We start from the raw sequence: 143,317 nt of genomic DNA, 5'->3' as shown, positions 1-143,317 counted from the left end.
TTAATGAGATGCAAGGTAGGTGTTCCCGTGCAAAAATGACGATGTGGCCTTAGCGCTATATCTATCCCAGCACTAAAATCAAGCAGGGGGGGAGGTGGGCCTTAAATAATGGTGCTAAGCTTGCTTAGTGCCATTATTTAATGCCCGAGTCAGGGCAGGCATTAGGGGACCTGTGGGCCTATTTCCATGGTCAGGGACCCCATCCTCTGGCGAGTAAGGTAAGTACAGGTAAGTATATTTATTTCTATTAAGAAGTGCTATAGGAGGGTCTAACTTGGGCCCCCCTACATGGCAGTGGGCGGAATGGCCATGACATATGTCCCTTGGGCATGGCCATTGGGGTGGTGGACATGACTCCTGTCTTTTAGAAGACAGGAGTCATGTCCATGGGGGTTGCGCATCAAAGGATGACGCTAGTCTGATTAGAGGCATTATTTATGCCTCTTCTCATAATAGGTCATCCTTTGAAGCACAACCTCCTGTTCCCCGTATGCCTCCCCCACCTGGCTAGTGTCCTTTTTTATGACACTAGCCAGGCCTTACCACCACGTACTGTCATGCCATAAATATGACGCCTGGCCGGCATCTTGGGATGGCGCTAGCCGGCAGTATACTTTTTCACACAAAGCTGTATTAGCGTAGTTTTTCGTGAAAAAGTATAAATCAGGGCCAAAGTGGTCTCTCCTTTAAACATGCTATGATTGGTTTACATCTGTTTGGCAGATTTTATTTACTTGTGAGTCCCTTGTAAAATGTACACCATACACTCAGGGCGTGTAAATTAAATGCTACTAGTGGACCTGCAGCACTGATTGTGACACCCACAGAAGTAGCCTTTCAAATCTGTCTCCAGCCTGCCACTCAAAGGCCTGTGTGCCAAGTTTCCTGGCACTTCAGCTTGGCCCTTTAAAACTACCTGTCAAGCCTAAACTCCCCTTTTATTACACATAGAACACCCTTCAGGTAGGCCCTACATATCCCTAAGGGCAGGGTGATGTGTAAGTAAAAGGTAGGACATGTACTTTTACGTTTTGTGTGTCCTGGTAGTGACAAACAGCTTTTTCTTTTTTCACTGCTGTGAAGCCTGTTCCTTTCATGGGTTAGCAATGGCAATTCCTTTATACCCTTTTAAGTGGTAATTTCTGATCAGAAAGGAGCAGCTGTGTCATGTTTGTTATGTTTAGAATAGTGGTGATAAATCCTACTGACTGATGTTGTTGGAGTTTACATTACTATTTTAGAAATTACACTTTCAGAAAGTGAAAAGAACAGATGATGGATGGAATGCTGAACAATGCAAACATTCACCCCCAGCCACCAAGATCTGGGTTTAATCCATCATTTTTTGCCCACCACACCAACTCCAATTTGGACACAGCGATGTGAAAATCAATCTTGGCCCTGTCCCCCTTGGGAGCAGTTCTGCCTCAACTGCCAAGCCAGGTCCTCCCTGGCCAGAGACAAGCATCCTGGGACCGGTTTCAGGGTATCACCCTTCATCAGCCAGGCTGATGGGCTGAAAGGAATTGTTGTGCACTTCTAAGGGTTCCTTTGAAGTCATCCTTTCATGAAAGACAATTTAAGATTAAGTTCTGGGGCTCTGACTCCATGGTTTTGGACACTGCATGGACTTGTAACCAGATGCAGCAAGCCCTACAATCTGCACATTGCCAGAAGACTTCTGTGCTGCCATGAGAAACCTTCATTTGGACTACTTGCTTTGCTGTGCTGGGGGAGCTCTCGCTCTTCAAAAGTGACTGAATGTGCTGGCCTGTCTGCCCGCTGCTCCCTGCGGGCCCCTACTCAGTGCTCTTCAGGGACTGGTTGACTGACATCCTCCCAGTTCTTGTAGGATCAAGGAGGATTCCATTAAGTCAAAACCTAAAAGTGGTTGTGACTCGTGAGTCCGGCCATCACCATATTTTTATTCAGTACATGATGAGCTTTATCCCAGGCTCCCCAGATAGTGTGACACCTTTAAAAAGAAGTTATTTGCCAAGAGTATGGTGATCACTTTTCTTTTGCACCCAAGGATTCTCATATACCTTTCATTTTCCCCATTCAGCAGGAGAGAGATGCCACAGACATGAGTAAAACCCCAGAGAGGGGTGAGAGCAGAGTGGAGGGACTCCACTGATGATGTAAGGTGGGCAGGGCCTGATTGCCTGACGAAGATGTACCAGCTTTCCCTCCATGCGAACCTCAGGTAAGGAGATGCCCCTGGCCCTGTGGTAGGAGCTAGCACCGCATTGCCTGCTCTGCTGGGAAGCTGCCCATCGTCATGGTTCCCAGAGCATGATGCCAATTCCTGTTGCCATAACCAGTTCCTCCAGACATTAGCCAATGACTTCCCTGTACGTGGGGGACCCAGCTTGGTTTCCCCATGAATCTTGCATTGTGGGTACACCCTCATTCTCTGTTGGGACATACCTCTGGGCACTTGGTCCCAGATGGGGTAGATCCACGACAGAGGTCTCGATCGCTACCAGGAAGGTGACACATTTGGGAAACTGTAAATTACCATAGTATATCTAGTAGGAGTGCAGGTGCACTGCACCCTATGCTTATGGTGATATCTTGTGGTCCATGTGCTTATGGTGATACATGGTGATTTATATGTTCTCTTCTAAACTAACTGGCATTACATGCAGTGAAGTTATATCTATGTTGTATGTTGTTGTTGACTTGCATTGTCCAAGATAACAAGTACTATCTGAGTAATTGCATTACAATCATAGTATTTATGATCCATGTGGTTTTTGTCTTGTTTTATGTATAAGAAATTACATATATTTTTATATACTCCTGTGTGGAGTCTCTTTTGTGGTGTATTCATTGTGTTTCTGTGTGAGTTTGTTGCACAAATGGTTCACACATTGCTTCTGATAATAAGACTGCCTGTTCTGCAGCAAGCTACCAAACGGTGAGAACCAAATCAACAAACGAGAGCCAGTCACTCATCATAGATCTCTTATTTATCAGGTTTCACACTCTGTAGAATGGCTATATCATCACTGCATTTAAGGATGCTGATTCATTAGGAATACTTTTCAACCCAAATTTCTGTATTTGTCTTAATATTCTCTTTTATTAATAAACCATTTCAAGCAAACCCAGCCAGCGCATTTAGGGCCAGATGTAGCACACAGTTTGCACGTCACAAACAGCCAATGTCGCTGTTTGCGATGTGCAAACTGCACTTGAAAATGCACAAAACCCCTTTTGCGATTCGATAACCTGGTTACCGAATCGCAAAACAGGTTTGCGAGTCGCAATTAGGAAGGGGAGTCCCCTTCCTAATTGCGAGTGGCAGTGCAATGCCAGATTGCTTTGGAACTGCGAAAGCGGTCGCAAAGCAATCTGGCAGTTAGCACCCATTTCAAATGGGTTCTAACCCATTCGCAAAAGGGAAGGGGTCCCCATGGGACCCCTTACCCTTTGTGAATGGCATTTAAAACATTTTTCCAGAGCACTGACCACAAGACCACTGCCTGCTCTGAAAAAATGAAACGAAAATGTCACCAGCAGCCCACCATCCCTGTGAGTGCCGCGAGTCTCAAGGTGGTCGCAAATTGCAACCCACCTCATTAATGTTAATGAGGTGGGCCTTTGTGACCCCCTTGCGAGTCGCAGATGGGGTCAGGGACACCATCCTACAATCGCAAAATGGATTACACCCATATCTGGCCCATAGTTCTTACAGAGAACTTCATCAGGGCCTATAAGAATACATATAAAAACAATCATCACAACCAACATCAAAACTTTTAAAAAATTGAAAAACAAGTAATGAAAAAAAAATACATTAAAAAACTATACATTCTTATCAACATTAACCAAGACTTGTTGGGCATTAATGATTCAAATTTACAACTCCACCCCTTATCCATGCATCCTTATGCCATGATATGTACCTAACACAATTACATTCCATATAGCTTTTCAATAACTTCATACATGTCAATATGAAATCTATCTAATTCCTTATTATGCTAGATCCTGAGATGTTGATGTATACGCATTTAAAAATTAACCTACTTGTTATATTGTGTTCTTTCATGTTCAACGGGGTGCCAATTCAGAAATCATACAGAGTACCTGTAGAGCAAAAACATCATGGGAACTCAGGAAGAGCCAGCAAGACTGATTCTTCCCGAAGCCAGAAAGGTGTTCAACAGGTCTCATAGGGCTTCCTGTGGTTGGTTATGACAAAAATGAGACTCAGACAGAAGTTTATAATTGCAATCAAAATACTTTATACGTCATTATCTACCTGCATCGTCAGCATGAGGCAAATGTTGGATAGTGTCATACTTTAATGGAGTGCTCAGCAGTGGGATTCCAATTGTCCCTTTATTATTTTAAAAAATTTTGGGAGCCATTTATCTAGAGACATACATTTTTGGATACTATTCCACCACTGCACCATAACTGGTTCTTGAATAAGGTAATGCCTTATGCAGATGACATTGCCGCCCTCTTGTGTTCTCCAGAGCAAGCCCTTATTAATATTGTAGCAGCTGCTGTTGATTTTGGTACAGTTTCGGTGTGTAACCTGAAAATTGCTAAAACTCAAGTTATACCCACATCTGTTTTAGGCTCTACATTTTAGCCATGTCAGAGAAGCTACGTATACAGGCGTACATATCCCTTCCCAATAAAAGACACGGCTGATTTTAATTATGAGGGGCTCTATCATGAATCCTTGATACTTTTCCAGAACTGGGATGAACTCCATTTTGGGGTGATTGGCCGATGCAATTTGATTAACATGGTCATTTTGCCCCAGTTTTTGTATCTGTTTCAGTGCATGCATTATGTCTTATCTTCATATCTTCCTAATCAGTGTTTCAAAATGATAAAGACTAGTTGGCATGTATTTATATGGTTATATAAAAAAAATCTGTGCCATACATTATTGTTGGAAATGGCCCTTTTTGCAGGGTCATCCCTAAATGTTTTTCCCCCTTCCTTCTATTCATTCTGACCTGTTTTTCTTGGCTTTAGGGCTCTGGGCACGTTACCACTGCTAACAAGTGCTAAAGTGCATATAATCTCTGTGTAAATTATAATGGTGATTGGTTTATCCATGATTGGCACATCTGATGTACTAGTAAGTCCTTAGTAAAGTGCACTAGAGGTGCCCAGGGCCTGTAAATCAAATGCTACTAGCAGGCCTGCAGCACTGGTTATGCAACCCATATGAGTTGCCCAGTAAACATGGCTCACACCTTCCACTGCAGTGTCTGTGGGTGCAGTTTTAAACTGCTGATTCCACTTGGCAAATATACCCACTTGCCAGGCCTAAACCTTCAATTTTTATACATGTAAGGCACCCCTAAGGTAGGCCCCAGGTAGCCTCATGGGCAGGGTGCAGTGTATGTTAAAGGTGGGACATGTCCTGATGTGTGTTAAATTTCCTAACAGTGAAATACTGCTAAATTCAGTCTTCACTGTTGCAAGGCCTACATCCCTCATAGGTTAGCATGGGGACTGCCTTTAAATATTATTAAAGTGTAGATTCCCTTTGGTGAGCAGAGAGAAATGTGAAGTTAGGGGTCTCCGAGCTCACAATTTAAAAACATATCTTTTAGTGAAGTTGGTTTTTAGATTGTTGGTTTGAAAATGCCACTTTTAGAAAGTAGGCATTTTCTTCCTTAAACCATTCTGTGACTATACCTTTTTGTAGATTTCCTGTCTGGGTCAGTATGACAATTGTTCTGTTTGTGAATTCCCTCTAGACAGTTAGACAAAGGAAGCTGGGGTGTAGCCTGCATATCCTGATGAGACATCTGTACTAGAGAGGAGGGAGGAGTGGTCACTTACACCTGAATGAGCTGTGCCTGTCCTTTCACAATGCTGTCTCCAAACCCCAGGCGTGTGTCTGGGGCCTGGCTTTGCCAAGGCAGGATCTTGTGAACAACAGAGACTTTCCTTTGAAGTAAGCTTACTTCAAAGGTAGAAAGAGGTATAAGTGTTGGACCCAAACCCCCTGAAAATTTGATCCATTCTGGAGCCAAGAGGAACCAAGCAGAAGAGCTGAAGAGAAGTGCTGCCCCTGCCTGTGACTGTGCTTTGTTGGGCTATCCTGCAGTTGCTGCTTCTGCCTATGAAAGGGGACAAAGACTGGATTTTGCGGTATGTTCCTGCTTGTGAAAAATCTCCAAGGGCTTGAACTGAGCTTGCCTCTAATTTTGAAGTCTCAAGCGATTGAAACACTTCCTCTGCCAGCACCTGGACTCTCTGCTGAGGCTCCTGCCCTGCCAAGTGCTGCCCTATCCAATCTCTGGGCCCTTGAAAGGTGAAGTTGGCAGACAAGAGCTGAAACACCATGGGGTGATATTTTTGATGCACCATCTGCAACGTGGCCGATAAACGATGCACCGTCGGCTTTGCAGCTAAAATCGACACTCCACCTGCATTGCGGCTGGGAGATCGATGCATCGGGGCTGGAGAAACGATGCGCAACACCTGCTTGTGGCAACTGATAATGATGCAAACTCCACGCAGCTCAGTTTTCTAACACTGTGCAACAGGATTTTCCATGCATCGTTCCTGGGTGTCAAAGTCAAGCCAACTCAGCGCGGATCCCAGGTGCCCCATCTGGAAATCTATGCATCGCACTCTTTTAAGGGAGGAAATCGGCGCATCGCTGACCTGACCAGAGAAGAAATGACGCATGGCCTCCCTTGCGACAAAGGAATCAACGCACTGCTGACTTTTCCGATGCACGCTCCCCTGTGTGGCTTTATTTTTTACGCTAACCAGGTAGTTTGTGCAAAATCATTGTTGCCATTGTTTTCTACGGAGTAAGACTCTTAGGGCCGTATTTATACTTTTTGGCGCACAACTGCGCCAACGCAGTTGTGCGTAAAAAAATTTAACGCCGGCTAACGCCATTCCAAAGCGCCATGCGGGCGCCTTATTTATGGAATGATGTTAGCCGGCGGAGCTGACTGGTGTGCGTAAAAAAAAATGACCCACACCAGGCAGCGCCGGCGTAGGGGAAAATGGAGCTTGGGCGTCAAAGAATGGGGCAAGTCGGTCTGAGGCAAAAAATCTGCCTCAACCCGATTAGCGCCATTATTTTTTACTCCCACCCTCCATTGACATGACTCCTGTCTTAGCAAAGACAGGAGTCATGCCCCCTTGCCCAATGGCCATGCCCAGGGGACTTCTGTCCCCTGGGCATGGTCATTGGGCATAGTGGCATGTAGGGGGGCACAGATCAGGCCCCCCTATGCCACAAAAAAAAAAATAAGAAAATACTTACCTGAACTTACCTTAAGTTCCCTGGGATGAGTCCCTCCATCCTTGGGCGTCCTCCTGGGGTGGGCAAGGGTGGCAGGGAGTGTCCCTGGGGGCATGGGAGGGCACCTCTGGGCTCCTTCCGATCCCACAGGTCCCTTAACGCCTGCCCTGACCAGGCGTTAAGAAATGACGCAAAAGCATGGACGGGAGTATAATACGGCGCACATGCCTCGGGAACGCCTACCTTGCATATCATTAACGCAAGGAAGGTGTCCACGCTAAAAAATGACGCAAACTCCAAGATCTTTGGCGCTAGACGGGTCTAACGCCAAAGTATAAATATGGAGTTAGTATTGCGTCGGATTTGCGTAAAAAAAACTACGCAAATCCGGCGCAAACAGAGTATAAATATGCCCCTTATTCTTTTGCGAATTCATATTTCAACTTGTGTATGTTGGATTTTTGTTGTTTTGGTCATGTTTGATTTAAATACATAGTGCCTTTTTTTCTAAACTGGTGTGGCATCCATTTTGTAGTATTTCCCTGTATTACTGTATGTGTTGGTACAAATACTTTACATATTGCTTCTGAGTTAGGCCTGCCTGTTCGTGCCAAGCTACCAAGGGGGTGAGTGGAGATTAACTGAGTGTGATTCACCTTTACCCTGAATAGAGTGAGGGTCCTTGCTTGGACAGGGGGTAACCTGACTGCCAACCAAAGACCCCAGATGCGGTTTGCAGGGCAGCCAGCGAGCCCCGCTTGTCTTCCTGACCTCATTCCTGCCTCTGCTCTAACATCAGAAAGAAAATTCCAATACTGGGCGTACAAACCTAACAACAGGAGAGTGAATTTAAATAACTCTGCATAAGAATAAGAACAGAACAGAATACTAGAATAAACCACCTTATGTTACTCAGCCGGACAGCTGAAGACCCCCAGTGTGTATTATATTGCCCCCTCATGAGACAAACTAGCTAACTTGGAAAAGGAACATGAGGTCGGGCAAAGCACGAAACAATGCCATTAATAACGCCACCAATAAAACTAAGAGAAAAAGGAAAAGAGATCTGGACTCTAATGAGACAACCACAAAAAGGAGAGTGAGTAGTTAGACCACCTCAACCCATCCAGGGCACAGGGCGCAATCAATAACTCTGGCAGGAGCTCAGTAGAGCAAAATAGCAGGATCCACATTACATAAACTAGAGAAAGCAGCATCCCTGAAAGGGTAGATGGGTACTGAAAAGCTCAAACGATTGAAATGGTCATCTAACTCCATCAAAAGTCAAGCAGAAGAGGCCGTATTGAGGCTTGTATCTATGCTTACGGACACCGCAAATCTCACAACGGTCTGGGAGAACCTTGCTAAGGTCCTTTCAAACCAGGATCCTCAGGCAAATATGAACAAGGGAGTGCAACTGAACCATCGTTTACCGAATATACACACCACAGCCTGTTCGCAGGAGGAAGGCAGTTGCGGGAAGGCTGCTGAGGCAACAGTGCAAATTACCGGAGAATGGTATACTACTGAGTGATTTGGGAGAACAAAGAAAACTCCTAAAAAAGGAAATGTGGTCTTTCAAAAAACATCAGCAGGAAACACTCTGGGCCAAGTTACACTATGCGTCAAAACCAATCAATTCCATTGAAAAGGGTCCAAAAGCAGCCAACAATGCCAATATAACGGAGGGAGCTTGGGTGGACCACTTCAAGTCACACCTAAGAGAGCTGCCCACTGGAGAAGCAGTGTTAACTCAGGGAAAGTCCAACACTTGGGAACCCAACGCCCTGAACACCTTGACAATCACACCGTTAGAGATAGTAAAAATCATCGGGAGGTCACGAATGGATTATACGCTTGGGGCCAATGGTCTACCGTAAGCCTTGTTTAAACAAGCAACAGAAAATAGGCGGATTTTCTGGGTCAAATGTTCAATCATGTGCTTACAACTGGGATTGTACCGGCAAGTTGGAAGGGCTTAACAATCCACCCCACATACAAGGGAGGGAAGGCTGCCGCTCCAAGCAATTAAAGACTAATTGCCCTCCTGGACTTTGACCCCAGGTACTTTTTGGTATGCTTGCTGTAGCATTTAGAGGCATGGACTGCAGACAACAACATACTCCCCATAAATCAAAGCAGATTTACCAAGAACCAGGGAATGTTAATGAACCTTATGGCACTGGGACTGATCATCAACATAGCAAAGGCAACTGTGACTCCCACATACCTGTGTTTTGTGGATTTTAAACCTGCCTTTGATTGCATTGCCCACAGTAAACTATGGGCAAAACTGCAGCAATGGGGGCTGCCAGCATCCATTTTAAATGCAATTCTATTGATTTACTCGGACACGTGGGTGAAGGTTAAACTTGGGGGGGTTCATATCTATCTAGGGCAGTCAGAACATCAGTTGGGTTAAAACAAGGCTGTGTTCCCACACCAATTTCTGTCAATCTGAACATAGCAGACCGCTCTGCCAATTTAAACAGTCAGCTCACTCCCCCGCCCTTGGTCACAGGCCAAATGCTTGGGTTGAGCAAATGATTGCAGGCACCTGATTACTTGATTGAAAGATCAGGTGATTTACACAATGCATCCTGGTAGTGGTAGTCCTGCACATTTATATTACATCTTTAGTAGACAAACATTTCTGCCTTGGTAAGTTGCTGCAGCCAAACATACATTAAAGCACATTTAAAAACCTCACCTGAGTATTTAATCATGATAATGTTTTATATGACTAATGCAATAAGGGACTGTTTCACTCCATGTGCATTCTTGGTTATAAGGATGGCCTGACAACTGCTTGTTTTGCAGAGTACTAGTAATCTATGTGACTGGGTCATGTTGTTTTTGGTCTAATGATGTTTTATGCAATACAGTGTATTTTTATACAACTTGTTGTGGAGTTTTCTTTGTGGTGCATTTATTGTGTCACTAGTGTTGTGTGTGTCATGCAAATGCTTTATACATTGCCTCTGGGATAAGCCTGACTACTCAAGCCAAGCTATCAAGGGACTGCTGTAATATCTGGGATAATTAGCACTGCATGGTGAGGTTGCAAGTTATAGCTACTTGAAATACCTCAAACTATAACTACTGAATGTAAATGGTATCGTACAAGTAAATTCAGAACCAAACTATAACATCCCTGTAACCTTTGTTTTGCACAACATGTAATGGAAATCAGGTCCTTGAACGAGAGAAACAATAGTATAACAACGGAGGGTAAAAATCACCCTAAAATACCTCCTACAGAAAGGCTAGAGTGCCTCAATGCTTCTTTTACAAGATTTTCGGTAGCTCCTAGGGACGCTGTGCAGGCACGGGACCATCGTCAAGGATGTCCTCCCCGTCCTGCCAGCCATACGATACTGCTGTTACAAAGGTACAAAGAGGGGCTCACCCTCAACAATCAAGGCCCCGTGGCCTCCGGTACTTCTGCTGCGAGGGGGAAGTCAAGGAAAGCAGCTCACCCTCCCTTTAACCGCCATGTGGCATGGCTCCTCTGCACCTGTGACTCACCGCCCTATGCGAGTCCTGGGAAGTGCATCCAGAGCCCTCCAGGGTCTGCTAAATGGACACGTTGGTCCTCAGGGGACCTGCTCAGCCCCTGGGGGCTTCTCCAATGTTTACGAACCACACCCCTGCTCTTCCTTTGTTCCCTTCCGGGTCGTGGATGTAATTCTTCAAAAATAAGTGCCCGATGGTGCCCTGGGGGCACTACAGGAAGTGCGCTCATCTACGCTATGGTAAGGGGCTCATTTTGACCTCTCCTGCGCTGGTGAGGAGTGGGCCACACTCACAATGACATGGGGGCACTCCCTTCTCCCACAGGAAACCACAAATGAAGCGCTCTACATGCACTGTCATAGACTGAACAAACTAAGGCGGTCAGTGGCATGGGCAGTGCAGGGGCCCCCAGGGGCCCCACGACACCCGTTCCCACCATCCTGGTTCTGGCGGTGAAAACCGCCAGAAACAGGGTGGCGGGGGGGGTCGGAATCCCCATGGCAGGCACTGCAAGCAGCGCCGCCATGGAGGATTGCCTGGGCCAGGGGAAAACCGGCGGGAAAGCGCCAGTTCCCCTTTTCTGACCGCGGCTTTACCGCTGCGGTCAGAATAGCCCTGGAAGCACCGCCAGCCTGTTGGCGGTGCTTCCGCGGTCCCCGGCCCTGGAGGTCATGGACCGCCAGGGTCGGAATGAGCCCCTAAGTGTTCTCCATGCACTGGGGCATTACAACACTCTGCACAGTCAACAAATAAAGAGTTCTTCACATGCTGGAGAACACAAATGCAGAGGGGGGAAAGAGGGTATGCCAGCCAGCCCCTGGAGACAACAGTGGGGTCACAAAGCTGCAGGGTCCAGGCAAGCAGGCCAGCACAAAGGTCCTGAAGAAAGCAGTGGAAGTCCTTCTAGTGACCTAGCAGGTCACAGGTCAGCACAACAACAGGTAGTCCAAAGGTGGTTTACGGCGAGTCCTTCCAACAGCATCAGGTGTCCAGTCCATCAGTGTCCACCAGTGTCTCGCTAAACATGGGGAACAACCCCCTGTACTTATACTCCAAAAGTCTTTGATCTAAGAGGGCACTTCAAGGGACCCTCAGAAATGCACAATACCACCCTTTCAGTCTCAGCCCTGGCTCCAGACATCAGTAGGTGGTGTTCAGTCCATTGTGTGAGGGCAGGACACGGCCTATTCACACATAAAGTGTGAACAACCTTCCCTCTCCCCAGCCAAGGAAGACTATGAGTATGCAGATGCTTCCTGTGTGATGGCTGTCTGAAAATTATGCACCAAGTGGATCTGTCTCTCTACCCCAGATGTAGATTTGAGTCAAGCTGCAAAGCACAAGAGTCAGACGCACAGAGAAATGCCTACTTACTGAAAGTGGCATTACTATAATGGTTATTAAAAATCCACCTACACTAGTAAGCAGCATTTCTCACTACCATTCCAACCATACCAAACACGCTAACCCTCATAGATCATAAAATACCACATATACATAGGAAAGGTCATTTCCAATGCAAGCCTATGAGAGAGGCAGCTCACAGCAGTGAGAAACCAAATAAGCTGTTTGTCACTACAAGGACAGGCCACACAACTACCTCTTACTTACACAGCATCCTGCCCATAGGGCTATCTTTGGTCTACCTTTTATATATGACCAGAGACCTCATTACGTTCCTGGTCTCCAATACCCCCTATATATAGGTAGGGTGCTTAAAGTGATTTAGTGCTATTCAAAACACAAATATATTTTTCTGATACGGCAACCTAAAATACATACGTCAAATATGTAATGGGTTTGATGAATTAATTAATTACAAATGAGTACGACTTATTATTCTTCCCCATTCAAACCAAACAGACATTTTTTAGCACTGACAACCCCAAAATATGTTAGAAGGTCACTTTTTCTCCTATGATCCCTATGGAAGTGCCTAGCTACAGGGTAATGTGGATCATTATTAGTGAAGGCCCATTTATGTTCAAAGATTCTCTCTTTTACTTGTAGTATCTCCAGTTACATGGGCACTCTAGTACAATTACAACATAAACCATAGTGCATGTTATATGTTTAGTAATTCATTATTTCCTGCTTGTGTGTAAAAGAATAGGATTGCAATTTTTGCTTTCAGGCTTTACATTCCCCACACTTGTGAAATCCAGATTTAGGAGTTAAACAAGATTTTGTTTGTGGAGACATATAGCTATGCACTAATGTCTCTCTATCATAGAGTGTGACTTCCTGTATGTGATGGCAGGGATGTCTCTCGTCATCTGGCAAATGATAGGATCAGCCTTAATGAGTTTCCAAAATTGATAAACATAAACAAATCGTAGGCTACAAGTAAAAGGATACATAGAGGGATTCCTATGATAATGTTCTGGATTTGTATTTTAGCTACTATGATTGCATCTATTATGTAATACTATGCAGATGCTATGATTGTTATAGCTGTATATGGACACTGTCCCCCACCACTCTCCCTCTCCACATGCCCCCCCCTTTCTTTCTTTTCTCCAACACATAAAACCATTGGGCAGGATGGGTTTTGTTTTGTTTTATGCAATGCCAGCACCTTCACACACGGGGCTCCAGGAAATGCCAAACAGTACATGGTGACTGCTATTTATGGTTATCACAATGTTAAGGGATCTCTGGCGACAGTGTACTCTTTTGGTATTGAGAGACTGAAATGTATATAAGGATTGGAGTCTGGATTGCTATTATTGGGGAAATTTTGATGGACAGAAAATATATTTTTCATTTTTTTTCATATTGTCGCTGGTAATCATAGTATTTCTTTTATCTCTATGAGGTGGCGGCATTGTTATTGAGGGTGAGTTGGAGTACCCAGCAACTTGACAAAGGTTACGTAGTATCCCAAACGTGTTGTGTGCCGATAAAAGAATAAAGCAAGAATTGGTGTGCAGGATTCTCTTTTCTCTATGGTGAGAGTCGCCGATAATGTTTACAAATACAGCACATGTGAAGGCACGACGTGCACTCACGGAGACAGGCGGGAGAGGCTTTTCACAATCAGAGGTGGATAAAGTGAATATCAGGGACGTAATAGTTAGGCTCACATTTCACACATACAAAACCATAGAAATTCAGCAGTTACCTCAGCTAAGTATAACTTGTGCCCAAGTAATGCACTGCTTTTGACGTCACATATTGCATCACTCATGACATGGTCAGTGACATTATTGATGACCTCACTGATGACATCTCATCTATTTTCCCTTTAATTTCCCTAAACTACTAAATTGATTCACACCAAATAAGCAAAAGCACAATCTGGGAACCAAAAGCTAGCTTTCTGCCAAATTTGGTGTAATTCCCTCCAGCAGTTAAAGCTGTAGCTGTGCTCAAAGATCCTATGGGAATTAACATGGGAAATACAACATTTTTGACCCCCCACTTTTTCTCAGCCCCCACTTGACGAATCATCCCAAAACTTTCCATGTGCAACAAGAATTACCGTGGCACTATACATATATAAATTTGCCACTAGGTAGTTATAGTTAGGACCTAGTTTCTATATAAAAAGCATTTTTGTACCTGCCTATATCTTTGGCGCTGCTTGATGAATCTTCACAAAACTTTCCGAAAACAGCAATAGTGCAAAAATTACTCGATGTTATTACATCAAATTTGGCAAGAAGGTAAGTCCTGGTCCAGAAAGAGTGTCTTTTTTGTTTTCGTCTAATTCGGTTCAGTGATTTTAGAGAAATTAAAGAAAATCCAAATTTGTATATCTAGGGACACAAAGGATTCATGACTACCGCGATCTCATGCAGAGATCTGATTGGCTGATAACACTTCAACGACAGAAGTGTTGACAGTCACCTCGTGACTTGACTGAAGTTGATTCCCAAAAAAAAGTTTTAAAAAAAGAAGTAAAAATTAAAGTAAAAGGGCCAGGGTATGAACACCCTGATCCCTTAGCTCTGTTGGTGGGGTCCCAAAGGGAAACCCCTGGACTAAAAATCATTTTTTCAAAATTTTACAAGCGGAGACGCATAGCGTTGCCACAGCACACTACCGTCCTTGGCTCTGTCCAAAATATATACACCACCATTGCCCTCACAATTTAGGGCAATCAAATGCGCCATTCTAAGGAAGATTTAGACATCTTTAATAGTGCTGGTACTTGTTTAGGGTAAGAATACATAAACTTACTTGCTACTTAGTGCAGGTGCATAAGACAGAATATTTTATTTGTGCTTGAACCTTGTTCTAGGATGAAATAGTAAGGAATTTAGGTTTTGTTTATTGGTTTTCTAGATACATTGCCCATTCGGGCTCAATTTTGTTTAGGTGACAATATACAAAGGGGCTTATTTACAAGAAACTGGAGCATCATGATCGACGCACAAGTTTCCTTGCGCCATGGGTGCACTGTATTTACTATACAGTGATTGATGGCGTAAAGTGTCTAGAACTGCCTCAGAAATTCTGATGCTGTTGTGGTTCTAAACCTCAACATTGCTGGACTAGCGTCAAAATGTTTTCGCTACTCGAGCAATGTTATGGGATCCCCATAGACAACAGCACAGTATGTCCATTAATGCCTGCTCTGAGCAGGCTTTAAAACAATTACGCTATGCGGCGTAGCATGGCGCAGTGGAATCTACAAGATTTCACTGCGACATTTCTGCTGGGCTTCTAACAGGGGAATGCCTACCTTGCATACATTATTTCTGGCACAGGTATAATATAGCTCAAGGCTTTACAAACTGGTGCAATGGTGACATTGCACCAATTTGTAAATATGGCGTGGGGTGTGGGACTATATTGCTCCGCCCTAGTGTAAAAAAATGACACTAAGGAGGTGCAGAATCCTTGTAAATGAGGCCCTCATTTCTATTTGGAAACACAATAGAGACACATTTTAAATATTGAGCACTGTGTACCTTTTTTATATGCATATACTTTTTGTGTATATCTAAAATGTTAAATATGTGCGACGGCGCACAGTAATGAACTTGTTTTTTTTAGAAAACAAGTATATGTAGCCCAGAAATCTAGACTGTGCATGTAAAATTCAATTGCCTGCAAAGTTAATCTGTAATGAATTGAGCTTTCAATTTTGATTAGAATTTCTACTATGCCTATGCAACTGTGTCTTTCTATGAGCACATAAATAAAAATCTAAAAATGACAGCCCGTTGTTGTGATCAATTCCGGAAGGTGTGAAACATGTTTTTTTTGTTCGACAAGCAGCAACACCAATAAAGTGTCATAATTAAAGACCACAAGTGCTGGCATACGTCTCTGTATTGCAGGCTGAGGACTAGTTCAATTATTAAACAAAATGCAGAAAAAAGACATAAAGGACCAGAGTATCCCCTGGGCCTGGTGTGAGGGTCCCAAAAGGACACTGCGTTTGGTCCAAAAAAAAAAAAATCCCACAAATTTGCAAAAGGATCTGCAAATTCACTGCACATTTTTTTTTAAAAAAGAAGCACTGTCATCAGCACTTCTTGTTTAAACCTTCTGGGGTAGGGCAAGACCTGGGAGAATGATGCATACTATTTTTTGGGGGAGGGGGCATGAATGACCCTTCTCTTCCCTCCAGGTCTGATTAGGGGGAGAGGGTGACGCGGCCCCCTCCGTGGGCTGTTTTAAGCCTCTGGGGGCCCCACCCCTGAACCTAACATACTTTTTAGGACAATGGCAGCATGTGGCCCTCCTCCCTGGCACCATGGACCGCATCCCCCGGGTCCTGATGTGTTTTTGATGGACAGGGGTGCAGTGATGCTGCAGGAAAAATTGATCAAAATATTGCTCCTGCCTGGAGGGAGCAGTATAACTAGGTGCTCCCTGATGGCGGGATCAGTATCCCTCTTCCCTGAGCCTTCTGTGGCCATGAGACCACATCCTCTGGGGCTGGGTCACTGGCTCCATCAAAATTCTGAAAGATGTCCATAAAAGAGACTGAAGAGGCTATACCCTACACCCTTCTGTTCCACCTCCCTGTAGGCAAGGAGAAGGCTTGGAATGAGGACATCCCACTTACACCTCATGGGCTCAGGTAGGCCCATAATCATGCCTTTTATTGATTCTCTCCACATGAACGTTGATTTGAGAGTGATAGGGTTTGGAGGACTTAAAAGCTTCTCATACCACACTCCTCCACATGGACTTTATGTACACTGACAAGAAATTATTGCCGCTGTCAGAACTACCTCTTCGGGGAACCCCACATGGGTAAGAATTCCCACCAGGATCCTTGCCACCGCAGGTGCAGTCACCTTCCTCAGAGAGATGGCCTCTGTGTAGCGAGTGGCATGGTCCATCAAGACCAGGATAAACCTCTTGGCTAAGGCTGTCTCGGGGCTCAAGGGTCAAGAATGTCAATGCCTACCCTCTCGAAGGGAGTGCCAATGACAATTAAAGGGGTCAAGGGAGCCTTGAGAGTTTTACCTGACTTGTCGCTGGCCTTGAAGGAGGGACAGGAATGTATCGGAGGTCACATTTATCCAGGGGCAATAGAAGTGGGCAACAAGCCTGGTGATGGGCTTATCTTGTCCCAGATTTTAGCCAGTGAGATATCATGAGCAAAGCCCAGTAGGCAGTTACTTTAACACTGGGAGACTACAAGCACATAGGTTGTGTGAGAAAACTGGGCTGATTGCAGAGGCCCCCTAACTTTCTGCCCCGATTTTTAACTTTTTGCTGGTGTTTTCCTGACTCTGATGGTGCTCTGGGTACTGCCAACCAGTCCCAAGGCCTGTGCTCTGTGTAAAATGAGTATAGAAATTAGGCTAGGCATAATTGGCAGTATCAGCTTACCTATAGGTCCCTAGTATATGGTAGGGCATGTAGGTTTAGGGACCCCAGCATAGGTAATGCACCCATAGGTGCTCTGCCAAGGGGCCCAGTGTCATCTTAAAGGCAGGCCTGCCTTGCTTGCTGCTTTTAAACTAAAGTTATATGAACATTCGACTTTGGAATTAAAAGTACTTCCAAAGTCTTAAACTACCTTGTTTTTACATATAAGTCACCCCTAAGGTGTGCTCAAAGTGCCCCTACAGTTGGGTGCCATGTAACTATAAACAGGGAACTATTATACATTGTTTTATAAGGCCTGTTAAGGTAAAACAGCCAAATTTGTTTCTCTCACTGTAGGGAATGGCCTCGATGGGCTAAAATGGGGAGACTTTTTTTTAATTGACAAAGAGGGTCATTCTGACCCTGGCGGCCGGTGGCCGCCAGGGCCACCGACCACGGGAGCACCGCCAACAGGCTGGCGGTGCTCCAACGAGCATTCTGACCGCGGCGGTTCAGCCGCGGTCAGAAGCGGAAAGTCAGCGGTCTCCCGCTGACTTTCCGCTGCTCGTGTGAATCCTCCATGGCTGCGGAGCGCGCTCCGCAACCATGAGGATTCTGACCCCCCCTACTGCCATCCTGTTCATGGCGGGAAAGCCGCCATGAACAGGATGGCGGTAGGGGGGGTCGCGGGGCCCCTGGGGGCCCCGCAAAGTATTTCAGTGTCTGCCTTGCAGACACTGAAATACGCGACGGGTGCCACTGCACCCGTCGCACCTTCCCACTCCGCCGGCTCGATTACGAGCCGGCATCCTCGTGGGAAGGTCGTTTTCCCCTGGGCTGGCGGGCGGTTTTTCAGCAACCGCCCGCCAGCCCAGGGGAAAACTTGTAATACCCGCTGCGGTCTTTTGACCGCGGCGCGGTATTTTGGAGGGCGGCATCCTGGCGGGCGGCCTCCGCCGCCCGCCAGGGTCATAATGAGGCCCAAAGTCCCCATAAGAGCCAGATATGTTAAGTTTGGTATCAAATTAATTGTTATAATAAATCCCATAACTTGCCATGGTTGGATTTAATATAACTAGTTCAGGTAAAGTGTTTTAAAACTCTAAGTGAAAGTTACCAACTTCAGCTCTGTAGTGCCCTTTTCTGATTGGCCAGCCTCTGGCAGCGTCGCCAGGCTGCCTTGATGAGGTGTGAAGTTGCCGGGGCTTAACACAAAGGATGTGCCTGGTGGAGGGGATCTGCCTCAGCAGATGGTGAAACAGGATGGGGGGAGAGCAGCCAACCTGGTCTTCAAAGGCAGGGAAGGACATTTGGAGCAGCTCAGGGCCTCCCCCATTTTCTGCCACCCTAGACAATTAGGATTTGTAAAGAATGTTGCTCCATGGGATTGATTTTTCCCAGAAAGTGGTCATCCAAGGGGGAAGTGGCTTGCCTGTGATTGGACAGTTGGGCCCACTGCTTTTTACCCCAGGAGCAAGGATAAATATGGCAGAGCTGTACCCACACCTCAGATCCTACAAGGAACATGAAAAAGAGCCCTGCTGGACTCCTGACCTGCACCTGGACACTGCACTCTGAAGGGCAGCACCAGCTGCACACTTCGGCTTCACCACTAAAATGACTTTGCCTGTCTTCTTCTGCTTCAAGAAGGGACTCTCTGTTTGATACAGGTACAAATGAGCTGCTCAGAATCCCCTGCATCAAGTCCTGCAGGCAGAGCCTGGATGGAGAGCTTCCAGTGGCCATTTGAGGATTCTGACCAGGTGCATTCTCAGAATAGTCCCATCCCTCAAGAAGCAACTCAGAGCTTCTAGAACCTTAGATCAACTTGTGGCCACTGCAAAGATCCAAATCGGACCTCTGGAAGAAGATCCGGAAGTTTGGCAACGTTTGGAGCAAATCCATAAGTTGAAGTGGTGCATTGTGGGAGCTGTAGTCCCAGACCCCAAGAGGCAAACCAGAGCCTCTGCACCCCTGGGTGGTGCTGTGGGCCACTTTCCTGAATCAAAAAACACTTCTGAAAGTAAGTGTAACAGTCTTACCTAACGGTTGGCCTGAAATCTGTTCTTTGTCCCTGTCAAGTGTGACCTTTTTTAACCATTCATATCTCCGGGTCCCCCTTATCCGATTTTAAATGTTTTGGTGTCATTTTAAAGATAAAAATATAATCTATTTTTATAAATTGGTGTTGGATTTTTATTGTGTCTTGTGTTTTGCTTATTTACTGTTTGTGATTTTTAAATACTTTACACACTTGTCTCCTAAGTTAAGCCTTGTCGCTTTTTGCCAAGCTACCAAGGGTTGAGCTAGGTTTAATTTATTGAGAGCTAACTGGACCTAAGTGGCGGTTATGGGCCTATTGCTAGGTGTAGGTAGTTACATGTCTTTACCAATAATCCACTTTCCAACAGGCTGCCCCAGAGCCAAGAACCTTAGGCTTACTATGTAGGGGGTCATTCTGCCAAAAGATCAAGTGATTTCCAGAGGTGTCACCTGCTGCCTGGGTAAGCCTACGGCCTCAAGCTCTCTAGAGTGGGGCACTCTTTCTGCACTTTGCAGAATCCCTCCCTGGTGGCTCCTCCCACAAACTGTCAACCAGGAAGCTCAGGCAGTTCACCAAGGGGTGCAAAGTCCTCCTTCGTTGGCTCAGGGGCATTCTTCTTAGGTGCTCCATCAACCTTGACTGTGGGAGTTTTAGGGATTGGTTTTCTACATCCCTGCCACTCTCCTGCTTGGCAACTGTCTGGGTCATTTTCTAGGCTCCAGGAAATCTTGATTCCCTTCCTGTGCAGCCATGGACTTTGTGTTCATACGGATCCATTCAGGCAATCCCAACATCTCCAAGTTTAACCTGAGTTTTATCTCCCTCAAAATAGTTTGCTCAATGTAATTGCCAAACAGACTACTGACAGGTATAGAAGGGCTCACTGCCTCTTTTACAGAACCTCAGACGCCCCTTCAAAGGGAACCAGAGCCACTGGTAGACAGCTTTTACAATTGTTGGCAATTGATGGAATGTGTTAGGGAGGACCTGCTCGGAGGACACTAGCCGACACTAAGGGGGTCATTCTGACCCCCGCTGGCGGCGGATGCCGCCAGCCTGGCGGGAACCGCCAGAAGACCGTACCGCGGTCAAAAGACCGCGGCGGTCATTCTGAGTTTCCCGCTGGGCTGGCGGGCGACCGCCAAAAGGCCGCCCGCCCGCCCGCCCAGCGGGAAACCCCCTTCCACGAGGATGCCGGCTCCGAATGGAGCCGGCGGAGTGGAAGGGGTGCGACGGGTGCAGTTGCACCCGTCGCGATTTTCAGTGTCTGCCACGCAGACACTGAAAATCTATGTAGGGCCCTGTTAGGGGGCCCCTGCACTGCCCATGCCAGTGGCATGGGCACTGCAGGGGCCCCCAGGGGCCCCACGACACCCGTTCCCGCCAGCCAGGTTCTGGCGGTGAAAACCACCAGAACCAGGCTGGCGGGAAGGGGGTCGGAATCCCCATGGCGGCGCTGCTTGCAGCGCCGCCGTGGAGGATTCCCTGGGGCCGCGGGAAGCCGGCGGGAAACCGCTGGCTTCCCTTTTCTGACCGCGGGTTTACCGCCGCGGTCAGAATGCCCCCGGAAGCACCACCAGCCTGTTGGCGGTGCTTCCGCGGTCGTTGGCCCTGGCGGTCCATGACCGCCAGGGTCAGAATGACCCCCTAAGCCATGTTGGCTCCTGTGTCCACTAGAGCCTCCACCCATTGCCCATTGATGATGATCCACTGTCTATATATAGAAGTATTTGCAGGCATATAGGCTTTTAGGACCATCTCGTTATTCCTGATGGAAACAAGGGTCACCTCTGTCTGCTACCCACAGCTAAATGGTACTACCTCCTCTCTGAGCGCTACACTCACCAACCTGGGGGTCTGTCCTCCAGTGGGGCTAGGCCCTCTTGGGGCATTTGAAGTTGCCCTTGAAGTGCCCATACTTTTCATTCTGTGCATTGAGGTACAAACCTCCCTGTCTGCTTGTCGAAGAACCCCTTATTGTTAGGCTCATACTGGGACTGGTTACCACTCTTCCCTTGATAATTATTTTTGGGGACCTATTGGGAACTCCTTATTTTTAAGTTTTTTGACCACCTCTTTCTTCTACTGGGACAACTAACTACCCTTGTGGGACTCCCCCAGCTACCTTTTTGGACACTCTGGTGCTGGTCCAGATGTCCGCCTCCTCAGCAAACTTCCTTGGGTCAGTCAGCTTGCTATCAACTAGGTGCTGGCACAGCTCTGGAAAAAAATACTGAACTTGTGCTCTCTCAAAATTAGACCGCACAGCCCAATGACGGTTGACACTGCCACTGTCCGGGTTTTACCACGTAGGTTTTCCTGCCCAGGTTTTCCAACTCACCGTTCTTCCTGCCAACAGAAGCCCTGCCTACCACAGGACCTCTTTAATGCTGGCCACAGAATGACTACAGAGTGGACACATGCTGCGGATGCGGATCACTGAAACTTCAAAGATGCACCAAAGGCAAACTTGACTGACTCGTCCATGCCCAGACTGCACCCAGTGACATGACCACTGGCCTTCCCACTCCCAAAGATACACCATTGTCTAGCTCTACACCCTTGGACCAGTCACCATACCAAACAATGTCATTGTGTGGACCTATCCTATGCACCCCCACAAGTGACAATATTACCCCAGCTACGGAAGACCTCAACTTCTGACTCCAAACAGTCGCCTGGGGCACCCTCACCTGCCGTCCTCCAGGACCATGTTAATGTAATGACATGTCTTGTTTTTTGCTCTACTGTACAACTATATTTTGTGCAAATGTGAATGAACAGAGCATGTAGTAAGTATCAAATAAATGGCGATTAAATTAGTTGTTCACATGTGTAAATGAAAGACTCCATAAGTTAGGTCAATACTGAGGTTTTTGTTAGGTTTGATATTAACTATCTTAAAGTGGCATTTTCAGAATTGTAATTTAAAATCTGACTTCACCATAAATTGGGATTTTAAATTAGGATTTCAGAGACACCAGACATGAACTGGTTATCTCTTACCGTTTCAAAATTACACTTATAGAATGTAATAAGGCAAGTCCAATGTTAGTGTATGGGAGAGCTAGGCCTTGCCACAGTGAACATTTAATTTAAGAGTTTTTGCTACCAGGGCATGTAAACCTTAAAGGTACATGCCCTACTTTATAAATACATTTAACCCTGCCCTTTGGGCTGTCCAAGGCCTCCCTTGGGGGTGACATATATATTAAAAAGGAAAGTGTGGGCATGAAAATAGATTTATTTTACAGGTCGAACTAGCTGTGTTAAACTGCCCATACATGCTTTGCAATGGCAGGTCTGAGATTTGTTTAAATTGCTACTTAACTGGGTGGCACAATCAGTACTACAGGACTACTACTAGCGTTTATTTTACAGGCCCTGGGTGCATCTAGTACCTCTTTAGTAGTAAATTAAATATACCAATTGGGGGATAAGCAAATATTACCAGCAAGTACAGGTACTTTAGCACTGATTAGCAGTGGTAAAGTGTGCAAAGCCCTAATACCAGCAAATGTGAGGTCAGAAAAAGTATAGCAGGAAGGCAAAAGGTTAGGGGGAAGACCACCCTAAGGCTGACATGTCTAACAATATGCATATGCACTGAAAAAACAAAGGTTAAAGTAACATTATAGTTAGGTTTGATATTAAATTACTGGTTTTCTTTTAAAAGCAAACCATAGAAATTCACTGAAAAAACAAAGGTCAAAGTAATGTTATAGTTAGGTGAATCCCCCAGTGACAACATTCATTTTTTGAACTAAAAAAAAATTCAGCAATTATAGGTAGCAGCACTAACTATAACGTGCTCCCCAACATGCACTGCTTATGACCTAACATATGACATCCCTCTTCACATGTTTTATGATATAATTTATGACATCACCGATGACACCTCAAATGACATAATTGAAGACATCAATGATTACATCATTAAAGCATCACTTTCCTGCATGCTGCTGTATAAATTACTATGGCATTACACGTAGCATGGTTTTTATTAACAACTGATCACAGTTATATGGGAAACTCTCACTGAGTACCCTGTTCAATCTGTATCATGAATAGTATAGTATTATATGTATTAAGATACAAAGAATAGTCATTAAGATATGGTGTTTTTTCTTTTTTTTTAAAGTGATGTTGTGAGACGCTTGTGGGAGTCCAACGCATAATGCTATGTGGACTCTGAGGGGACTGTACTTCCTCTTCACCTCTCATTAAGCATTCACAGATCAAACATTTAAAATTATGTTTATAAGTGTTTTCTTGTAATTTTGAAGAAAGTAAGATATTAGAGATGTTCATTAAGTGAAAAAAAAATATTATTTATTATTCTGTTGAAGATATAAAGCAAATATTTTTTTTACAGTCTCATGAGATGCCCGCAAGACACTTGCAAGAGTTCAAGGAGAGATAACACACCCCAAGGAAGGATTGTGATTGGTTCATATGGATGTCTTTATTTAGAAAAAGAAGAGTCCATGCTTTTTGCTTTATTTCCCTATTGGATTTTGGTGAGGGTAGACATTTTTGGCTTGTCCTCTTTCTCTGTTTTCCTTCTAATACAAAGATGTTTTGATCAGATTCTGATGAGCAGTGGGAGTCAGTTGCACAAGCTGAGCCACCTCAGCCTACCAAGGAATCCTTGGGGTGGCAGTTCTTCAACATAAGGCCAGGTGGCAAATAAGTTCTGCAAAGTATGTCATCTATAAACTTTGTAAGAAGGAGTTCAACTGAGTGGACCAGAAACAAGCAGTATAGTATAAGTAACACAAGCATGTGCAGGTACCTTACATCTATGCATACACAAAGGCTTGCTTGGGCAAAGCTAGATGACTTTTCTGGGACATCCACATCATTTGCACCCGGAGATACTGTGCCTGCACAGGAACTAAGTAAAGGAGCATACCACAACCCTGCTTATCTTAATAAAGCACTATTTTGCTGCTTCATATTTCATTAGAGAAAAGCAGGACTGTACAGGACAAGCTTGTTCAAGATCACAAATTCCCCCCATGCAGTAGGTTTTTTTCAACTGTTTTTTTTTTAATTCTCACCTTTTTTAGAGGAGATGTTGTTGGTGTTTGTTCCCCCGCCAATTTGTATGTTTTTTTCTACACTATTATAACATTTTAAAATACAAATAAAAGTTTAAAATGTTAGGAGACACAAAAAAAATTAAAGTTGTTGAAAACTATTAACAAATACATCTCTTTTCAGAGCTGCCTTATAGTTTGGTTATCTAAGTTGTTTGCACTATGTTTCCCTTTTATTGCCTTCATTAAAACTCTTATGAGACTCTTGTGGGATCCATAAAAAAGTCGTAATCGAAGGGTCTCATAAGCCAAGCACACAATCCCCTATGTGCAGCACAAGGGGTAGTGCTTCCTGGTTTGCTCTTGAGAGCCTCTTACGAGATCATATTTTTCATAATGGAGTTTGAATTTACACTGAATATATCATGATGTAATATGTATCATTTATATACCACAAAATAATAACAATGTGGATAGCTTAATAAAATGCAATACGTTATGTAATTGTAGGAAAGAATAAATCAATTAGATTTATGGCAAAAAACCCATATGTTTTATGAGCAAAAAAACAGCATTAGTTCATAGTACACATTGATATTTAGCTATTTGTTTTGATTCCATTTTTTAATATTAGAAAAAGTTAAATTAATATAGAGGTGTTATCCTTAGTAGTCCATAATGACAATGAATATGAAGTTTAATGATTTTTCTGTTTACATCTGCATGGAAGTTTGTGAATATGATTTTCTTTAGAACTTTGGATAAAGAAAAGTAAGATAGGAATTTAGAAGTTTCAACTGTAACCTTGTATTCTAAGAGACACATCATCACATGCATTCCAACCAGATGAATTTTTAAGGTAGACTGTGTAGTGACCAGTTGATTGAGTGTCCATAATGAAAAATAGCCACAGCAGTGTATGTTATCTTATGAATTGATATCTGACCAGCTTTGAATTTGGTGATATCAGTAATGATTTTGTTACCATCAGCTTTGCATCATTGTAGCATGAGATAGTTTGAACTGGGTCTTACAACTAATGGAAACAAAAGATCTGATGTTCAGTCTGGACAAGGGTTTTTCTGTACAGCTTTTACAAATGTTTTTTCAAAAATGACTGGCTTGCAATCTGGTACTATAAGGTACACAAATCGCTCTTGAATGTCTGTTCTACCTGAATAGCGACAATTAATACATTCTTATTTTCATGAATAGCTTGGTGTAAATAAATCATTAAGTGCAATTTCCTCATGTTCTAACACATTTAGCACTGCCATTAAAACCCCTTTGAAGTGTGTACCACATGTACAGTGATCAGCTATATCACTGCAGTATATAAATGCAATGGAAATAAACACATGTTTCTCAGCGTGTACTAAACTCAACCGAGTTGTCAAAGGTTTTGCTTTGTTTTGTGCAATGTTTTCAACCACTGTGTGTAGGTGGAATGTAACATTAAGTATAATAGCACAGTAACATAAAACTCCAGAAGTGTTAGAAAATGGAAAACTTAATACAAAACTGACTTTGTTAGAGATTAGCTTTTTTGAAGACTTATAGGTTCTTCACTTTGTTTTGGACATTTTGAAAAAGCTAAAATCTCATACTTTTTTCTCTTTTTATAACTTGAATGCTTGTCAGCAATGGGATATAATCTGAGAAGAGGATCATAGATGTCATGAGGACCTCTTGGACTTCAGTTGAATCCCCGGTTTTAGCTTCATTTTATACTTCATATTTTACATGCTTTAGCTGCATCTCTTTTGCCAATGACATTTTACACACTTCGCTTGCTTGATATTGTTCTAGGAATATTGTGTACAAGTTGCTTTTTTCGTTATCCTTTTCTCAATATGCAATCAGTAAATTCTGTTCAAGCTAGGAACATAGAACACAGTATCCTAGTGCTTGTGCTACTTTTTCAGGAGACAGCTTCTAACAATTAGACATTGCATTGCATCAGAGCTGGGCTTCTAAAACAGTGTGATTTTATTGTATGAATGATGCACTGACCCGGAAGGGGCAGAGGGACATTCCAGCAATAATCATTCTGGGATGAACGCTGTGTTTGACATGTAACTCTGCTGGAACTAATCTACCAGCTTTCCGGGACGATTGCCACTACAGACATTTCCTAGGTATCGGGCTAAGGCTAATCTCTTAGATCGGGCCAGGCAGAAGAGTACACCTGCTATGTTCTCAGTAAAGTCTTAGACCTGTTGTGTAGCCATTTTAGCTATAGCTCCACGCACCTTAGTTTAACACACTAGGCCACTGTGCACTTTAAACTTTGCACTTGTATAGCGCACTACTCGCCCGTTAGGGTCTCAAGGTGCTGTACGCATGCCACTGTGGAACCCCTCCTGGCTTTTCCCTGTGAGGCGCCCACTCCTGGACAGCCCCAGGGTGAAGCCAGGCATCCAAGTGCTGTGCGGGCCATTGTGGAGATTAAGTAAGCTATTGCCCAGAGTTATAGAGTGGGGCCCATTAATTAGATTAGGCACTGAGGTGAGAATTATTTGGTCCAAGGGGAATTGAGCTCAAGACCCGCTGAGGTGGGAATTGAACCCTGGTCCCAGGCCAGATCTCTGCATCAGGGTCTGCCACTCTAACCATTGTACCACACTTCTCCACTCCACTTTAACCTAGATATATTTTTTTCGGCTTCGCATTGTTATTTTGACAATAACTAGCTTCACGGTCTTGTTTTATTTTCATCTATCTAACTGTTTTTGCTTAGCCCAGCACTGTGTTCTCAAACAAGACATTCTTGATCACTTTGTGCTTCAGTCAAGGCTACAGTTTGGTACATTGCCGGTGAATGTGGTAGAAGTTTAGTCTTCAACATTCGTAGGAAATACGCATCCTTATGTAGGGACATTTTCATAGAACATCAGCTGTGTTATTATAAAAACCCTTCTTAGTCCCATTACACGTTAAGAGAGAGATTCCAGCCAGGGAACCACGACTGTATGCTGTTTGCTGAATGCTTCGCTGCAGATGCTAACACAGACTACAGGCCTTTGCTCAGGTATGAGGGTTGATGTCCGCCCAGTGGAATCTGAAAGGCAGAATTAGAGCTTAACATGCTGTGCTCTGATTATGACTTAGGAAATAGTCCATAAATGTTAGTGACAATATGATAGCATTATTCTTATGCTTCAATCTCCTCGTCACCATTTTAATATTGTCATGTTGTGTCTTCCTGGTTATTGCAGCTCACGCTTTGGTATCTAAAATGCAGTCGTTTTATTAAACCAGTCTTTAAAACTCATTCTGCTTCTTATTGTCATTTATATATGAGACCGAATTGTGAATGAGAGAACCAGATGTGACCTGAGTGACCACGACTTCCCTGAGAAGTATATGTCATGCGCTCGGCTGCCCAATCATCTCTATCTCTTGGTGGAGATGAGGCACTGCTAGCTAGCCGCAGCAAAACCCTATTTAGAGCAACAGGTGTCACCCGCAGTGGGTTCGACTCAGTCTCCCACACTGTGGGTGATCTTGCTGCTCCAAATCCAGTAGTCTCATTAGAATAATGAGAGCCTATGCGACATGGTGCCGCCAATGTTTGGTCAGACTCTAATTTTCGGGTCCTCCGGAGTATCTCTGTCTCATTATATAGAATGACACCTCAATGCCGTGTGCGGAGACGTCCGTGGTGCTGAGGTTTTCCACCACAGCTGTGTAGGTAAGCCTACTACAACTGGCGGTTGTTCAAGCTTGAACTTTAAAAGGAAAAAAAAACATTTTGGTGTGCCTTCTCTGAACTCATAGTGTTACTAACATGGCAAATCCCCAACAGGTACAAATAGGTGTTAATATGAGACAATCTCTAACAGCACACTTACAGTCACATTCGTGGTGGGCGCCCATGCAGCTTATAGAACAGAGCTTTTTTACTCTTGGGTCTCATTTCCAGCAGTTGATGGGAGCACAAATACATTTCATCAATATACACCTGAGAATGCACCTGGACAATACAGAGCGTATGCATATTTAGAGATACCTCTATCTTATCAAGAACATAATAATTGGCTTGATGGCGCCCTAACCCCACACAATATTACTAGTAAGGTTAGGCCCACTACGTAATGATGGTCCTATCTGGCCTTTATTGGCCACCTATACACCACATCCTGCTGTAGCAAATTCAGCAGTAGCTGAGGTTCGTCGCTTATATTGAGTTAATAGCAATATTCAATTAGTACAATTTGTGATGCAAACACTAAATACAAACCCAGCTCGTGCTGCTCCAGCTCAACCACATGCAGTAACACCAGGTATAAATCCTGAAACTGTACATTCCATTATGGGTGAAGTACCCACCAAACAAGAGGAAACTCCGTTTTGGTTAGCACAAAAAATTAATACGCTGGAGGCAGTATTTCCCCATACAGGACCTCAGGATAAACATAGAATATTAACGATGTGCTTGCCCTTCGGGAGGATCCCTACAGTAGAAAACTGTAATACCTGTGGCGCGGTATTTGCCGCGCTCTACGCAACTGCACACAGTACACCGACACTTGCCAATTTACCAGAAGTACTGAAACAAATTCAAGATGAATATGGGTCTTCCCCGGCCCTAGATTTGGGGATGCAATTGATGGGCAATTTTGCCACAGTATCCTAAATTATTTTAAGTAACCTTACAGGGGAAGCAATCGCACTTGCAGTGCGCATGCAGCTTCGTGACGTTCCACAACAAGATCAAGAACGAGAGCTGCCTAAAATAATAGACCTATTCAAGTATTGGTCAAGATAGCCTAGGGGCCAGACCACAAAAACCTCAATTTCAGGGTAAATCAAACAAAGATACCCCCATGCAAGTACGTGAGGGTAATAAGAAACGCTGGGATAAAAAGCAACAAACTCCTAAGAAAGAAAGGGGAGAAAATCCGCGTATGGAGACACCACAAAGTAGGTATAATCTCAGAAATAGGGATAATATAAAAACGCCTGATAGATATCAATACTGTATACTGATACAAGCCAATCTCGTTCCTTTCAGGACTCATCAGAATAAAGAAATGAGAGAGGTGGGCGATCAGAGCGAAGAACAGAGTACGTGAAACTGGGACAGGAATCACAACGCTCTTCAGAGGTTTCTGTTAAAAAGGAAGAGAAACCCGCCCAACAAAAACAACAATTTAAAAAGAAAAAAGTGGCAGCAGTCACAGTCCGACATGCCACACAGGAAGAGGGTCCTCTTGAAGAACAAGAATTGGGCTCTAACCTTGCTAGACAGCGCGGCAGAGGTCACAATAGTTCGCCGGAATCTTCTTGAGCATTTGGAGGTGAAAGCAACTGATGAATTTATACAAGTAGATACTACAGTTAGGAGGAGACAGTGAACACACAATAGACGCAATCTTTTGGGATCGCATAGTAAAAGCATATGATGTCTTGTTGGCCGAACAAGATTGGCCGCCTGACTTTGTCCGTACCTGCCCATATGGAGAAGATATCATTAAGACTTCTTTCTCGCCCCTTGTTCCAGAAGAACTCGCTGAATCCTATTCCATTGAATGGGCTCTAGCACAAGCACCCGCATTATACAGAAATCACGTAGGATGGGATAAGGAATCCCCCTACCATGTAATTCCAATTAAAAGTGAACCTCAGCCACAACCGCAGTATCATATGAAACATGAAGCAAAAGCACCAGTGAGAGAAATACTTATGCAATTAGAGTACCAGGGTGTGATTGAACCCTGTGTCTCACCAATGAATAACCCATTATTCCCAGTAGCTAAACCAGACCATTCATACAGAATAGTCTTAGACTACAGACATTTAAACAGTCATACACACACCTATGCTATCCAAAATTCGCATAGCACAGCACAAATGAGCAACATAGTGCGTAAGAAATACAAAACGATACTAGACATTTCCAATGGGTTTTTCTGCCAGAATATAGCGCCTGAGAGTAGAGACTTAACAGGTTTTAGCACATTAGGCTCTCAGAAAAAAATCTGTTGTTTACTTCAGGGGTATAAGAACAGCCCAGGACTGTTCGCGGCTCATGTCAATGCTATTTTGCATGAGATCGACCCTGAAGCATTGTCCTATGTAGATGATATATATATCACGGATGATGAGCTACTACAACATTTAAGACGGGTAGCCCGAATTGTTTGAGGGTTTGCCGAATTTGGCTACAAATTTAACTTAAACAAACCCAAAAATAGCCTTCCTCTGCGTCCTGTTTCTAGGATATGAGCTGTCAAGTGAAGGGAAGAGCCTATCGCCTCAATTCTTAGAAAAGTGCACACAGTTCCAACCACCGAATACGATTAAAAAACTCCAATCATTATTGGGTTTCTTAAATTTTGGCAGAACCTACATTCTAGATTATGCTACATGCATAAAGCCTTTATATGACTTAATACTTCCAGATTTTTCAAGTAAATTCTGGACAATTGAACATACACGTATTCTTCGAGAATTGCAGACAGGCATGCTTGCAGCACAACATCAACATCAAGGGACAACAAAACACATTTGGTCATCAGAGTAATAGCTGGGGCCATCGGTTTCACCTATGTGACATTTAATGAAGGTGAGACAGTCCTGATAGCGTACAAATCGCATTTGTACTCAGCAGCTGAACAACGCTTTGCTCCCACAGAGAAAATGCTCACTTCTGTACAGATGGCTGTCATTAAAGAAAGGAAAATGCATTATTGTTGTTTCTCCAATCCCAGCCCTAGAGCCTGTTACAAAAGCTGGCATTCCAAACTCAAAAGCATTACATCCACGTTGGAAACAATGGGCTACGTCTCTGACAGCCACTGATGTAGACTGCATTTTTGACCCAAAACTACAAACTCGGTAGAGTCATGTACACCGATGGCTCTGCACAACCTGCAATTGGAACTAAACATCAGTATTCTGCTGCTTGCACAGTCATAATTGACTATATGGAAGGGGATACATTTTGTCCTCTACATACCTTCACACAGACCCTACGGGATTGTACATCACAATTGGCTGAGCTGAACGTTCTGCTGATGGCACTGGAACACACGGACCATGAAGAGCTTACGCTGATTGTTTGTGATTCCTATTACTGTGTCCAGTCCTTTAACGAATACCTGTATTATTGACGCCAGAATGAGTTCAGAGATTCCAAAGGCAACACCATTAAACACAGACTACTGTGGGGGAAAGTAGCTGACCTGAAAGAGACGCTACTGAATGTCCATGTTGTACACACACTTGGACACCAGTGCATTGGAATACATGTTGCTGGAAATACACTGACTGATGAAGCCGCAAAGTCAGCAGTGGCAGTAGCCACTGTAGCTGCAGTGACTCGCCCGAGTTCCAAACCAGACGCAGACACTTTGGCTGCTGTGAAAGCTACAGCTGTCATGACCACACAAACTTGCCAAGTCAAATCAAAGAAGTGCATGAGAAAAGCAAAGAGATATCCTCAGTGGAGACAGCAAAGCCCAAACTGGAAGAAGGTTTTCAGAGTAATCTTGCGCTCATTTCAAAGGAAGAATCAAGAAGAGAAGATCCAAGATGGCCGCTGTGAGTCCTGAAGGTTAGTTACAGTTCTAGTCTTGCAATCGGTTGGTTGCTAGGTTACGAGCTCTCCAGCTGGAAGCCTTGGACTTCAACTGAGGTCTGACAGGAATCAGCTGTGTGGAGAGAGAGCGCGCTTCAGAACAGAAACTCCTGTGAGGTAAAATTACATTTGAAGATTATATTACAGAAAACGGATAAATATTACCAAGGTTTATTCGAAGAGTTTGATAGTAGACCGTTCCCGTGGAAGTCGGCAAGGCTACAGAGTTAATGTATGAATTAACCTTATGTTTACAAGGTTCTTGTTTAAGATATTAAAGTCAAAGAAAAAACGAACTTTAAAAGAGCAAGTATCTACAAATGTCAAGGTTATAAACAAAGGCCAGGTTTAAAGGAGAAACGAACTGTTAACAAATAAGCATTTACAAATTCAATGGTAATAAACCAAAATAGAGTTTAAAAGAGAAACGAACTTAAATAAACAAGCATTTACAGCTACAAGTTATCGACAGATGTCGAAGTAAGGAAGGAGAAACTAACTGTAATAAACAAGCATTTACAAATACAAGTTGTCAACAAATGTCGAAGTAAGAAAGGAGAAACGAACTTTAATAAACAAGCATTTACAAATACAAGTATTGACAGAAGTCACAATAACACAGGAGAAATTAAATAACATCAGCTGATTTGAAGAACGCATTATCACCAACTATATATATATATATAGCAACATAAAACCAATCTCTAACAAAGGTTGAGAAGTTCTTCCAGAATCAGTAATAAGCATTTTTTTAAGAAGAGCTATCATTTATAGAGAGAAGCAAGGCTACAGCGAACTCAGGGTGAGTGAAGAAATAATAGAATTAAAGAGAATTAAGTGTTGAGAGTAGAAAGTGAAAAACTGATGTTGTATGTCCCTAGTAATTGCGACTGTGACTCTTGCAGGTGTTGTATCCAATCTTAGATGTGAAGAGGCAGACTGAGTACTGGCGTTCATCATCTCTGTGGCAGTCTCTCTACCATCCCATTCCCCTTTCCCCCTCCGGGGTACTCAGCACGAAGGATTAATATTCGTTGTGAGTAGCTCGGGTCGGGACTGAGGAGTTATCTTCTGCTTCTGAGGAAATCGAATTGAAGTATCCTGACAACGGCTGATTGTAAGCCCCATCCTAAAGGATTTCCTAACAAATATCATTATCATATGGGAAGTATACTGAACGCTGAATTTAAGATACCAGGCGTAGGTGTACAAGACATCCCTAACAAAGACAATAGATCACAATTGATTAAAGCAGCGCATGAGAGGGTGGCATCTGCCCATGCTGGTGTGGCGGCTACAATTTCGATCTTGCAGGCCCGCTATTGGTGGCCAGGTCTCTACAAAGAGACTACGCAGTATGTCCTTTGTTGTGACATCTGTCAACAAATCTAGGTTTCCACTGCCTAGCGCCCGCCGTGGACACCCCTCTTAATTTCAAACAAACTATTACAATGTGTGTTCTTGGACCATTGTGGTCCATTAGATTTACTAATCTTTATCTGTAAATATGCAGTTGTGGCTTTCCATTTGGACCAGGGCCCTGCTTTTGCCTCAAGGGCATTCAGGGACGCCATGGCTTCATTGGGGGTCCAACTCCAGTACTCACCTCCATTTCATCCCGAGGGAAATAGTGTTGTGGAGCGATTAAACTGTGATTTAAGGAAATCCTTAACAGCCAGAGTCTTAGGTACGGGTCGTAGTTAGCTTAATCACCTGTATGGAGTCCAGAGAGCACTAAATAATCTGCCTAGAAGGTCCCTGGGGGGTCGTACTTTATATGAGTGCCTGTTCGGAACTCTAATGTATGTTCCGGATCTAGATGGTCCTAGTGTGGAGGCAGCAGAAACACCTTTTGACATAAATGAACATGTCACCGTCTTACAGGAATTACAACAGTTCTGTGATGATAATTCTTCCAAAAGTGCCGCCTCCACAGGAATTAAGGATGTGCCTGTAACATCTACCGGCTGGATTCCCAGAGTTGGGGATCTTGTACGTGAAAAAGTCACAGTGAAAAAGGAATTCGGCCCTTCTTATCGAGCACCAGTCCCTGTACTAGGGATATACGGTACTAGAACAGTCATTCTACCACCGTTGGCGGGTGCCAAAGAAAATCGTTTTGTCTCTATTGACAATGTCAAACTACTCCATGTGGCCCATCCTCCACAGCTGACCAAGAGGAACATCCAGTAGTTCCCGAATCCCTCTCACTACTGGCGAGGAAGTTCCTCTACAAGTTGTTTACACCAACACCGACAGCTCTCCGAGCATGGAGAGGGTGGAAGATGATCTTGCATTAGTTTCATTAACGTCAACTAATTTAGAAACTTTGACCAAGCCAACTCGACTTCAAGCCAAACGGATGGTGCCGTCTATAGTGTGCCACCGTGGGAAACACCAACTCCACCACTGACAACGGCTCCGCCATTTGCACAAACTGCCTCTGGATATTTTGCCAACTTCAACGATGATTTCTCCGACTCATTTGCCTCTTCGACAGCTGATTTGTCAAGTACACTTAAGCTGACAAACTGGCTTAAAGAAACATATTTTATTTTTCTATGGAACTATCTATGGTTCTCTTTGACTGTCCTAGCATTTCTACTTTGGATTGGTTTTGTCATTACCTTTCTCTTATTAATACATGGTAATTTTCTTCCTGAAAGATCAACAGTTGAACTGGTGGAGGAAATTTTTAAACCACATTTTTCATCACATAGTCCGAAGATATTTATCGTTTGTGAGCATTTCCGCAAGGCCGATGGGATTGTTTGGGACAAAGTAATGTTTGATATATATGGTCCCACAGAAGTTATTCAAATACCGTATGTGTTCAATTTATCAATGAATGATATAGTGATACCAGCCATTTTTTCTGATGATTGGGATGTGAAATCAGTTGATTCTGTGATGAATGAATTGCAATAATATACTGTCTTTGAAAACGAAGATGTTTACCAACTTAAAGAAAATTATGGTGATATGTTTTACTATAATTACTATGTAAACCATTTCATACATAGAGCGAGCAGTCCCAAAACTGTATTTAATTACACGCTATGGGAACATTGCCCAACTCCACCACAAGGGAGTTCAAGAACATATTCCGAAACGTTTGCATATTTTTCTGGGCACAATCAATAGAATGCTGAGTCATATTATTTTAAGGTACCACCTACTAAGGATATATACATGTTATTGACAAATACGAAATTTACATATTCAGAATCCTTTGTTTCCCGGCTATCAATAGAAGGCTATGAATATTGGTCCAAATTAATTGATCAGAAAAGTGCCTGGGGAACACAAAATTGACAAATTAAGGGGAAAGAAACATTGTTTAGAGCATGTCTTATTCCTGTTCAAATGATCTTTTTTAATGAAACAGTGCAACAAACAAGTTGTTTAGGCTTACCAACAATTGGGGAATTAAACATGCCCAGTATACCTGCCCCTGCAAAATTTTACAAATGGCAAAAATATATACGTATGCAACTGAAGATGTGCTCGATGAGTGGGTTCAGAATGGTACGTTTAATGCTTCACTGACACATCCTGGCGGATGGTTATTGTGGCCAATAGATGCCAATGGGTGTCATCAACGTTTTATTAACTCTTCAAGGGGTTTTAGGACGAGTAGGCCAGACCCTCGCTATATATCACCAGAGCATGCAGACATAATTACAACATATAGTGTGGGAAAATTATGCCAGCAGTGGCTAAAATTATCCTCTCTAGGCACAGTTAGAGAACACCTCAGTCTCCTGTCTAACTCCACTGACCTACAAGATTTCTTATGAGATTTATATGAGACCAAATTGTGAATGAGAGAACTAGATGCGACCTGAGTGACCACGACTTCCCTGAGAAGTATAATATGTCATGCGCTCGGCTGCCCAATCATCTCTATCTCTTGGTGGAGATGAGGCACTGCTAGTTAGCTGGAGCAAAACCTGGATTTAGAGCGACAGGTGTCACCCGCAGTGGGTCAGACTCAGTCTCCCACTCCGTGGGTGATCTTGCTGCTCCAAATCCAGTAGTCTAGAATATTCAGTAGTAGAATAATGAGAGCCTACGCAACAGACCCTCATTATGACATTGGCGGTAGATTCCAAATACTGCACCGCCATGATGACGACCACCAACATACCACTGCGGAGGCGAACATCCGCACACCAGATTATGAGATACAGACACAAAACCTACAGAAACCAGCCACAACCACAAATCCGCTAGACCCAACAAGCGCAATAAACTCTCGGAACTACCACCCATACTGTTACGCCAGCAAAACAACACCCCACAAATAATGACATGCGAATCACTACAGCGGACATTCAATGGCAGTAAATCATTGGCAGTGCACACCGCTGTGGTGGAATGGCCACCCAAAAACAAGACAACATTGGCCAGTCCAAAAATTGCACACCTGACACAAATACACACACCTCACACTTCCACCAACAGCACTATAAAACACCTCCCCCACATTACCCATAATCCTTTGCAAACATGCAAAGACTGCTACACCTTGCCAGGCCAATCCCAGAGATATCTGTACACACACACCACAACTACCCATTCATCCATCACATACCCCATCACTGCACAACACACATGCCACACAGCAGCCATGTCCCTACAAAGGCACCCCCGTTTCACTAATGAGGAGTTACGGGTGATGTTGAAGGAAATAGTCAGGGTAGAGCCACAGCTGCTAGAAGCACATGTACAGCAGATCTCCAATGCCAGGAAGATGGAGCTATGGTGGAGGATCATGTACAGGGTGAACACAGTGGGAACAAACCTATGCACAAGGGACGACATAAGGAAGGAGGTGGAACGACCTACGAGGGAAGGTGCGTTCCCCATGCAGCAAGGCACCAGCTCGCCATCCGGAGGACTGGTGGTGGACACTCACCTTTTTACCCACAGTTGACAGAATGGGAGGAGAAAGTCTTGGCAATACTGCATCCTGAGGGCCTCACTGGAGTACCCAGAGGACTGGACACTGGTGAGTCACCATTACCAACGCACCACCACCCATACCTGCATGCCATGTCACCCCCTCACCCTGAGTCCCTTCACCCCTCTCCTCCCACACTGTATACCACCCCAATTACCACACCTAAATGTCTAACCCTGCATGCCATACCCACTGCAAGCACATCCCTCCCAGCTCTCTATGCGCACCCACCAGCAATGCATGGACAGCATGTAGAACTACCAATCCCACAATCCATCAGCACACACTACCAAAGGTGGGAGGACAACACCAATATCATTGAGAAAGGCAGAAATGCAGAATATGAGACAAAAAATCACCCTAACAAATCACTTACATCCCCACAGGTGCGCCAGCTAATGTCAGCGGTGAGATTGTGACACGGTAACCCAGTCCACCACCAGAAGATGCCCTCAGTGATGACAGCAACTCTGGAGGACTTGATCTGGATGAACTACCTGGCCCATCTGGGCCCACAGGTCAGTCGGCAACCACATCCCACAGCCAGCCAACCACAGGACCCTCCCTCAGACTCAAACACCATAGCAGCCAGCCAATACCCCAAACTTCTGTCTTCAGGACACGTCAATCAGTAGTGTGCCCACCTGTATAGGGACCCGAGTTGATACCACACAGGCAAGATGATGAAGTTCCTGGAGAAAGTGGGAGTGGGCACACCATTCAGGGGACACAGTCACCGGGGCCAGGGATAGTCGGAAGACAGCTGTAACAGACTGCCTAGGAGGCACTCACAAATGTCCTGGCAGCATACCAATAATCCCAGGACAGGATGGGTCAGGTGATCAACATCATGCAGGAGAACCAGCGGCTGCAGGGGGAACACCACCAGGATGTCATGCAACAATTGCAGGTGTTGAATACCACCATGGCCTCTGTTGCAGGGGTGCTGAGTGACATGGCGAAGATCATGCTTGAGTACACAATATACCAGCGGGCCCCTTCCACCAGCCAGTGTACTGACCAGCCCTCCACATCTGCTGCAGCTACAGGACTCAAGGCCACCAGCACCCCTCCCCCTGCAGAAGGTGAACCACCCCACAAACATTCCCTGCGACCCAGACAGACACCAGAGACAGTTGCCAAGACCAAGACCTCCGCCCAAAAATTATCCCCTTCATAATGTCCCCCTTGTGTTCCACTGATTTACCTTGTTCACTTTGGACTTCCATTGCTCCTCTACCTATGGTGCCATGGACACTGGACCTGTGCTACAAACAGACTGGGCCACTACACTGGACTATCCCACCAATAACCCCACTCTATTGAACTTTACATTGTTTTTGTAAAAGTCAAATAAACACCCTAGAATACAACTAGAGTAATAGTGCTTTATCAGGAAGAAATGTGCAAAGTATTGAATTGGATTGAACTTCGTTATCCTGTGCAAATGTCCAATCCATCCAACAAATGTGTTCCAGCAGTCTGTAGACATCACATAAGTACACTGTTGTAACCACACCAACATCTGTAATAAGGGAAGGCATAGGTGACAGTCAATTGAGATGCAAAGGTGTCTGGCACAACACAACAGCCACACAGCACTTTACTAAAATAGAGACATGCATCAACAGTCTTACCTGAGTGTCATTGGAAGTACTGCTGAATGATATATATCCTGTTATCCACATCCTTCTCCTCTACCTCCTCCTCACTGTCTTCAGTGTCCACTGCTGCCCCAGGTGCATTGTCACTCCCCTCCTCCTGCAGATAGGGCACATGACCTCTGAGCGCCAAATTGTGCAGCATGCAGCAGACAACCACAATCTGGCAGACCTTCTCAGGGGAGTGGTATAGGGATCCTACCTGTTAAATGGAGGCACCTGAACCTGGCTTTCAGGAGACTGAAAGTGCATTCCACAATCCTCCTGGTACATCCATTTACATCAATTAACCGATTTTCAGCCCCTGTTCTCGGACTCCTAACAGGGGTCAACAGCGAGGACAAGTTTGGGTTTCCAGAGCCACCTTGAAGAAGTGAGGGACACAAGTTTACCATGCACAATGGCATGGGGTATGACTCCAGTAGGCATACACTGACATACATAGATTCTGTGCCTCTGTAGTTGTGCCATTACCTGTGGGACACTGCTATTCCTCAATACATAGGCATCATGCACAGATCCAGGATACTTGGCAGTGACTTGGGACATGTACTGGTCAGCAAGGCACACCATCAGGACGTTGAGAGAGTGGAAACTCTTCCTATTCCTGTACACCTGTTCATTTGCCCTGGGAGGGACTAAGACAATGTGGATCCCGTCAATGGTCCCAATCATATGTGGTATGCATCCCAGTGTGTAAAATCCAGCCTTCACAGTGGGCAAAACATCAACCTGGGGGAATGTGATGTAGCTGCTCATGTGTTTGAGCAAGGCAGACAAAACCCTCCAAGCACAATCCAGAACATTGGCTGTGACATTCCTGCAGCCAAGCCCACAGTCACCTGGAAAGAACCAGTTGCCAGGAAATGGAGCACTGACAGTACCTGTACAAGAGGGGGAATTGCTGTGGTGCTACGGATACCAGGTATTAGATCAGGCTCCAATTGTGCACACAGCTCTGTGATTGTGGCCCTGTACAGACGATAGGTGAGTATGATGTGCCAGTTCTCCAGTGTAGCCAAGTCCACAAGGGGCCTGCACATGGGTGCCTCCCTCCTCCTATTTCTCCGCAGTGGTTGGTATCTAAGTGAGCCAAAAGTAAAATGGGTGTGACTACAGGACCTATGGACACACAACATCATACTACACAGAGCATGTATGTACGTAGGACATCAGATTTGTCTAGGTGTGTACAGTCGACTCCAATGATGCACATATAAGTTCAAAACATGAGTACCAGCAGTAGGAAATGGCAACAGCCTACCAGTGTATGGATAGATTGTATGGGGCTCAGGACCAACAGGAGAGTACATCATGGGTACATTGCATGATACATGGCCTCATGTAGATGTCTGTGTGTGCTAGCCGTTTTGCATTTGTGGGGTATTGCAGTAGAAAATGTGAATGCAGAGGAACATGTCATGTGTGTGCTTGATTAGGGGCAAATGCAGTGTGCAAGCCATTTGCGTGATAGGCTGGATTGTCTGGTTCATGCTGTCCTTTTTTATGTGTTTCCTCTGCAGGTCAGTGCCCATCAGAAGAAGGGGTTGTGGTGTGCCATCGCCAAGGACGTGTGGACCCTGGGCGGTCCATAGCCGGAGGTGCACCCACTGCAGGAAAGGGTGGGAGGGCCTGAGACACTGGGCACGGAAGACCGCGGAGGCCCAGCTGGGGATGGACTCCCAATGAGGGAGGGGTGCCTAGCAGAGCCTGACCCCTCCTAATGCCCCACATACTGGTGGTGGCCAATCCTAAGTTGGATGGGCGCTTGAGGGAAGCACAGCACCCACAAGGGGGTGAATACAGAGTTTGTGGTAGTTTGTTTTTGTTGCCTGGCATGGGGTTTGGGTGCAAGGTCCAGTCAGTGGATGCCCCAATATGATGGTTTTAGCCATTCCTGTGTGGTCCTGCTTAGCTATGTAGGGTGGTATGCATTTTTGGTATTGCTAGGTAGCTAGCATACCATGGCAGACAAGGCTTAGGTGGTACCAGGAGGAGTGCAGATGGTAGTGTTTGGGTTCATTCCTGCTTTAGTACCTAGGCAATGGTTTGTCACTGTGGTCCATACTGTGCAATTTTAAGTCCCAGGGAGTGTTTGTGATGCGTATGCCATCTGTACTGTTGTTGCTGTGATTGACCCTGTGCTCCCTTTCTTTCTCCCCCACCCTCTCTCCTTTTGTCATCCTGTCCATGTGTGCATGAGCATCACCTAGTGCAGGAGCATGGGCACCGGCGAGTGACGGAGCTGCAGCCCACGGGATCCAGGAGGCAGAGTCCACCGACGCCAAGTGGAGCAGTGGGCTGGAGGGCGAGAGGAGCACCACGGGGGAGACTGGAGCTGATACTACTGACTTTGATTCCTCCTCCGATGGAACCTCCTTGGTGGTGGCTGACCCCTCTGGGACCACCCCAGCTACAAGATCTTCCGCCACCCCGTACCAGCAGCCCCCTCCCAGTGGCCCCTTATCCAGTTGCCTGTTCCCGCTCACCCAGGATGGTGGGCATCTCCTTCGCCCGAGGCACCTCAGGCCCTATCCCAGTCAGCGCTGCTGCCCCCACTGAGGAAGGTATTGACCTCCTGAGATCCATCTCTGCAGAGCAGTCAACCATAGAGAAAGCCATCCAGGGGCTGGCATCCCAGATGGAGCAATGAAATGCCTTCCTGGAGGGCATTCACAGAGGCTTGGCGGCCTTACAGAGATCATTTCAGGCCCTGGCCTCCTCTCTGACGGCAGCGAGTGTCACTGTTTCTTCCGACCCCACTCCAACTACCTCTTCCCAGTCCCTGTCTCATCTCCCCCAACCCATCCCACTCACACATTCTGACAAGCGTGCACCCAAAACAACAGATAGGACTCACACAGACAATCACAGGCACCCCACTTCACTCCACAAGCACACACACAGCCAACACACAGATGCACATACAACAATAGCCACTGCCTCCACTGTCTCCCCCTCCTCCTCCTCCTTCACAGTCACATCAGCACTCATACCTGCATGCACTGCATGTCCCAGATCCTGCAACCTGTAAAGCCTTGCCAACAGTCACAACAGCAGACTTGCAGACATGCACTCGACACACCACATGTGCAGTCACCACCACTAGCATCACCTCCTCATGCAGCACACCCACCTCACTTGCAGACACCACCACAACATACAGCCACATGCCCTGTTTGTCCTCCCACACCCTGTCTGACCCACCTCCAAAGACACATAAATGCCCCACTCAGACACCCAGCAGCCATCCATCTCACACATGCACAATGTCCATGCACCTGCACCCAGGTTCGGCACACCTCCTCCTCCTATAACCACTTCCTATATTTTCACTCCCATTCCTCCTCCCACACCACATCCCACTGGTCCTAAGAAGCTTTTCCTTTCCCACCTTGACCTCTTCCCTACCCCACTCTCCATCCTGCCCGTAAGAGGAAAGTCCCCTCCCCATCGCAGTCCCTCCACCTCTCATTCCACTCCTGTTCCCTTGCCACTAAGGGGAACAAGAGTGGCACTCCAAGGACACTGCTCCGCCCCCTACCCAGAACGGCAAGGACCCGCCCCCTCCCAATCCCAAGCCCCAGGACCCCCCTCCCAAGAAAACCCCTCCCTCTCTCCCCACACCCCCATGACCCCTGAGGTGCCTGCCTGCCATCTCCTTGATGTCCCTAGGGCAGTGGAGTGCGCAGGTTGTCAGAAGTGAAGTTTGGCCTTGGACGTTGCCCTGTGGCCATTTGCAAACTTTGGACTGAGCAATATCCCTGCCTGTAAATACATACATCATATTTATTTATTTGAATTTGGACTCATTATTCAACATGATTACAGTGGTTGGACCAGAGGTATGTGTCCCAGCTTTCTTTGCTCCTGGGTTCTGTTGCTGTCGATGTACTCTGCAGATTGTTCTGGGTGTGTGGTGTTTGTGTGTATTGTGTGTGTAGTGTGTGTGTGTGTGTCACTTTCCCCTCCCTCCCTTGTGTGCTAGGCAGCTGTACTCATCGTCATCGTCTTCATCAGAGTTGGTGCTCCTTGATGTCCATCGCATGGTACAGCATCGGGAAGACTTCCAGTTCTGGTTCCATGGTGGCCGCGAAGTCCTCTGTGTCCCTGGAGGTGAGTGTCTCCTTTTATATTATGTGTTTCTGCCAGGCTATTAGTGGAGCTGCTAACGACCTGGAAATCCTGGCGGACTGCTATGTCATAATATGGTGGACAGATCCTTGTCTCCTGCCTGCCTGTAGGTGGCTACCGCCGTGGTCCTACTGCACCAGCGTTTGCAGTGGTACATTGGCTGTATGTGGGAAGGATCACCTCCATGGTCATAATTTGGTGGTCATCCCTGCCAGCCTGGCGATGGTACTACCGCCATTGCCGGCGTGTGGCCTCCTGACCGCCAATGTCATAATGAGGACCTTAGTCTTCTAGTACTCATTTACCATGGTTGCATTGTTTATTATCTTTTCCATGTTCATAATGCTGGCAACTTTGCTTTATTTCACCAGTCCAGTTACAGCATTTATTCTCTCTACGCAAGATTACGCTTGTTTCAAGAAATGTTTTAAAATCTTATCTCATATGTATCTTGTGTTTCACCTGGGCATGTATGAGTAATACGACCAAGGGGTGAGGTCTGTTTCCATGAGTTTCCTGGGGAGTCAGAGTATCATGTTCAGGTTGCCATTATTACCTTTCACCCCGGAAAGGTTAGAGGTGTAGGAGAGGCACTGTGGTGTAGCCAGGAATTGGGCCCACAGTCTCCGACAGTGTGGAAGGATTTAGTCCCTCAAATTCTGAAGTTCTGTCATCCTAATACCCTGTCATGTTATTTGAGTATGAACCATATATCATAGATCCCTTCAGAACAATTATACTCTATCACACATGGTGAGATAGCATTGACTCTGCCCTCATCAAAATCAAGAAGTTACAACTCTGACAATCAATTTTGACACCCATGACAGAGCAACATAAGACATTCCATAGTTAAAGACCATTATATTTATCAACGCTGTATCCAAAAATAATCCATGAGATTTGTAAATGGTGACAGCATAGGCCAAACACAAAGGACACTGTCTTTTAGCATACATATCTTTTATCAGGGGAAGTCTAGGAGTGCACCTTCCAATTTATTTTTCCTTCCTCAATGTTATCAAATATAATCAGAACATATTCATATTATGCTCTGTTGGGCTATGTAATGAAGTTGATCACATTCCCAATTGCACCATTTACTAATCTCATCTTGACATTCAGATTGTATCACAAAATTATTCTGCAATTTTTATAGAGATTTAGTGGGTCATTCTAACCCTGGCGGTCCAAGACCGCCAGGGCTAAAATGACGGGGGCACCGCCAACAGGCTGGCGGTGCCCCGCTGGGCATTCTGACAGCGGTCAGAAGTGGAAAACCGGCGGTCTCCCGCCGGTTTTCCGCTGCCCATTTGAATCCTCCATGGCGGCGCAGCTCGCTGCGCCGTCATGGGGATTCTGACAGCCCATACCGCCATCCTGTTCCTGGCGGTTCGCCCGCCAGGAACAGGATGGCGGTATGGGTTGTCGTGGGGCCCCTGGGGGCCCCTGCAGTGCCCATGCCAATGGCATGGGCACTGCAGGGGCCCCCGTAAGAGGGCCCGACAAAGAATTTTACTGTCTGCATTGCAGACAGTGAAATTCGCGACGGGTGCCACTGCACCCGTCGCACCTTCCCACTCCGCCGGCTCCATTCGGAGCCGGCGTCCTTGTGGGAAGGTAGTTTTGCACTGGGCTGGCGGGCGGCCTTTTGGCGGTCGCCCGCCAGCCCAGTGCAAAACCCAGAATACCCTCAGCGGTCTTCCGACCGCGGAGCGGTATTTTGGAGGGGGAAGTCTGGCGGGCGGCCTCTGCCGCCCGCCAGACTTAGAATCACCCCCTTAAAGTGTTTTCTAAACTTCAAGTTTATGAAACTCTTTTCTTCAGAGATTCTATTTCTTTACCACTGATTGACATAGTGGTAAGTGTCACACTTGATGTTCTATTTTACCTTTAGTGGCAAGAGTCACTATTCCCACCTCCTGCTCACTTGTACAATGTTGGCATTGGGCACAGAATATGTTTCTGAACGTTCACGGTGTGTTTTGAATTGTAGAAACTGGTAACTAATTGTGTGGAAATAGAGGGTAACCATGCAAGAAGCAATAACTTTCTTAACTTGTTTGCTAATTATTCCTATTCTGGTGTCTTTAAGTATATTTCCATACTCAACATCCGCTTCCTGTCTCATACTTTCTATAAACACAGCATACTGGAAATGTAACCATACATTAACATTTCTAATACTCCCTAATGACGTTTTAGTTTCTTCATGGTCATGTTTTAAAAAAAATGGTTGACCTTTGACTGGAGTTAACTCTAGAAGATCACCAAAAGGTAGGACATGTTTACCACCAAACAAAACATCATAGTCAGTTCTTAAGACCTCTTGCATCTTCGGATGAATAAAGATAGCATTAAGGAACTCTGGAGACTTCATAACAAGCATCACCAGATTACTATAGGTATTCTAGTTTGTTGTTATGCTCCACTAGCAGCATAGGTAGTCTGTGCACTGTGATTTCTTTAACCCCTTCCCCGCCAGGGACGTAATGGTTACGTCCATGGCAGCGCCCGTGTGGCGCCATGGACGTAACCATTACGTCCTGCGACTGGCAGTCGGGGGAAGCGCTAGCGCTTCCCCCGAGGGCCGCCCCCCAACACCCCCAGGCCAGGGCTGAAAGGGGAATCCCTTCCCCTTTCACGCCCACCCCCCCCACCCCCCCCATGACGTCAGCGCGCGATCGCGCGCTGATTTCATGGAAAGGGGGAAAGACGCGCTGGAAGCCATTTGCTTCCAGCGCGTCAAGGGAGAAGGTGAGTATTTCACCTTCGTGCGGGGTGGGGGTGCTCTGAGAGAGGCATCGAGGGAAAGGAAAGGGTTTTCCTTTCCCTCGATGTCTCTTTGAGCATTCCTGCTGCCCGATCGCGATGCGATCGGGCAGCAGGAATGCCCACTAGACACCAGGGATTTCTCTTTTGAGTGCTTACTAGTGTAGGGGAGCGACCCCTTGGGCAAGGGTCGCTCCCCTTCGGGGGCAAATTTATTTTACGTCGTTTCTGCCCCCCCTGGGGGCAGATTGGCCCTATTTTTAGGCCAATCTGCCCCCAAGGGGGGCAGAAAGCCACTAGACACCAGGGATTTTATTGTTGATTTGTATTTTTTGTGTTGGGGGGGCGGCCCCTTGGGCAAGGGTCACTCCCCTTTGGGGGCAAATGTATTTTACGTCGTTTCTGCCCCCCCTGGGGGCAGATTGGCCCTATTTTTAGGCCGATCTGCCCCCAAGGGGGGCAGAAAGCCACTAGACACCAGGGATTTTATTGTTGATTTTAATTTTTTGTGTTGGGGGGCGGCCCCTTGGGCAAGGGTCGCACCCAGGGGCCCTCATGTATTTTTGGGCAGTTCTGCCCCACTTGGGGGCAGAGAGGCCTATTTTTTTTAGGCCTTTCTGCCCCCAAGGGGGGCAGAATCCCAATAGCACCAGAAATAGTATGTATGTATGTGTGCTTTGTGTTGGGGGGTGGCCCCTTGGGCAAGGGTCGCTCCCCCCGGGGGCGCAATGTATTTATTGTCGTTTCTGCCCCCCTTGGGGGCAGATTGGCCCTATTTTTACGCCGATCTGCCCCCAAGGGGGGCAGAAAGCCACTAGACACCAGGGATTTTATTGTTGGTTTTTATTTTTTGTGTTGTGGGGCGGCCCCTTGGGCAAGGGTCGCCCCCAGGGGCCCACATGTATTTTTGGGCAGTTCTGCCCCCTTGGGGGCAGATATGCCTATTTTTTAGGCCTTTCTGTCCCCAAGGGGGGCAGAATCCCCATAGCGCCAGGGATACTATATGTGTGTGTGTGTGTGCTTTGTGTGGGGGTGTGGCCCCTTGGGCAAGGGTTGCCCCCCCCAAAGGGTGCAATGTAATCTGGGCGATTTCTGCCCCCTCCCCTTGGGGGTAGATTGGCCTATTTTTTTTTAGGCCCATCTTCCCCCAAGCAGAGAAGACTAGACACAAGGGAAAATGAAAAAATGGTTAGTGGCGGAGTGTTTGTCAACTGGCGAAGTATTTGCTTTTATGATAATAACAGTTTTTCTCCTTTTTGTTCTAGTTCAAAGCTTTTGCTGACTTTGCTGTGGCTTGTTGCAGTTTTGGCAGTAGTTGTCCTGCGGTTTGCGTAGTTGCATGTTTTAGGTAAGTAAATACATTTACTCCAAGTGAGTATTGTTGCAATGCATGAATGACATGTTTGTAGGTGGTGTACTGAATGCAGGATTGTGTGTGAAATTGTCCTTAGAGTTATGCACAATGATTATTGTGTTGTCTTATGTCTAATTTGCTTTTTTTTTTCTCTTTTTAGTGGGATATCGTTGATGATTGCTGTGGCTGTGCAGAGTAGTTGCTGGTGAGTCAAGCTTTTTCAGGCAAGTGAGCAGTATAGTTTTTGAGTTTATAATTCTTAGTGATAAACCTATACTTTGTTACTTATCTTACACAGTGCTGGTTGTTGGTGGTGTATTTGTCCAGTTAATTTTTGTAGGAAGGATCATGGCCAGCCGTAGGATGACCGCTCAGCAGGTTGTTAGTGTGCTTTTTGAGTCATCTTCTGACCATGAATATGAGACTGACTCTGCATCTGAGGCAGAGGAGGAAGTGCAGGATTCTGGAAGTGAATTTTCTGTCAGAGATGAATCATCTGATGATGAAGCCACTCTCAGTGCTGATGAAGGGCCTGTTTTAGAGGAGGACAGTGATGTGCCAATGGTGCAGGAGCCAGCGGCTGAAAGGCTTCCCATTGGAAGTCCTGACGCATGGGTTGCACCAAACATGGAGCAGCCACAGTTGCCTGCGTTTACTGGTTTTCCAGGGTGTCGAGTTAATACGGAAAACTTTTTGCCCGTCAACTTTTTTGAGTTGTTTATGGACGATATATTTTTGGAAGAGATCGTTGAGCAGACTAATTTGTATGCAGAGCAGTTTTTGAGGGACTACGCTGCCAGACTTAGACCACACTCTAGAGCTAGCTGGTGGATTCCCACAAATCTGGAAGAGTTGAAAAAGTTCTTGGGTTTAACTTTTTTGATGGGGCTGATAAGGAAGCCGTCGCTGTCTTCATATTGGTCTACTAGTCCCTTGATGGCAACTGCTATATTTCCTGCCATCATGAGTCGTAACCGGTATGAGCTTCTTCTTCGGATGTTGCATTTTGTAGATAATGCTTTAGCCTTGCCACGAGATCATCCTGATTCTGACCGTCTTTTTAAGATTAGACCTGTCCTTGATCATTTGGTAGATCGGTTTTCAGAGATCTATGTTCCAGGGAAAGAAATATCTGTAGATGAGTCTTTGGTCCTGTTCAAGGGTCGTTTGGTTTTTAGGCAGTACATTCCTAGCAAGAGGGCACGGTATGGAATTAAATTGTATATGGTGTCAGAAAGTAGTACAGGATATGTTTATAATTTCCGGGTCTACACTGGTAGGGATTCCAATATTGACCCCCCTGGTTGTCTTCCCACTTTTGGAGTTAGTGAGAAAATTGTGTGGGAACTTGGTAGACGACAGTTTAACAAAGGTCACCATTTATATGTAGATAACTTCTACACTGGAGTTCGGTTGTTCAAGGAGTTGTTCAGAGTGGACACTGTTGCTTGTGGCACAATCCGCTCTAATCAGAAAGGCTATCCAAAAGAGCTTGTCTGTAAAAAACTTGAGAAGGGACAGTGCAGTGCCTTGCGGAATGATGAGCTGCTAGCTCTGAAATTTGTAGACAAGAGGGATGTATACATGCTAAGCACCATCCATGATGAGAGTACTTCACCTGTGGCTGTTTGGGGTCAGGTTGCCGAAGTGCGCAAACCTGTGTGCATCTTAGACTATAATAAGCACATGGGTGGTGTTGATAGAGTAGATCAGAGGTTAGAACCTTACACTGCTGCTCGTAAGTCTTATGTGTGGTATAAGAAATTAGCGCTTCACTTGTTCCACTTGGCAACTTATAATGCTTTTGTTGTGTTTAAGGATAGTTCTCCAGAGTCAAGGATGACATTTGTGAAATTTCAGGAGTTTATCATAGCTAGCCTTGTTGTGCTGGAACAGGCAAGAGTTCCTAGAGAAGCAGTGGTGGAGGATGTGGCTAGATTGAAAGATCGTCACTTTGCTGAGCACATTCCTCCCACGGCCAAAAAAAACTTTCCTGCTAAGAGATGTAGAGTCTGTGCTCGAAGAGGTATCAGGAAGGAGACTAGGATGTACTGCCCTGATTGTCCTTCAAAGCCTGGGCTGTGTGTGGGTGGCTGTTTCAGGAGCTACCACACACAGAAGAATTATTGGGAAATTCCGTGAGCGTAAACTGGTGTTTTATATTTTTATATGTTCGGTTTCACGGTTGGCATTAGTCATGTATTCAGTTAGAGCTTTTGTGTTTGTAGTTTTGTACTAATTTATGATTAGTGGTTTCTTTGTTGTTTAAAAACAAAAAAAAGGGGATGGCATGTGTAGAGTGGCGCTTGGCTGGCGGCGTGGGTGGGGTGGCGCTTGGCTGGCGGTGTGTGTGGGGTGGCGCTTGGCTGGCGGTGTGTGTGGGGTGGCGCTTGGCTGGCGGTGTGTGTGGGGTGGCGCTGGGCTGGCGGTGTGTGTGGGGTGGTGCTTGGCTGGTGGTGTGGGTGTGGTGGCGCTTGGCTGGCAGTGCCGGCCAAACGCCAGTCCACACCCTCATCAGCTGGTGTGATTGCTGTATCAGGCATGTGGGCGTATGAAAGTGATGGGCCCTTGACTGGCGCTGTCTGTGGATGTGAGTCTTGTAATGTGCTGGGCCCGTGGCTGGCGGCGTGAATGGTCTAGTGCATGTCATGTATGAAAGGTGTGTGAATGGACTGTAAAGCGGTTGGTGCCTTGTCGTGGCTTTACAGCTCACGAGCTGTGAGTCATTGGTTCCGTTTTTTGGCCTTTCAGTTATTACCAGTGCATTTCACTTTTGTGAAATCTCTTGTTAATAAAATTTGATCTACTGAACCATCACTCACCCTCGTGCTAAATCCAACCAGTATGTGTGGTACAAATGACAAAACCTGCTCCGCTGTAATCAGGCGTCGCAGCACACTTGAGACACGCTAGGTGCCTCGGGTGGGACCCCGATGATGAAGCATGCCACCAACTTGGTTGGTGGGTGAGGGGTCTTCTTCACATAACCTAAGTGTGTTTCTTTTCACAATTTTAGTGTTTGGCATATCACGGACGTATGTGCACACATCAAAGTGATATATTCCAAAAATACCTGTGTTTGGGGGGGAGGGCCCACCTATGTTTTTGGTCCTGGGTGCGGCCGTCATGTAGGGAAACCTACAAAACCCAGAAACTTTTTAAAACTAGGCACCCCAAGGAGTCTAGGGAGGTGTGGCTTGTGTGGCTCCCCCAACATTTTCTTACCCAGACTCCTCTGTAAACCTCAAAATTTGCATAAAAAAGCATATTTTCCTGATTTTTCTTAGTAGGATCACCGCTCCAGCACAAAATTCCTACTCCCCAGTTTTCCCCTCAGTCTCCCAAGTAAAATGACACCTCACTTATGTGGGTCCCCAAAGCAGAGTCCGACTAAAGATGTATAAAAGAATATGCCATAATAAACTTGCTGTGCTATCCCTTCTATCCCTTCAGGTTTTGGGCCTTATTCTGTTGCAGGACCTGGCCCACCCACACAAGTGAGGTATCATTTTTATCGGGAGACTTGGGGGAACGCTGGGTGGAAGGAAATTTGTGGCTCCTATCAGATTCCAGAACTTTCTGCCACAGAAATGTGAGGAACATGTGTTTTTTTAGCCAAATTTTGAGGTTTGCAAAGGATTCTGGGTAACAGAACCTGGTCCGAGCCCCGCAAGTCACCCCTCCTTGGATTTCCCTAGGTCTCTAGTTTTCAGAAATGCACAGGTTTGGTAGGTTTCCCTAGGTGCCGGGTGAGCTACAGGCCAAAATCCACAGGTAGGCACTGTTTTCTCCCAATATTTTGGATGTGTCCACGTTGCGCTTTGGGGTGTTTCCTGTCGCAGGCGCTAGGCCTACCCACGCAAGTGAGGTATCATTTTTATCGGGAGACTTGGGGGAATGCTGCGTGGAAGGAGATTTGTAGCTCCTCTCAGATTCCAGTACTTTCTGCCACAGAAATGTGAGGAACATGTGTTTTTTTAGCCAAATTGTGAGGTTTGCAAAGGATTCTGGGTAACAGAACCTGGTCCGAGCCCCGCAAGTCACCCCTCCTTGGATTCCCCTACGTCTCTAGTTTTCAGAATTGCACAGGTTTGGTAGGTTTCCCTAGGTGCCGGCTGAGCTACAGGCCAAAATCTACAGGTAGGCACTTCGCAAAAAACACCTCTGTTTTTTTCCAAAATTTAGGATGTGTCCACGTTGCGCTTTGGGGTGTTTCCTGTCGCAGGCGCTAGGCCTACCCACGCAAGTGAGGTATCATTTTTATCGGGAGACTTGGGGGAACGCTGGTTGGAAGGAGATTTGCAGCTCCTCTCAGATTCCAGAACTTTCTGCCACAGAAATGTGAGGAACATGTGTTTTTTTAGCCAAATTTTGAGGTTTGCAAAGGATTCTGGGTAACAGAACCTGGTTCGAGCCCCGCAAGTCACCCCTCCTTGGATTCCCCTAGGTCTCTAGTTTTCAGAATTGCACAGGTTTGGTAGGTTTCCCTAGGTGCCGGCTGAGCTACAGGCCAAAATCTACAGGTAGGCACTTCCCAAAAAACACCTCTGTTTTTTTCCAAAATTTAGGATGTGTCCACGTTGCGCTTTGGGGTGTTTCCTGTCGCCGGCGCTAGGCCTACCCACGCAAGTGAGGTATCATTTTTATCGGGAGACGTGGGGGAACGCTGGGTGGAAGGAAATTTGTAGCTCCTCTCAGATTCCAGAACTTTCTGCCACAGAAATGTGAGGAACATGTGTTTTTTTAGCCAAAGTTTGAGGTTTGAAAAGGATTCTGGGTAACAGAACCTGGTCCGAGCCCCGCAAGTCACCCCTCCTTGGATTCCCCTAGGTCTCTAGTTTTCAGAAATGCACAGGTTTGGTAGGTTTCCCTAGGTGCCGGCTGAGCTAGAGGCCAAAATCTACAGGTAGGCACTTCGCAAAAAACACCTCTGTTTTTTTCCAAAATTTAGGATGTGTCCACGTTGCGCTTTGGGGTGTTTCCTGTCGCCTGCGCTAGGCCTACCCACGTAAGTGAGGTATCATTTTTATCGGGAGACTTGGGGGAACGCTGGGAGGAAGGAAATTTGTAACTCCTCTCAGATTCCAGAACTTTCTGCCACAGAAATGTGAGGAACATGTGTTTTTTTTGCCAAATTTTGAGGTTTGCAAAGGATTCTGGGTAACAGAACCTGGTCCGAGCCCCGCAAGTCACCCCTCCTTGGATTCCCCTAGGTCTCTAGTTTTCAGAAATGCACAGGTTTGGTAGGTTTCCCTAGGTGCCGGCTGAGCTACAGGCCAAAATCTACAGGTAGGCACTTCGCAAAAAACACCTCTGTTTTTTTCCAAAATTTAGGATGTATCCACGTTGCGCTTTGGGGTGTTTCCTGTCGCCGGCGCTAGGCCTACCCACGCAAGTGAGGTATCATTTTTATCGGGAGACTTGGGGGAACGCTGGGTGGAAGGAAATTTGTAGCTCTTCTCAGATTCCAGAACTTTCTGCCACAGAAATGTGAGGAACATGTGTTTTTTTAGCCAAATTTTGAGGTTTGCAAAGGATTCTGGGTAACAGAACCTGGTCCGAGCCCCGCAAGTCACCCCTCCTTGGATTCCCCTAGGTCTCTAGTTTTCAGAAATGCACAGGTTTGGTAGGTTTCCCTAGGTGCCGGCTGAGCTAGAGGCCAAAATCTACAGGTAGGCACTTCGCAAAAAACACCTCTGTTTTTTTCCCAAATTTAGGATGTGTCCACGTTGCGCTTTGGGGTGTTTCCTGTCACCGGCGCTAGCCTACCCACACAAGTGAGGTATCATTTTTATCGGGAGACTTGGGGGAACGCTGGGTGGAAGGAAATTTGTAGCTCTTCTCAGATTCCAGAACTTTCTGCCACAGAAATTTGAGGAACATGTGTTTTTTTAGCCAAATTTTGAGGTTTGCAAAGGATTCTGGATAACAGAACCTGGTCCGAGCCCCGCAAGTCACCCCTCCTTGGATTCCCCTAGGTCTCTAGTTTTCAGAAATGCACAGGTTTGGTAGGTTTCCCTAGGTGCCGGCTGAGCTAGAGGCCAAAATCTACAGGTAGGCACTTCGCAAAAAACACCTCTGTTTTTTTCCAAAATTTAGGATGTGTCCACGTTGCGCTTTGGGGTGTTTCCTGTCGCCGGCGCTAGGCCTACCCACGCAAGTGAGGTATCATTTTTATCGGGAGACGTGGGGGAACGCTGGGTGGAAGGAAATTTGTAGCTCCTCTCAGATTCCAGAACTTTCTGCCACAGAAATGTGAGGAACATGTGTTTTTTTAGCCAAAGTTTGAGGTTTGAAAAGGATTCTGGGTAACAGAACCTGGTCCGAGCCCCGCAAGTCACCCCTCCTTGGATTCCCCTAGGTCTCTAGTTTTCAGAAATGCACAGGTTTGGTAGGTTTCCCTAGGTGCCGGCTGAGCTAGAGGCCAAAATCTACAGGTAGGCACTTCGCAAAAAACACCTCTGTTTTTTTCCAAAATTTAGGATGTGTCCACGTTGCGCTTTGGGGTGTTTCCTGTCGCCTGCGCTAGGCCTACCCACGTAAGTGAGGTATCATTTTTATCGGGAGACTTGGGGGAACGCTGGGTGGAAGGAAATTTGTAACTCCTCTCAGATTCCAGAACTTTCTGCCACAGAAATGTGAGGAACATGTGTTTTTTTTGCCAAATTTTGAGGTTTGCAAAGGATTCTGGATAACAGAACCTGGTCCGAGCCCCGCAAGTCACCCCTCCTTGGATTCCCCTAGGTCTCTAGTTTTCAGAAATGCACAGGTTTGGTAGGTTTCCCTAGGTGCCGGCTGAGCAACAGGCCAAAATCTACAGGTAGGCACTTCGCAAAAAACACCTCTGTTTTTTTCCAAAATTTAGGATGTATCCACGTTGCGCTTTGGGGTGTTTCCTGTCGCCGGCGCTAGGCCTACCCACGCAAGTGAGGTATCATTTTTATCGGGAGACTTGGGGGAACGCTGGGTGGAAGGAAATTTGTAGCTCTTCTCAGATTCCAGAACTTTCTGCCACAGAAATGTGAGGGACATGTGTTTTTTTAAGCCAAATTTTGAGGTTTGCAAAGGATTCTGGGTAACAGAACCTGGTCCGAGCCCCGCAAGTCACCCCTCCTTGGATTCCCCTAGGTCTCTAGTTTTCAGAAATGCACAGGTTTGGTAGGTTTCCCTAGGTGCCGGCTGAGCTAGAGGCCAAAATCTACAGGTAGGCACTTCGCAAAAAACACCTCTGTTTTTTTCCCAAATTTAGGATGTGTCCACGTTGCGCTTTGGGGTGTTTCCTGTCACCGGCGCTAGCCTACCCACACAAGTGAGGTATCATTTTTATCGGGAGACTTGGGGGAACGCTGGGTGGAAGGAAATTTGTAGCTCTTCTCAGATTCCAGAACTTTCTGCCACAGAAATTTGAGGAACATGTGTTTTTTTAGCCAAATTTTGAGGTTTGCAAAGGATTCTGGGTAACAGAACCTGGTCCGAGCCCCGCAAGTCACCCCTCCTTGGATTCCCCTAGGTCTCTAGTTTTCAGAAATGCACAGGTTTGGTAGGTTTCCCTAGGTGCCGGCTGAGCTAGAGGCCAAAATCTACAGGTAGGCACTTCGCAAAAAACACCTCTGTTTTTTTCCAAAATTTAGGATGTGTCCACGTTGCGCTTTGGGGTGTTTCCTGTCGCCGGCGCTAGGCCTACCCACGCAAGTGAGGTATCATTTTTATCGGGAGACTTGGGGGAACGCTGGGTGGAAGGAAATTTGTAGCTCTTCTCAGATTCCAGAACTTTCTGCCACAGAAATGTGAGGAACATGTGTTTTTTTAGCCAAATTTTGAGGTTTGCAAAGGATTCTGGGTAACAGAACCTGGTCCGAGCCCCGCAAGTCACCCCTCCTTGGATTCCCCTAGGTCTCTAGTTTTCAGAAATGCACAGGTTTGGTAGGTTTCCCTAGGTGCCGGCTGAGCTAGAGGCCAAAATCTACAGGTAGGCACTTCGCAAAAAACACCTCTGTTTTTTTCCAAAATTTAGGATGTGTCCACGTTGCGCTTTGGTGTGTTTCCTGTTGCCGGCGCTAGGCCTACCCACGCAAGTGAGGTATCATTTTTATCGGGAGACTTGGGGGAACGCTGGGTGGAAGGAAATTTGTAGCTCTTCTCAGATTCCAGAACTTTCTGCCACAGAAATGTGAGGAACATGTGTTTTTTTAGCCAAATTTTGAGGTTTGCAAAGGATTCTGGGTAACAGAACCTGGTCCGAGCCCCGCAAGTCACCCCTCCTTGGATTCCCCTAGGTCTCTAGTTTTCAGAAATGCACAGGTTTGGTAGGTTTCCCTAGGTGCCGGCTGAGCTACAGGCCAAAATCTACAGGTAGGCACTTCGCAAAAAACACCTCTGTTTTTTTCCAAAATTTAGGATGTGTCCACGTTGCGCTTTGGGGTGTTTCCTGTCGCCGGCGCTAGGCCTACCCACGCAAGTGAGGTATCATTTTTATCGGGAGACTTGGGGGAACGCTGGGTGGAAGGAAATTTGTAGCTCCTCTCAGATTCCAGAACTTTCTGCCACAGAAATGTGAGGAACATGTGTTTTTTTAGCCAAATTTTGAGGTTTGCAAAGGATTCTGGGTAACAGAACCTGGTCCGAGCCCCGCAAGTCACCCCTCCTTGGATTCCCCTAGGTCTCTAGTTTTCAGAAATGCACAGGTTTGGTAGGTTTCCCTAGGTGCCGGCTGAGCTACAGGCCAAAATCTACAGGTAGGCACTTCGCAAAAAACACCTCTGTTTTTTTCCAAAATTTAGGATGTGTCCACGTTGCGCTTTGGGGTGTTTCCTGTCGCCGGCGCTAGGCCTACCCACGCAAGTGAGGTATCATTTTTATCGGGAGACTTGGGGGAACGCTGGGTGGAAGGAAATTTGTAGCTCCTCTCAGATTCCAGAACTTTCTGCCACAGAAATGTGAGGAACATGTGTTTTTTTAGCCAAATTTTGAGGTTTGCAAAGGATTCTGGGTAACAGAACCTGGTCCGAGCCCCGCAAGTCACCCCTCCTTGGATTCCCCTAGGTCTCTAGTTTTCAGAAATGCACAGGTTTGGTAGGTTTCCCTAGGTGCTGGCTGAGCTAGAGGCCAAAATCTACAGATAGGCACTTCGCACAAAACACCTCTGTTTTTTTCCAAAATTTAGGATGTGTCCACGTTGCGCTTTGGGGTGTTTCCTGTCGCCGGCGCTAGGCCTACCCACGCAAGTGAGGTATCATTTTTATCGGGAGACTTGGGGGAACGCTGGGTGGAAGGAAATTTGTAGCTCTTCTCAGATTCCAGAACTTTCTGCCACAGAAATGTGAGGAACATGTGTTTTTTTAGCCAAATTTTGAGGTTTGCAAAGGATTCTGGGTAACAGAACCTGGTCCGAGCCCCGCAAGTCACCCCTCCTTGGATTCCCCTAGGTCTCTAGTTTTCAGAAATGCACAGGTTTGGTAGGTTTCCCTAGGTGCCGGCTGAGCTACAGGCCAAAATCTACACGTAGGCACTTCGCAAAAAACACCTCTGTTTTTTTCCAAAATTTAGGATGTATCCACGTTGCGCTTTGGGGTGTTTCCTGTCGCCGGCGCTAGGCCTACCCACGCAAGTGAGGTATCATTTTTATCGGGAGACTTGGGGGAACGCTGGGTGGAAGGAAATTTGTAGCTCTTCTCAGATTCCAGAACTTTCTGCCACAGAAATGTGAGGAACATGTGTTTTTTTAGCCAAATTTTGAGGTTTGCAAAGGATTCTGGGTAACAGAACCTGGTCCGAGCCCCGCAAGTCACCCCTCCTTGGATTCCCCTAGGTCTCTAGTTTTCAGAAATGCACAGGTTTGGTAGGTTTCCCTAGGTGCCGGCTGAGCTAGAGGCCAAAATCTACAGGTAGGCACTTCGCAAAAAACACCTCTGTTTTTTTCCCAAATTTAGGATGTGTCCACGTTGCGCTTTGGGGTGTTTCCTGTCACCGGCGCTAGCCTACCCACACAAGTGAGGTATCATTTTTATCGGGAGACTTGGGGGAACGCTGGGTGGAAGGAAATTTGTAGCTCTTCTCAGATTCCAGAACTTTCTGCCACAGAAATTTGAGGAACATGTGTTTTTTTAGCCAAATTTTGAGGTTTGCAAAGGATTCTGGGTAACAGAACCTGGTCCGAGCCCCGCAAGTCACCCCTCCTTGGATTCCCCTAGGTCTCTAGTTTTCAGAAATGCACAGGTTTGGTAGGTTTCCCTAGGTGCCGGCTGAGCTAGAGGCCAAAATCTACAGGTAGGCACTTCGCAAAAAACACCTCTGTTTTTTTCCAAAATTTAGGATGTGTCCACGTTGCGCTTTGGGGTGTTTCCTGTCGCCGGCGCTAGGCCTACCCACGCAAGTGAGGTATCATTTTTATCGGGAGACGTGGGGGAACGCTGGGTGGAAGGAAATTTGTAGCTCCTCTCAGATTCCAGAACTTTCTGCCACAGAAATGTGAGGAACATGTGTTTTTTTAGCCAAAGTTTGAGGTTTGAAAAGGATTCTGGGTAACAGAACCTGGTCCGAGCCCCGCAAGTCACCCCTCCTTGGATTCCCCTAGGTCTCTAGTTTTCAGAAATGCACAGGTTTGGTAGGTTTCCCTAGGTGCCGGCTGAGCTAGAGGCCAAAATCTACAGGTAGGCACTTCGCAAAAAACACCTCTGTTTTTTTCCAAAATTTAGGATGTGTCCACGTTGCGCTTTGGGGTGTTTCCTGTCGCCTGCGCTAGGCCTACCCACGTAAGTGAGGTATCATTTTTATCGGGAGACTTGGGGGAACGCTGGGTGGAAGGAAATTTGTAACTCCTCTCAGATTCCAGAACTTTCTACCACAGAAATGTGAGGAACATGTGTTTTTTTTGCCAAATTTTGAGGTTTGCAAAGGATTCTGGGTAACAGAACCTGGTCCGAGCCCCGCAAGTCACCCCTCCTTGGATTCCCCTAGGTCTCTAGTTTTCAGAAATGCACAGGTTTGGTAGGTTTCCCTAGGTGCCGGCTGAGCAACAGGCCAAAATCTACAGGTAGGCACTTCGCAAAAAACACCTCTGTTTTTTTCCAAAATTTAGGATGTATCCACGTTGCGCTTTGGGGTGTTTCCTGTCGCCGGCGCTAGGCCTACCCACGCAAGTGAGGTATCATTTTTATCGGGAGACTTGGGGGAACGCTGGGTGGAAGGAAATTTGTAGCTCTTCTCAGATTCCAGAACTTTCTGCCACAGAAATGTGAGGGACATGTGTTTTTTTAGCCAAATTTTGAGGTTTGCAAAGGATTCTGGGTAACAGAACCTGGTCCGAGCCCCGCAAGTCACCCCTCCTTGGATTCCCCTAGGTCTCTAGTTTTCAGAAATGCACAGGTTTGGTAGGTTTCCCTAGGTGCCGGCTGAGCTAGAGGCCAAAATCTACAGGTAGGCACTTCGCAAAAAACACCTCTGTTTTTTTCCCAAATTTAGGATGTGTCCACGTTGCGCTTTGGGGTGTTTCCTGTCACCGGCGCTAGCCTACCCACACAAGTGAGGTATCATTTTTATCGGGAGACTTGGGGGAACGCTGGGTGGAAGGAAATTTGTAGCTCTTCTCAGATTCCAGAACTTTCTGCCACAGAAATTTGAGGAACATGTGTTTTTTTAGCCAAATTTTGAGGTTTGCAAAGGATTCTGGGTAACAGAACCTGGTCCGAGCCCCGCAAGTCACCCCTCCTTGGATTCCCCTAGGTCTCTAGTTTTCAGAAATGCACAGGTTTGGTAGGTTTCCCTAGGTGCCGGCTGAGCTAGAGGCCAAAATCTACAGGTAGGCACTTCGCAAAAAACACCTCTGTTTTTTTCCAAAATTTAGGATGTGTCCACGTTGCGCTTTGGGGTGTTTCCTGTCGCCGGCGCTAGGCCTACCCACGCAAGTGAGGTATCATTTTTATCGGGAGACTTGGGGGAACGCTGGGTGGAAGGAAATTTGTAGCTCTTCTCAGATTCCAGAACTTTCTGCCACAGAAATGTGAGGAACATGTGTTTTTTTAGCCAAATTTTGAGGTTTGCAAAGGATTCTGGGTAACAGAACCTGGTCCGAGCCCCGCAAGTCACCCCTCCTTGGATTCCCCTAGGTCTCTAGTTTTCAGAAATGCACAGGTTTGGTAGGTTTCCCTAGGTGCCGGCTGAGCTAGAGGCCAAAATCTACAGGTAGGCACTTCGCAAAAAACACCTCTGTTTTTTTCCAAAATTTAGGATGTGTCCACGTTGCGCTTTGGTGTGTTTCCTGTTGCCGGCGCTAGGCCTACCCACGCAAGTGAGGTATCATTTTTATCGGGAGACTTGGGGGAACGCTGGGTGGAAGGAAATTTGTAGCTCTTCTCAGATTCCAGAACTTTCTGCCACAGAAATGTGAGGAACATGTGTTTTTTTAGCCAAATTTTGAGGTTTGCAAAGGATTCTGGGTAACAGAACCTGGTCCGAGCCCCGCAAGTCACCCCTCCTTGGATTCCCCTAGGTCTCTAGTTTTCAGAAATGCACAGGTTTGGTAGGTTTCCCTAGGTGCCGGCTGAGCTACAGGCCAAAATCTACAGGTAGGCACTTCGCAAAAAACACCTCTGTTTTTTTCCAAAATTTAGGATGTGTCCACGTTGCGCTTTGGGGTGTTTCCTGTCGCCGGCGCTAGGCCTACCCACGCAAGTGAGGTATCATTTTTATCGGGAGACTTGGGGGAACGCTGGGTGGAAGGAAATTTGTAGCTCCTCTCAGATTCCAGAACTTTCTGCCACAGAAATGTGAGGAACATGTGTTTTTTTAGCCAAATTTTGAGGTTTGCAAAGGATTCTGGGTAACAGAACCTGGTCCGAGCCCCGCAAGTCACCCCTCCTTGGATTCCCCTAGGTCTCTAGTTTTCAGAAATGCACAGGTTTGGTAGGTTTCCCTAGGTGCCGGCTGAGCTACAGGCCAAAATCTACAGGTAGGCACTTCGCAAAAAACACCTCTGTTTTTTTCCAAAATTTAGGATGTGTCCACGTTGCGCTTTGGGGTGTTTCCTGTCGCCGGCGCTAGGCCTACCCACGCAAGTGAGGTATCATTTTTATCGGGAGACTTGGGGGAACGCTGGGTGGAAGGAAATTTGTAGCTCCTCTCAGATTCCAGAACTTTCTGCCACAGAAATGTGAGGAACATGTGTTTTTTTAGCCAAATTTTGAGGTTTGCAAAGGATTCTGGGTAACAGAACCTGGTCCGAGCCCCGCAAGTCACCCCTCCTTGGATTCCCCTAGGTCTCTAGTTTTCAGAAATGCACAGGTTTGGTAGGTTTCCCTAGGTGCTGGCTGAGCTAGAGGCCAAAATCTACAGATAGGCACTTCGCACAAAACACCTCTGTTTTTTTCCAAAATTTAGGATGTGTCCACGTTGCGCTTTGGGGTGTTTCCTGTCGCCGGCGCTAGGCCTACCCACGCAAGTGAGGTATCATTTTTATCGGGAGACTTGGGGGAACGCTGGGTGGAAGGAAATTTGTAGCTCTTCTCAGATTCCAGAACTTTCTGCCACAGAAATGTGAGGAACATGTGTTTTTTTAGCCAAATTTTGAGGTTTGCAAAGGATTCTGGGTAACAGAACCTGGTCCGAGCCCCGCAAGTCACCCCTCCTTGGATTCCCCTAGGTCTCTAGTTTTCAGAAATGCACAGGTTTGGTAGGTTTCCCTAGGTGCCGGCTGAGCTACAGGCCAAAATCTACACGTAGGCACTTCGCAAAAAACACCTCTGTTTTTTTCCAAAATTTAGGATGTATCCACGTTGCGCTTTGGGGTGTTTCCTGTCGCCGGCGCTAGGCCTACCCACGCAAGTGAGGTATCATTTTTATCGGGAGACTTGGGGGAACGCTGGGTGGAAGGAAATTTGTAGCTCTTCTCAGATTCCAGAACTTTCTGCCACAGAAATGTGAGGAACATGTGTTTTTTTAGCCAAATTTTGAGGTTTGCAAAGGATTCTGGGTAACAGAACCTGGTCCGAGCCCCGCAAGTCACCCCTCCTTGGATTCCCCTAGGTCTCTAGTTTTCAGAAATGCACAGGTTTGGTAGGTTTCCCTAGGTGCCGGCTGAGCTAGAGGCCAAAATCTACAGGTAGGCACTTCGCAAAAAACACCTCTGTTTTTTTCCCAAATTTAGGATGTGTCCACGTTGCGCTTTGGGGTGTTTCCTGTCACCGGCGCTAGCCTACCCACACAAGTGAGGTATCATTTTTATCGGGAGACTTGGGGGAACGCTGGGTGGAAGGAAATTTGTAGCTCTTCTCAGATTCCAGAACTTTCTGCCACAGAAATTTGAGGAACATGTGTTTTTTTAGCCAAATTTTGAGGTTTGCAAAGGATTCTGGGTAACAGAACCTGGTCCGAGCCCCGCAAGTCACCCCTCCTTGGATTCCCCTAGGTCTCTAGTTTTCAGAAATGCACAGGTTTGGTAGGTTTCCCTAGGTGCCGGCTGAGCTAGAGGCCAAAATCTACAGGTAGGCACTTCGCAAAAAACACCTCTGTTTTTTTCCAAAATTTAGGATGTGTCCACGTTGCGCTTTGGGGTGTTTCCTGTCGCCGGCGCTAGGCCTACCCACGCAAGTGAGGTATCATTTTTATCGGGAGACGTGGGGGAACGCTGGGTGGAAGGAAATTTGTAGCTCCTCTCAGATTCCAGAACTTTCTGCCACAGAAATGTGAGGAACATGTGTTTTTTTAGCCAAAGTTTGAGGTTTGAAAAGGATTCTGGGTAACAGAACCTGGTCCGAGCCCCGCAAGTCACCCCTCCTTGGATTCCCCTAGGTCTCTAGTTTTCAGAAATGCACAGGTTTGGTAGGTTTCCCTAGGTGCCGGCTGAGCTAGAGGCCAAAATCTACAGGTAGGCACTTCGCAAAAAACACCTCTGTTTTTTTCCAAAATTTAGGATGTGTCCACGTTGCGCTTTGGGGTGTTTCCTGTCGCCTGCGCTAGGCCTACCCACGTAAGTGAGGTATCATTTTTATCGGGAGACTTGGGGGAACGCTGGGTGGAAGGAAATTTGTAACTCCTCTCAGATTCCAGAACTTTCTGCCACAGAAATGTGAGGAACATGTGTTTTTTTTGCCAAATTTTGAGGTTTGCAAAGGATTCTGGGTAACAGAACCTGGTCCGAGCCCCGCAAGTCACCCCTCCTTGGATTCCCCTAGGTCTCTAGTTTTCAGAAATGCACAGGTTTGGTAGGTTTCCCTAGGTGCCGGCTGAGCAACAGGCCAAAATCTACAGGTAGGCACTTCGCAAAAAACACCTCTGTTTTTTTCCAAAATTTAGGATGTATCCACGTTGCGCTTTGGGGTGTTTCCTGTCGCCGGCGCTAGGCCTACCCACGCAAGTGAGGTATCATTTTTATCGGGAGACTTGGGGGAACGCTGGGTGGAAGGAAATTTGTAGCTCTTCTCAGATTCCAGAACTTTCTGCCACAGAAATGTGAGGGACATGTGTTTTTTTAGCCAAATTTTGAGGTTTGCAAAGGATTCTGGGTAACAGAACCTGGTCCGAGCCCCGCAAGTCACCCCTCCTTGGATTCCCCTAGGTCTCTAGTTTTCAGAAATGCACAGGTTTGGTAGGTTTCCCTAGGTGCCGGCTGAGCTAGAGGCCAAAATCTACAGGTAGGCACTTCGCAAAAAACACCTCTGTTTTTTTCCCAAATTTAGGATGTGTCCACGTTGCGCTTTGGGGTGTTTCCTGTCACCGGCGCTAGCCTACCCACACAAGTGAGGTATCATTTTTATCGGGAGACTTGGGGGAACGCTGGGTGGAAGGAAATTTGTAGCTCTTCTCAGATTCCAGAACTTTCTGCCACAGAAATTTGAGGAACATGTGTTTTTTTAGCCAAATTTTGAGGTTTGCAAAGGATTCTGGGTAACAGAACCTGGTCCGAGCCCCGCAAGTCACCCCTCCTTGGATTCCCCTAGGTCTCTAGTTTTCAGAAATGCACAGGTTTGGTAGGTTTCCCTAGGTGCCGGCTGAGCTAGAGGCCAAAATCTACAGGTAGGCACTTCGCAAAAAACACCTCTGTTTTTTTCCAAAATTTAGGATGTGTCCACGTTGCGCTTTGGGGTGTTTCCTGTCGCCGGCGCTAGGCCTACCCACGCAAGTGAGGTATCATTTTTATCGGGAGACTTGGGGGAACGCTGGGTGGAAGGAAATTTGTAGCTCTTCTCAGATTCCAGAACTTTCTGCCACAGAAATGTGAGGAACATGTGTTTTTTTAGCCAAATTTTGAGGTTTGCAAAGGATTCTGGGTAACAGAACCTGGTCCGAGCCCCGCAAGTCACCCCTCCTTGGATTCCCCTAGGTCTCTAGTTTTCAGAAATGCACAGGTTTGGTAGGTTTCCCTAGGTGCCGGCTGAGCTAGAGGCCAAAATCTACAGGTAGGCACTTCGCAAAAAACACCTCTGTTTTTTTCCAAAATTTAGGATGTGTCCACGTTGCGCTTTGGGGTGTTTCCTGTTGCCGGCGCTAGGCCTACCCACGCAAGTGAGGTATCATTTTTATCGGGAGACTTGGGGGAACGCTGGGTGGAAGGAAATTTGTAGCTCTTCTCAGATTCCAGAACTTTCTGCCACAGAAATGTGAGGAACATGTGTTTTTTTAGCCAAATTTTGAGGTTTGCAAAGGATTCTGGGTAACAGAACCTGGTCCGAGCCCCGCAAGTCACCCCTCCTTGGATTCCCCTAGGTCTCTAGTTTTCAGAAATGCACAGGTTTGGTAGGTTTCCCTAGGTGCCGGCTGAGCTACAGGCCAAAATCTACAGGTAGGCACTTCGCAAAAAACACCTCTGTTTTTTTCCAAAATTTAGGATGTGTCCACGTTGCGCTTTGGGGTGTTTCCTGTCGCCGGCGCTAGGCCTACCCACGCAAGTGAGGTATCATTTTTATCGGGAGACTTGGGGGAACGCTGGGTGGAAGGAAATTTGTAGCTCCTCTCAGATTCCAGAACTTTCTGCCACAGAAATGTGAGGAACATGTGTTTTTTTAGCCAAATTTTGAGGTTTGCAAAGGATTCTGGGTAACAGAACCTGGTCCGAGCCCCGCAAGTCACCCCTCCTTGGATTCCCCTAGGTCTCTAGTTTTCAGAAATGCACAGGTTTGGTAGGTTTCCCTAGGTGCCGGCTGAGCTACAGGCCAAAATCTACAGGTAGGCACTTCGCAAAAAACACCTCTGTTTTTTTCCAAAATTTAGGATGTGTCCACGTTGCGCTTTGGGGTGTTTCCTGTCGCCGGCGCTAGGCCTACCCACGCAAGTGAGGTATCATTTTTATCGGGAGACTTGGGGGAACGCTGGGTGGAAGGAAATTTGTAGCTCCTCTCAGATTCCAGAACTTTCTGCCACAGAAATGTGAGGAACATGTGTTTTTTTAGCCAAATTTTGAGGTTTGCAAAGGATTCTGGGTAACAGAACCTGGTCCGAGCCCCGCAAGTCACCCCTCCTTGGATTCCCCTAGGTCTCTAGTTTTCAGAAATGCACAGGTTTGGTAGGTTTCCCTAGGTGCTGGCTGAGCTAGAGGCCAAAATCTACAGATAGGCACTTCGCACAAAACACCTCTGTTTTTTTCCAAAATTTAGGATGTGTCCACGTTGCGCTTTGGGGTGTTTCCTGTCGCCGGCGCTAGGCCTACCCACGCAAGTGAGGTATCATTTTTATCGGGAGACTTGGGGGAACGCTGGGTGGAAGGAAATTTGTAGCTCTTCTCAGATTCCAGAACTTTCTGCCACAGAAATGTGAGGAACATGTGTTTTTTTAGCCAAATTTTGAGGTTTGCAAAGGATTCTGGGTAACAGAACCTGGTCCGAGCCCCGCAAGTCACCCCTCCTTGGATTCCCCTAGGTCTCTAGTTTTCAGAAATGCACAGGTTTGGTAGGTTTCCCTAGGTGCCGGCTGAGCTAGAGGCCAAAATCTACAGGTAGGCACTTCGCAAAAAACACCTCTGTTTTTTTCCAAAATTTAGGATGTGTCCACGTTGCGCTTTGGGGTGTTTCCTGTCGCCGGCGCTAGGCCTACCCACGCAAGTGAGGTATCATTTTTATCGGGAGACTTGGGGGAACGCTGGGTGGAAGGAAATTTGTAGCTCTTCTCAGATTCCAGAACTTTCTGCCACAGAAATGTGAGGAACATGTGTTTTTTTAGCCAAATTTTGAGGTTTGCAAAGGATTCTGGGTAACAGAACCTGGTCCGAGCCCCGCAAGTCACCCCTCCTTGGATTCCCCTAGGTCTCTAGTTTTCAGAAATGCACAGGTTTGGTAGGTTTCCCTAGGTGCCGGCTGAGCTAGAGGCCAAAATCTACAGGTAGGCACTTCGCAAAAAACACCTCTGTTTTTTTCCAAAATTTAGGATGTGTCCACGTTGAGCTTTGGGGTGTTTCCTGTCGCCGGCGCTAGGCCTACCCACGCAAGTGAGGTATCATTTTTATCGGGAGACTTGGGGGAACGCTGGGTGGAAGGAAATTTGTAGCTCCTCTCAGATTCCAGAACTTTCTGCCACAGAAATGTGAGGAACATGTGTTTTTTTAGCCAAATTTTGAGGTTTGCAAAGGATTCTGGGTAACAGAACCTGGTCCGAGCCCCGCAAGTCACCCCTCCTTGGATTCCCCTAGGTCTCTAGTTTTCAGAAATGCACAGGTTTGGTAGGTTTCCCTAGGTGCCGGCTGAGCTAGAGGCCAAAATCTACAGGTAGGCACTTCGCAAAAAACACCTCTGTTTTTTTCCAAAATTTAGGATGTGTCCACGTTGCGCTTTGGGGTGTTTCCTGTCGCCGGCGCTAGGCCTACCCACGCAAGTGAGGTATCATTTTTATCGGGAGACTTGGGGGAACGCTGGGTGGAAGGAAATTTGTAGCTCCTCTCAGATTCCAGAACTTTCTGCCACAGAAATGTGAGGAACATGTGTTTTTTTAGCCACATTTTGAGGTTTGCAAAGGATTCTGGGTAACAGAACCTGGTCCGAGCCCCGCAAGTCACCCCTCCTTGGATTCCCCTAGGTCTCTAGTTTTCAGAAATGCACAGGTTTGGTAGGTTTCCCTAGGTGCCGGCTGAGCTAGAGGCCAAAATCTACAGGTAGGCACTTTGCAAAAAACACCTCTGTTTTTTTCCAAAATTTAGGATGTGTCCACGTTGCGCTTTGGGGTGTTTCCTGTCGCCGGCGCTAGGCCTACCCACGCAAGTGAGGTATCATTTTTATCGGGAGACTTGGGGGAACGCTGGGTGGAAGGAAATTTGTAGCTCCTCTCAGATTCCAGAACTTTCTGCCACAGAAATGTGAGGAACATGTGTTTTGTTAGCCAAATTTTGAGGTTTGCAAAGGATTCTGGGTACCAGAACCTGGTCCGAGCCCCGCAAGTCACCCCTCCTTGGATTCCCCTAGGTCTCTAGTTTTCAGAAATGCACAGGTTTGGTAGGTTTCCCTAGGTGCCGGCTGAGCTAGAGGCCAAAATCTACAGGTAGGCACTTCGCAAAAAACACCTCTGTTTTTTTCCAAAATTTAGGATGTGTCCACGTTGCGCTTTGGGGTGTTTCCTGTCGCCGGCGCTAGGCCTACCCACGTAAGTGAGGTATTATTTTTATCGGGAGACTTGGGGGAACGCTGGGTGGAAGGAAATTTGTAGCTCCTCTCAGATTCCAGAACTTTCTGCCACAGAAATGTGAGGAACATGTGTTTTGTTAGCCAAATTTTGAGGTTTGCAAAGGATTCTGGGTACCAGAACCTGGTCCGAGCCCCGCAAGTCACCCCTCCTTGGATTCCCCTAGGTCTCTAGTTTTCAGAAATGCACAGGTTTGGTAGGTTTCCCTAGGTGCCAGCTGAGCTAGAGGCCAAAATCTACAGGTAGGCACTTTGCAAAAAACACCTCTGTGTTTTTCCAAAATTTAGGATGTGTCCACGTTGCGCTTTGGGGTGTTTCCTGTCGCCGGCGCTAGGCCTACCCACGCAAGTGAGGTATCATTTTTATCGGGAGACTTGGGGGAACGCTGGGTGGAAGGAAATTTGTAGCTCCTCTCAGATTCCAGAACTTTCTGCCACAGAAATGTGAGGAACATGTGTTTTTTTAGCCAAATATTGAGGTTTGCAAAGGAATCTGGGTAACAGAACCTGGTCCGAGCCCCGCAAGTCACCCCTCCTTGGATTCCCCTAGGTCTCTAGTTTTCAGAAATGCACAGGTTTGGTAGGTTTCCCTAGGTGCCGGCTGAGCTACAGGCCAAAATCTACAGGTAGGCACTTCGCAAAAAACACCTCTGTTTTTTTCCAAAATTTAGGATGTGTCCACGTTGCGCTTTGGGGTGTTTCCTGTCGCCGGCGCTAGGCCTACCCACGCAAGTGAGGTATCATTTTTATCGGGAGACTTGGGGGAACGCTGGGTGGAAGGAAATTTGTAGCTCCTCTCAGATTCCAGAACTTTCTGCCACAGAAATGTGAGGAACATGTGTTTTTTTAGCCACATTTTGAGGTTTGCAAAGGATTCTGGGTAACAGAACCTGGTCCGAGCCCCGCAAGTCACCCCTCCTTGGATTCCCCTAGGTCTCTAGTTTTCAGAAATGCACAGGTTTGGTAGGTTTCCCTAGGTGCCGGCTGAGCTACAGGCCAAAATCTACAGGTAGGCACTTCGCAAAAAACACCTCTGTTTTTTTCCAAAATTTAGGATGTGTCCACGTTGCGCTTTGGGGTGTTTCCTGTCGCCGGCGCTAGGCCTACCCACGCAAGTGAGGTATCATTTTTATCGGGAGACTTGGGGGAACGCTGGGTGGAAGGAAATTTGTAGCTCCTCTCAGATTCCAGAACTTTCTGCCACAGAAATGTGAGGAACATGTGTTTTTTTAGCCAAATTTTGAGGTTTGCAAAGGATTCTGGGTAACAGAACCTGGTCCGAGCCCCCCAAGTCACCCCTCCTTGGATTCCCCTAGGTCTCTAGTTTTCAGAAATGCACAGGTTTGGTAGGTTTCCCTAGGTGCCGGCTGAGCTACAGGCCAAAATCTACAGGTAGGCACTTCGCAAAAAACACCTCTGTTTTTTTCCAAAATTTAGGATGTGTCCACGTTGCGCTTTGGGGTGTTTCCTGTCACCGGCGCTAGGCCTACCCACGCAAGTGAGGTATCATTTGTATCGGGAGACTTGGGGGAACGCTGGGTGGAAGGAAATTTGTAGCTCTTCTCAGATTCCAGAACTTTCTGCCACAGAAATGTGAGGAACATGTGTTTTTTTAGCCAAATTTTGAGGTTTGCAAAGGATTCTGGGTAACAGAACCTGGTCCGAGCCCCGCAAGTCACCCCTCCTTGGATTCCCCTAGGTCTCTAGTTTTCAGAAATGCACAGGTTTGGTAGGTTTCCCTAGGTGCCGGCTGAGCTAGAGGCCAAAATCTACAGGTAGGCACTTTGCAAAAAACACCTCTGTGTTTTTCCAAAATTTAGGATGTGTCCACGTTGCGCTTTGGGGTGTTTCCTGTCGCCGGCGCTAGGCCTACCCACGCAAGTGAGGTATCATTTTTATCGGGAGACTTGGGGGAACGCTGGGTGGAAGGAAATTTGTAGCTCCTCTCAGATTCCAGAACTTTCTGCCACAGAAATGTGAGGAACATGTGTTTTTTTAGCCAAATTTTGAGGTTTGCAAAGGAATCTGGGTAACAGAACCTGGTGCGAACCCCGCAAGTCACCCCTCCTTGGATTCCCCTAGGTCTCTAGTTTTCAGAAAGGCACAGGTTTGGTAGGTTTCCCTAGGTGCCGGCTGAGCTACAGGCCAAAATCTACAGGTAGGCACTTCGCAAAAAACACCTCTGTTTTTTTCCAAAATTTAGGATGTGTCCACGTTGCGCTTTGGGGTGTTTCCTGTCGCCGGCGCTAGGCCTACCCACGCAAGTGAGGTATCATTTTTATCGGGAGACTTGGGGGAACGCTGGGTGGAAGGAAATTTGTAGCTCCTCTCAGATTCCAGAACTTTCTGCCACAGAAATGTGAGGAACATGTGTTTTTTTAGCCACATTTTGAGGTTTGCAAAGGATTCTGGGTAACAGAACCTGGTCCGAGCCCCGCAAGTCACCCCTCCTTGGATTCCCCTAGGTCTCTAGTTTTCAGAAATGCACAGGTTTGGTAGGTTTCCCTAGGTGCCGGCTGAGCTAGAGGCCAAAATCTACAGGTAGGCACTTCGCAAAAAACACCTCTGTTTTTTTCCAAAATTTAGGATGTGTCCACGTTGCGCTTTGGGGTGTTTCCTGTCGCCGGCGCTAGGCCTACCCACGCAAGTGAGGTATCATTTGTATCGGGAGACTTGGGGGAACGCTGGGTGGAAGGAAATTTGTAGCTCCTCTCAGATTCCAGAACTTTCTGCCACAGAAATGTGAGGAACATGTGTTTTTTTAGCCACATTTTGAGGTTTGCAAAGGATTCTGGGTAACAGAACCTGGTCCGAGCCCCGCAAGTCACCCCTCCTTGGATTCCCCTAGGTCTCTAGTTTTCAGAAATGCACAGGTTTGGTAGGTTTCCCTAGGTGCCGGCTGAGCTAGAGGCCAAAATCTACAGGTAGGCACTTTGCAAAAAACACCTCTGTTTTTTTCCAAAATTTAGGATGTGTCCACGTTGCACTTTGGGGTGTTTCCTGTCGCCGGCGCTAGGCCTACCCACGCAAGTGAGGTATCATTTTTATCGGGAGACTTGGGGGAACGCTGGGTGGAAGGAAATTTGTAGCTCCTCTCAGATTCCAGAACTTTCTGCCACAGAAATGTGAGGAACATGTGTTTTGTTAGCCAAATTATGAGGTTTGCAAAGGATTCTGGGTACCAGAACCTGGTCCGAGCCCCGCAAGTCACCCCTCCTTGGATTCCCCTAGGTCTCTAGTTTTCAGAAATGCACAGGTTTGGTAGGTTTCCCTAGGTGCCGGCTGAGCTAGAGGCCAAAATCTACAGGTAGGCACTTTGCAAAAAACACCTCTGTTTTTTTCCAAAATTTAGGATGTGTCCACGTTGCGCTTTGGGGTGTTTCCTGTCGCCGGCGCTAGGCCTACCCACGCAAGTGAGGTATCATTTGTATCGGGAGACTTGGGGGAACGCTGGGTGGAAGGAAATTTGTAGCTCCTCTCAGATTCCAGAACTTTCTGCCACAGAAATGTGAGGAACATGTGTTTTTTTAGCCACATTTTGAGGTTTGCAAAGGATTCTGGGTAACAGAACCTGGTCCGAGCCCCGCAAGTCACCCCTCCTTGGATTCCCCTAGGTCTCTAGTTTTCAGAAATGCACAGGTTTGGTAGGTTTCCCTAGGTGCCGGCTGAGCTAGAGGCCAAAATCTACAGGTAGGCACTTTGCAAAAAACACCTCTGTTTTTTTCCAAAATTTAGGATGTGTCCACGTTGCGCTTTGGGGTGTTTCCTGTCGCCGGCGCTAGGCCTACCCACGCAAGTGAGGTATCATTTTTATCGGGAGACTTGGGGGAACGCTGGGTGGAAGGAAATTTGTAGCTCCTCTCAGATTCCAGAACTTTCTACCACAGAAATGTGAGGAACATGTGTTTTGTTAGCCAAATTTTGAGGTTTGCAAAGGATTCTGGGTACCAGAACCTGGTCCGAGCCCCGCAAGTCACCCCTCCTTGGATTCCCCTAGGTCTCTAGTTTTCAGAAATGCACAGGTTTGGTAGGTTTCCCTAGGTGCCGGCTGAGCTAGAGGCCAAAATCTACAGGTAGGCACTTCGCAAAAAACACCTCTGTTTTTTTCCAAAATTTAGGATGTGTCCACGTTGCGCTTTGGGGTGTTTCCTGTCGCCGGCGCTAGGCCCACCCACGCAAGTGAGGTATCATTTTTATCGGGAGACTTGGGGGAACGCTGGGTGGAAGGAAATTTGTAGCTCCTCTCAGATTCCAGAACTTTCTGCCACAGAAATGTGAGGAACATGTGTTTTGTTAGCCAAATTTTGAGGTTTGCAAAGGATTCTGGGTACCAGAACCTGGTCCGAGCCCCGCAAGTCACCCCTCCTTGGATTCCCCTAGGTCTCTAGTTTTCAGAAATGCACAGGTTTGGTAGGTTTCCCTAGGTGCCGGCTGAGCTAGAGGCCAAAATCTACAGGTAGGCACTTCGCAAAAAACACCTCTGTTTTTTTCCAAAATTTAGGATGTGTCCACGTTGCGCTTTGGGGTGTTTCCTGTCACCGGCGCTAGGCCTAACCACGTAAGTGAGGTATCATTTTTATCGGGAGACTTGGGGGAACGCTCGGTGGAAGGAAATATGTAGCTCCTCTCAGATTCCAGAACTTTCTGCCACAGAAATGTGAGGAACATGTGTTTTTTTAGCCAAATTTTGAGGTTTGCAAAGGATTCTGGGTAACAGAACCTGGTCCGAGCCCCGCAAGTCACCCCTCCTTGGATTCCCCTAGGTCTCTAGTTTTCAGAAATGCACAGGTTTGGTAGGTTTCCCTAGGTGCCGGCTGAGCTACAGGCCAAAATCTACAGGTAGGCACTTTGCAAAAAACACCTCTGTTTTTTTCCAAAATTTAGGATGTGTCTACGTTGCGCTTTGGGGTGTTTCCTGTCGCCGGCGCTAGGCCTACCCACGCAAGTGAGGTATCATTTTTATCGGGAGACTTGGGGGAACGCTGGGTGGAAGGAAATTTGTAGCTCTTCTCAGATTCCAGAACTTTCTGCCACAGAAATGTGAGGAACATGTGTTTTTTTAGCCAAATTTTGAGGTTTGAAAAGGATTCTGGGTAACAGAACCTGGTCCGAGCCCCGCAAGTCACCCCTCCTTGGATTCCCCTAGGTCTCTAGTTTTCAGAAATGCACAGGTGTGGTAGGTTTCCCTAGGTGCCGGCTGAGCTACAGGCCAAAATCTACAGGTAGGCACTTCGCAAAAAACACCTCTGTTTTTTTCCAAAATTTAGGATGTGTCCACGTTGCGCTTTGGGGTGTTTCCTGTCACCGGCGCTAGGCCTACCCACGCAAGTGAGGTATCATTTGTATCGGGAGTCTTGGGGGAACGCTGGGTGGAAGGAAATTTGTAGCTCCTCTCAGATTCCAGAACTTTCTGCCACAGAAATGTGAGGAACATGTGTTTTTTTAGCCAAATTTTGAGGTTTGCAAATGATTCTGGGTAACAGAACCTGGTCCGAGCCCCGCAAGTCACCCCTCCTTGGATTCCCCTAGGTCTCTAGTTTTCAGAAATGCACAGGTTTGGTAGGTTTCCCTAGGTGCCGGCTGAGCTAGAGGCCAAAATCTACAGGTAGGCACTTTGCAAAAAACACCTCTGTTTTCTTCCAAAATTTAGGATGTGTCCACATTGCGCTTTGGGGTGTTTCCTGTCGCCGGCGCTAGGCCTACCCACGCAAGTGAGGTATCATTTTTATCGGGAGACTTGGGGGAACGCTGGGTGGAAGGAAATTTGTAGCTCCTCTCAGATTCCAGAACTTTCTGCCACAGAAATGTGAGAAACATGTGTTTTGTTAGCCAAATTTTGAGGTTTGCAAAGGATTCTGGGTACCAGAACCTGGTCCGAGCCCCGCAAGTCACCCCTCCTTGGATTCCCCTAGGTCTCTAGTTTTCAGAAATGCACAGGTTTGGTAGGTTTCCCTAGGTGCCGGCTGAGCTAGAGGCCAAAATCTACAGGTAGGCACTTCGCAAAAAACACCTCTGTTTTTTTCCAAAATTTAGGATGTGTCCACGTTGCGCTTTGGGGTGTTTCCTGTCGCCGGCGCTAGGCCTACCCACGTAAGTGAGGTATCATTTTTATCGGGAGACTTGGGGGAACGCTGGGTGGAAGGAAATATGTAGCTCCTCTCTGATTCCAGAACTTTCTGCCACAGAAATGTGAGGAACATGTGTTTTTTTAGCCAAATTTTGAGGTTTGCAAAGGATTCTGGGTAACAGAACCTGGTCCGAGCCCCGCAAGTCACCCCTCCTTGGATTCCCATAGGTCTCTAGTTTTCAGAAATGCACAGGTTTGGTAGGTTTCCCTAGGTGCCGGCTGAGCTACAGGCCAAAATCTACAGGTAGGCACTTCGCAAAAAACACCTCTGTTTTTTTCCAAAATTTAGGATGTGTCCACGTTGCGCTTTGGGGTGTTTCCTGTCGCCGGCGCTAGGCCTACCCACGCAAGTGAGGTATCATTTTTATCGGGAGACTTGGGGGAACGCTGGGTGGAAGGAAATTTGTAGCTCTTCTCAGATTCCAGAACTTTCTGCCACAGAAATGTGAGGAACATGTGTTTTTTTAGCCACATTTTGAGGTTTGCAAAGGATTCTGGGTAACAGAACCTGGTCCGAGCCCCGCAAGTCACCCCTCCTTGGATTCCCCTAGGTCTCTAGTTTTCAGAAATGCACAGGTGTGGTAGGTTTCCCTAGGTGCCGGCTGAGCTACAGGCCAAAATCTACAGGTAGGCACTTCGCAAAAAACACCTCTGTTTTTTTCCAAAATTTAGGATGTGTCCACGTTGCGCTTTGGGGTGTTTCCTGTCACCGGCGCTAGGCCTACCCACGCAAGTGAGGTATCATTTGTATCGGGAGACTTGGGGGAACGCTGGGTGGAAGGAAATTTGTAGCTCCTCTCAGATTCCAGAACTTTCTGCCACAGAAATGTGAGGAACATGTGTTTTTTTAGCCAAATTTTGAGGTTTGCAAAGGATTCTGGGTAACAGAACCTGGTCCGAGCCCCGCAAGTCACCCCTCCTTGGATTCCCCTAGGTCTCTAGTTTTCAGAAATGCACAGGTTTGGTAGGTTTCCCTAGGTGCCGGCTGAGCTAGAGGCCAAAATCTACAGGTAGGCACTTTGCAAAAAACACCTCTGTTTTTTTCCAAAATTTAGGATGTGTCCACATTGCGCTTTGGGGTGTTTCCTGTCGCCGGCGCTAGGCCTACCCACGCAAGTGAGGTATCATTTTTATCGGGAGACTTGGTGGAACGCTGTGTGGAAGGAAATTTGTATCCCTCTCAGATTCCAGAACTTTCTGCCACAGAAATGTGAGAAACATGTGTTTTGTTAGCCAAATTTTGAGGTTTGCAAAGGATTCTGGGTACCAGAACCTGGTCCGAGCCCCGCAAGTCACCCCTCCTTGGATTCCCCTAGGTCTCTAGTTTTCAGAAATGCACAGGTTTGGTAGGTTTCCCTAGGTGCCGGCTGAGCTAGAGGCCAAAATCTACAGGTAGGCACTTCGCAAAAAACACCTCTGTTTTTTTCCAAAATTTAGGATGTGTCCACGTTGCGCTTTGGGGTGTTTCCTGTCGCCGGCGCTAGGCCTAACCACGTAAGTGAGGTATCATTTTTATCGGGAGACTTGGGGGAACGCTCGGTGGAAGGAAATATGTAGCTCCTCTCAGATTCCAGAACTTTCTGCCACAGAAATGTGAGGAACATGTGTTTTTTTAGCCAAATTTTGAGGTTTGCAAAGGATTCTGGGTAACAGAACCTGGTCCGAGCCCCGCAAGTCACCCCTCCTTGGATTCCCCTAGGTCTCTAGTTTTCAGAAATGCACAGGTTTGGTAGGTTTCCCTAGGTGCCGGCTGAGCTACAGGCCAAAATCTACAGGTAGGCACTTTGCAAAAAACACCTCTGTTTTTTTCCAAAATTTAGGATGTGTCTACGTTGCGCTTTGGGGTGTTTCCTGTCGCCGGCGCTAGGCCTACCCACGCAAGTGAGGTATCATTTTTATCGGGAGACTTGGGGGAACGCTGGGTGGAAGGAAATTTGTAGCTCTTCTCAGATTCCAGAACTTTCTGCCACAGAAATGTGAGGAACATGTGTTTTTTTAGCCAAATTTTGAGGTTTGCAAAGGATTCTGGGTAACAGAACCTGGTCCGAGCCCCGCAAGTCACCCCTCCTTGGATTCCCCTAGGTCTCTAGTTTTCAGAAATGCACAGGTGTGGTAGGTTTCCCTAGGTGCCGGCTGAGCTACAGGCCAAAATCTACAGGTAGGCACTTCGCAAAAAACACCTCTGTTTTTTTCCAAAATTTAGGATGTGTCCACGTTGCGCTTTGGGGTGTTTCCTGTCACCGGCGCTAGGCCTACCCACGCAAGTGAGGTATCATTTGTATCGGGAGTCTTGGGGGAACGCTGGGTGGAAGGAAATTTGTAGCTCCTCTCAGATTCCAGAACTTTCTGCCACAGAAATGTGAGGAACATGTGTTTTTTTAGCCAAATTTTGAGGTTTGCAAATGATTCTGGGTAACAGAACCTGGTCCGAGCCCCGCAAGTCACCCCTCCTTGGATTCCCCTAGGTCTCTAGTTTTCAGAAATGCACAGGTTTGGTAGGTTTCCCTAGGTGCCGGCTGAGCTAGAGGCCAAAATCTACAGGTAGGCACTTTGCAAAAAACACCTCTGTTTTCTTCCAAAATTTAGGATGTGTCCACATTGCGCTTTGGGGTGTTTCCTGTCGCCGGCGCTAGGCCTACCCACGCAAGTGAGGTATCATTTTTATCGGGAGACTTGGGGGAACGCTGGGTGGAAGGAAATTTGTAGCTCCTCTCAGATTCCAGAACTTTCTGCCACAGAAATGTGAGAAACATGTGTTTTGTTAGCCAAATTTTGAGGTTTGCAAAGGATTCTGGGTACCAGAACCTGGTCCGAGCCCCGCAAGTCACCCCTCCTTGGATTCCCCTAGTTCTCTAGTTTTCAGAAATGCACAGGTTTGGTAGGTTTCCCTAGGTGCCGGCTGAGCTAGAGGCCAAAATCTACAGGTAGGCACTTCGCAAAAAACACCTCTGTTTTTTTCCAAAATTTAGGATGTGTCCACGTTGCGCTTTGGGGTGTTTCCTGTCGCCGGCGCTAGGCCTACCCACGTAAGTGAGGTATCATTTTTATCGGGAGACTTGGGGGAACGCTGGGTGGAAGGAAATATGTAGCTCCTCTCTGATTCCAGAACTTTCTGCCACAGAAATGTGAGAAACATGTGTTTTGTTAGCCAAATTTTGAGGTTTGCAAAGGATTCTGGGTACCAGAACCTGGTCCGAGCCCCGCAAGTCACCCCTCCTTGGATTCCCCTAGGTCTCTAGTTTTCAGAAATGCACAGGTTTGGTAGGTTTCCCTAGGTGCCGGCTGAGCTAGAGGCCAAAATCTACAGGTAGGCACTTTGCAAAAAACACCTCTGTTTTCTTCCAAAATTTAGGATGTGTCCACATTGCGCTTTGGGGTGTTTCCTGTCGCCGGCGCTAGGCCTACCCACGCAAGTGAGGTATCATTTTTATCGGGAGACTTGGGGGAACGCTGGGTGGAAGGAAATTTGTAGCTCCTCTCAGATTCCAGAACTTTCTGCCACAGAAATGTGAGAAACATGTGTTTTGTTAGCCAAATTTTGAGGTTTGCAAAGGATTCTGGGTACCAGAACCTGGTCCGAGCCCCGCAAGTCACCCCTCCTTGGATTCCCCTAGTTCTCTAGTTTTCAGAAATGCACAGGTTTGGTAGGTTTCCCTAGGTGCCGGCTGAGCTAGAGGCCAAAATCTACAGGTAGGCACTTTGCAAAAAACACCTCTGTTTTCTTCCAAAATTTAGGATGTGTCCACATTGCGCTTTGGGGTGTTTCCTGTCGCCGGCGCTAGGCCTACCCACGCAAGTGAGGTATCATTTTTATCGGGAGACTTGGGGGAACGCTGGGTGGAAGGAAATTTGTAGCTCCTCTCAGATTCCAGAACTTTCTGCCACAGAAATGTGAGAAACATGTGTTTTGTTAGCCAAATTTTGAGGTTTGCAAAGGATTCTGGGTACCAGAACCTGGTCCGAGCCCCGCAAGTCACCCCTCCTTGGATTCCCCTAGGTCTCTAGTTTTCAGAAATGCACAGGTTTGGTAGGTTTCCCTAGGTGCCGGCTGAGCTAGAGGCCAAAATCTACAGGTAGGCACTTCGCAAAAAACACCTCTGTTTTTTTCCAAAATTTAGGATGTGTCCACGTTGCGCTTTGGGGTGTTTCCTGTCGCCGGCGCTAGGCCTACCCACGTAAGTGAGGTATCATTTTTATCGGGAGACTTGGGGGAACGCTGGGTGGAAGGAAATATGTAGCTCCTCTCTGATTCCAGAACTTTCTGCCACAGAAATGTGAGGAACATGTGTTTTTTTAGCCAAATTTTGAGGTTTGCAAAGGATTCTGGGTAACAGAACCTGGTCCGAGCCCCGCAAGTCACCCCTCCTTGGATTCCCATAGGTCTCTAGTTTTCAGAAATGCACAGGTTTGGTAGGTTTCCCTAGGTGCCGGCTGAGCTACAGGCCAAAATCTACAGGTAGGCACTTCGCAAAAAACACCTCTGTTTTTTTCCAAAATTTAGGATGTGTCCACGTTGCGCTTTGGGGTGTTTCCTGTCGCCGGCGCTAGGCCTACCCACGCAAGTGAGGTATCATTTTTATCGGGAGACTTGGGGGAACGCTGGGTGGAAGGAAATTTGTAGCTCTTCTCAGATTCCAGAACTTTCTGCCACAGAAATGTGAGGAACATGTGTTTTTTTAGCCACATTTTGAGGTTTGCAAAGGATTCTGGGTAACAGAACCTGGTCCGAGCCCCGCAAGTCACCCCTCCTTGGATTCCCCTAGGTCTCTAGTTTTCAGAAATGCACAGGTGTGGTAGGTTTCCCTAGGTGCCGGCTGAGCTACAGGCCAAAATCTACAGGTAGGCACTTCGCAAAAAACACCTCTGTTTTTTTCCAAAATTTAGGATGTGTCCACGTTGCGCTTTGGGGTGTTTCCTGTCACCGGCGCTAGGCCTACCCACGCAAGTGAGGTATCATTTGTATCGGGAGACTTGGGGGAACGCTGGGTGGAAGGAAATTTGTAGCTCCTCTCAGATTCCAGAACTTTCTGCCACAGAAATGTGAGGAACATGTGTTTTTTTAGCCAAATTTTGAGGTTTGCAAAGGATTCTGGGTAACAGAACCTGGTCCGAGCCCCGCAAGTCACCCCTCCTTGGATTCCCCTAGGTCTCTAGTTTTCAGAAATGCACAGGTTTGGTAGGTTTCCCTAGGTGCCGGCTGAGCTAGAGGCCAAAATCTACAGGTAGGCACTTTGCAAAAAACACCTCTGTTTTTTTCCAAAATTTAGGATGTGTCCACATTGCGCTTTGGGGTGTTTCCTGTCGCCGGCGCTAGGCCTACCCACGCAAGTGAGGTATCATTTTTATCGGGAGACTTGGTGGAACGCTGTGTGGAAGGAAATTTGTATCCCTCTCAGATTCCAGAACTTTCTGCCACAGAAATGTGAGAAACATGTGTTTTGTTAGCCAAATTTTGAGGTTTGCAAAGGATTCTGGGTACCAGAACCTGGTCCGAGCCCCGCAAGTCACCCCTCCTTGGATTCCCCTAGGTCTCTAGTTTTCAGAAATGCACAGGTTTGGTAGGTTTCCCTAGGTGCCGGCTGAGCTAGAGGCCAAAATCTACAGGTAGGCACTTCGCAAAAAACACCTCTGTTTTTTTCCAAAATTTAGGATGTGTCCACGTTGCGCTTTGGGGTGTTTCCTGTCGCCGGCGCTAGGCCTAACCACGTAAGTGAGGTATCATTTTTATCGGGAGACTTGGGGGAACGCTCGGTGGAAGGAAATATGTAGCTCCTCTCAGATTCCAGAACTTTCTGCCACAGAAATGTGAGGAACATGTGTTTTTTTAGCCAAATTTTGAGGTTTGCAAAGGATTCTGGGTAACAGAACCTGGTCCGAGCCCCGCAAGTCACCCCTCCTTGGATTCCCCTAGGTCTCTAGTTTTCAGAAATGCACAGGTTTGGTAGGTTTCCCTAGGTGCCGGCTGAGCTACAGGCCAAAATCTACAGGTAGGCACTTTGCAAAAAACACCTCTGTTTTTTTCCAAAATTTAGGATGTGTCTACGTTGCGCTTTGGGGTGTTTCCTGTCGCCGGCGCTAGGCCTACCCACGCAAGTGAGGTATCATTTTTATCGGGAGACTTGGGGGAACGCTGGGTGGAAGGAAATTTGTAGCTCTTCTCAGATTCCAGAACTTTCTGCCACAGAAATGTGAGGAACATGTGTTTTTTTAGCCAAATTTTGAGGTTTGCAAAGGATTCTGGGTAACAGAACCTGGTCCGAGCCCCGCAAGTCACCCCTCCTTGGATTCCCCTAGGTCTCTAGTTTTCAGAAATGCACAGGTGTGGTAGGTTTCCCTAGGTGCCGGCTGAGCTACAGGCCAAAATCTACAGGTAGGCACTTCGCAAAAAACACCTCTGTTTTTTTCCAAAATTTAGGATGTGTCCACGTTGCGCTTTGGGGTGTTTCCTGTCACCGGCGCTAGGCCTACCCACGCAAGTGAGGTATCATTTGTATCGGGAGTCTTGGGGGAACGCTGGGTGGAAGGAAATTTGTAGCTCCTCTCAGATTCCAGAACTTTCTGCCACAGAAATGTGAGGAACATGTGTTTTTTTAGCCAAATTTTGAGGTTTGCAAATGATTCTGGGTAACAGAACCTGGTCCGAGCCCCGCAAGTCACCCCTCCTTGGATTCCCCTAGGTCTCTAGTTTTCAGAAATGCACAGGTTTGGTAGGTTTCCCTAGGTGCCGGCTGAGCTAGAGGCCAAAATCTACAGGTAGGCACTTTGCAAAAAACACCTCTGTTTTCTTCCAAAATTTAGGATGTGTCCACATTGCGCTTTGGGGTGTTTCCTGTCGCCGGCGCTAGGCCTACCCACGCAAGTGAGGTATCATTTTTATCGGGAGACTTGGGGGAATGCTGGGTGGAAGGAAATTTGTAGCTCCTCTCAGATTCCAGAACTTTCTGCCACAGAAATGTGAGAAACATGTGTTTTGTTAGCCAAATTTTGAGGTTTGCAAAGGATTCTGGGTACCAGAACCTGGTCCGAGCCCCGCAAGTCACCCCTCCTTGGATTCCCCTAGTTCTCTAGTTTTCAGAAATGCACAGGTTTGGTAGGTTTCCCTAGGTGCCGGCTGAGCTAGAGGCCAAAATCTACAGGTAGGCACTTCGCAAAAAACACCTCTGTTTTTTTCCAAAATTTAGGATGTGTCCACGTTGCGCTTTGGGGTGTTTCCTGTCGCCGGCGCTAGGCCTACCCACGTAAGTGAGGTATCATTTTTATCGGGAGACTTGGGGGAACGCTGGGTGGAAGGAAATATGTAGCTCCTCTCTGATTCCAGAACTTTCTGCCACAGAAATGTGAGGAACATGTGTTTTTTTAGCCAAATTTTGAGGTTTGCAAAGGATTCTGGGTAACAGAACCTGGTCCGAGCCCCGCAAGTCACCCCTCCTTGGATTCCCATAGGTCTCTAGTTTTCAGAAATGCACAGGTTTGGTAGGTTTCCCTAGGTGCCGGCTGAGCTACAGGCCAAAATCTACAGGTAGGCACTTCGCAAAAAACACCTCTGTTTTTTTCCAAAATTTAGGATGTGTCCACGTTGCGCTTTGGGGTGTTTCCTGTCGCCGGCGCTAGGCCTACCCACGCAAGTGAGGTATCATTTTTATCGGGAGACTTGGGGGAACGCTGGGTGGAAGGAAATTTGTAGCTCTTCTCAGATTCCAGAACTTTCTGCCACAGAAATGTGAGGAACATGTGTTTTTTTAGCCACATTTTGAGGTTTGCAAAGGATTCTGGGTAACAGAACCTGGTCCGAGCCCCGCAAGTCACCCCTCCTTGGATTCCCCTAGGTCTCTAGTTTTCAGAAATGCACAGGTGTGGTAGGTTTCCCTAGGTGCCGGCTGAGCTACAGGCCAAAATCTACAGGTAGGCACTTCGCAAAAAACACCTCTGTTTTTTTCCAAAATTTAGGATGTGTCCACGTTGCGCTTTGGGGTGTTTCCTGTCACCGGCGCTAGGCCTACCCACGCAAGTGAGGTATCATTTGTATCGGGAGACTTGGGGGAACGCTGGGTGGAAGGAAATTTGTAGCTCCTCTCAGATTCCAGAACTTTCTGCCACAGAAATGTGAGGAACATGTGTTTTTTTAGCCAAATTTTGAGGTTTGCAAAGGATTCTGGGTAACAGAACCTGGTCCGAGCCCCGCAAGTCACCCCTCCTTGGATTCCCCTAGGTCTCTAGTTTTCAGAAATGCACAGGTTTGGTAGGTTTCCCTAGGTGCCGGCTGAGCTAGAGGCCAAAATCTACAGGTAGGCACTTTGCAAAAAACACCTCTGTTTTTTTCCAAAATTTAGGATGTGTCCACATTGCGCTTTGGGGTGTTTCCTGTCGCCGGCGCTAGGCCTACCCACGCAAGTGAGGTATCATTTTTATCGGGAGACTTGGTGGAACGCTGTGTGGAAGGAAATTTGTATCCCTCTCAGATTCCAGAACTTTCTGCCACAGAAATGTGAGAAACATGTGTTTTGTTAGCCAAATTTTGAGGTTTGCAAAGGATTCTGGGTACCAGAACCTGGTCCGAGCCCCGCAAGTCACCCCTCCTTGGATTCCCCTAGGTCTCTAGTTTTCAGAAATGCACAGGTTTGGTAGGTTTCCCTAGGTGCCGGCTGAGCTAGAGGCCAAAATCTACAGGTAGGCACTTCGCAAAAAACACCTCTGTTTTTTTCCAAAATTTAGGATGTGTCCACGTTGCGCTTTGGGGTGTTTCCTGTCGCCGGCGCTAGGCCTACCCACGTAAGTGAGGTATCATTTTTATCGGGAGACTTGGGGGAACGCTGGGTGGAAGGAAATATGTAGCTCCTCTCAGATTCCAGAACTTTCTGCCACAGAAATGTGAGGAACATGTGTTTTTTTAGCCAAATTTTGAGGTTTGCAAAGGATTCTGGGTAACAGAACCTGGTCCGAGCCCCGCAAGTCACCCCTCCTTGGATTCCCCTAGGTCTCTAGTTTTCAGAAATGCACAGGTTTGGTAGGTTTCCCTAGGTGCCGGCTGAGCTACAGGCCAAAATCTACAGGTAGGCACTTCGCAAAAAACACCTCTGTTTTTTTCCAAAATTTAGGATGTGTCCACGTTGCGCTTTGGGGTGTTTCCTGTCGCCGGCGCTAGGCCTACCCACGCAAGTGAGGTATCATTTTTATCGGGAGACTTGGGGGAACGCTGGGTGGAAGGAAATTTGTAGCTCTTCTCAGATTCCAGAACTTTCTGCCACAGAAATGTGAGGAACATGTGTTTTTTTAGCCAAATTTTGAGGTTTGCAAAGGAATCTGGGTAACAGAACCTGGTCCGAGCCCCGCAAGTCACCCCTCCTTGGATTCCCCTAGGTCTCTAGTTTTCAGAAATGCACAGGTTTGGTAGGTTTCCCTAGGTGCCGGTTGAGCTAGAGGCCAAAATCTACAGGTAGGCACTTCGCAAAAAACACCTCTGTTTTTTTCCAAAATTTAGGATGTGTCCACGTTGCGCTTTGGGGTGTTTCCTGTCGCCGGCGCTAGGCCTACCCACGCAAGTGAGGTATCATTTTTATCGGGAGACTTGGGGGAACGCTGGGTGGAAGGAAATTTGTAGCTCCTCTCAGATTCCAGAACTTTCTGCCACAGAAATGTGAGGAACATGTGTTTTTTTAGCCACATTTTGAGGTTTGCAAAGGATTCTGGGTAACAGAACCTGGTCCGAGCCCCGCAAGTCACCCCTCCTTGGATTCCCCTAGGTCTCTAGTTTTCAGAAATGCACAGGTTTGGTAGGTTTCCCTAGGTGCCGGCTGAGCTAGAGGCCAAAATCTACAGGTAGGCACTTCGCAAAAAACACCTCTGTTTTTTTCCCAAATTTAGGATGTGTCCACGTTGCGCTTTGGGGTGTTTCCTGTCGCCGGCGCTAGGCCTACCCACGTAAGTGAGGTATCATTTTTATCGAGAGACTTGGGGGAACGCTGGGTGGAAGGAAATATGTAGCTCCTCTCAGATTCCAGAACTTTCTGCCACAGAAATGTGAGGAACATGTGTTTTTTTAGCCAAATTTTGAGGTTTGCAAAGGATTCTGGGTAACAGAACCTGGTCCGAGCCCCGCAAGTCACCCCTCCTTGGATTCCCATAGGTCTCTAGTTTTCAGAAATGCACAGGTTTGGTAGGTTTCCCTAGGTGCCGGCTGAGCTACAGGCCAAAATCTACAGGTAGGCACTTCGCAAAAAACACCTCTGTTTTTTTCCAAAATTTAGCATGTGTCCACGTTGCGCTTTGGGGTGTTTCCTGTCGCCGGCGCTAGGCCTACCCACGCAAGTGAGGTATCATTTTTATCGGGAGACTTGGGGGAACGCTGGGTGGAAGGAAATTTGTAGCTCTTCTCAGATTCCAGAACTTTCTGCCACAGAAATGTGAGGAACATGTGTTTTTTTAGCCAAATTTTGAGGTTTGCAAAGGATTCTGGGTAACAGAACCTGGTCCGAGCCCCGCAAGTCACCCCTCCTTGGATTCCCCTAGGTCTCTAGTTTTCAGAAATGCACAGTTGTGGTAGGTTTCCCTAGGTGCCGGCTGAGCTACAGGCCAAAATCTACAGGTAGGCACTTCGCAAAAAACACCTCTGTTTTTTTCCAAAATTTAGGATGTGTCCACGTTGCGCTTTGGGGTGTTTCCTGTCACCGGCGCTAGGCCTACCCACGCAAGTGAGGTATCATTTGTATCGGGAGACTTGGGGGAACGCTGGGTGGAAGGAAATTTGTAGCTCCTCTCAGATTCCAGAACTTTCTGCCACAGAAATGTGAGGAACATGTGTTTTTTTAGCCAAATTTTGAGGTTTGCAAAGGATTCTGGGTAACAGAACCTGGTCCGAGCCCCGCAAGTCACCCCTCCTTGGATTCCCCTAGGTCTCTAGTTTTCAGAAATGGACAGGTTTGGTAGGTTTCCCTAGGTGCCGGCTGAGCTACAGGCCAAAATCTACAGGTAGGCACTTCGCAAAAAACACCTCTGTTTTTTTCCAAAATTTAGGATGTGTCCACGTTGCGCTTTGGGGTGTTTCCTGTCGCCGGCGCTAGGCCTACCCACGCAAGTGAGGTATCATTTTTATCGGGAGACTTGGGGGAACGCTGGGTGGAAGGAAATTTGTAGCTCTTCTCAGATTCCAGAACTTTCTGCCACAGAAATGTGAGGAACATGTGTTTTTTTAGCCAAATTTTGAGGTTTGCAAAGGATTCTGGGTAACAGAACCTGGTCCGAGCCCCGCAAGTCACCCCTCCTTAGATTCCCCTAGGTCTCTAGTTTTCAGAAATGCACAGGATTGGTAGGTTTCCCTAGGTGCCGGCTGAGCTAGAGGCCAAAATCTACAGGTAGGCACTTTGCAAAAAACACCTCTGTTTTTTTCCAAAATTTAGGATGTGTCCACATTGCGCTTTGGGGTGTTTCCTGTCGCCGGCGCTAGGCCTACCCACGCAAGTGATGTATCATTTTTATCGGGAGACTTGGGGGAACGCTGGGTGGAAGGAAATTTGTAGCTCCTCTCAGATTCCAGAACTTTCTGCCACAGAAATGTGAGAAACATGTGTTTTGTTAGCCAAATTTTGAGGTTTGCAAAGGATTCTGGGTACCAGAACCTGGTCCGAGCCCCGCAAGTCACCCCTCCTTGGATTCCCCTAGGTCTCTAGTTTTCAGAAATGCACAGGTTTGGTAGGTTTCCCTAGGTGCCGGCTGAGCTACAGGCCAAAATCTACAGGTAGGCACTTCGCAAAAAACACCTCTGTTTTTTTCCAAAATTTAGGATGTGTCCACGTTGCGCTTTGGGGTGTTTCCTGTCGCCGGCGCTAGGCCTACCCTCGTAAGTGAGGTATCATTTTTATCGGGAGACTTGGGGGAACGCTGGGTGGAAGGAAATATGTAGCTCCTCTCAGATTCCAGAACTTTCTGCCACAGAAATGTGAGGAACATGTGTTTTTTTAGCCAAATTTTGAGGTTTGCAAAGGATTCTGGGTAACAGAACCTGGTCCGAGCCCCGCAAGTCACCCCTCCTTGGATTCCCCTAGGTCTCTAGTTTTCAGAAATGCACAGGTTTGGTAGGTTTCCCTAGGTGCCGGCTGAGCTACAGGCCAAAATCTACAGGTAGGCACTTCGCAAAAAACACCTCTGTTTTTTTCCAAAATTTACGATGTGTCCACTTTGCGCTTTGGGGTGTTTCCTGTCGCCGGCGCTAGGCCTACCCACACAAGTGAGGTATCATTTTTATCGGGAGACTTGGGGGAACGCTGGGTGGAAGGAAATTTGTAGCTCTTCTCAGATTCCAGAACTTTCTGCCACAGAAATGTGAGGAACATGTGTTTTTTTAACCAAATTTTGAGGTTTGCAAAGGATTCTGGGTAACAGAACCTGGTCCGAGCCCCGCAAGTCACCCCTCCTTGGATTCCCCTAGGTCTCTAGTTTTCAGAAATGCACAGGTGTGGTAGGTTTCCCTAGGTGCCGGCTGAGCTACAGGCCAAAATCTACAGGTAGGCACTTCGCAAAAAACACCTCTGTTTTTTTCCAAAATTTAGGATGTGTCCACGTTGCGCTTTGGGGTGTTTCCTGTCACCGGCGCTAGGCCTACCCACGCAAGTGAGGTATCATTTGTATCGGGAGACTTGGGGGAACGCTGGGTGGAAGGAAATTTGTAGCTCTTCTCAGATTCCAGAACTTTCTGCCACAGAAATGTGAGGAACATGTGTTTTTTTAGCCAAATTTTGAGGTTTGCAAAGGATTCTGGGTAACAGAACCTGGTCCGAGCCCCGCAAGTCACCCCTCCTTGGATTCCCCTAGGTCTCTAGTTTTCAGAAATGCACAGGTTTGGTAGGTTTCCCTAGGTGCCGGCTGAGCTAGAGGCCAAAATCTACAGGTAGGCACTTTGCAAAAAACACCTCTGTGTTTTTCCAAAATTTAGGATGTGTCCACGTTGCGCTTTGGGGTGTTTCCTGTCGCCGGCGCTAGGCCTACCCACGCAAGTGAGGTATCATTTTTATCGGGAGACTTGGGGGAACGCTGGGTGGAAGGAAATTTGTAGCTCCTCTCAGATTCCAGAACTTTCTGCCACAGAAATGTGAGGAACATGTGTTTTTTTAGCCAAATTTTGAGGTTTGCAAAGGAATCTGGATAACAGAACCTGGTCCGAGCCCCGCAAGTCACCCCTCCTTGGATTCCCCTAGGTCTCTAGTTTTCAGAAATGCACAGGTTTGGTAGGTTTCCCTAGGTGCCGGCTGAGCTACAGGCCAAAATCTACAGGTAGGCACTTCGCAAAAAACACCTCTGTTTTTTTCCAAAATTTAAGATGTGTCCACGTTGCGCTTTGGGGTGTTTCCTGTCGCCGGCGCTAGGCCTACCCACGCAAGTGAGGTATCATTTTTATCGGGAGACTTGGGGGAACGCTGGGTGGAAGGAAATTTGTAGCTCCTCTCAGATTCCAGAACTTTCTGCCACAGAAATGTGAGGAACATGTGTTTTTTTAGCCACATTTTGAGGTTTGCAAAGGATTCTGGGTAACAGAACCTGGTCCGAGCCCGGCAAGTCACCCCTCCTTGGATTCCCCTAGGTCTCTAGTTTTCAGAAATGCACAGGTTTGGTAGGTTTCCCTTGGTGCCGGCTGAGCTAGAGGCCAAAATCTACAGGTAGGCACTTCGCAAAAAACACCTCTGTTTTTTTCCAAAATTTAGGATGTGTCCACGTTGCGCTTTGGGGTGTTTCCTGTCGCCGGCGCTAGGCCTACCCACGCAAGTGAGGTATCATTTTTATCGGGAGACTTGGGGGAACGCTGGGTGGAAGGAAATTTGTAGCTCTTCTCAGATTCCAGAACTTTCTGCCACAGAAATGTGAGGAACATGTGTTTTTTTAGCCAAATTTTGAGGTTTGCAAAGGATTCTGGGTAACAGAACCTGGTCCGAGCCCCGCAAGTCACCCCTCCTTGGATTCCCCTAGGTCTCTAGTTTTCAGAAATGCACAGGTGTGGTAGGTTTCCCTAGGTGCCGGCTGAGCTACAGGCCAAAATCTACAGGTAGGCACTTCGCAAAAAACACCTCTGTTTTTTTCCAAAATTTAGGATGTGTCCACATTGCGCTTTGGGGTGTTTCCTGTCACCGGCGCTAGGCCTACCCACGCAAGTGAGGTATCATTTGTATCGGGAGACTTGGGGGAACGCTGGGTGGAAGGAAATTTGTAGCTCCTCTCAGATTCCAGAACTTTCTGCCACAGAAATGTGAGGAACATGTGTTTTTTTAGCCTAATTTTGAGGTTTGCAAAGGATTCTGGGTAACAGAACCTGGTCCGAGCCCCGCAAGTCACCCCTCCTTGGATTCCCCTAGGTCTCTAGTTTTCAGAAATGGACAGGTTTGGTAGGTTTCCCTAGGTGCCGGCTGAGCTACAGGCCAAAATCTACAGGTAGGCACTTCGCAAAAAACACCTCTGTTTTTTTCCAAAATTTAGGATGTGTCCACGTTGCGCTTTGGGGTGTTTCCTGTCGCCGGCGCTAGGCCTACCCACGCAAGTGAGGTATCATTTTTATCGGGAGACTTGGGGGAACGCTGGGTGGAAGGAAATTTGTAGCTCTTCTCAGATTCCAGAACTTTCTGCCACAGAAATGTGAGGAACATGTGTTTTTTTAGCCAAATTTTGAGGTTTGCAAAGGATTCTGGGTAACAGAACCTGGTCCGAGCCCCGCAAGTCACCCCTCCTTAGATTCCCCTAGGTCTCTAGTTTTCAGAAATGCACAGGATTGGTAGGTTTCCCTAGGTGCCGGCTGAGCTAGAGGCCAAAATCTACAGGTAGGCACTTTGCAAAAAACACCTCTGTTTTTTTCCAAAATTTAGGATGTGTCCACATTGCGCTTTGGGGTGTTTCCTGTCGCCGGCGCTAGGCCTACCCACGCAAGTGATGTATCATTTTTATCGGGAGACTTGGGGGAACGCTGGGTGGAAGGAAATTTGTAGCTCCTCTCAGATTCCAGAACTTTCTGCCACAGAAATGTGAGAAACATGTGTTTTGTTAGCCAAATTTTGAGGTTTGCAAAGGATTCTGGGTACCAGAACCTGGTCCGAGCCCCGCAAGTCACCCCTCCTTGGATTCCCCTAGGTCTCTAGTTTTCAGAAATGCACAGGTTTGGTAGGTTTCCCTAGGTGCCGGCTGAGCTACAGGCCAAAATCTACAGGTAGGCACTTCGCAAAAAACACCTCTGTTTTTTTCCAAAATTTAGGATGTGTCCACGTTGCGCTTTGGGGTGTTTCCTGTCGCCGGCGCTAGGCCTACCCTCGTAAGTGAGGTATCATTTTTATCGGGAGACTTGGGGGAACGCTGGGTGGAAGGAAATATGTAGCTCCTCTCAGATTCCAGAACTTTCTGCCACAGAAATGTGAGGAACATGTGTTTTTTTAGCCAAATTTTGAGATTTGCAAAGGATTCTGGGTAACAGAACCTGGTCCGAGCCCCGCAAGTCACCCCTCCTTGGATTCCCCTAGGTCTCTAGTTTTCAGAAATGCACAGGTTTGGTAGGTTTCCCTAGGTGCCGGCTGAGCTACAGGCCAAAATCTACAGGTAGGCACTTCGCAAAAAACACCTCTGTTTTTTTCCAAAATTTAGGATGTGTCCACTTTGCGCTTTGGGGTGTTTCCTGTCGCCGGCGCTAGGCCTACCCACACAAGTGAGGTATCATTTTTATCGGGAGACTTGGGGGAACGCTGGGTGGAAGGAAATTTGTAGCTCTTCTCAGATTCCAGAACTTTCTGCCACAGAAATGTGAGGAACATGTGTTTTTTTAGCCAAATTTTGAGGTTTGCAAAGGATTCTGGGTAACAGAACCTGGTCCGAGCCCCGCAAGTCACCCCTCTTTTGATTCCCCTAGGTCTCTAGTTTTCAGACATGCACAGGTGTGGTAGGTTTCCCTAGGTGCCGGCTGAGCTACAGGCCAAAATCTACAGGTAGGCACTTCGCAAAAAACACCTCTGTTTTTTTCCAAAATTTAGGATGTGTCCACGTTGCGCTTTGGGGTGTTTCCTGTCACCGGCGCTAGGCCTACCCACGCAAGTGAGGTATCATTTGTATCGGGAGACTTGGGGGAACGCTGGGTGGAAGGAAATTTGTAGCTCTTCTCAGATTCCAGAACTTTCTGCCACAGAAATGTGAGGAACATGTGTTTTTTTAGCCAAATTTTGAGGTTTGCAAAGGATTCTGGGTAACAGAACCTGGTCCGAGCCCCGCAAGTCACCCCTCCTTGGATTCCCCTAGGTCTCTAGTTTTCAGAAATGCACAGGTTTGGTAGGTTTCCCTAGGTGCCGGCTGAGCTAGAGGCCAAAATCTACAGGTAGGCACTTTGCAAAAAACACCTCTGTGTTTTTCCAAAATTTAGGATGTGTCCACGTTGCGCTTTGGGGTGTTTCCTGTCGCCGGCGCTAGGCCTACCCACGCAAGTGAGGTATCATTTTTATCGGGAGACTTGGGGGAACGCTGGGTGGAAGGAAATTTCTAGCTCCTCTCAGATTCCAGAACTTTCTGCCACAGAAATGTGAGGAACATGTGTTTTTTTAGCCAAATTTTGAGGTTTGCAAAGGAATCTGGGTAACAGAACCTGGTCCGAGCCCCGCAAGTCACCCCTCCTTGGATTCCCCTAGGTCTCTAGTTTTCAGAAATGCACAGGTTTGGTAGGTTTCCCTAGGTGCCGGCTGAGCTACAGGCCAAAATCTACAGGTAGGCACTTCGCAAAAAACACCTCTGTTTTTTTCCAAAATTTAGGATGTGTCCACGTTGCGCTTTGGGGTGTTTCCTGTCGCCGGCGCTAGGCCTACCCACGCAAGTGAGGTATCATTTTTATCGGGAGACTTGGGGGAACGCTGGGTGGAAGGAAATTTGTAGCTCCTCTCAGATTCCAGAACTTTCTGCCACAGAAATGTGAGGAACATGTGTTTTTTTAGCCACATTTTGAGGTTTGCATAGGATTCTGGGTAACAGAACCTGGTCCGAGCCCCGCAAGTCACCCCTCCTTGGATTCCCCTAGGTCTCTAGTTTTCAAAAATGCACAGGTTTGGTAGGTTTCCCTAGGTGCCGGCTGAGCTAGAGGCCAAAATCTACAGGTAGGCACTTTGCAAAAAACACCTCTGTGTTTTTCCAAAATTTAGGATGTGTCCACGTTGCGCTTTGGGGTGTTTCCTGTCGCCGGCGCTAGGCCTACCCACGCAAGTGAGGTATCATTTTTATCGGGAGACTTGGGGGAACGCTGGGTGGAAGGAAATTTGTAGCTCCTCTCAGATTCCAGAACTTTCTGCCACAGAAATGTGAGGAACATGTGTTTTTTTAGCCAAATTTTGAGGTTTGCAAAGGAATCTGGATAACAGAACCTGGTCCGAGCCCCGCAAGTCACCCCTCCTTGGATTCCCCTAGGTCTCTAGTTTTCAGAAATGCACAGGTTTGGTAGGTTTCCCTAGGTGCCGGCTGAGCTACAGGCCAAAATCTACAGGTAGGCACTTCGCAAAAAACACCTCTGTTTTTTTCCAAAATTTAAGATGTGTCCACGTTGCGCTTTGGGGTGTTTCCTGTCGCCGGCGCTAGGCCTACCCACGCAAGTGAGGTATCATTTTTATCGGGAGACTTGGGGGAACGCTGGGTGGAAGGAAATTTGTAGCTCCTCTCAGATTCCAGAACTTTCTGCCACAGAAATGTGAGGAACATGTGTTTTTTTAGCCACATTTTGAGGTTTGCAAAGGATTCTGGGTAACAGAACCTGGTCCGAGCCCGGCAAGTCACCCCTCCTTGGATTCCCCTAGGTCTCTAGTTTTCAGAAATGCACAGGTTTGGTAGGTTTCCCTTGGTGCCGGCTGAGCTAGAGGCCAAAATCTACAGGTAGGCACTTCGCAAAAAACACCTCTGTTTTTTTCCAAAATTTAGGATGTGTCCACGTTGCGCTTTGGGGTGTTTCCTGTCGCCGGCGCTAGGCCTACCCACGCAAGTGAGGTATCATTTTTATCGGGAGACTTGGGGGAACGCTGGGTGGAAGGAAATTTGTAGCTCTTCTCAGATTCCAGAACTTTCTGCCACAGAAATGTGAGGAACATGTGTTTTTTTAGCCAAATTTTGAGGTTTGCAAAGGATTCTGGGTAACAGAACCTGGTCCGAGCCCCGCAAGTCACCCCTCCTTGGATTCCCCTAGGTCTCTAGTTTTCAGAAATGCACAGGTGTGGTAGGTTTCCCTAGGTGCCGGCTGAGCTACAGGCCAAAATCTACAGGTAGGCACTTCGCAAAAAACACCTCTGTTTTTTTCCAAAATTTAGGATGTGTCCACATTGCGCTTTGGGGTGTTTCCTGTCACCGGCGCTAGGCCTACCCACGCAAGTGAGGTATCATTTGTATCGGGAGACTTGGGGGAACGCTGGGTGGAAGGAAATTTGTAGCTCCTCTCAGATTCCAGAACTTTCTGCCACAGAAATGTGAGGAACATGTGTTTTTTTAGCCAAATTTTGAGGTTTGCAAAGGATTCTGGGTAACAGAACCTGGTCCGAGCCCCGCAAGTCACCCCTCCTTGGATTCCCCTAGGTCTCTAGTTTTCAGAAATGGACAGGTTTGGTAGGTTTCCCTAGGTGCCGGCTGAGCTACAGGCCAAAATCTACAGGTAGGCACTTCGCAAAAAACACCTCTGTTTTTTTCCAAAATTTAGGATGTGTCCACGTTGCGCTTTGGGGTGTTTCCTGTCGCCGGCGCTAGGCCTACCCACGCAAGTGAGGTATCATTTTTATCGGGAGACTTGGGGGAACGCTGGGTGGAAGGAAATTTGTAGCTCTTCTCAGATTCCAGAACTTTCTGCCACAGAAATGTGAGGAACATGTGTTTTTTTAGCCAAATTTTGAGGTTTGCAAAGGATTCTGGGTAACAGAACCTGGTCCGAGCCCCGCAAGTCACCCCTCCTTAGATTCCCCTAGGTCTCTAGTTTTCAGAAATGCACAGGATTGGTAGGTTTCCCTAGGTGCCGGCTGAGCTAGAGGCCAAAATCTACAGGTAGGCACTTTGCAAAAAACACCTCTGTTTTTTTCCAAAATTTAGGATGTGTCCACATTGCGCTTTGGGGTGTTTCCTGTCGCCGGCGCTAGGCCTACCCACGCAAGTGATGTATCATTTTTATCGGGAGACTTGGGGGAACGCTGGGTGGAAGGAAATTTGTAGCTCCTCTCAGATTCCAGAACTTTCTGCCACAGAAATGTGAGAAACATGTGTTTTGTTAGCCAAATTTTGAGGTTTGCAAAGGATTCTGGGTACCAGAACCTGGTCCGAGCCCCGCAAGTCACCCCTCCTTGGATTCCCCTAGGTCTCTAGTTTTCAGAAATGCACAGGTTTGGTAGGTTTCCCTAGGTGCCGGCTGAGCTAGAGGCCAAAATCTACAGGTAGGCACTTTGCAAAAAACACCTCTGTGTTTTTCCAAAATTTAGGATGTGTCCACGTTGCGCTTTGGGGTGTTTCCTGTCGCCGGCGCTAGGCCTACCCACGCAAGTGAGGTATCATTTTTATCGGGAGACTTGGGGGAACGCTGGGTGGAAGGAAATTTCTAGCTCCTCTCAGATTCCAGAACTTTCTGCCACAGAAATGTGAGGAACATGTGTTTTTTTAGCCAAATTTTGAGGTTTGCAAAGGAATCTGGGTAACAGAACCTGGTCCGAGCCCCGCAAGTCACCCCTCCTTGGATTCCCCTAGGTCTCTAGTTTTCAGAAATGCACAGGTTTGGTAGGTTTCCCTAGGTGCCGGCTGAGCTACAGGCCAAAATCTACAGGTAGGCACTTCGCAAAAAACACCTCTGTTTTTTTCCAAAATTTAGGATGTGTCCACGTTGCGCTTTGGGGTGTTTCCTGTCGCCGGCGCTAGGCCTACCCACGCAAGTGAGGTATCATTTTTATCGGGAGACTTGGGGGAACGCTGGGTGGAAGGAAATTTGTAGCTCCTCTCAGATTCCAGAACTTTCTGCCACAGAAATGTGAGGAACATGTGTTTTTTTAGCCACATTTTGAGGTTTGCATAGGATTCTGGGTAACAGAACCTGGTCCGAGCCCCGCAAGTCACCCCTCCTTGGATTCCCCTAGGTCTCTAGTTTTCAAAAATGCACAGGTTTGGTAGGTTTCCCTAGGTGCCGGCTGAGCTAGAGGCCAAAATCTACAGGTAGGCACTTTGCAAAAAACACCTCTGTGTTTTTCCAAAATTTAGGATGTGTCCACGTTGCGCTTTGGGGTGTTTCCTGTCGCCGGCGCTAGGCCTACCCACGCAAGTGAGGTATCATTTTTATCGGGAGACTTGGGGGAACGCTGGGTGGAAGGAAATTTGTAGCTCCTCTCAGATTCCAGAACTTTCTGCCACAGAAATGTGAGGAACATGTGTTTTTTTAGCCAAATTTTGAGGTTTGCAAAGGAATCTGGATAACAGAACCTGGTCCGAGCCCCGCAAGTCACCCCTCCTTGGATTCCCCTAGGTCTCTAGTTTTCAGAAATGCACAGGTTTGGTAGGTTTCCCTAGGTGCCGGCTGAGCTACAGGCCAAAATCTACAGGTAGGCACTTCGCAAAAAACACCTCTGTTTTTTTCCAAAATTTAAGATGTGTCCACGTTGCGCTTTGGGGTGTTTCCTGTCGCCGGCGCTAGGCCTACCCACGCAAGTGAGGTATCATTTTTATCGGGAGACTTGGGGGAACGCTGGGTGGAAGGAAATTTGTAGCTCCTCTCAGATTCCAGAACTTTCTGCCACAGAAATGTGAGGAACATGTGTTTTTTTAGCCACATTTTGAGGTTTGCAAAGGATTCTGGGTAACAGAACCTGGTCCGAGCCCGGCAAGTCACCCCTCCTTGGATTCCCCTAGGTCTCTAGTTTTCAGAAATGCACAGGTTTGGTAGGTTTCCCTTGGTGCCGGCTGAGCTAGAGGCCAAAATCTACAGGTAGGCACTTCGCAAAAAACACCTCTGTTTTTTTCCAAAATTTAGGATGTGTCCACGTTGCGCTTTGGGGTGTTTCCTGTCGCCGGCGCTAGGCCTACCCACGCAAGTGAGGTATCATTTTTATCGGGAGACTTGGGGGAACGCTGGGTGGAAGGAAATTTGTAGCTCTTCTCAGATTCCAGAACTTTCTGCCACAGAAATGTGAGGAACATGTGTTTTTTTAGCCAAATTTTGAGGTTTGCAAAGGATTCTGGGTAACAGAACCTGGTCCGAGCCCCGCAAGTCACCCCTCCTTGGATTCCCCTAGGTCTCTAGTTTTCAGAAATGCACAGGTGTGGTAGGTTTCCCTAGGTGCCGGCTGAGCTACAGGCCAAAATCTACAGGTAGGCACTTCGCAAAAAACACCTCTGTTTTTTTCCAAAATTTAGGATGTGTCCACATTGCGCTTTGGGGTGTTTCCTGTCACCGGCGCTAGGCCTACCCACGCAAGTGAGGTATCATTTGTATCGGGAGACTTGGGGGAACGCTGGGTGGAAGGAAATTTGTAGCTCCTCTCAGATTCCAGAACTTTCTGCCACAGAAATGTGAGGAACATGTGTTTTTTTAGCCAAATTTTGAGGTTTGCAAAGGATTCTGGGTAACAGAACCTGGTCCGAGCCCCGCAAGTCACCCCTCCTTGGATTCCCCTAGGTCTCTAGTTTTCAGAAATGGACAGGTTTGGTAGGTTTCCCTAGGTGCCGGCTGAGCTACAGGCCAAAATCTACAGGTAGGCACTTCGCAAAAAACACCTCTGTTTTTTTCCAAAATTTAGGATGTGTCCACGTTGCGCTTTGGGGTGTTTCCTGTCGCCGGCGCTAGGCCTACCCACGCAAGTGAGGTATCATTTTTATCGGGAGACTTGGGGGAACGCTGGGTGGAAGGAAATTTGTAGCTCTTCTCAGATTCCAGAACTTTCTGCCACAGAAATGTGAGGAACATGTGTTTTTTTAGCCAAATTTTGAGGTTTGCAAAGGATTCTGGGTAACAGAACCTGGTCCGAGCCCCGCAAGTCACCCCTCCTTAGATTCCCCTAGGTCTCTAGTTTTCAGAAATGCACAGGATTGGTAGGTTTCCCTAGGTGCCGGCTGAGCTAGAGGCCAAAATCTACAGGTAGGCACTTTGCAAAAAACACCTCTGTTTTTTTCCAAAATTTAGGATGTGTCCACATTGCGCTTTGGGGTGTTTCCTGTCGCCGGCGCTAGGCCTACCCACGCAAGTGATGTATCATTTTTATCGGGAGACTTGGGGGAACGCTGGGTGGAAGGAAATTTGTAGCTCCTCTCAGATTCCAGAACTTTCTGCCACAGAAATGTGAGAAACATGTGTTTTGTTAGCCAAATTTTGAGGTTTGCAAAGGATTCTGGGTACCAGAACCTGGTCCGAGCCCCGCAAGTCACCCCTCCTTGGATTCCCCTAGGTCTCTAGTTTTCAGAAATGCACAGGTTTGGTAGGTTTCCCTAGGTGCCGGCTGAGCTACAGGCCAAAATCTACAGGTAGGCACTTCGCAAAAAACACCTCTGTTTTTTTCCAAAATTTAGGATGTGTCCACGTTGCGCTTTGGGGTGTTTCCTGTCGCCGGCGCTAGGCCTACCCTCGTAAGTGAGGTATCATTTTTATCGGGAGACTTGGGGGAACGCTGGGTGGAAGGAAATATGTAGCTCCTCTCAGATTCCAGAACTTTCTGCCACAGAAATGTGAGGAACATGTGTTTTTTTAGCCAAATTTTGAGATTTGCAAAGGATTCTGGGTAACAGAACCTGGTCCGAGCCCCGCAAGTCACCCCTCCTTGGATTCCCCTAGGTCTCTAGTTTTCAGAAATGCACAGGTTTGGTAGGTTTCCCTAGGTGCCGGCTGAGCTACAGGCCAAAATCTACAGGTAGGCACTTCGCAAAAAACACCTCTGTTTTTTTCCAAAATTTAGGATGTGTCCACTTTGCGCTTTGGGGTGTTTCCTGTCGCCGGCGCTAGGCCTACCCACACAAGTGAGGTATCATTTTTATCGGGAGACTTGGGGGAACGCTGGGTGGAAGGAAATTTGTAGCTCTTCTCAGATTCCAGAACTTTCTGCCACAGAAATGTGAGGAACATGTGTTTTTTTAGCCAAATTTTGAGGTTTGCAAAGGATTCTGGGTAACAGAACCTGGTCCGAGCCCCGCAAGTCACCCCTCTTTTGATTCCCCTAGGTCTCTAGTTTTCAGACATGCACAGGTGTGGTAGGTTTCCCTAGGTGCCGGCTGAGCTACAGGCCAAAATCTACAGGTAGGCACTTCGCAAAAAACACCTCTGTTTTTTTCCAAAATTTAGGATGTGTCCACGTTGCGCTTTGGGGTGTTTCCTGTCACCGGCGCTAGGCCTACCCACGCAAGTGAGGTATCATTTGTATCGGGAGACTTGGGGGAACGCTGGGTGGAAGGAAATTTGTAGCTCTTCTCAGATTCCAGAACTTTCTGCCACAGAAATGTGAGGAACATGTGTTTTTTTAGCCAAATTTTGAGGTTTGCAAAGGATTCTGGGTAACAGAACCTGGTCCGAGCCCCGCAAGTCACCCCTCCTTGGATTCCCCTAGGTCTCTAGTTTTCAGAAATGCACAGGTTTGGTAGGTTTCCCTAGGTGCCGGCTGAGCTAGAGGCCAAAATCTACAGGTAGGCACTTTGCAAAAAACACCTCTGTGTTTTTCCAAAATTTAGGATGTGTCCACGTTGCGCTTTGGGGTGTTTCCTGTCGCCGGCGCTAGGCCTACCCACGCAAGTGAGGTATCATTTTTATCGGGAGACTTGGGGGAACGCTGGGTGGAAGGAAATTTCTAGCTCCTCTCAGATTCCAGAACTTTCTGCCACAGAAATGTGAGGAACATGTGTTTTTTTAGCCAAATTTTGAGGTTTGCAAAGGAATCTGGGTAACAGAACCTGGTCCGAGCCCCGCAAGTCACCCCTCCTTGGATTCCCCTAGGTCTCTAGTTTTCAGAAATGCACAGGTTTGGTAGGTTTCCCTAGGTGCCGGCTGAGCTACAGGCCAAAATCTACAGGTAGGCACTTCGCAAAAAACACCTCTGTTTTTTTCCAAAATTTAGGATGTGTCCACGTTGCGCTTTGGGGTGTTTCCTGTCGCCGGCGCTAGGCCTACCCACGCAAGTGAGGTATCATTTTTATCGGGAGACTTGGGGGAACGCTGGGTGGAAGGAAATTTGTAGCTCCTCTCAGATTCCAGAACTTTCTGCCACAGAAATGTGAGGAACATGTGTTTTTTTAGCCACATTTTGAGGTTTGCATAGGATTCTGGGTAACAGAACCTGGTCCGAGCCCCGCAAGTCACCCCTCCTTGGATTCCCCTAGGTCTCTAGTTTTCAGAAATGCACAGGTTTGGTAGGTTTCCCTTGGTGCCGGCTGAGCTAGAGGCCAAAATCTACAGGTAGGCACTTCGCAAAAAACACCTCTGTTTTTTTCCAAAATTTAGGATGTGTCCACGTTGCGCTTTGGGGTGTTTCCTGTCGCCGGCGCTAGGCCTACCCACGCAAGTGAGGTATCATTTTTATCGGGAGACTTGGGGGAACGCTGGGTGGAAGGAAATTTGTAGCTCTTCTCAGATTCCAGAACTTTCTGCCACAGAAATGTGAGAAACATGTGTTTTGTTAGCCAAATTTTGAGGTTTGCAAAGGATTCTGGGTACCAGAACCTGGTCCGAGCCCCGCAAGTCACCCCTCCTTGGATTCCCCTAGGTCTCTAGTTTTCAGAAATGCACAGGTTTGGTAGGTTTCCCTAGGTGCCGGCTGAGCTAGAGGCCAAAATCTACATGTAGGCACTTCGCAAAAAACACCTCTGTTTTTTTCCAAAATTTAGGATGTGTCCACGTTGCGCTTTGGGGTGTTTCCTGTCGCCGGCGCTAGGCCTACCCACGTAAGTGAGGTATCATTTTTATCGGGAGACTTGGGGGAACGCTGGGTGGAAGGAAATATGTAGCTCCTCTCAGATTCCAGAACTTTCTGCCACAGAAATGTGAGGAACATGTGTTTTTTTAGCCAAATTTTGAGGTTTGCAAAGGATTCTGGGTAACAGAACCTGGTCCGAGCCCCGCAAGTCACCCCTCCTTGGATTCCCCTAGGTCTCTAGTTTTCAGAAATGCACAGGTTTGGTAGGTTTCCCTAGGTGCCGGCTGAGCTACAGGCCAAAATCTACAGGTAGGCACTTCGCAAAAACACCTCTGTTTTTTTCCAAAATTTAGGATGTGTCCACGTTGCGCTTTGGGGTGTTTCCTGTCGCCGGCGCTAGGCCTACCCACGCAAGTGAGGTATCATTTTTATCGGGAGACTTGGGGGAACGCTGGGTGGAAGGAAATTTGTAGCTCTTCTCAGATTCCAGAACTTTCTGCCACAGAAATGTGAGGAACATGTGTTTTTTTAGCCAAATTTTGAGGTTTGCAAAGGATTCTGGGTAACAGAACCTGGTCCGAGCCCCGCAAGTCACCCCTCCTTGGATTGCCCTAGGTCTCTAGTTTTCAGAATTGCACAGGTGTGGTAGGTTTCCCTAGGTGCCGGCTGAGCTACAGGCCAAAATCTACAGGTAGGCACTTCGCAAAAAACACCTCTGTTTTTTTCCAAAATTTAGGATGTGTCCACATTGCGCTTTGGGGTGTTTCCTGTCACCGGCGCTAGGCCTACCCACGCAAGTGAGGTATCATTTGTATCGGGAGACTTGGGGGAACGCTGGGTGGAAGGAAATTTGTAGCTCTTCTCAGATTCCAGAACTTTCTGCCACAGAAATGTGAGGAACATGTGTTTTTTTAGCCAAATTTTGAGGTTTGCAAAGGATTCTGGGTAACAGAACCTGGTCCGAGCCCCGCAAGTCACCCCTCCTTGGATTCCCCTAGGTCTCTAGTTTTCAGAAATGCACAGGTTTGGTAGGTTTCCCTAGGTGCCGGCTGAGCTAGAGGCCAAAATCTACAGGTAGGCACTTTGCAAAAAACACCTCTGTGTTTTTCCAAAATTTAGGATGTGTCCACGTTGCGCTTTGGGGTGTTTCCTGTCGCCGGCGCTAGGCCTACCCACGCAAGTGAGGTATCATTTTTATAGGGAGACTTGGGGGAACGCTGGGTGGAAGGAAATTTGTAGCTCCTCTCAGATTCCAGAACTTTCTGCCACAGAAATGTGAGGAACATGTGTTTTTTTAGCCAAATTTTGAGGTTTGCAAAGGAATCTGGGTAACAGAACCTGGTCCGAGCCCCACAAGTCACCCCTCCTTGGATTCCCCTAGGTCTCTAGTTTTCAGAAATGCACAGGTTTGGTAGGTTTCCCTAGGTGCCGGCTGAGCTACAGGCCAAAATCTACAGGTAGGCACTTCGCAAAAAACACCTCTGTTTTTTTCCAAAATTTAGGATGTGTCCACGTTGCGCTTTGGGGTGTTTCCTGTCGCCGGCGCTAGGCCTACCCACGCAAGTGAGGTATCATTTTTATCGGGAGACTTGGGGGAACGCTGGGTGGAAGGAAATTTGTAGCTCCTCTCAGATTCCAGAACTTTCTGCCACAGAAATGTGAGGAACATGTGTTTTTTTAGCCACATTTTGAGGTTTGCAAAGGATTCTGGGTAACAGAACCTGGTCCGAGCCCCGCAAGTCACCCCTCCTTGGATTCCCCTAGGTCTCTAGTTTTCAGAAATGCACAGGTTTGGTAGGTTTCCCTAGGTGCCGGCTGAGCTACAGGCCAAAATCTACAGGTAGGCACTTCGCAAAAAACACCTCTGTTTTTTTCCAAAATTTAGGATGTGTCCACGTTGCGCTTTGGGGTGTTTCCTGTCGCCGGCGCTAGGCCTACCCACGCAAGTGAGGTATCATTTGTATCGGGAGACTTGGGGGAACGCTGGGTGGAAGGAAATTTGTAGCTCCTCTCAGATTCCAGAACTTTCTGCCACAGAAATGTGAGGAACATGTGTTTTTTTAGCCACATTTTGAGGTTTGCAAAGGATTCTGGGTAACAGAACCTGGTCCGAGCCCCGCAAGTCACCCCTCCTTGGATTGCCCTAGGTCTCTAGTTTTCAGAAATCCACAGGTTTGGTAGGTTTCCCTAGGTGCCGGCTGAGCTAGAGGCCAAAATCTACAGGTAGGCACTTTGCAAAAAACACCTCTGTTTTTTTCCAAAATTTAGGATGTGTCCACATTGCGCTTTGGGGTGTTTCCTGTCACCGGCGCTAGGCCTACCCACGCAAGTGAGGTATCATTTGTATCGGGAGACTTGGGGGAACGCTGGGTGGAAGGAAATTTGTAGCTCTTCTCAGATTCCAGAACTTTCTGCCACAGAAATGTGAGGAACATGTGTTTTTTTAGCCAAATTTTGAGGTTTGCAAAGGATTCTGGGTAACAGAACCTGGTCCGAGCCCCGCAAGTCACCCCTCCTTGGATTCCCCTAGGTCTCTAGTTTTCAGAAATGCACAGGTTTGGTAGGTTTCCCTAGGTGCCGGCTGAGCTAGAGGCCAAAATCTACAGGTAGGCACTTTGCAAAAAACACCTCTGTGTTTTTCCAAAATTTAGGATGTGTCCACGTTGCGCTTTGGGGTGTTTCCTGTCGCCGGCGCTAGGCCTACCCACGCAAGTGAGGTATCATTTTTATCGGGAGACTTGGGGGAACGCTGGGTGGAAGGAAATTTGTAGCTCCTCTCAGATTCCAGAACTTTCTGCCACAGAAATGTGAGGAACATGTGTTTTTTTAGCCAAATTTTGAGGTTTGCAAAGGATTCTGGGTAACAGAACCTGGTCCGAGCCCCGCAAGTCACCCCTCCTTGGATTCCCCTAGGTCTCTAGTTTTCAGAAATGCACAGGTTTGGTAGGTTTCCCTAGGTGCCGGCTGAGCTACAGGCCAAAATCTACAGGTAGGCACTTCGCAAAAAACACCTCTGTTTTTTTCCAAAATTTAGGATGTGTCCACGTTGCGCTTTGGGGTGTTTCCTGTCGCCGGCGCTAGGCCTACCCACGCAAGTGAGGTATCATTTTTATCGGGAGACTTGGGGGAACGCTGGGTGGAAGGAAATTTGTAGCTCCTCTCAGATTCCAGAACTTTCTGCCACAGAAATGTGAGGAACATGTGTTTTTTTAGCCACATTTTGAGGTTTGCAAAGGATTCTGGGTAACAGAACCTGGTCCGAGCCCCGCAAGTCACCCCTCCTTGGATTCCCCTAGGTCTCTAGTTTTCAGAAATGCACAGGTTTGGTAGGTTTCCCTTGGTGCCGGCTGAGCTAGAGGCCAAAATCTACAGGTAGGCACTTCGCAAAAAACACCTCTGTTTTTTTCCAAAATTTAGGATGTGTCCACGTTGCGCTTTGGGGTGTTTCCTGTCGCCGGCGCTAGGCCTACCCACGCAAGTGAGGTATCATTTTTATCGGGAGACTTGGGGGAACGCTGGTTGGAAGGAAATTTGTAGCTCTTCTCAGATTCCAGAACTTTCTGCCACAGAAATGTGAGAAACATGTGTTTTGTTAGCCAAATTTTGAGGTTTGCAAAGGATTCTGGGTACCAGAACCTGGTCCGAGCCCCGCAAGTCACCCCTCCTTGGATTCCCCTAGGTCTCTAGTTTTCAGAAATGCACAGGTTTGGTAGGTTTCCCTAGGTGCCGGCTGAGCTAGAGGCCAAAATCTACAGGTAGGCACTTCGCAAAAAACACCTCTGTTTTTTTCCAAAATTTAGGATGTGTCCACGTTGCGCTTTGGGGTGTTTCCTGTCGCCGGCGCTAGGCCTACCCACGTAAGTGAGGTATCATTTTTATCGGGAGACTTGGGGGAACGCTGGGTGGAAGGAAATATGTAGCTCCTCTCAGATTCCAGAACTTTCTGCCACAGAAATGTGAGGAACATGTGTTTTTATAGCCAAATTTTGAGGTTTGCAAAGGATTCTGGGTAACAGAACCTGGTCCGAGCCCCGCAAGTCACCCCTCCTTGGATTCCCCTAGGTCTCTAGTTTTCAGAAATGCACAGGTTTGGTAGGTTTCCCTAGGTGCCGGCTGAGCTACAGGCCAAAATCTACAGGTAGGCACTTCGCAAAAAACACCTCTGTTTTTTTCCAAAATTTAGGATGTGTCCACGTTGCGCTTTGGGGTGTTTCCTGTCGCCGGCGCTAGGCCTACCCACGCAAGTGAGGTATCATTTTTATCGGGAGACTTGGGGGAACGCTGGGTGGAAGGAAATTTGTAGCTCTTCTCAGATTCCAGAACTTTCTGCCACAGAAATGTGAGGAACATGTGTTTTTTTTAGCCAAATTTTGAGGTTTGCAAAGGATTCTGGGTAACAGAACCTGGTCCGAGCCCCGCAAGTCACCCCTCCTTGGATTCCCCTAGGTCTCTAGTTTTCAGAAATGCACAGGTGTGGTAGGTTTCCCTAGGTGCCGGCTGAGCTACAGGCCAAAATCTACAGGTAGGCACTTCGCAAAAAACACCTCTGTTTTTTTCCAAAATTTAGGATGTGTCCACATTGCGCTTTGGGGTGTTTCCTGTCACCGGCGCTAGGCCTACCCACGCAAGTGAGGTATCATTTGTATCGGGAGACTTGGGGGAACGCTGGGTGGAAGGAAATTTGTAGCTCCTCTCAGATTCCAGAACTTTCTGCCACAGAAATGTGAGGAACATGTGTTTTTTTAGCCAAATTTTGAGGTTTGCAAAGGATTCTGGGTAACAGAACCTGGTCCGAGCCCCGCAAGTCACCCCTCCTTGGATTCCCCTAGGTCTCTAGTTTTCAGAAATGGACAGGTTTGGTAGGTTTCCCTAGGTGCCGGCTGAGCTACAGGCCAAAATCTACAGGTAGGCACTTCGCAAAAAACACCTCTGTTTTTTTCCAAAATTTAGGATGTGTCCACGTTGCGCTTTGGGGTGTTTCCTGTCGCCGGCGCTAGGCCTACCCACGCAAGTGAGGTATCATTTTTATCGGGAGACTTGGGGGAACGCTGGGTGGAAGGAAATTTGTAGCTCTTCTCAGATTCCAGAACTTTCTGCCACAGAAATGTGAGGAACATGTGTTTTTTTAGCCAAATTTTGAGGTTTGCAAAGGATTCTGGGTAACAGAACCTGGTCCGAGCCCCGCAAGTCACCCCTCCTTAGATTCCCCTAGGTCTCTAGTTTTCAGAAATGCACAGGATTGGTAGGTTTCCCTAGGTGCCGGCTGAGCTAGAGGCCAAAATCTACAGGTAGGCTCTTTGCAAAAAACACCTCTGTTTTTTTCCAAAATTTAGGATGTGTCCACATTGCGCTTTGGGGTGTTTCCTGTCGCCGGCGCTAGGCCTACCCACGCAAGTGATGTATCATTTTTATCGGGAGACTTGGGGGAACGCTGGGTGGAAGGAAATTTGTAGCTCCTCTCAGATTCCAGAACTTTCTGCCACAGAAATGTGAGAAACATGTGTTTTGTTAGCCAAATTTTGAGGTTTGCAAAGGATTCTGGGTACCAGAACCTGGTCCGAGCCCCGCAAGTCACCCCTCCTTGGATTCCCCTAGGTCTCTAGTTTTCAGAAATGCACAGGTTTGGTAGGTTTCCCTAGGTGCCGGCTGAGCTACAGGCCAAAATCTACAGGTAGGCACTTCGCAAAAAACACCTCTGTTTTTTTCCAAAATTTAGGATGTGTCCACTTTGCGCTTTGGGGTGTTTCCTGTCGCCGGCGCTAGGCCTACCCACACAAGTGAGGTATAATTTTTATCGGGAGACTTGGGGGAACGCTGGGTGGAAGGAAATTTGTAGCTCTTCTCAGATTCCAGAACTTTCTGCCACAGAAATGTGAGGAACATGTGTTTTTTTAGCCAAATTTTGAGGTTTGCAAAGGATTCTGGGTAACAGAACCTGGTCCGAGCCCCGCAAGTCACCCCTCCTTGGATTCCCCTAGGTCTCTAGTTTTCAGAAATGCACAGGTGTGGTAGGTTTCCCTAGGTGCCGGCTGAGCTACAGGCCAAAATCTACAGGTAGGCACTTCGCAAAAAACACCTCTGTTTTTTTCCAAAATTTAGGATGTGTCCACGTTGCGCTTTGGGGTGTTTCCTGTCTCCGGCGCTAGGCCTACCCACGCAAGTGAGGTATCATTTGTATCGGGAGACTTGGGGGAACGCTGGGTGGAAGGAAATTTGTAGCTCTTCTCAGATTCCAGAACTTTCTGCCACAGAAATGTGAGGAACATGTGTTTTTTTAGCCAAATTTTGAGGTTTGCAAAGGATTCTGGGTAACAGAACCTGGTCCGAGCCCCGCAAGTCACCCCTCCTTGGATTCCCCTAGGTCTCTAGTTTTCAGAAATGCACAGGTTTGGTAGGTTTCCCTAGGTGCCGGCTGAGCTAGAGGCCAAAATCTACAGGTAGGCACTTTGCAAAAAACACCTCTGTGTTTTTCCAAAATTTAGGATGTGTCCACGTTGCGCTTTGGGGTGTTTCCTGTCGCCGGCGCTAGGCCTACCCACGCAAGTGAGGTATCATTTTTATCGGGAGACTTGGGGGAACGCTGGGTGGAAGGAAATTTGTAGCTCCTCTCAGATTCCAGAACTTTCTGCCACAGAAATGTGAGGAACATGTGTTTTTTTAACCAAATTTTGAGGTTTGCAAAGGATTCTGGGTAACAGAACCTGGTCCGAGCCCCGCAAGTCACCCCTCCTTGGATTCCCCTAGGTCTCTAGTTTTCAGAAATGCACAGGTGTGGTAGGTTTCCCTAGGTGCCGGCTGAGCTACAGGCCAAAATCTACAGGTAGGCACTTCGCAAAAAACACCTCTGTTTTTTTCCAAAATTTAGGATGTGTCCACGTTGCGCTTTGGGGTGTTTCCTGTCACCGGCGCTAGGCCTACCCACGCAAGTGAGGTATCATTTGTATCGGGAGACTTGGGGGAACGCTGGGTGGAAGGAAATTTGTAGCTCTTCTCAGATTCCAGAACTTTCTGCCACAGAAATGTGAGGAACATGTGTTTTTTTAGCCAAATTTTGAGGTTTGCAAAGGATTCTGGGTAACAGAACCTGGTCCGAGCCCCGCAAGTCACCCCTCCTTGGATTCCCCTAGGTCTCTAGTTTTCAGAAATGCACAGGTTTGGTAGGTTTCCCTAGGTGCCGGCTGAGCTAGAGGCCAAAATCTACAGGTAGGCACTTTGCAAAAAACACCTCTGTGTTTTTCCAAAATTTAGGATGTGTCCACGTTGCGCTTTGGGGTGTTTCCTGTCGCCGGCGCTAGGCCTACCCACGCAAGTGAGGTATCATTTTTATCGGGAGACTTGGGGGAACGCTGGGTGGAAGGAAATTTGTAGCTCCTCTCAGATTCCAGAACTTTCTGCCACAGAAATGTGAGGAACATGTGTTTTTTTTAGCCAAATTTTGAGGTTTGCAAAGGAATCTGGGTAACAGAACCTGGTCCGAGCCCCGCAAGTCACCCCTCCTTGGATTCCCCTAGGTCTCTAGTTTTCAGAAATGCACAGGTTTGGTAGGTTTCCCTAGGTGCCGGCTGAGCTACAGGCCAAAATCTACAGGTAGGCACTTCGCAAAAAACACCTCTGTTTTTTTCCAAAATTTAGGATGTGTCCACGTTGCGCTTTGGGGTGTTTCCTGTCGCCGGCGCTAGGCCTACCCACGCAAGTGAGGTATCATTTTTATCGGGAGACTTGGGGGAACGCTGGATGGAAGGAAATTTGTAGCTCCTCTCAGATTCCAGAACTTTCTGCCACAGAAATGTGAGGAACATGTGTTTTTTTAGCCACATTTTGAGGTTTGCAAAGGATTCTGGGTAACAGAACCTGGTCCGAGCCCCGCAAGTCACCCCTCCTTGGATTCCCCTAGGTCTCTAGTTTTCAGAAATGCACAGGTTTGGTAGGTTTCCCTTGGTGCCGGCTGAGCTAGAGGCCAAAATCTACAGGTAGGCACTTCGCAAAAAACACCTCTGTTTTTTTCCAAAATTTAGGATGTGTCCACGTTGCGCTTTGGGGTGTTTCCTGTCGCCGGCGCTAGGCCTACCCACGCAAGTGAGGTATCATTTTTATCGGGAGACTTGGGGGAACGCTGGGTGGAAGGAAATTTGTAGCTCTTCTCAGATTCCAGAACTTTCTGCCACAGAAATGTGAGAAACATGTGTTTTGTTAGCCAAATTTTGAGGTTTGCAAAGGATTCTGGGTACCAGAACCTGGTCCGAGCCCCGCAAGTCACCCCTCCTTGGATTCCCCTAGGTCTCTAGTTTTCAGAAATGCACAGGTTTGGTAGGTTTCCCTAGGTGCCGGCTGAGCTGGAGGCCAAAATCTACAGGTAGGCACTTCGCAAAAAACACCTCTGTTTTTTTCCAAAATTTAGGATGTGTCCACGTTGCGCTTTGGGGTGTTTCCTGTCGCCGGCGCTAGGCCTACCCACGTAAGTGAGGTATCATTTTTATCGGGAGACTTGGGGGAACGCTGGGTGGAAGGAAATATGTAGCTCCTCTCAGATTCCAGAACTTTCTGCCACAGAAATGTGAGGAACATGTGTTTTTTTAGCCAAATTTTGAGGTTTGCAAAGGATTCTGGGTAACAGAACCTGGTCCGAGCCCCGCAAGTCACCCCTCCTTGGATTCCCCTAGGTCTCTAGTTTTCAGAAATGCACAGGTTTGGTAGGTTTCCCTAGGTGCCGGCTGAGCTACAGGCCAAAATCTACAGGTAGGCACTTCGCAAAAACACCTCTGTTTTTTTCCAAAATTTAGGATGTGTCCACGTTGCGCTTTGGGGTGTTTCCTGTCGCCGGCGCTAGGCCTACCCTCGTAAGTGAGGTATCATTTTTATCGGGAGACTTGGGGGAACGCTGGGTGGAAGGAAATTTGTAGCTCTTCTCAGATTCCAGAACTTTCTGCCACAGAAATGTGAGGAACATGTGTTTTTTTAGCCAAATTTTGAGGTTTGCAAAGGATTCTGGGTAACAGAACCTGGTCCGAGCCCCGCAAGTCACCCCTCCTTGGATTGCCCTAGGTCTCTAGTTTTCAGAAATGCACAGGTGTGGTAGGTTTCCCTAGGTGCCGGCTGAGCTACAGGCCAAAATCTACAGGTAGGCACTTCGCAAAAAACACCTCTGTTTTTTTCCAAAATTTAGGATGTGTCCACATTGCGCTTTGGGGTGTTTCCTGTCACCGGCGCTAGGCCTACCCACGCAAGTGAGGTATCATTTGTATCGGGAGACTTGGGGGAACGCTGGGTGGAAGGAAATTTGTAGCTCTTCTCAGATTCCAGAACTTTCTGCCACAGAAATGTGAGGAACATGTGTTTTTTTAGCCAAATTTTGAGGTTTGCAAAGGATTCTGGGTAACAGAACCTGGTCCGAGCCCCGCAAGTCACCCCTCCTTGGATTCCCCTAGGTCTCTAGTTTTCAGAAATGCACAGGTTTGGTAGGTTTCCCTAGGTGCCGGCTGAGCTAGAGGCCAAAATCTACAGGTAGGCACTTTGCAAAAAACACCTCTGTGTTTTTCCAAAATTTAGGATGTGTCCACGTTGCGCTTTGGGGTGTTTCCTGTCGCCGGCGCTAGGCCTACCCACGCAAGTGAGGTATCATTTTTATCGGGAGACTTGGGGGAACGCTGGGTGGAAGGAAATTTGTAGCTCCTCTAAGATTCCAGAACTTTCTGCCACAGAAATGTGAGGAACATGTGTTTTTTTAGCCAAATTTTGAGGTTTGCAAAGGAATCTGGGTAACAGAACCTGGTCCGAGCCCCACAAGTCACCCCTCCTTGGATTCCCCTAGGTCTCTAGTTTTCAGAAATGCACAGGTTTGGTAGGTTTCCCTAGGTGCCGGCTGAGCTACAGGCCAAAATCTACAGGTAGGCACTTCGCAAAAAACACCTCTGTTTTTTTCCAAAATTTAGGATGTGTCCACGTTGCGCTTTGGGGTGTTTCCTGTCGCCGGCGCTAGGCCTACCCACGCAAGTGAGGTATCATTTGTATCGGGAGACTTGGGGGAACGCTGGGTGGAAGGAAATTTGTAGCTCCTCTCAGATTCCAGAACTTTCTGCCACAGAAATGTGAGGAACATGTGTTTTTTTAGCCACATTTTGAGGTTTGCAAAGGATTCTGGGTAACAGAACCTGGTCCGAGCCCCGCAAGTCACCCCTCCTTGGATTCCCCTAGGTCTCTAGTTTTCAGAAATGCACAGGTTTGGTAGGTTTCCCTAGCTGCCGGCTGAGCTAGAGGCCAAAATCTACAGGTAGGCACTTTGCAAAAAACACCTCTGTTTTTTTCCAAAATTTAGGATGTGTCCACATTGCGCTTTGGGGTGTTTCCTGTCACCGGCGCTAGGCCTACCCACGCAAGTGAGGTATCATTTGTATCGGGAGACTTGGGGGAACGCTGGATGGAAGGAAATTTGTAGCTCCTCTCAGATTCCAGAACTTTCTGCCACAGAAATGTGAGGAACATGTGTTTTTTTAGCCACATTTTGAGGTTTGCAAAGGATTCTGGGTAACAGAACCTGGTCCGAGCCCCGCAAGTCACCCCTCCTTGGATTCCCCTAGGTCTCTAGTTTTCAGAAATGCACAGGTTTGGTAGGTTTCCCTTGGTGCCGGCTGAGCTAGAGGCCAAAATCTACAGGTAGGCACTTCGCAAAAAACACCTCTGTTTTTTTCCAAAATTTAGGATGTGTCCACGTTGCGCTTTGGGGTGTTTCCTGTCGCCGGCGCTAGGCCTACCCACGCAAGTGAGGTATCATTTTTATCGGGAGACTTGGGGGAACGCTGGGTGGAAGGAAATTTGTAGCTCTTCTCAGATTCCAGAACTTTCTGCCACAGAAATGTGAGAAACATGTGTTTTGTTAGCCAAATTTTGAGGTTTGCAAAGGATTCTGGGTACCAGAACCTGGTCCGAGCCCCGCAAGTCACCCCTCCTTGGATTCCCCTAGGTCTCTAGTTTTCAGAAATGCACAGGTTTGGTAGGTTTCCCTAGGTGCCGGCTGAGCTGGAGGCCAAAATCTACAGGTAGGCACTTCGCACAAAACACCTCTGTTTTTTTCCAAAATTTAGGATGTGTCCACGTTGCGCTTTGGGGTGTTTCCTGTCGCCGGCGCTAGGCCTACCCACGTAAGTGAGGTATCATTTTTATCGGGAGACTTGGGGGAACGCTGGGTGGAAGGAAATATGTAGCTCCTCTCAGATTCCAGAACTTTCTGCCACAGAAATGTGAGGAACATGTGTTTTTTTAGCCAAATTTTGAGGTTTGCAAAGGATTCTGGGTAACAGAACCTGGTCCGAGCCCCGCAAGTCACCCCTCCTTGGATTCCCCTAGGTCTCTAGTTTTCAGAAATGCACAGGTTTGGTAGGTTTCCCTAGGTGCCGGCTGAGCTACAGGCCAAAATCTACAGGTAGGCACTTCGCAAAAACACCTCTGTTTTTTTCCAAAATTTAGGATGTGTCCACGTTGCGCTTTGGGGTGTTTCCTGTCGCCGGCGCTAGGCCTACCCTCGTAAGTGAGGTATCATTTTTATCGGGAGACTTGGGGGAACGCTGGGTGGAAGGAAATTTGTAGCTCTTCTCAGATTCCAGAACTTTCTGCCACAGAAATGTGAGGAACATGTGTTTTTTTAGCCAAATTTTGAGGTTTGCAAAGGATTCTGGGTAACAGAACCTGGTCCGAGCCCCGCAAGTCACCCCTCCTTGGATTGCCCTAGGTCTCTAGTTTTCAGAAATGCACAGGTGTGGTAGGTTTCCCTAGGTGCCGGCTGAGCTACAGGCCAAAATCTACAGGTAGGCACTTCGCAAAAAACACCTCTGTTTTTTTCCAAAATTTAGGATGTGTCCACATTGCGCTTTGGGGTGTTTCCTGTCACCGGCGCTAGGCCTACCCACGCAAGTGAGGTATCATTTGTATCGGGAGACTTGGGGGAACGCTGGGTGGAAGGAAATTTGTAGCTCTTCTCAGATTCCAGAACTTTCTGCCACAGAAATGTGAGGAACATGTGTTTTTTTAGCCAAATTTTGAGGTTTGCAAAGGATTCTGGGTAACAGAACCTGGTCCGAGCCCCGCAAGTCACCCCTCCTTGGATTCCCCTAGGTCTCTAGTTTTCAGAAATGCACAGGTTTGGTAGGTTTCCCTAGGTGCCGGCTGAGCTAGAGGCCAAAATCTACAGGTAGGCACTTTGCAAAAAACACCTCTGTGTTTTTCCAAAATTTAGGATGTGTCCACGTTGCGCTTTGGGGTGTTTCCTGTCGCCGGCGCTAGGCCTACCCACGCAAGTGAGGTATCATTTTTATCGGGAGACTTGGGGGAACGCTGGGTGGAAGGAAATTTGTAGCTCCTCTAAGATTCCAGAACTTTCTGCCACAGAAATGTGAGGAACATGTGTTTTTTTAGCCAAATTTTGAGGTTTGCAAAGGAATCTGGGTAACAGAACCTGGTCCGAGCCCCACAAGTCACCCCTCCTTGGATTCCCCTAGGTCTCTAGTTTTCAGAAATGCACAGGTTTGGTAGGTTTCCCTAGGTGCCGGCTGAGCTACAGGCCAAAATCTACAGGTAGGCACTTCGCAAAAAACACCTCTGTTTTTTTCCAAAATTTAGGATGTGTCCACGTTGCGCTTTGGGGTGTTTCCTGTCGCCGGCGCTAGGCCTACCCACGCAAGTGAGGTATCATTTGTATCGGGAGACTTGGGGGAACGCTGGGTGGAAGGAAATTTGTAGCTCCTCTCAGATTCCAGAACTTTCTGCCACAGAAATGTGAGGAACATGTGTTTTTTTAGCCACATTTTGAGGTTTGCAAAGGATTCTGGGTAACAGAACCTGGTCCGAGCCCCGCAAGTCACCCCTCCTTGGATTCCCCTAGGTCTCTAGTTTTCAGAAATGCACAGGTTTGGTAGGTTTCCCTAGGTGCCGGCTGAGCTAGAGGCCAAAATCTACAGGTAGGCACTTTGCAAAAAACACCTCTGTTTTTTTCCAAAATTTAGGATGTGTCCACATTGCGCTTTGGGGTGTTTCCTGTCACCGGCGCTAGGCCTACCCACGCAAGTGAGGTATCATTTGTATCGGGAGACTTGGGGGAACGCTGGGTGGAAGGAAATTTGTAGCTCTTCTCAGATTCCAGAACTTTCTGCCACAGAAATGTGAGGAACATGTGTTTTTTTAGCCAAATTTTGAGGTTTGCAAAGGATTCTGGGTAACAGAACCTGGTCCGAGCCCCGCAAGTCACCCCTCCTTGGATTCCCCTAGGTCTCTAGTTTTCAGAAATGCACAGGTTTGGTAGGTTTCCCTAGGTGCCGGCTGAGCTAGAGGCCAAAATCTACAGGTAGGCACTTTGCAAAAAACACCTCTGTGTTTTTCCAAAATTTAGGATGTGTCCACGTTGCGCTTTGGGGTGTTTCCTGTCGCCGGCGCTAGGCCTACCCACGCAAGTGAGGTATCATTTTTATCGGGAGACTTGGGGGAACGCTGGGTGGAAGGAAATTTGTAGCTCCTCTCAGATTCCAGAACTTTCTGCCACAGAAATGTGAGGAACATGTGTTTTTTTAGCCAAATTTTGAGGTTTGCAAAGGAATCTGGGTAACAGAACCTGGTCCGAGCCCCACAAGTCACCCCTCCTTGGATTCCCCTAGGTCTCTAGTTTTCAGAAATGCACAGGTTTGGTAGGTTTCCCTAGGTGCCGGCTGAGCTACAGGCCAAAATCTACAGGTAGGCACTTCGCAAAAAACACCTCTGTTTTTTTCCAAAATTTAGGATGTGTCCACGTTGCGCTTTGGGGTGTTTCCTGTCGCCGGCGCTAGGCCTACCCACGCAAGTGAGGTATCATTTTTATCGGGAGACTTGGGGGAACGCTGGGTGGAAGGAAATTTGTAGCTCCTCTCAGATTCCAGAACTTTCTGCCACAGAAATGTGAGGAACATGTGTTTTGTTAGCCAAATTTTGAGGTTTGCAAAGGATTCTGGGTACCAGAACCTGGTCCGAGCCCCGCAAGTCACCCCTCCTTGGATTCCCCTAGGTCTCTAGTTTTCAGAAATGCACAGGTTTGGTAGGTTTCCCTAGGTGCCGGCTGAGCTAGAGGCCAAAATCTACAGGTAGGCACTTCGCAAAAAACACCTCTGTTTTTTTCCAAAATTTAGGATGTGTCCACGTTGCGCTTTGGGGTGTTTCCTGTCGCCGGCGCTAGGCCTAACCACGTAAGTGAGGTATCATTTTTATCGGGAGACTTGGGGGAACGCTGGGTGGAAGGAAATATGTAGCTCCTCTCAGATTCCAGAACTTTCTGCCACAGAAATGTGAGGAACATGTGTTTTTTTAGCCAAATTTTGAGGTTTGCAAAGGATTCTGGGTAACAGAACCTGGTCCGAGCCCCGCAAGTCACCCCTCCTTGGATTCCCCTAGGTCTCTAGTTTTCAGAAATGCACAGGTTTGGTAGGTTTCCCTAGGTGCCGGCTGAGCTACAGGCCAAAATCTACAGGTAGGCACTTCGCAAAAAACACCTCTGTTTTTTTCCAAAATTTAGGATGTGTCTACGTTGCGCTTTGGGGTGTTTCCTGTCGCCGGCGCTAGGCATACCCACGCAAGTGAGGTATCATTTTTATCGGGAGACTTGGGGGAACGCTGGGTGGAAGGAAATTTGTAGCTCTTCTCAGATTCCAGAACTTTCTGCCACAGAAATGTGAGGAACATGTGTTTTTTTAGCCAAATTTTGAGGTTTGCAAAGGATTCTGGGTAACAGAACCTGGTCCGAGCCCCGCAAGTCACCCCTCCTTGGATTCCCCTAGGTCTCTAGTTTTCAGAAATGCACAGGTGTGGTAGGTTTCCCTAGGTGCCGGCTGAGCTACAGGCCAAAATCTACAGGTAGGCACTTCGCAAAAAACACCTCTGTTTTTTTCCAAAATTTAGGATGTGTCCACGTTGCGCTTTGGGGTGTTTCCTGTCACCGGCGCTAGGCCTACCCACGCAAGTGAGGTATCATTTGTATCGGGAGACTTGGGGGAACGCTGGGTGGAAGATAATTTGTAGCTCCTCTCAGATTCCAGAACTTTCTGCCACAGAAATGTGAGGAACATGTGTTTTTTTAGCCAAATTTTGAGGTTTGCAAAGGATTCTGGGTAACAGAACCTGGTCCGAGCCCCGCAAGTCACCCCTCCTTGGATTCCCCTAGGTCTCTAGTTTTCAGAAATGCACAGGTTTGGTAGGTTTCCCTAGGTGCCGGCTGAGCTAGAGGCCAAAATCTACAGGTAGGCACTTTGCAAAAAACACCTCTGTTTTTTTCCAAAATTTAGGATGTGTCCACATTGCGCTTTGGGGTGTTTCCTGTCGCCGGCGCTAGGCCTACCCACGCAAGTGAGGTATCATTTTTATCGGGAGACTTGGGGGAACACTGGGTGGAAGGAAATTTGTAGCTCCTCTCAGATTCCAGAACTTTCTGCCACAGAAATGTGAGAAACATGTGTTTTGTTAGCCAAATTTTGAGGTTTGCAAAGGATTCTGGGTACCAGAACCTGGTCCGAGCCCCGCAAGTCACCCCTCCTTGGATTCCCCTAGGTCTCTAGTTTTCAGAAATGCACAGGTTTGGTAGCTTTCCCTAGGTGCCGGCTGAGCTAGAGGCCAAAATCTACAGGTAGGCACTTCGCAAAAAACACCTCTGTTTTTTTCCAAAATTTAGGATGTGTCCACGTTGCGCTTTGGGGTGTTTCCTGTCACCGGCGCTAGGCCTACCCACGCAAGTGAGGTATCATTTGTATCGGGAGACTTGGGGGAACGCTGGGTGGAAGGAAATTTGTAGCTCCTCTCAGATTCCAGAACTTTCTGCCACAGAAATGTGAGGAACATGTGTTTTTTTAGCCAAATTTTGAGGTTTGCAAAGGATTCTGGGTAACAGAACCTGGTCCGAGCCCCGCAAGTCACCCCTCCTTGGATTCCCCTAGGTCTCTAGTTTTCAGAAATGCACAGGTTTGGTAGGTTTCCCTAGGTGCCGGCTGAGCTAGAGGCCAAAATCTACAGGTAGGCACTTTGCAAAAAACACCTCTGTTTTTTTCCAAAATTTAGGATGTGTCCACATTGCGCTTTGGGGTGTTTCCTGTCGCCGGCGCTAGGCCTACCCACGCAAGTGAGGTATCATTTTTATCGGGAGACTTGGGGGAACACTGGGTGGAAGGAAATTTGTAGCTCCTCTCAGATTCCAGAACTTTCTGCCACAGAAATGTGAGAAACATGTGTTTTGTTAGCCAAATTTTGAGGTTTGCAAAGGATTCTGGGTACCAGAACCTGGTCCGAGCCCCGCAAGTCACCCCTCCTTGGATTCCCCTAGGTCTCTAGTTTTCAGAAATGCACAGGTTTGGTAGCTTTCCCTAGGTGCCGGCTGAGCTAGAGGCCAAAATCTACAGGTAGGCACTTCGCAAAAAACACCTCTGTTTTTTTCCAAAATTTAGGATGTGTCCACGTTGCGCTTTGGGGTGTTTCCTGTCACCGGCGCTAGGCCTACCCACGCAAGTGAGGTATCATTTGTATCGGGAGACTTGGGGGAACGCTGGGTGGAAGGAAATTTGTAGCTCTTCTCAGATTCCAGAACTTTCTGCCACAGAAATGTGAGGAACATGTGTTTTTTAAGCCAAATTTTGAGGTTTGCAAAGGATTCTGGGTAACAGAACCTGGTCCGAGCCCCGCAAGTCACCCCTCCTTGGATTCCCCTAGGTCTCTAGTTTTCAGAAATGCACAGGTTTGGTAGGTTTCCCTAGGTGCCGGCTGAGCTAGAGGCCAAAATCTACAGGTAGGCACTTTGCAAAAAACACCTCTGTGTTTTTCCAAAATTTAGGATGTGTCCACGTTGCGCTTTGGGGTGTTTCCTGTCGCCGGCGCTAGGCCTACCCACGCAAGTGAGGTATCATTTTTATCGGGAGACTTGGGGGAACGCTGGGTGGAAGGAAATTTGTAGCTCCTCTCAGATTCCAGAACTTTCTGCCACAGAAATGTGAGGAACATGTGTTTTTTTAGCCAAATTTTGAGGTTTGCAAAGGAATCTGGGTAACAGAACCTGGTCCGAGCCCCACAAGTCACCCCTCCTTGGATTCCCCTAGGTCTCTAGTTTTCAGAAATGCACAGGTTTGGTAGGTTTCCCTAGGTGCCGGCTGAGCTACAGGCCAAAATCTACAGGTAGGCACTTCGCAAAAAACACCTCTGTTTTTTTCCAAAATTTAGGATGTGTCCACGTTGCGCTTTGGGGTGTTTCCTGTCGCCGGCGCTAGGCCTACCCACGTAAGTGAGGTATCATTTTTATCGGGAGACTTGGGGGAACGCTGGGTGGAAGGAAATTTGTAGCTCCTCTCAGATTCCAGAACTTTCTGCCACAGAAATGTGAGGAACATGTGTTTTTTTCGCCACATTTTGAGGTTTGCAAAGGATTCTGGGTAACAGAACCTGGTCCGAGCCCCGCAAGTCACCCCTCCTTGGATTCCCCTAGGTCTCTAGTTTTCAGAAATGCACAGGTTTGGTAGGTTTCCCTAGGTGCCGGCTGAGCTAGAGGCCAAAATCTACAGGTAGGCACTTTGCAAAAAACACCTCTGTTTTTTTCCAAAATTTAGGATGTGTCCACGTTGTGCTTTGGGGTGTTTCCTGTCGCCGGCGCTAGGCCTACCCACGCAAGTGAGGTATCATTTTTATCGGGAGACTTGGGGGAACGCTGGGTGGAAGGAAATTTGTAGCTCCTCTCAGATTCCAGAACTTTCTGCCACAGAAATGTGAGGAACATGTGTTTTGTTAGCCAAATTTTGAGGTTTGCAAAGGATTCTGGGTACCAGAACCTGGTCCGAGCCCCGCAAGTCACCCCTCCTTGGATTCCCCTAGGTCTCTAGTTTTCAGAAATGCACAGGTTTGGTAGGTTTCCCTAGGTGCCGGCTGAGCTAGAGGCCAAAATCTACAGGTAGGCACTTCGCAAAAAACACCTCTGTTTTTTTCCAAAATTTAGGATGTGTCCACGTTGCGCTTTGGGGTGTTTCCTGTCGCCGGCGCTAGGCCTAACCACGTAAGTGAGGTATCATTTTTATCGGGAGACTTGGGGGAACGCTGGGTGGAAGGAAATATGTAGCTCCTCTCAGATTCCAGAACTTTCTGCCACAGAAATGTGAGGAACATGTGTTTTTTTAGCCAAATTTTGAGGTTTGCAAAGGATTCTGGGTAACAGAACCTGGTCCGAGCCCCGCAAGTCACCCCTCCTTGGATTCCCCTAGGTCTCTAGTTTTCAGAAATGCACAGGTTTGGTAGGTTTCCCTAGGTGCCGGCTGAGCTACAGGCCAAAATCTACAGGTAGGCACTTCGCAAAAAACACCTCTGTTTTTTTCCAAAATTTAGGATGTGTCTACGTTGCGCTTTGGGGTGTTTCCTGTCGCCGGCGCTAGGCCTACCCACGCAAGTGAGGTATCATTTTTATCGGGAGACTTGGGGGAACGCTGGGTGGAAGGAAATTTGTAGCTCTTCTCAGATTCCAGAACTTTCTGCCACAGAAATGTGAGGAACATGTGTTTTTTTAGCCAAATTTTGAGGTTTGCAAAGGATTCTGGGTAACAGAACCTGGTCCGAGCCCCGCAAGTCACCCCTCCTTGGATTCCCCTAGGTCTCTAGTTTTCAGAAATGCACAGGTGTGGTAGGTTTCCCTAGGTGCCGGCTGAGCTACAGGCCAAAATCTACAGGTAGGCACTTCGCAAAAAACACCTCTGTTTTTTTCCAAAATTTAGGATGTGTCCACGTTGCGCTTTGGGGTGTTTCCTGTCACCGGCGCTAGGCCTACCCACGCAAGTGAGGTATCATTTGTATCGGGAGACTTGGGGGAACGCTGGGTGGAAGATAATTTGTAGCTCCTCTCAGATTCCAGAACTTTCTGCCACAGAAATGTGAGGAACATGTGTTTTTTTAGCCAAATTTTGAGGTTTGCAAAGGATTCTGGGTAACAGAACCTGGTCCGAGCCCCGCAAGTCACCCCTCCTTGGATTCCCCTAGGTCTCTAGTTTTCAGAAATGCACAGGTTTGGTAGGTTTCCCTAGGTGCCGGCTGAGCTAGAGGCCAAAATCTACAGGTAGGCACTTTGCAAAAAACACCTCTGTTTTTTTCCAAAATTTAGGATGTGTCCACATTGCGCTTTGGGGTGTTTCCTGTCGCCGGCGCTAGGCCTACCCACGCAAGTGAGGTATCATTTTTATCGGGAGACTTGGGGGAACACTGGGTGGAAGGAAATTTGTAGCTCCTCTCAGATTCCAGAACTTTCTGCCACAGAAATGTGAGAAACATGTGTTTTGTTAGCCAAATTTTGAGGTTTGCAAAGGATTCTGGGTACCAGAACCTGGTCCGAGCCCCGCAAGTCACCCCTCCTTGGATTCCCCTAGGTCTCTAGTTTTCAGAAATGCACAGGTTTGGTAGCTTTCCCTAGGTGCCGGCTGAGCTAGAGGCCAAAATCTACAGGTAGGCACTTCGCAAAAAACACCTCTGTTTTTTTCCAAAATTTAGGATGTGTCCACGTTGCGCTTTGGGGTGTTTCCTGTCACCGGCGCTAGGCCTACCCACGCAAGTGAGGTATCATTTGTATCGGGAGACTTGGGGGAACGCTGGGTGGAAGGAAATTTGTAGCTCCTCTCAGATTCCAGAACTTTCTGCCACAGAAATGTGAGGAACATGTGTTTTTTAGCCAAATTTTGAGGTTTGCAAAGGATTCTGGGTAACAGAACCTGGTCCGAGCCCCGCAAGTCACCCCTCCTTGGATTCCCCTAGGTCTCTAGTTTTCAGAAAAGCACAGGTTTGGTAGGTTTCCCTAGGTGCCGGCTGAGCTACAGGCCAAAATCTACAGGTAGGCACTTCGCAAAAAACACCTCTGTTTTTTTCCAAAATTTAGGATGTGTCCACGTTGCGCTTTGGGGTGTTTCCTGTCGCCGGCGCTAGGCCTACCCACGCAAGTGAGGTATCATTTTTATCGGGAGACTTGGGGGAACGCTGGGTGGAAGGAAATTTGTAGCTCTTCTCAGATTCCAGAACTTTCTGCCACAGAAATGTGAGGAACATGTGTTTTTTTAGCCAAATTTTGAGGTTTGCAAAGGATTCTGGGTAACAGAACCTGGTCCGAGCCCCGCAAGTCACCCCTCCTTGGATTCCCCTAGGTCTCTAGTTTTCAGAAATGCACAGGTGTGGTAGGTTTCCCTAGGTGCCGGCTGAGCTACAGGCCAAAATCTACAGGTAGGCACTTCGCAAAAAACACCTCTGTTTTTTTCCAAAATTTAGGATGTGTCCACGTTGCGCTTTGGGGTGTTTCCTGTCACCGGCGCTAGGCCTACCCACGCAAGTGAGGTATCATTTGTATCGGGAGACTTGGGGGAACGCTGGGTGGAAGATAATTTGTAGCTCCTCTCAGATTCCAGAACTTTCTGCCACAGAAATGTGAGGAACATGTGTTTTTTTAGCCAAATTTTGAGGTTTGCAAAGGATTCTGGGTAACAGAACCTGGTCCGAGCCCCGCAAGTCACCCCTCCTTGGATTCCCCTAGGTCTCTAGTTTTCAGAAATGCACAGGTTTGGTAGGTTTCCCTAGGTGCCGGCTGAGCTAGAGGCCAAAATCTACAGGTAGGCACTTTGCAAAAAACACCTCTGTTTTTTTCCAAAATTTAGGATGTGTCCACATTGCGCTTTGGGGTGTTTCCTGTCGCCGGCGCTAGGCCTACCCACGCAAGTGAGGTATCATTTTTATCGGGAGACTTGGGGGAACACTGGGTGGAAGGAAATTTGTAGCTCCTCTCAGATTCCAGAACTTTCTGCCACAGAAATGTGAGAAACATGTGTTTTGTTAGCCAAATTTTGAGGTTTGCAAAGGATTCTGGGTACCAGAACCTGGTCCGAGCCCCGCAAGTCACCCCTCCTTGGATTCCCCTAGGTCTCTAGTTTTCAGAAATGCACAGGTTTGGTAGCTTTCCCTAGGTGCCGGCTGAGCTAGAGGCCAAAATCTACAGGTAGGCACTTCGCAAAAAACACCTCTGTTTTTTTCCAAAATTTAGGATGTGTCCACGTTGCGCTTTGGGGTGTTTCCTGTCACCGGCGCTAGGCCTACCCACGCAAGTGAGGTATCATTTGTATCGGGAGACTTGGGGGAACGCTGGGTGGAAGGAAATTTGTAGCTCCTCTCAGATTCCAGAACTTTCTGCCACAGAAATGTGAGGAACATGTGTTTTTTTAGCCAAATTTTGAGGTTTGCAAAGGATTCTGGGTAACAGAACCTGGTCCGAGCCCCGCAAGTCACCCCTCCTTGGATTCCCCTAGGTCTCTAGTTTTCAGAAATGCACAGGTTTGGTAGGTTTCCCTAGGTGCCGGCTGAGCTAGAGGCCAAAATCTACAGGTAGGCACTTTGCAAAAAACACCTCTGTTTTTTTCCAAAATTTAGGATGTGTCCACATTGCGCTTTGGGGTGTTTCCTGTCGCCGGCGCTAGGCCTACCCACGCAAGTGAGGTATCATTTTTATCGGGAGACTTGGGGGAACACTGGGTGGAAGGAAATTTGTAGCTCCTCTCAGATTCCAGAACTTTCTGCCACAGAAATGTGAGAAACATGTGTTTTGTTAGCCAAATTTTGAGGTTTGCAAAGGATTCTGGGTACCAGAACCTGGTCCGAGCCCCGCAAGTCACCCCTCCTTGGATTCCCCTAGGTCTCTAGTTTTCAGAAATGCACAGGTTTGGTAGCTTTCCCTAGGTGCCGGCTGAGCTAGAGGCCAAAATCTACAGGTAGGCACTTCGCAAAAAACACCTCTGTTTTTTTCCAAAATTTAGGATGTGTCCACGTTGCGCTTTGGGGTGTTTCCTGTCACCGGCGCTAGGCCTACCCACGCAAGTGAGGTATCATTTGTATCGGGAGACTTGGGGGAACGCTGGGTGGAAGGAAATTTGTAGCTCTTCTCAGATTCCAGAACTTTCTGCCACAGAAATGTGAGGAACATGTGTTTTTTAAGCCAAATTTTGAGGTTTGCAAAGGATTCTGGGTAACAGAACCTGGTCCGAGCCCCGCAAGTCACCCCTCCTTGGATTCCCCTAGGTCTCTAGTTTTCAGAAATGCACAGGTTTGGTAGGTTTCCCTAGGTGCCGGCTGAGCTAGAGGCCAAAATCTACAGGTAGGCACTTTGCAAAAAACACCTCTGTGTTTTTCCAAAATTTAGGATGTGTCCACGTTGCGCTTTGGGGTGTTTCCTGTCGCCGGCGCTAGGCCTACCCACGCAAGTGAGGTATCATTTTTATCGGGAGACTTGGGGGAACGCTGGGTGGAAGGAAATTTGTAGCTCCTCTCAGATTCCAGAACTTTCTGCCACAGAAATGTGAGGAACATGTGTTTTTTTAGCCAAATTTTGAGGTTTGCAAAGGAATCTGGGTAACAGAACCTGGTCCGAGCCCCACAAGTCACCCCTCCTTGGATTCCCCTAGGTCTCTAGTTTTCAGAAATGCACAGGTTTGGTAGGTTTCCCTAGGTGCCGGCTGAGCTACAGGCCAAAATCTACAGGTAGGCACTTCGCAAAAAACACCTCTGTTTTTTTCCAAAATTTAGGATGTGTCCACGTTGCGCTTTGGGGTGTTTCCTGTCGCCGGCGCTAGGCCTACCCACGCAAGTGAGGTATCATTTTTATCGGGAGACTTGGGGGAACGCTGGGTGGAAGGAAATTTGTAGCTCCTCTCAGATTCCAGAACTTTCTGCCACAGAAATGTGAGGAACATGTGTTTTTTTCGCCACATTTTGAGGTTTGCAAAGGATTCTGGGTAACAGAACCTGGTCCGAGCCCCGCAAGTCACCCCTCCTTGGATTCCCCTAGGTCTCTAGTTTTCAGAAATGCACAGGTTTGGTAGGTTTCCCTAGGTGCCGGCTGAGCTAGAGGCCAAAATCTACAGGTAGGCACTTTGCAAAAAACACCTCTGTTTTTTCCCAAAATTTAGGATGTGTCCACGTTGTGCTTTGGGGTGTTTCCTGTCGCCGGCGCTAGGCCTACCCACGCAAGTGAGGTATCATTTTTATCGGGAGACTTGGGGGAACGCTGGGTGGAAGGAAATTTGTAGCTCCTCTCAGATTCCAGAACTTTCTGCCACAGAAATGTGAGGAACATGTGTTTTGTTAGCCAAATTTTGAGGTTTGCAAAGGATTCTGGGTACCAGAACCTGGTCCGAGCCCCGCAAGTCACCCCTCCTTGGATTCCCCTAGGTCTCTAGTTTTCAGAAATGCACAGGTTTGGTAGGTTTCCCTAGGTGCCGGCTGAGCTACAGGCCAAAATCTACAGGTAGGCACTTCGCAAAAAACACCTCTGTTTTTTTCCAAAATTTAGGATGTGTCCACGTTGCGCTTTGGGGTGTTTCCTGTCGCCGGCGCTAGGCCTAACCACGTAAGTGAGGTATCATTTTTATCGGGAGACTTGGGGGAACGCTGGGTGGAAGGAAATATGTAGCTCCTCTCAGATTCCAGAACTTTCTGCCACAGAAATGTGAGGAACATGTGTTTTTTTAGCCAAATTTTGAGGTTTGCAAAGGATTCTGGGTAACAGAACCTGGTCCGAGCCCCGCAAGTCACCCCTCCTTGGATTCCCCTAGGTCTCTAGTTTTCAGAAATGCACAGGTTTGGTAGGTTTCCCTAGGTGCCGGCTGAGCTACAGGCCAAAATCTACAGGTAGGCACTTCGCAAAAAACACCTCTGTTTTTTTCCAAAATTTAGGATGTGTCTACGTTGCGCTTTGGGGTGTTTCCTGTCGCCGGCGCTAGGCCTACCCACGCAAGTGAGGTATCATTTTTATCGGGAGACTTGGGGGAACGCTGGGTGGAAGGAAATTTGTAGCTCTTCTCAGATTCCAGAACTTTCTGCCACAGAAATGTGAGGAACATGTGTTTTTTTAGCCAAATTTTGAGGTTTGCAAAGGATTCTGGGTAACAGAACCTGGTCCGAGCCCCGCAAGTCACCCCTCCTTGGATTCCCCTAGGTCTCTAGTTTTCAGAAATGCACAGGTGTGGTAGGTTTCCCTAGGTGCCGGCTGAGCTACAGGCCAAAATCTACAGGTAGGCACTTCGCAAAAAACACCTCTGTTTTTTTCCAAAATTTAGGATGTGTCCACGTTGCGCTTTGGGGTGTTTCCTGTCACCGGCGCTAGGCCTACCCACGCAAGTGAGGTATCATTTGTATCGGGAGACTTGGGGGAACGCTGGGTGGAAGATAATTTGTAGCTCCTCTCAGATTCCAGAACTTTCTGCCACAGAAATGTGAGGAACATGTGTTTTTTTAGCCAAATTTTGAGGTTTGCAAAGGATTCTGGGTAACAGAACCTGGTCCGAGCCCCGCAAGTCACCCCTCCTTGGATTCCCCTAGGTCTCTAGTTTTCAGAAATGCACAGGTTTGGTAGGTTTCCCTAGGTGCCGGCTGAGCTAGAGGCCAAAATCTACAGGTAGGCACTTTGCAAAAAACACCTCTGTTTTTTTCCAAAATTTAGGATGTGTCCACATTGCGCTTTGGGGTGTTTCCTGTCGCCGGCGCTAGGCCTACCCACGCAAGTGAGGTATCATTTTTATCGGGAGACTTGGGGGAACACTGGGTGGAAGGAAATTTGTAGCTCCTCTCAGATTCCAGAACTTTCTGCCACAGAAATGTGAGAAACATGTGTTTTGTTAGCCAAATTTTGAGGTTTGCAAAGGATTCTGGGTACCAGAACCTGGTCCGAGCCCCGCAAGTCACCCCTCCTTGGATTCCCCTAGGTCTCTAGTTTTCAGAAATGCACAGGTTTGGTAGCTTTCCCTAGGTGCCGGCTGAGCTAGAGGCCAAAATCTACAGGTAGGCACTTCGCAAAAAACACCTCTGTTTTTTTCCAAAATTTAGGATGTGTCCACGTTGCGCTTTGGGGTGTTTCCTGTCACCGGCGCTAGGCCTACCCACGCAAGTGAGGTATCATTTGTATCGGGAGACTTGGGGGAACGCTGGGTGGAAGGAAATTTGTAGCTCCTCTCAGATTCCAGAACTTTCTGCCACAGAAATGTGAGGAACATGTGTTTTTTAGCCAAATTTTGAGGTTTGCAAAGGATTCTGGGTAACAGAACCTGGTCCGAGCCCCGCAAGTCACCCCTCCTTGGATTCCCCTAGGTCTCTAGTTTTCAGAAAAGCACAGGTTTGGTAGGTTTCCCTAGGTGCCGGCTGAGCTACAGGCCAAAATCTACAGGTAGGCACTTCGCAAAAAACACCTCTGTTTTTTTCCAAAATTTAGGATGTGTCCACGTTGCGCTTTGGGGTGTTTCCTGTCGCCGGCGCTAGGCCTACCCACGCAAGTGAGGTATCATTTTTATCGGGAGACTTGGGGGAACGCTGGGTGGAAGGAAATTTGTAGCTCTTCTCAGATTCCAGAACTTTCTGCCACAGAAATGTGAGGAACATGTGTTTTTTTAGCCAAATTTTGAGGTTTGCAAAGGATTCTGGGTAACAGAACCTGGTCCGAGCCCCGCAAGTCACCCCTCCTTGGATTCCCCTAGGTCTCTAGTTTTCAGAAATGCACAGGTTTGGTAGGTTTCCCTAGGTGCCGGCTGAGCTACAGGCCAAAATCTACAGGTAGGCACTTCGCAAAAAACACCTCTGTGTTTTTCCAAAATTTAGGATGTGTCCACGTTGCGCTTTGGGGTGTTTCCTGTCGCCGGCGCTAGGCCTACCCACGCAAGTGAGGTATCATTTTTATCGGGAGACTTGGGGGAACGCTGGGTGGAAGGAAATTTGTAGCTCCTCTCAGATTCTAGAACTTTCTGCCACAGAAATGTGAGGAACATGTGTTTTTTTAGCCAAATTTTGAGGTTTGCAAAGGATTCTGGGTAACAGAACCTAGTCCGAGCCCCGCAAGTCACCCCTCCTTGGATTCCCCTAGGTCTCTAGTTTTCAGAAATGCACAGGTTTGGTAGGTTTCCCTAGGTGCCGGCTGAGCTACAGGCCAAAATCTACAGGTAGGCACTTCGCAAAAAACACCTCTGTTTTTTTCCAAAATTTAGGATGTGTCCACGTTGCGCTTTGGGGTGTTTCCTGTCGCCGGCGCTAGGCCTACCCACGCAAGTGAGGTATCATTTTTATCGGGAGACTTGGGGGATTGCTGGGTGGAAGGAAATTTGTAGCTCTTCTCAGATTCCAGAACTTTCTGCCACAGAAATGTGAGGAACATGTGTTTCTTTAGCCAAATTTTGAGGTTTGCAAAGGATTCTGGGTAACAGAACCTGGTCCGAGCCCCGCAAGTCACCCCTCCTTGGATTCCCCTAGGTCTCTAGTTTTCAGAAATGGACAGGTTTGGTAGGTTTCCCTAGGTGCCGGCTGAGCTACAGGCCAAAATCTACAGGTAGGCACTTCGCAAAAAACACCTCTGTTTTTTTCCAAAATTTAGGATGTGTCCACGTTGCGCTTTGGGGTGTTTCCTGTCGCCGGCGCTAGGCCTACCCACGCAAGTGAGGTATCATTTTTATCGGGAGACTTGGGGGAACGCTGGGTGGAAGGAAATTTGTAGCTCTTCTCAGATTCCAGAACTTTCTGCCACAGAAATGTGAGGAACATGTGTTTTTTTAGCCAAATTTTGAGGTTTGCAAAGGATTCTGGGTAACAGAACCTGGTCCGAGCCCCGCAAGTCACCCCTCCTTAGATTCCCCTAGGTCTCTAGTTTTCAGAAATGCACAGGTTTGGTAGGTTTCCCTAGGTGCCGGCTGAGCTACAGGCCAAAATCTACAGGTAGGCACTTCGCAAAAAACACCTCTGTTTTTTCCCAAAATTTAGGATGTGTCCACGTTGCGCTTTGGGGTGTTTCCTGTCGCCGGCGCTAGGCCTACCCACGCAAGTGAGGTATCATTTTTATCGGGAGACTTGGGGGAACGCTGGGTGGAAGGAAATTTGTAGCTCTTCTCAGATTCCAGAACTTTCTGCCACAGAAATGTGAGGAACATGTGTTTTTTTAGCCAAATTTTGAGGTTTGCAAAGGATTCTGGGTAACAGAACCTGGTCCGAGCCTCGCAAGTCACCCCTCCTTGGATTCCCCTAGGTCTCTAGTTTTCAGAAATGCACAGGTTTGGTAGGTTTCCCTAGGTGCCGGCTGAGCTACAGGCCAAAATCTACAGGTAGGCACTTCGCAAAAAACACCTCTGTTTTTTTCCAAAATTTAGGATGTGTCCACGTTGCGCTTTGGGGTGTTTCCTGTCGCCGGCGCTAGGCCTACCCACGCAAGTGAGGTATCATTTTTATCGGGAGACTTGGGGGAACGCTGGGTGGAAGGAAATTTGTAGCTCTTCTCAGATTCCAGAACTTTCTGCCACAGAAATGTGAGGAACATGTGTTTTTTTAGCCAAATTTTGAGGTTTGCAAAGGATTCTGGGTAACAGAACCTGGTCCGAGCCCCGCAAGTCACCCCTCCTTGGATTCCCCTAGGTCTCTAGTTTTCAGAAATGCACAGGTTTGGTAGGTTTCCCTAGGTGCCGGCTGAGCTACAGGCCAAAATCTACAGGTAGGCACTTCGCAAAAAACACCTCTGTTTTTTTCCAAAATTTAGGATGTGTCCACGTTGCGCTTTGGGGTGTTTCCTGTCACCGGCGCTAGGCCTACCCACGCAAGTGAGGTATCATTTGTATCGGGAGACTTGGGGGAACGCTGGGTGGAAGGAAATTTGTAGCTCCTCTCAGATTCCAGAACTTTCTGCCACAGAAATGTGAGAAACATGTGTTTTGTTAGCCAAATTTTGAGGTTTGCAAAGGATTCTGGGTACCAGAACCTGGTCCGAGCCCCGCAAGTCACCCCTCCTTGGATTCCCCTAGGTCTCTAGTTTTCAGAAATGCACAGGTTTGGTAGGTTTCCCTAGGTGCCGGCTGAGCTAGAGGCCAAAATCTACAGGTAGGCACTTCGCAAAAAACACCTCTGTTTTTTTCCAAAATTTAGGATGTGTCCACGTTGCGCTTTGGGGTGTTTCCTGTCGCCGGCGCTAGGCCTACCCACGTAAGTGAGGTATCATTTTTATCGGGAGACTTGGGGGAACGCTGGGTGGAAGGAAATATGTAGCTCCTCTCAGATTCCAGAACTTTCTGCCACAGAAATGTGAGGAACATGTGTTTTTTTAGCCAAATTTTGAGGTTTGCAAAGGATTCTGGGTAACAGAACCTGGTCCGAGCCCCGCAAGTCACCCCTCCTTGGATTCCCCTAGGTCTCTAGTTTTCAGAAATGCACAGGTTTGGTAGGTTTCCCTAGGTGGCGGCTGAGCTACAGGCCAAAATCTACAGGTAGGCACTTCGCAAAAACACCTCTGTTTTTTTCCAAAATTTAGGATGTGTCCACGTTGCGCTTTGGGGTGTTTCCTGTCGCCGGCGCTAGGCCTACCCACGCAAGTGAGGTATCATTTGTATCGGGAGACTTGGGGGAACGCTGGGTGGAAGGAAATTTGTAGCTCTTCTCAGATTCCAGAACTTTCTGCCACAGAAATGTGAGGAACATGTGTTTTTTTAGCCAAATTTTGAGGTTTGCAAAGGATTCTGGGTAACAGAACCTGGTCCGAGCCCCGCAAGTCACCCCTCCTTGGATTCCCCTAGGTCTCTAGTTTTCAGAAATGCACAGGTGTGGTAGGTTTCCCTAGGTGCCGGCTGAGCTACAGGCCAAAATCTACAGGTAGGCACTTCGCAAAAAACACCTCTGTTTTTTTCCAAAATTTAGGATGTGTCCACGTTGCGCTTTGGGGTGTTTCCTGTCACCGGCGCTAGGCCTACCCACGCAAGTGAGGTATCATTTGTATCGGGAGACTTGGGGGAACGCTGGGTGGAAGGAAATTTGTAGCTCTTCTCAGATTCCAGAACTTTCTGCCACAGAAATGTGAGGAACATGTGTTTTTTTAGCCAAATTTTGAGGTTTGCAAAGGATTCTGGGTAACAGAACCTGGTCCGAGCCCCGCAAGTCACCCCTCCTTGGATTCCCCTAGGTCTCTAGTTTTCAGAAATGCACAGGTTTGGTAGGTTTCCCTAGGTGCCGGCTGAGCTAGAGGCCAAAATCTACAGGTAGGCACTTTGCAAAAAACACCTCTGTGTTTTTCCAAAATTTAGGATGTGTCCACGTTGCGCTTTGGGGTGTTTCCTGTCGCCGGCGCTAGGCCTACCCACGCAAGTGAGGTATCATTTTTATCGGGAGACTTGGGGGAACGCTGGGTGGAAGGAAATTTGTAGCTCCTCTCAGATTCCAGAACTTTCTGCCACAGAAATGTGAGGAACATGTGTTTTTTTAGCCAAATTTTGAGGTTTGCAAAGGAATCTGGGTAACAGAACCTGGTCCGAGCCCCACAAGTCACCCCTCCTTGGATTCCCCTAGGTCTCTAGTTTTCAGAAATGCACAGGTTTGGTAGGTTTCCCTAGGTGCCGGCTGAGCTACAGGCCAAAATCTACAGGTAGGCACTTCGCAAAAAACACCTCTGTTTTTTTCCAAAATTTAGGATGTGTCCACGTTGCGCTTTGGGGTGTTTCCTGTCGCCGGCGCTAGGCCTACCCACGCAAGTGAGGTATCATTTTTATCGGGAGACTTGGGGGAACGCTGGGTGGAAGGAAATATGTAGCTCCTCTCAGATTCCAGAACTTTCTGCCACAGAAATGTGAGGAACATGTGTTTTTTTAGCCACATTTTGAGGTTTGCAAAGGATTCTGGGTAACAGAACCTGGTCCGAGCCCCGCAAGTCACCCCTCCTTGGATTCCCCTAGGTCTCTAGTTTTCAGAAATGCACAGGTTTGGTAGGTTTCCCTAGGTGCCGGCTGAGCTAGAGGCCAAAATCTACAGGTAGGCACTTCGCAAAAAACACCTCTGTTTTTTTCCAAAATTTAGGATGTGTCCACGTTGCGCTTTGGGGTGTTTCCTGTCGCCGGCGCAAGGCCTACCCACGCAAGTGAGGTATCATTTGTATCGGGAGACTTGGGGGAACGCTGGGTGGAAGGAAATTTGTAGCTCCTCTCAGATTCCAGAACTTTCTGCCACAGAAATGTGAGGAACATGTGTTTTTTTAGCCACATTTTGAGGTTTGCAAAGGATTCTGGGTAACAGAACCTGGTCCGAGCCCCGCAAGTCACCCCTCCTTGGATTCCCCTAGGTCTCTAGTTTTCAGAAATGCACAGGTTTGGTAGGTTTCCCTAGGTGCCGGCTGAGCTAGAGGCCAAAATCTACAGGTAGGCACTTTGCAAAAAACACCTCTGTTTTTTTCCAAAATTTAGGATGTGTCCACGTTGCGCTTTGGGGTGTTTCCTGTCGCCGGCGCTAGGCCTACCCACGCAAGTGAGGTATCATTTTTATCGGGAGACTTGGGGGAACGCTGGGTGGAAGGAAATTTGTAGCTCCTCTCAGATTCCAGAACTTTCTGCCACAGAAATGTGAGGAACATGTGTTTTTTTAGCCAAATTTTGAGGTTTGCAAAGGATTCTGGGTAACAGAACCTGGTCCGAGCCCCGCAAGTCACCCCTCCTTGGAATCCCCTAGGTCTCTAGTTTTCAGAAATGCACAGGTTTGGTAGGTTTCCCTAGGTGCCGGCTGAGCTACAGGCCAAAATCTACAGGTAGGCACTTCGCAAAAAACACCTCTGTTTTTTTCCAAAATTTAGGATGTGTCCACGTTGCGCTTTGGGGTGTTTCCTGTCGCCGGCGCTAGGCCTACCCACGCAAGTGAGGTATCATTTGTATCAGGAGACTTGGGGGAACGCTGGGTGGAAGGAAATTTGTAGCTCCTCTCAGATTCCAGAACTTTCTGCCACAGAAATGTGAGAAACATGTGTTTTGTTAGCCAAATTTTGAGGTTTGCAAAGGATTCTGGGTACCAGAACCTGGTCCGAGCCCCGCAAGTCACCCCTCCTTGGATTCCCCTAGGTCTCTAGTTTTCAGAAATGCACAGGTTTGGTAGGTTTCCCTAGGTGCCGGCTGAGCTAGAGGCCAAAATCTACAGGTAGGCACTTCGCAAAAAACACCTCTGTTTTTTTCCAAAATTTAGGATGTGTCCACGTTGCGCTTTGGGGTGTTTCCTGTCGCCGGCGCTAGGCCTACCCACGTAAGTGAGGTATCATTTTTATCGGGAGACTTGGGGGAACGCTGGGTGGAAGGAAATATGTAGCTCCTCTCAGATTCCAGAACTTTCTGCCACAGAAATGTGAGGAACATGTGTTTTTTTAGCCAAATTTTGAGGTTTGCAAAGGATTCTGGGTAACAGAACCTGGTCCGAGCCCCGCAAGTCACCCCTCCTTGGATTCCCCTAGGTCTCTAGTTTTCAGAAATGCACAGGTTTGGTAGGTTTCCCTAGGTGGCGGCTGAGCTACAGGCCAAAATCTACAGGTAGGCACTTCGCAAAAACACCTCTGTTTTTTTCCAAAATTTAGGATGTGTCCACGTTGCGCTTTGGGGTGTTTCCTGTCGCCGGCGCTAGGCCTACCCACGCAAGTGAGGTATCATTTGTATCGGGAGACTTGGGGGAACGCTGGGTGGAAGGAAATTTGTAGCTCTTCTCAGATTCCAGAACTTTCTGCCACAGAAATGTGAGGAACATGTGTTTTTTTAGCCAAATTTTGAGGTTTGCAAAGGATTCTGGGTAACAGAACCTGGTCCGAGCCCCGCAAGTCACCCCTCCTTGGATTCCCCTAGGTCTCTAGTTTTCAGAAATGCACAGGTGTGGTAGGTTTCCCTAGGTGCCGGCTGAGCTACAGGCCAAAATCTACAGGTAGGCACTTCGCAAAAAACACCTCTGTTTTTTTCCAAAATTTAGGATGTGTCCACGTTGCGCTTTGGGGTGTTTCCTGTCACCGGCGCTAGGCCTACCCACGCAAGTGAGGTATCATTTGTATCGGGAGACTTGGGGGAACGCTGGGTGGAAGGAAATTTGTAGCTCTTCTCAGATTCCAGAACTTTCTGCCACAGAAATGTGAGGAACATGTGTTTTTTTAGCCAAATTTTGAGGTTTGCAAAGGATTCTGGGTAACAGAACCTGGTCCGAGCCCCGCAAGTCACCCCTCCTTGGATTCCCCTAGGTCTCTAGTTTTCAGAAATGCACAGGTTTGGTAGGTTTCCCTAGGTGCCGGCTGAGCTAGAGGCCAAAATCTACAGGTAGGCACTTTGCAAAAAACACCTCTGTGTTTTTCCAAAATTTAGGATGTGTCCACGTTGCGCTTTGGGGTGTTTCCTGTCGCCGGCGCTAGGCCTACCCACGCAAGTGAGGTATCATTTTTATCGGGAGACTTGGGGGAACGCTGGGTGGAAGGAAATTTGTAGCTCCTCTCAGATTCCAGAACTTTCTGCCACAGAAATGTGAGGAACATGTGTTTTTTTAGCCAAATTTTGAGGTTTGCAAAGGAATCTGGGTAACAGAACCTGGTCCGAGCCCCACAAGTCACCCCTCCTTGGATTCCCCTAGGTCTCTAGTTTTCAGAAATGCACAGGTTTGGTAGGTTTCCCTAGGTGCCGGCTGAGCTACAGGCCAAAATCTACAGGTAGGCACTTCGCAAAAAACACCTCTGTTTTTTTCCAAAATTTAGGATGTGTCCACGTTGCGCTTTGGGGTGTTTCCTGTCGCCGGCGCTAGGCCTACCCACGCAAGTGAGGTATCATTTTTATCGGGAGACTTGGGGGAACGCTGGGTGGAAGGAAATATGTAGCTCCTCTCAGATTCCAGAACTTTCTGCCACAGAAATGTGAGGAACATGTGTTTTTTTAGCCACATTTTGAGGTTTGCAAAGGATTCTGGGTAACAGAACCTGGTCCGAGCCCCGCAAGTCACCCCTCCTTGGATTCCCCTAGGTCTCTAGTTTTCAGAAATGCACAGGTTTGGTAGGTTTCCCTAGGTGCCGGCTGAGCTAGAGGCCAAAATCTACCGGTAGGCACTTCGCAAAAAACACCTCTGTTTTTTTCCAAAATTTAGGATGTGTCCACGTTGCGCTTTGGGGTGTTTCCTGTCGCCGGCGCAAGGCCTACCCACGCAAGTGAGGTATCATTTGTATCGGGAGACTTGGGGGAACGCTGGGTGGAAGGAAATTTGTAGCTCCTCTCAGATTCCAGAACTTTCTGCCACAGAAATGTGAGGAACATGTGTTTTTTTAGCCACATTTTGAGGTTTGCAAAGGATTCTGGGTAACAGAACCTGGTCCGAGCCCCGCAAGTCACCCCTCCTTGGATTCCCCTAGGTCTCTAGTTTTCAGAAATGCACAGGTTTGGTAGGTTTCCCTAGGTGCCGGCTGAGCTAGAGGCCAAAATCTACAGGTAGGCACTTTGCAAAAAACACCTCTGTTTTTTTCCAAAATTTAGGATGTGTCCACGTTGCGCTTTGGGGTGTTTCCTGTCGCCGGCGCTAGGCCTACCCACGCAAGTGAGGTATCATTTTTATCGGGAGACTTGGGGGAACGCTGGGTGGAAGGAAATTTGTAGCTCCTCTCAGATTCCAGAACTTTCTGCCACAGAAATGTGAGGAACATGTGTTTTTTTAGCCAAATTTTGAGGTTTGCAAAGGATTCTGGGTAACAGAACCTGGTCCGAGCCCCGCAAGTCACCCCTCCTTGGACTCCCCTAGGTCTCTAGTTTTCAGAAATGCACAGGTTTGGTAGGTTTCCCTAGGTGCCGGCTGAGCTAGAGGCCAAAATCTACAGGTAGGCACTTCGCAAAAAACACCTCTGTTTTTTTCCAATATTTAGGATGTGTCCACGTTGCGCTTTGGGGTGTTTCCTGTCGCCGGCGCTAGGCCTAACCACGTAAGTGAGGTATCATTTTTATCGGGAGACTTGGGGGAATGCTGGGTGGAAGGAAATATGTAGCTCCTCTCAGATTCCAGAACTTTCTGCCACAGAAATGTGAGGAACATGTGTTTTTTTAGCCAAATTTTGAGGTTTGCAAAGGATTCTGGGTAACAGAACCTGGTCCGAGCCCCGCAAGTCACCCCTCCTTGGATTCCCCTAGGTCTCTAGTTTTCAGAAATGCACAGGTTTGGTAGGTTTCCCTAGGTGCCGGCTGAGCTACAGGCCAAAATCTACAGGTAGGCACTTCGCAAAAAACACCTCTGTTTTTTTCCAAAATTTAGGATGTGTCTACGTTGCGCTTTGGGGTGTTTCCTGTCGCCGGCGCTAGGCCTACCCACGCAAGTGAGGTATCATTTTTATCGGGAGACTTGGGGGAACGCTGGGTGGAAGGAAATTTGTAGCTCTTCTCAGATTCCAGAACTTTCTGCCACAGAAATGTGAGGAACATGTGTTTTTTTAGCCAAATTTTGAGGTTTGCAAAGGATTCTGGGTAACAGAACCTGGTCCGAGCCCCGCAAGTCACCCCTCCTTGGATTCCCCTAGGTCTCTAGTTTTCAGAAATGCACAGGTGTGGTAGGTTTCCCTAGGTGCCGGCTGAGCTACAGGCCAAAATCTACAGGTAGGCACTTCGCAAAAAACACCTCTGTTTTTTTCCAAAATTTAGGATGTGTCCATGTTGCGCTTTGGGGTGTTTCCTGTCACCGGCGCTAGGCCTACCCACGCAAGTGAGGTATCATTTGTATCGGGAGACTTGGGGGAACGCTGGGTGGAAGATAATTTGTAGCTCCTCTCAGATTCCAGAACTTTCTGCCACAGAAATGTGAGGAACATGTGTTTTTTTAGCCAAATTTTGAGGTTTGCAAAGGATTCTGGGTAACAGAACCTGGTCCGAGCCCCGCAAGTCACCCCTCCTTGGATTCCCCTAGGTCTCTAGTTTTCAGAAATGCACAGGTTTGGTAGGTTTCCCTAGGTGCCGGCTGAGCTAGAGGCCAAAATCTACAGGTAGGCACTTTGCAAAAAACACCTCTGTTTTTTTCCAAAATTTAGGATGTGTCCACATTGCGCTTTGGGGTGTTTCCTGTCGCCGGCGCTAGGCCTACCCACGCAAGTGAGGTATCATTTTTATCGGGAGACTTGGGGGAACACTGGGTGGAAGGAAATTTGTAGCTCCTCTCAGATTCCAGAACTTTCTGCCACAGAAATGTGAGAAACATGTGTTTTGTTAGCCAAATTTTGAGGTTTGCAAAGGATTCTGGGTACCAGAACCTGGTCCGAGCCCCGCAAGTCACCCCTCCTTGCATTCCCCTAGGTCTCTAGTTTTCAGAAATGCACAGGTTTGGTAGCTTTCCCTAGGTGCCGGCTGAGCTAGAGGCCAAAATCTACAGGTAGGCACTTCGCAAAAAACACCTCTGTTTTTTTCCCAAATTTAGGATGTGTCCACGTTGCGCTTTGGGGTGTTTCCTGTCACCGGCGCTAGGCCTACCCACGCAAGTGAGGTATCATTTGTATCGGGAGACTTGGGGGAACGCTGGGTGGAAGGAAATTTGTAGCTCCTCTCAGATTCCAGAACTTTCTGCCACAGAAATGTGAGGAACATGTGTTTTTTTAGCCAAATTTTGAGGTTTGCAAAGGATTCTGGGTAACAGAACTTGGTCCGAGCCCCGCAAGTCACCCCTCCTTGGATTCCCCTAGGTCTCTAGTTTTCAGAAAAGCACAGGTTTGGTAGGTTTCCCTAGGTGCCGGCTGAGCTACAGGCCAAAATCTACAGGTAGGCACTTCGCAAAAAACACCTCTGTTTTTTTCCAAAATTTAGGATGTGTCCACGTTGCGCTTTGGGGTGTTTCCTGTCGCCGGCGCTAGGCCTACCCACGCAAGTGAGGTATCATTTTTATCGGGAGACTTGGGGGAACGCTGGGTGGAAGGAAATTTGTAGCTCTTCTCAGATTCCAGAACTTTCTGCCACAGAAATGTGAGGAACATGTGTTTTTTTAGCCAAATTTTGAGGTTTGCAAAGGATTCTGGGTAACAGAACCTGGTCCGAGCCCCGCAAGTCACCCCTCCTTGGATTCCCCTAGGTCTCTAGTTTTCAGAAATGCACAGGTTTGGTAGGTTTCCCTAGGTGCCGGCTGAGCTACAGGCCAAAATCTACAGGTAGGCACTTCGCAAAAAACACCTCTGTGTTTTTCCAAAATTTAGGATGTGTCCACGTTGCGCTTTGGGGTGTTTCCTGTCGCCGGCGCTAGGCCTACCCACGCAAGTGAGGTATCATTTTTATCGGGAGACTTGGGGGAACGCTGGGTGGAAGGAAATTTGTAGCTCCTCTCAGATTCCAGAACTTTCTGCCACAGAAATGTGAGGAACATGTGTTTTTTTAGCCAAATTTTGAGGTTTGCAAAGGATTCTGGGTAACAGAACCTGGTCCGAGCCCCGCAAGTCACCCCTCCTTGGATTCCCCTAGGTCTCTAGTTTTCAGAAATGCACAGGTTTGGTAGGTTTCCCTAGGTGCCGGCTGAGCTACAGGCCAAAATCTACAGGTAGGCACTTCGCAAAAAACACCTCTGTTTTTTCCAAAATTTAGGATGTGTCCACGTTGCGCTTTGGGGTGTTTCCTGTCGCCGGCGCTAGGCCTACCCACGCAAGTGAGGTATCATTTTTATCGGGAGACTTGGGGGAACGCTGGGTGGAAGGAAATTTGTAGCTCCTCTCAGATTCCAGAACTTTCTGCCACAGAAATGTGAGGAACATGTGTTTTTTTAGCCAAATTTTGAGGTTTGCAAAGGATTCTGGGTAACAGAACCTGGTCCGAGCCCCGCAAGTCACCCCTCCTTGGATTCCCCTAGGTCTCTAGTTTTCAGAAATGCACAGGTTTGGTAGGTTTCCCTAGGTGCCGGCTGAGCTACAGGCCAAAATCTACAGGTAGGCACTTCGCAAAAAACACCTCTGTTTTTTTCCAAAATTTAGGATGTGTCCACGTTGCGCTTTGGGGTGTTTCCTGTCGCCGGCGCTAGGCCTACCCACGCAAGTGAGGTATCATTTTTATCGGGAGACTTGGGGGAATGCTGGGTGGAAGGAAATTTGTAGCTCTTCTCAGATTCCAGAACTTTCTGCCACAGAAATGTGAGGAACATGTGTTTCTTTAGCCAAATTTTGAGGTTTGCAAAGGATTCTGGGTAACAGAACCTGGTCCGAGCCCCGCAAGTCACCCCTCCTTGGATTCCCCTAGGTCTCTAGTTTTCAGAAATGGACAGGTTTGGTAGGTTTCCCTAGGTGCCGGCTGAGCTACAGGCCAAAATCTACAGGTAGGCACTTCGCAAAAAACACCTCTGTTTTTTTCCAAAATTTAGGATGTGTCCACGTTGCGCTTTGGGGTGTTTCCTGTCGCCGGCGCTAGGCCTATCCACGCAAGTGAGGTATCATTTTTATCGGGAGACTTGGGGGAACGCTGGGTGGAAGGAAATTTGTAGCTCTTCTCAGATTCCAGAACTTTCTGCCACAGAAATGTGAAGAACATGTGTTTTTTTAGCCAAATTTTGAGGTTTGCAAAGGATTCTGGGTAACAGAACCTGGTCCGAGCCCCGCAAGTCACCCCTACTTAGATTCCCCTAGGTCTCTAGTTTTCAGAAATGCACAGGTTTGGTAGGTTTCCCTAGGTGCCGGCTGAGCTACAGGCCAAAATCTACAGGTAGGCACTTCGCAAAAAACACCTCTGTTTTTTCCCAAAATTTAGGATGTGTCCACGTTGCGCTTTGGGGTGTTTCCTGTCGCCGGCGCTAGGCCTACCCACGCAAGTGAGGTATCATTTTTATCGGGAGACTTGGGGGAACGCTGGGTGGAAGGAAATTTGTAGCTCTTCTCAGATTCCAGAACTTTCTGCCACAGAAATGTGAGGAACATGTGTTTTTTTAGCCAAATTTTGAGGTTTGCAAAGGATTCTGGGTAACAGAACCTGGTCCGAGCCTCGCAAGTCACCCCTCCTTGGATTCCCCTAGGTCTCTAGTTTTCAGAAATGCACAGGTTTGGTAGGTTTCCCTAGGTGCCGGCTGAGCTACAGGCCAAAATCTACAGGTAGGCACTTCGCAAAAAACACCTCTGTTTTTTTCCAAAATTTAGGATGTGTCCACGTTGCGCTTTGGGGTGTTTCCTGTCACCGGCGCTAGGCCTACCCACGCAAGTGAGGTATCATTTGTATCGGGAGACTTGGGGGAACGCTGGGTGGAAGGAAATTTGTAGCTCCTCTCAGATTCCAGAACTTTCTGCCACAGAAATGTGAGGAACATGTGTTTTTTTAGCCAAATTTTGAGGTTTGCAAAGGATTCTGGGTAACATAACCTAGTCCGAGCCCCGCAAGTCACCCCTCCTTGGATTCCCCTAGGTCTCTAGTTTTCAGAAATGCACAGGTTTGGTAGGTTTCCCTAGGTGCCGGCTGAGCTAGAGGCCAAAATCTACAGGTAGGCACTTCGCAAAAAACACCTCTGTGTTTTTCCAAAATTTAGGATGTGTCCACGTTGCGCTTTGGGGTGTTTCCTGTCGGCGGCGCTAGGCCTACCCACGCAAGTGAGGTATCATTTTTATCGGGAGACTTGGGGGAACGCTGGGTGGAAGGAAATTTGTAGCTCTTCTCAGATTCCAGAACTTTCTGCCACAGAAATGTGAGGAACATGTGTTTTTTTAGCCAAATTTTGAGGTTTGCAAAGGATTCTGGGTAACAGAACCTGGTCCGAGCCCCGCAAGTCACCCCTACTTAGATTCCCCTAGGTCTCTAGTTTTCAGAAATGCACAGGTTTGGTAGGTTTCCCTAGGTGCCGGCTGAGCTACAGGCCAAAATCTACAGGTAGGCACTTTGCAAAAAACACCTCTGTTTTTTTCCAAAATTTAGGATGTGTCCACATTGCGCTTTGGGGTGTTTCCTGTCGCCGGCGCTAGGCCTACCCACGCAAGTGAGGTATCATTTTTATCGGGAGACTTGGGGGAACACTGGGTGGAAGGAAATTTGTAGCTCCTCTCAGATTCCAGAACTTTCTGCCACAGAAATGTGAGAAACATGTGTTTTGTTAGCCAAATTTTGAGGTTTGCAAAGGATTCTGGGTACCAGAACCTGGTCCGAGCCCCGCAAGTCACCCCTCCTTGCATTCCCCTAGGTCTCTAGTTTTCAGAAATGCACAGGTTTGGTAGCTTTCCCTAGGTGCCGGCTGAGCTAGAGGCCAAAATCTACAGGTAGGCACTTCGCAAAAAACACCTCTGTTTTTTTCCCAAATTTAGGATGTGTCCACGTTGCGCTTTGGGGTGTTTCCTGTCACCGGCGCTAGGCCTACCCACGCAAGTGAGGTATCATTTGTATCGGGAAACTTGGGGGAACGCTGGGTGGAAGGAAATTTGTAGCTCCTCTCAGATTCCAGAACTTTCTGCCACAGAAATGTGAGGAACATGTGTTTTTTTAGCCAAATTTTGAGGTTTGCAAAGGATTCTGGGTAACAGAACCTGGTCCGAGCCCCGCAAGTCACCCCTCCTTGGATTCCCCTAGGTCTCTAGTTTTCAGAAAAGCACAGGTTTGGTAGGTTTCCCTAGGTGCCGGCTGAGCTACAGGCCAAAATCTACAGGTAGGCACTTCGCAAAAAACACCTCTGTTTTTTTCCAAAATTTAGGATGTGTCCACGTTGCGCTTTGGGGTGTTTCCTGTCGCCGGCGCTAGGCCTACCCACGCAAGTGAGGTATCATTTTTATCGGGAGACTTGGGGGAACGCTGGGTGGAAGGAAATTTGTAGCTCTTCTCAGATTCCAGAACTTTCTGCCACAGAAATGTGAGGAACATGTGTTTTTTTAGCCAAATTTTGAGGTTTGCAAAGGATTCTGGGTAACAGAACCTGGTCCGAGCCCCGCAAGTCACCCCTCCTTGGATTCCCCTAGGTCTCTAGTTTTCAGAAATGCACAGGTTTGGTAGGTTTCCCTAGGTGCCGGCTGAGCTACAGGCCAAAATCTACAGGTAGGCACTTCGCAAAAAACACCTCTGTGTTTTTCCAAAATTTAGGATGTGTCCACGTTGCGCTTTGGGGTGTTTCCTGTCGCCGGCGCTAGGCCTACCCACGCAAGTGAGGTATCATTTTTATCGGGAGACTTGGGGGAACGCTGGGTGGAAGGAAATTTGTAGCTCCTCTCAGATTCCAGAACTTTCTGCCACAGAAATGTGAGGAACATGTGTTTTTTTAGCCAAATTTTGAGGTTTGCAAAGGATTCTGGGTAACAGAACCTGGTCCGAGCCCCGCAAGTCACCCCTCCTTGGATTCCCCTAGGTCTCTAGTTTTCAGAAATGCACAGGTTTGGTAGGTTTCCCTAGGTGCCGGCTGAGCTACAGGCCAAAATCTACAGGTAGGCACTTCGCAAAAAACACCTCTGTTTTTTTCCAAAATTTAGGATGTGTCCACGTTGCGCTTTGGGGTGTTTCCTGTCGCCGGCGCTAGGCCTACCCACGCAAGTGAGGTATCATTTTTATCGGGAGACTTGGGGGAATGCTGGGTGGAAGGAAATTTGTAGCTCTTCTCAGATTCCAGAACTTTCTGCCACAGAAATGTGAGGAACATGTGTTTCTTTAGCCAAATTTTGAGGTTTGCAAAGGATTCTGGGTAACAGAACCTGGTCCGAGCCCCGCAAGTCACCCCTCCTTGGATTCCCCTAGGTCTCTAGTTTTCAGAAATGGACAGGTTTGGTAGGTTTCCCTAGGTGCCGGCTGAGCTACAGGCCAAAATCTACAGGTAGGCACTTCGCAAAAAACACCTCTGTTTTTTTCCAAAATTTAGGATCTGTCCACGTTGCGCTTTGGGGTGTTTCCTGTCGCCGGCGCTAGGCCTATCCACGCAAGTGAGGTATCATTTTTATCGGGAGACTTGGGGGAACGCTGGGTGGAAGGAAATTTGTAGCTCTTCTCAGATTCCAGAACTTTCTGCCACAGAAATGTGAAGAACATGTGTTTTTTTAGCCAAATTTTGAGGTTTGCAAAGGATTCTGGGTAACAGAACCTGGTCCGAGCCCCCCAAGTCACCCCTACTTAGATTCCCCTAGGTCTCTAGTTTTCAGAAATGCACAGGTTTGGTAGGTTTCCCTAGGTGCCGGCTGAGCTACAGGCCAAAATCTACAGGTAGGCACTTCGCAAAAAACACCTCTGTTTTTTCCCAAAATTTAGGATGTGTCCACGTTGCGCTTTGGGGTGTTTCCTGTCGCCGGCGCTAGGCCTACCCACGCAAGTGAGGTATCATTTTTATCGGGAGACTTGGGGGAACGCTGGGTGGAAGGAAATTTGTAGCTCTTCTCAGATTCCAGAACTTTCTGCCACAGAAATGTGAGGAACATGTGTTTTTTTAGCCAAATTTTGAGGTTTGCAAAGGATTCTGGGTAACAGAACCTGGTCCGAGCCTCGCAAGTCACCCCTCCTTGGATTCCCCTAGGTCTCTAGTTTTCAGAAATGCACAGGTTTGGTAGGTTTCCCTAGGTGCCGGCTGAGCTACAGGCCAAAATCTACAGGTAGGCACTTCGCAAAAAACACCTCTGTTTTTTTCCAAAATTTAGGATGTGTCCACGTTGCGCTTTGGGGTGTTTCCTGTCACCGGCGCTAGGCCTACCCACGCAAGTGAGGTATCATTTGTATCGGGAGACTTGGGGGAACGCTGGGTGGAAGGAAATTTGTAGCTCCTCTCAGATTCCAGAACTTTCTGCCACAGAAATGTGAGGAACATGTGTTTTTTTAGCCAAATTTTGAGGTTTGCAAAGGATTCTGGGTAACATAACCTAGTCCGAGCCCCGCAAGTCACCCCTCCTTGGATTCCCCTAGGTCTCTAGTTTTCAGAAATGCACAGGTTTGGTAGGTTTCCCTAGGTGCCGGCTGAGCTACAGGCCAAAATCTACAGGTAGGCACTTCGCAAATAACTCCTCTGTTTTTTTCCAAAATTTAGGATGTGTCCACGTTGCGCTTTGGGGTGTTTCCTGTCGCCGGCGCTAGGCCTACCCACGCAAGTGAGGTATCATTTTTATCGGGAGACTTGGGGGAATGCTGGGTGGAAGGAAATTTGTAGCTCTTCTCAGATTCCAGAACTTTCTGCCACAGAAATGTGAGGAACATGTGTTTTTTTAGCCAAATTTTGAGGTTTGCAAAGGATTCTGGGTAACAGAACCTGGTCCGAGCCCCGCAAGTCACCCCTCCTTGGATTCCCCTAGGTCTCTAGTTTTCAGAAATGGACAGGTTTGGTAGGTTTCCCTAGGTGCCGGCTGAGCTACAGGCCAAAATCTACAGGTAGGCACTTCGCAAAAAACACCTCTGTGTTTTTCCAAAATTTAGGATGTGTCCACGTTGCGCTTTGGGGTGTTTCCTGTCGGCGGCGCTAGGCCTACCCACGCAAGTGAGGTATCATTTTTATCGGGAGACTTGGGGGAACGCTGGGTGGAAGGAAATTTGTAGCTCTTCTCAGATTCCAGAACTTTCTGCCACAGAAATGTGAGGAACATGTGTTTTTTTAGCCAAATTTTGAGGTTTGCAAAGGATTCTGGGTAACATAACCTAGTCCGAGCCCCGCAAGTCACCCCTCCTTGGATTCCCCTAGGTCTCTAGTTTTCAGAAATGCACAGGTTTGGTAGGTTTCCCTAGGTGCCGGCTGAGCTACAGGCCAAAATCTACAGGTAGGCACTTCGCAAATAACTCCTCTGTTTTTTTCCAAAATTTAGGATGTGTCCACGTTGCGCTTTGGGGTGTTTCCTGTCGCCGGCGCTAGGCCTACCCACGCAAGTGAGGTATCATTTTTATCGGGAGACTTGGGGGAATGCTGGGTGGAAGGAAATTTGTAGCTCTTCTCAGATTCCAGAACTTTCTGCCACAGAAATGTGAGGAACATGTGTTTTTTTAGCCAAATTTTGAGGTTTGCAAAGGATTCTGGGTAACAGAACCTGGTCCGAGCCCCGCAAGTCACCCCTCCTTGGATTCCCCTAGGTCTCTAGTTTTCAGAAATGGACAGGTTTGGTAGGTTTCCCTAGGTGCCGGCTGAGCTACAGGCCAAAATCTACAGGTAGGCACTTCGCAAAAAACACCTCTGTGTTTTTCCAAAATTTAGGATGTGTCCACGTTGCGCTTTGGGGTGTTTCCTGTCGGCGGCGCTAGGCCTACCCACGCAAGTGAGGTATCATTTTTATCGGGAGACTTGGGGGAACGCTGGGTGGAAGGAAATTTGTAGCTCTTCTCAGATTCCAGAACTTTCTGCCACAGAAATGTGAGGAACATGTGTTTTTTTAGCCAAATTTTGAGGTTTGCAAAGGATTCTGGGTAACAGAACCTGGTCCGAGCCCCGCAAGTCACCCCTACTTAGATTCCCCTAGGTCTCTAGTTTTCAGAAATGCACAGGTTTGGTAGGTTTCCCTAGGTGCCGGCTGAGCTACAGGCCAAAATCTACAGGTAGGCACTTCGCAAAAAACACCTCTGTTTTTTCCCATAATTTAGGATGTGTCCACGTTGCGCTTTGGGGTGTTTCCTGTCGCCGGCGCTAGGCCTACCCACGCAAGTGAGGTATCATTTTTATCGGGAGACTTGGGGGAACGCTGGGTGGAAGGAAATTTGTAGCTCTTCTCAGATTCCAGAACTTTCTGCCACAGAAATGTGAGGAACATGTGTTTTTTTAGCCAAATTTTGAGGTTTGCAAAGGATTCTGGGTAACAGAACCTGGTCCGAGCCTCGCAAGTCACCCCTCCTTGGATTCCCCTAGGTCTCTAGTTTTCAGAAATGCACAGGTTTGGTAGGTTTCCCTAGGTGCCGGCTGAGCTACAGGCCAAAATCTACAGGTAGGCACTTCGCAAAAAACACCTCTGTTTTTTTCCAAAATTTAGGATGTGTCCACGTTGCGCTTTGGTGTGTTTCCTGTCGCCGGCGCTAGGCCTACCCACGCAAGTGAGGTATCATTTTTATCGGGAGACTTGGGGGAACGCTGGGTGGAAGGAAATTTGTAGCTCTTCTCAGATTCCAGAACTTTCTGCCACAGAAATGTGAGGAACATGTGTTTTTTTAGCCAAATTTTGAGGTTTGCAAAGGATTCTGGGTAACAGAACCTGGTCCGAGCCTCGCAAGTCACCCCTCCTTGGATTCCCCTAGGTCTCTAGTTTTCAGAAATGCACAGGTTTGGTAGGTTTCCCTAGGTGCCGGCTGAGCTACAGGCCAAAATCTACAGGTAGGCACTTCGCAAAAAACACCTCTGTTTTTTTCCAAAATTTAGGATGTGTCCACGTTGCGCTTTGGGGTGTTTCCTGTCGCCGGCGCTAGGCCTACCCACGCAAGTGAGGTATCATTTTTATCGGGAGACTTGGGGGAACGCTGGGTGGAAGGAAATTTGTAGCTCCTCTCAGATTCCAGAACTTTCTGCCACAGAAATGTGAGGAACATGTGTTTTTTTAGCCAAATTTTGAGGTTTGCAAAGGATTCTGGGTAACAGAACCTGGTCCGAGCCCCGCAAGTCACCCCTCCTTGGATTCCCCTAGGTCTCTAGTTTTCAGAAATGGACAGGTTTGGTAGGTTTCCCTAGGTGCCGGCTGAGCTACAGGCCAAAATCTACAGGTAGGCACTTCGCAAAAAACACCTCTGTTTTTTTCCAAAATTTAGGATATGTCCACGTTGCGCTTTGGGGTGTTTCCTGTCGCCGGCGCTAGGCCTACCCACGCAAGTGAGGTATCATTTTTATCGGGAGACTTGGGGGAACGCTGGGTGGAAGGTAATTTGTAGCTCTTCTCAGATTCCAGAACTTTCTGCCACAGAAATGTGAGGAACATGTGTTTTTTTAGCCAAATTTTGAGGTTTGCAAAGGATTCTGGGTAACAGAACCTGGTCCGAGCCCCGCAAGTCACCCCTCCTTGGATTCCCCTAGGTCTCTAGTTTTCAGAAATGCACAGGTTTGGTAGGTTTCCCTAGGTGCCGGCTGAGCTAGAGGCCAAAATCTACAGGTAGGCACTTTGCAAAAAACACCTCTGTTTTTTTCCAAAATTTAGGATGTGTCCACGTTGCGCTTTGGGGTGTTTCCTGTCGCCGGCGCTAGGCCTACCCACGCAAGTGAGGTATCATTTTTATCGGGAGACTTGGGGGAACGCTGGGTGGAAGGAAATTTGTAGCTCCTCTCAGATTCCAGAACTTTCTGCCACAGAAATGTGAGGAACATGTGTTTTTTTAGCCAAATGTTGAGGTTTGCAAAGGATTCTGGGTAACAGAACCTGGTCCGAGCCCCGCAAGTCACCCCTCCTTGGATTCCCCTGGGTCTCTAGTTTTCAGAAATGGACAGGTTTGGTAGGTTTCCCTAGGTGCCGGCTGAGCTACAGGCCAAAATCTACAGGTAGGCACTTCGCAAAAAACACCTCTGTTTTTTTCCAAAATTTAGGATGTGTCCACGTTGCGCTTTGAGGTGTTTCCTGTCGCCGGCGCTAGGCCTACCCACGCAAGTGAGGTATCATTTTTATCGGGAGACGTGGGGGAACGCTGGGTGGAAGGAAATTTGTAGCTCCTCTCAGATTCCAGAACTTTCTGCCACAGAAATGTGAGGAACATGTGTTTTTTTAGCCAAATTTTGAGGTTTGCAAAGGATTCTGGGAAACAGAACCTGGTCCGAGCCCCGCAAGTCACCCCTCCTTGGATTCCCCTAGGTCTCTAGTTTTCAGAAATGCACAGGTTTGGTAGGTTTCCCTAGGTGCCGGTTGAGCTAGAGGCCAAAATCTACAGGTAGGCACTTCGCAAAAAACACCTCTGTTTTTTTCCAAAATTTAGGATGTGTCCACGTTGCGCTTTGGGGTGTTTCCTGTCGCCGGCGCTAGGCCTACCCACGCAAGTGAGGTATCATTTGTATCGGGAGACTTGGGGGAACACTGGGTGGAAGGAAATTTGTAG

The sequence above is a fragment of the Pleurodeles waltl genome, chromosome 4_2 (assembly GCF_031143425.1).
Source record: "Pleurodeles waltl isolate 20211129_DDA chromosome 4_2, aPleWal1.hap1.20221129, whole genome shotgun sequence".
Lineage (NCBI taxonomy): Eukaryota > Metazoa > Chordata > Amphibia > Caudata > Salamandridae > Pleurodeles > Pleurodeles waltl.
This window is presented reverse-complemented; position numbering follows the sequence as displayed.